Consider the following 144,179-nt stretch of genomic DNA (forward strand, 5'->3'; position numbering starts at 1 on the left):
TGAAGCCACTGAGCCACTGCTTAGTGTTTTCTCTGAAGTGCTGCGGACTTCTGACCAATCAGAGCATGGTCTTGCTTGCCCTGATGTGCATAAATGGTATCATGTATCAGTGTCCACACAACTCCAGAAAAGTATAGAGGCAAGCACACAGATGGATCACAGGAGCTCTTGATAACGGACTATCTAAGCAATGCTCCCCAACTGAAAGTCAAGACTACGGGCTTGTCCAGTCTCAAGTAGGGCTGCACAGGGCGGGGCGCTGAGAGCCCACCCTCAGGTCTTCAACATGGGGCTCTCAAGTGGCAGGCATCAGAGCCAGGGAACAGCGGGCCTAGCCAAGCAGGTACTGCTGCCCACAGGTCCAGCATGGTGCTTTATAGATACATTTTTAATTTTTACATTTTACCAGTTTTCTGTTAACGGTAATTATACCCCTAGTGCATAGAAATGCCTATTAACTCAGGCCATAAGTTTCTCCAGGTTATTTTGAAGATTTGAGTATTCTTTTATGAATCCTATAAAAAGAAGTTTAACAGGGCCTCTATTCCACACAAAACTGTCTATAAATTATTAACACTCGTAAAACTAGAAAGGGATGTACAAACCCATTTGTGTGTGTGTTTGTGTGTATGTGCACACACATAAGAAAACCACTGCACATAGTTTAAAATAAGAAGAGTGTCTAACTTTGCAGAAGTTAGGAAATGCTCCTTTCTCCCCTTGGACAGATAGGTCTTAGAAGCGATGTCTGAGTCTTGATAGCAATTAGACATTTTTGGTATATGTGAGATATTATTGGCTTTTGATCTGGCTATCACTCTCTAGAAAGTGACAGTTGGGAATACCTTATTCACATCAAATAATTCCTACATGGAAAATAAAACAGAGAAAAGATAGAAATAATGAATTGTTTCATCTTTTTATTTCATTTTACATATGTAATTTTATACTTCTTAAATTTGCATAATAAGGCTCTTATTTTCTCATGATCTAGTACTTCAGGATTCAGGGAAAGCACAGTAGAATAATTTATTCATACATGCCAGGAAACTAGCTTTAGTCTTTCTTAGGAAGTTTTCTTGATCTAGTCATCACTCACAAGCAAAGTTGGCCAAGAAAAGGTTGATAAGACTTCAGAGATTATAAATTCCAGCCTGTCATGTATGAACATAGCCTCACAGAACATCGTGGCTGTGCTAATGTTTGTTGCATTAGCTAAAATACCATTTTATCACTGGAAATGCAGGCAGAGAAGCCAATGGAAGCCTCACAGCAACCACCAAACAAAAACTGCAAGAGTCTTTCTAAGACTGAAAAACAGGTGAAGCAAATGCACAAATGCCAGTCCCAGTCTGAAAGCCTGAGATTTGGAGAGTCCATGTAAGGGGTAGGAAAAGGGATGGAACATGTAGCTCAAGCATAGAGCCAGTTCACTTTTACCAGCCTTTTTTTTTTTGAGGCCCTCAGTGCATCTGAAGATGAGTTCTCACATTGATGATTCAACTGTTAATGTCTTCTGGATATACCCTCCCTCCCAGACACAATAATGAAAATGTTATGCCTGAATAACCAAAGCACGTTGATAAAACTAACCACAATAAGTCTAGCTCATGCTCACTTGGCACCCACATGCATCTACTCAAGCTGTCCAAGTATACAAAAAAAGATGGTAAGAAGGTAATAATTCCACATTAACATGAAACAACTATTACTGCACACAAGTAACAGTACATTAATATCTTCTCTAGAAGAGGAGGTAAAGTCCCTAAATAATGGCTATTCTAGTCATCTGCAACTAAGATAGTACAATGTAGTATTAATAACACTTCAAAATCAGTATATCTTATGTTACATGGAGAAGGTAATGGAGGGGCAAAAAAAGATACTTGCTTCATATTTGCATACATGCATGCAAGCATACTCATAACAATATAAGGAAAATGACTCATAACAATTAAGGCAGTCACTTCTAAAACTGGTCATGTAGACATAGCTGGATCCACAATTGCCTTTGTTTGTTTTGTGCATGTTCTGCCATCAGCAAGTACACCAGTTGAATACTCTTGTTTATCTGTTGGCTGATACAAAAATTTATTCTTAAAGTATACAGCCCTGCCTGGATTAACATAATTTCCCACTGACTTAAGTCCCAGGGCATAGAATCAGACTGTAAGAAGAATCCTGTAGTTAAAATTAGTCACCATGGCCAACAGCATAACTCACTTTTTTTGTTCATTGACTCAAGGCAGCCTAACACAGCTGGATAGTAGTGTTCATCTATGGTTCAATGGAATCATTCGTGCATTTCCCAAGACACTCTTCCCTTCCCCAGAAATAAAGCCCTCTAGGCCTGCAGAAGATAAACTCACAGCAACTCAAAACTATTTTTCAATAGGGGTAATACTGAGAGGTGCCCTCTACCCCCATTACACTTCTTGATTCCTAGACTCGTGAATGCAAGAAATGCTACCATTATTGGATGAGGATTCAGAGCACAGCATAGCCTTCTCGGAAAACTTGCCTAGCCTTGCAAAGTAGTGTTACCTGGTTGGCACTGTAATTTTACCAAATGCCATTGCACCATTTTATCAAGCCACCCACTTCGGGGTGATGGAAACATGGTCAAAGCAATGAATTCCATGAGCAATAGCCACATTTTGGCTATAGAGTGATTTGGGTAGAAAAAAAGCCAAGCAGAATGCCTTAATGTTAGATTAGACATTTAGTATATCCACAGACAATGGTTTTGTTCAAAGCATTGTGTCCAGGGAATACAACTCTACACCTGGAGTGTGTCTGTTCCAGTAAGGTCAAAATTTTGCCTCTTGTGTGATGGAAGCAATCCAGTGGAATCAATCTGCCACCTGAGGCAATTATTCCATATCAAAGGCTTGATATTGGACAACCAACAGTGGCTGACAGGTTGGCATTGGTAAACAGAAGTCCATGTAGCTGAACCCATGCATACACTCTGGTTTTGTCACCATGGTCACATGATTCATGAACAGCTGGACAAGGACAGGAATCACTAAGGAGAAGCAGCCGAGTGCTAGCCATGAATGGGTCGTTCTATGCCTTTAATTATTGAAGTGCTTCTCTGCTGGGGATGCTGTTTGGTGAGCAATTACATGAGTTACAAATATTCTCACAGGTTTTACCCACTGAGAAAGTTCTACTCACATGTCTCCCAAATTTGTCAAGTCCCCACCCCAACTGGGGATTAACTCATGTCTTGGCCTTGCTAAGCAATTTTTCTGCCATGTGAGCCATGGGCAGCCCTTTTGATTTGCTTAGTTTGTTTCCAGTTAGAGTTCCACCCTTTTTCCAGGACTAGTCTCCCACCTTCACCTCCAGAGTAGCTGGAATTAAATGCATGTGCTACCAGACATGACAGATTATTTAACATAGGATCTTGCTCACTTTTCCCAAGGATGGTCTCACACTGCAATTTTCCTATCTTCACCTCCAAAATAGTTTGCAGTACAGGTATGCACCATACTGTGCCTGCCTTGTTATCATTTTTTTTTAGTTACATGAATTTCTTTTTTTTTATTAATAAGTTTTTTATTGTGAAAATACCATACAGAGGGGTTACAATTACATGAGCAAGGTAATGAGTACATTTCTTATCAAGTATTGTTGCCTCCTCCATTGTTTCTCCTTACCATCCCTGCCCTCCCATCTCCCCCCCACCACCAAAGTTGTAAAGTTCACTTTGAACTGTCTTGAACATCTCATTGCCACAATGGGTCCACCTGTATCCCTATTTAAACAATTTTTTTCCCTTCCTGTCCCCAAATTATACCAACATCAAATACAGTGAAAACAGGGGTTATACCATGGGGGAGGGACATACAAAGCAACTAAAATCATCTTATAAATATGTTAGAAACAGTAGCAAGAAAGAAAAACCACTTGAGTCCTAATATGGAGGTTCCTCAAAAGACTCCACACTCCTATGACCTAGCAATCTACTTTTGGTCATTTAGCCGAATGCTCACAAACAAGGCCACACTAAAGCTACCAGCACAACTATGTTTATTGCAGCATTATTTACCATAGCTAAAATATGGAACCAACCCAGATGCCCCTCAGTAGATGAATGGATCAAGAAAATGTGGTATATATACACAATGGAATTCTATGCCTCCATCAGAAAGAATGACGCTTGCCCTATTTGTTAGGAAATGGAAAGGCTTGGAAAAAATTATATTAAGTGAAGTAAGCCAGGCCCAAAGAAACATAGGTCCTATGGTTTCCCTTATTTGTAATAACTACTATATGTCTGAGACAAACAGAAAAGATCAGATAAGTTGATGTTAGGCGAAATGAACCCCAAGATAAAGACTCAAATGGTTTTTCTTTCTTGCTATTGTTTCTAACATATTTATAAGATGATTTTTTGTTATCATTTTTGAATGCTTTTCCTTTCCATCCTCTTATTACCTAGTCAACCCACTAGCTACAGCCATGACTTGATATATAATTGCATGCCTACCACAAAAAGGAGGCATTGCTTACTGTATATTGAAAAGAAGTTCTATAGATTATGAAGATCTTCTTCTACCACTTTACTCCAAAGATGTCCCCAGAGGGAATATAGTGTCACAGCTGTCCACTTTTGAATGGTGTTTGCAGAACTATTTGGAAAATATAATCTAGTCTTCTTAGTCATTATATTATCAAAGGAAACTTCCCCAAAGCCATAAATGCAGGCTAGAAAAGAGAAGGTATAGTAGAAAGTGGAAACTGTGGGTACTTGGGCCATTTCTTCATGTAACTTCCTATACTTTCCTTGTGCTTGCATCCTATCAAGTAAATACCACTTCCATGCAATAATGAACCAAGTGAATATGCCTTTTATTTGAACATCCTACATTCTGTCTTGGTGGGTCTCTTAACTGGCATTCATGTTGTGTATTAACATGGTCCTATGGTAGCGTTTTCAGTCTCTACTGAGACCCACTATCAGCTAAGAACTATCTCTCAAAATGATACTTATTTTCTATAGATGATTGCATGGCTGTACTCTGAAATTCTAAAGGCTTTGTGATGTTATTCACCAAAAGAACAAGACTCCAAATAGCATCCCTGACTGCAATGGGCCCATCTACATTCATTGAAACTTCTGTGTCTTATGACCTGGTGGTTAGTAGTTTGGACAGCAGCAACTGTTTTAGAGCCTCCTTTGGCTCTGAGCTTTCCCCTAAAGGGCATCTGTGGGGGGAGGTTGCTAAATGAGTCAGACATGGAAAATTTGCAACCTAACCAAAGATAAATATACAGACATATGGGTGCACATACATGTGTGTATAATCAACTAAGGTTACAAACCCTACAGTATATTTTTATAGTTACAAATTTACCATTTGAAGACATTTTGTTACTATAACCTACCTCTTTCTCTGCTGTTGCTAGGATATACATTACACATAGTTAATTATATGTATTATATATAATATATTATTACACATAATATATATGAATAGATTTAGGGGCAGAGAATCTTTTTGAAGTGCAATTTTATATTTATAATATATTTTGTATTTATAATATATAATATTTATAATAATATTACACTATCATTTGCAAAGTATACAAAATTATCAATACAGACACACAAGTCACCAGCAGCTGTTGAGACGAATTGCATGCCAAATGGATTTGAGCTCTCTCTTGCCTCATTGTATATATCCTTTTTCTCCCTCTTTGTCCTTCTGTTGCGCAGATATTGACATAATTAAGAGGGACATTCACATTTCTCTGAAGCTCTCATCATTGCTTCAAGAAAATGACACAACAATCAAAGGGTTAGGATTTCCACTAAATTCAACAAATTGGCAAAAATCAACAGATGTTACTGTGTCAAAACTGAACTTAATCCAAAAAACCCAAGAGATAAATGAATAAAAGAGCAGCTGGAACTTAGCAAGAGAGTCTCATGATTTTACACATCAGACTATCTGAGCAACATTTGCTAACAGGGTGGAGAACTGGCAGCTCTGGAGAGGATGACTCCATTATCAGTGTGGGAATTCCAAGATGTGAATACAAACCCTGTTCTTAAATATTATAGTTGGGCATTTTGACATGGTTGGTACTTCTTTGAAGTTCAGAACCTGAACTTTGTTGTGCCTCCCTACTCAAAGAGCACCTTTTCATTTTGTAATGATATCTATTAAAGATTTAATGACATTCATATTGATGCCCACAAGACAGGGAATGGTGGACAGGGCAAGTAGCAGCAGATCCACAGCACAGAAAGAAAGCTCAGGATAAATAGTTGGGAGACATTAGGTCTTGAAAGGGGCCCCTTCGTTTATTGGAGAAGATGGAATTTAGAGTATGTGTCCGGGATCAGATGCTGAGAGGTCTCTTGGCTTGGATCATGGGGAAATCTCTCAGCTTTACCCTATATATGTGCAGGAGTTGAAAGTTGAGGTGCAATTCTAGCACTGATGGGCTGGCCTTGAAGGAGTAACCCAGCCTAGTTACAGGAATATAGACAGAGAGACATTCATTTTCTTTTCCTTGGCTATGAGCACTTAAGAAAATCTTGAACAGATAGTTTTTTGGCCATTCAAGTAGCTATATGTGTTGGGATTGAATCTTTGCAAAAATATTTTGGAACCATCATCAAACAATTAGATGACTGAGGCCCTCAAGGATTGACAGTTGAAAGCTCTAATGAACTTTATGTCTAATAATAAGTGGGATCTGATGTCTGGAATTACTACATATTCAAAACATCCAATTTTTAACAGAAAATTACATTGGCTATAAAAGTCATGAAAATATGGCTAATTCAAAGGAAAACAACTAGACAGAAACTGGTCCTGAGAAACCAGATGCTGGATTTTCTAAAGAAAGACTTTAATAAATTGCATTAAAGATATCAAAGTGATAAAAAACAAAGACATGGCTAAAAAGTAAAATAAATGAGGGGGCTGGGAAGGTGGCTCAGTGGTAGAGCGCTTGCCTTGCATGCATGAGGCCCTGGGTTCGATTCCACAGCACCACATAAGCAAAAAGAAAAAAGCTAGAAGTGGTGCTGTGGCTCAAATGGTAGAGCGCTGGCCTTGAGCTGACAAGCTGAGGGACAGCGCCCAGGCCCCGAGTTCAGGCCCCACGACCGGACCCCCCCCCAAAAAAAAAAACTAAAATAAATGAGAAAATGATGCAAGAAATATTTTAAGTTTTATTGTAAAGGTGATATACAGAGGTGTTATAGTAATGTAAGTCAGGTAGAGTATATTTCTTTTTGAAGTGTTACTACTCCCTCATTTCCTCCCACATTTTCCCCTCCTGACCCCTTGACCACCCCGAAGTTGTAAAGTTTATTCTCAAGATAGTGTCTAGTGAGTATCCCTGTTGAATTGGTTCACCCTTTGTCCCACCATTTCTGTGATTTCCCTTCCCTTTTCCAAATCAGATAAACCTGGATACAAGACAAACAATACAGAAATCAAAAACAATAACATCAGGGAATAAACCAAAGGGGAAAAAGAAAGAAAAAAGAAATAACTGAAAACAATATAATAAAAAAAAACTCTTGCTTCCATTTCTTGGAGTTCATTTTATATGGTTCTATGCTCATAGCTATTGAGCTATTGTGGTTCTCTCCTAATAATATCCTAGATATATTTTACTTATTACAATGAGGGAAACCATGCAGCTTATGTTTCTTTGGATCTGGCTTTCTTCATTTCTTTCCATTTCCTTATGAATGGGGCAATGTTATTCTTTCTGATGGAAACATAAAATTCCATTGTGTATATCTACACCACATTTTCTTGATCAATTCATCTGCTGATGGTCATCTGGGTTAATTCTATGCCTTAGCTCTGGTAAATAATACTGCAATGAACATGGTTGTGCTGGTTTGTGGTCATTTGGGTAACTGCCCAGGAGTGGGATTGCTGGGTTATAGGGAAGCTTTATGTTCAGTCTTTTGAGGAACCACCATACTGCTTTCCAGAGTGGTAGAACAAGTTTACATTTCCACCAACAGTATATTACCATCCCCTCTTGTCCATATCCTTGCCAACATCTGTTATTGTTAGTTTTCTTCATAATGGCCATCTAACTGGGGTGAGGTGGACTCTCATGTTGTTTTAATTTGCATTTCTTTTATGGCCATGTGCCTATTGGGCCATTCTTATTTCTTCTTTGGAGAAGTCTCTCCTTAAGTCTTTAGCCCGCCTATTAATAGAATTGTTTCTTTGAGGATTTGTTTTTGGGGGATTAAGTTTTTGAGGTTTAAGTATATTTTAGATATGAAACCCTTGTCTGATGCATAGCAAGTAAAGATCTTCTCCTCATTCTGTGGTCTTTCTGTTTATCCTTTGCCATGCAGAAATTCTTCAGTTTGATGTGATCCCATGTATCCAGCCTTTCTCTGACTTGCTGTGTTTCTAAGTCTTTACTTAGGAAGTTTTGACCTGTGTCAAGGAGTCCCAGTGTTTCCCCTATCCTTTCTTGTAATATTTTTGGGTATCTGGTCTTACATTGATGTCTTTGATCCATTTGGAATTAATTCTGATACAGGGTGATTTATAGAGATCCAACTTCAGTTTTTTGCATGTGGATAGCCAATTCAGCCAGGACCATTTGTTGAAGAGGCTATCTTTCTTCCATCCTGAGTTTTTGGCTTTTTATCAAAGATTAGGAGGCTATAGATCTGTGGGTTATTTTCTGGGTCATTGATTCTTTTCCATTGGTCCTTAGGTGTGTTCTTGTGCCTGGACCAAGCTGTTTTTTATTACTACAGCGTTGTAATAGAGTTTGAAGTTTGCTACTAATATTCCTTCAGCACTATTCTTCTTGTTAAGGATTGCTTTTGCTATTCAGGATCTTCTATTATTCCATATGAAATTTAGAGTATTTCTTCTATATCACTGAAGAATGTTGTGGGGATTTTGATGGATATCACATTGAATTTGTAAGAGTTTTGAGCAATACTGTCAGAAACATTTAAATACTACTAAACTGGTGGATTTTTTAAAGGAGCTACTAAGAAATTCTGACTCTGAAAAGAACAGTATTTGAAATGAAAAATTACTAGAGTGCTCAGAACAGCATCTTTCAGATCAAAAGCTAGGATAAGAGTCTTTAGATATGAAAATAAACACATAATCCTGAAAATAATAAAAAGTCAGAATTTTCTGGGCATTGGTGGTTCATACCTATAATCCTAGCTACTCAGAAGGCTAAGATCTGGGATCATGGTTTGAAGACAACTTGGACAGGAAAAGCCATGAGACTCTTATCTCAAATTAGCCATCTTAAAAAAAGAAGAAAGAAAGAAAAAAGCCAGGCACTGGTGGCTCATGTCTGGAATCCTAGCCACCCAGGAGGATGAAATCTGAGGATCATGGTTCAAAGCCAGCCCTGGCAAGAAAGCCCAAGAGACTCTCATCTCCAATTAACTGCCAGAAAAACTTTAGTGAGGCTGTGGCTCAAAGTGGTAGAGCTCTAGCCTTGAGCATAAGAGCTCAGGGACAGTACCCAGGCCCTGAGTTCAAGCCCCTCAACTGGTGAGGGGGGGAGGGTGAGGAAGGGAGGGAGGAGAATTCACAAGGCACCATCATCTTATGTCTGTAACCTTAGATACTCAGGAGGCTGAGATTTGATGATCATTGTTTGAAATTATGCCAGAGTTTGAAATTAACCCAGGCAGACAAATCTGAGAAACACTTACATGCAATTAACCAGCAAAAAGCTGGAAGTGGAGGTGTGACCCAAGTGATAGAGTGCCGTTTTTTTTTTGTTTTGTTTTGTTTTTATTTTTTTTTGGGTCCAGTCGTGGGGCCTGAACTCTGGGCCTGAGCGCTGTCCCTCAGCTCTTCAGCTCAAGGCGAGCACTCTACCACTTGAGCAACAGCGCCACTTCCGGCTTTTTTCTTTTTGCTTATGTGGTGCTGGGGAATCGAACCCAGGGCCTCAGGCATGCAAGGCAAGCGCTTTACCACTGAGCCACCTTCCCAGCCCTAGAATGCCGTTTTTAAGTTGGTGACTATTTAGTAAGATCTGTAGCCTAATAAACAACGAGGTACCATTGTTGACTTTCTAGTTTTGATTACACTGCATATGTATAAGAAGAGCTCATCATGAATGGAAGCTGAATAAAGGGTGCTCAAGATTCTTTATTCTATTTTATACTACTTTTACAATTTCTTATAAGCCTATAGTTATCAAAGTTGACAAATACATTACTCCCCCTACAGAAAAACACACTCATTTCCTGTAGGAAAAGAGACATGATTTAAAGGAGAAGCTGATCATCCCACAAAATACATAAAGGAAATAGAGAACATGAAGAAGTGAATGAATCTAATATAAGAAATAATATTTGAGTTCATCTCTTAAGTTTTAAATAGAAAGATTTCTTTCTTGCTTTGTATGTCCCTCCCCCATGGTAACCCCTGTTTTGACTATGTTTGATGTTGGTATAATTTATGGAGGGGAAGGCAAAAAACCAATAGTTTAAATAGGTATACAGGTGGACCCATTGCAACAATGAGATGTACAAGACATTATGTCGAAAAACGAACTTTACAACTTTAGTAGGGGCGGGGGGGGGGGGGGGGGGGGAGGGGATGAGAAGGGAAGGGGAAACAAAGGAGGAGGCAACAAAGCTTGATAAGAAATGTACTCATTATCTTGCCCATGTAATTTTAACCCCTCTGTACAATATTTTCACAGTAAAATAAATAAAGAAAAGAAAAAGAAAAAAAGAACCAAAACATGACATCCAGAACATTTTAAATGAGCTTTAAGTATTCCACGTGCTTCATTTAGTTCTCTATCATCCATTTCTAGCCCCTGTAAAAAGATTTGAGCCCCTCATATTACTCGTTTGTAGTGACAGCTTATTGTTTAATGTATGAAGATGGCAAGAAGTTAGTACGTTAATACTTCCAGAAACAAGTCTGGATCTAACAATTGAGTTGTTTATTTTTATATATAAGATTGAAAAAATTTGTTAAGTAATCTACCCTTGAGTGATTACAACGTTTACTTGGCATATTTCTGCCTCAGCCAGTCAGCCAAATAATGTAGTTTCCAGTAAAAGCCACAGGTCTAGTTTTCAAGAGATCCTTAGTGAAGTCATGTCTTTGCTCAGCCAACGATATTGACTGAATTGTCAAGACTCATTTCTAGATTTTCCCAGCCAGTCTTGTTCTATATGCCTTTAGTCACTCATGCCCTTTTACTTCTTCCTTAACTGGAAATTTTCCTGTGCTTTCTCATACTCTATACATGGGACTTTTGTTAGTTATTATCCCTCTAAGATGTTTTATTTTTCTCATTTTTCATGTCTTCATGGGTAAAATAAAAAGAACTCATTTATCAGATTTCTTGTTAATAAGTTTCTAGCACTGGTCAGATACCCTGAAGTTTATTCACCAGGGAGAATAAGACTAATATGTAAAACAAAGCAAAGGGGGGTCATGGAAGGAACACAAAGTTTGATTTTATTCGAGAAATCTTGAGCTCTTGAGCGCTTAAGCTGTTTACATGTCTCAGCTTGAAGAAAAACATCTGTGAAAACTTTCAAACATTAGTCACTTTAAAGCAGGAACCCAGAAGAGCCCTTCTCCTAATCCAAACAGAACCATCTTCAAGCACATACATCTCTTGATACAAATAGAAGTAATGTGAGGTCCAAGTGGATATAGATACATGATGGATATAGGAGAAGTAGAGGAAATTTATGTGGCTTGCAAAAGTTCAGGGAACTTGTGTCACATGGTGTATGCTATTTACTTTATGGTTTTCATAGAGCAGTAAGGGATAAACTGTGCAGCAAATGGGGAAGACTTTCTCCTTCCTCTCTCTAGGCTCTGCCTTCCTGACAATGGGGGGTCTACAGTTCACTCACCCACGTGTAACTCTTTTTCTTTGATGGGGTGGCTACTGAAATTTGAACTTCAGGGCTTTAAGATTTATAGGTAGGTGACCCATGCTTCCATCTCTTTTTTTCCTGGTTGTTACTAATGTAGAGTCAACTTTTTGCATGGCTCAGCCTAAACCACAATCCTCCTATGTAACCCTCTTGCCACAGTTGGCATGACAGGTGTGTTGGAAAGGGATACCATAAACATTATTTCCCAGGCTCTCTTGGAAGCATGATCCTCCCAATCTCAGCCTCCTGCTGAGATTGACAGGCAGAGCTCACCGTAAGTAGAGATTGGTTGATAAAGAATCTCATGAACATTTTTACCCACGCTGGCCTTGTGAGCCACCATACCCACCCATATGACCCATATTCATACCTATGGGCCCCACACCCTTGAGATGACCAACTAGGAGATCATGGCCCAGAGCAAACTTCATGTAGCTTCACTAGAGGGCATCAAGCAGATAAAGCCGTGTCCTTGACAGGCAAACCACTGTAAGATGAGACTATCCTGGGCCAGTGGAGGATGAGGGTGAGTCACCTGATTCATAATTGGAGGAAAAGTCCATGGTTCCCTGGGTGTTCAGATTCCAAAAATGGCTAAAAAGGAGGATGGACTGGTCTAAGTAGGTGGGGGTGAACCAGTAGTCACTTTGACAATGTTGTGAACACCTGTGACAAGAAGAAGCATCCCAAAGTCAATTCCTAATCCTTTTGTAGTTCTGACTTTTTCCTATGAATCCACTTGACCCAGTCAGTAAACTAGTTTTCACAAAAAACAAACATTTAAATCATGGTGATTTTGAGCTCTATACCTTCTGTGGCAACTAGATAAATGAGCAGGTGAATTGGTGCCTGCCACCAGACTCCTGGCCAGGCTGCTCTTGCCAATCACCAGCAGGAAGGTCTTCTCTACAGAAAATGGACATCAGCACAAGCTTGAAGAAACAGCAGTGTCATCCTTCTAAGCAATTTCAGATCAGAAACACCACACATTGGGAAATTGTCTTCAGAGGAGCCTAAATGAGCTCCTCAACAGATCACCCTCAACTTGCCATTTGAGTTCTACTTCAGTTTGATGAAGCTGTAGCATCACCTTTGGCTGTGAGGGTCAGAAACAGAAGCAATTTTACAGGCTCTCTAAATGAATACAGATTCTGAAATGATGTGTGGATTTTTGTATTGAAGGATGTTGAATTCAGAGAGATGACAGCCTGTGAAAATATTGGTTCCAGTACTACAGAACAAATGGGAAAAAAACATCTATTAATGACAGCTTTTGTCATTATCCATTGCTTTAAAAACAGTAGCAGAGACTTTTAAAATTGATTCTAGTGCTACAAAAAATGACTACACTGTGTTATAATACTAGAGAACACTAGTAGAAAGCTTGCAAGTCTCTATTCCCTTACATTATCTTTAGTCCACAGCATGAATAAATATAACTTTTAAATAACAGTCAAAAACTGGCTGCCATAGCTGGACACAGGTGGCTCATTTCTGTCATCCTAGCTACTCAGGAGGTTGAGATCTGAGGATCATGGTTTGGAGCCAGCTGGAGCAGAAAAGTTCCCATGAGATTCTTACCTTCAATTAACCACCAGAAAGCCAGAAGTAGCACTGTGACTCAAAGTAATAAGAGCACTAGCCTTGAGCAAAAGAGCTCAGGGAGAGTGCACAAATCCTGAGTCCAAGCCCTATGACCAACAACAACAACAAAAAGTAGAAGCCTTACTGAAAACTGTTTAATAAATTCATTTTGGTGGGAAAAAACTTTTAAAAAATGTGCTTATTTTGCCAGCTAGGTTCTGACAATATTAAACAGAAAAACCTAGAAAGAAAGAATTCTCTGCATTTAAACTGAAGCTGTTCTAAGTAGTATGATGACATTTATGGCTGTCTACTCCATCTTCCCCAAGACATGGACCATTCCTTGTCTAGATGCCCCCACTCTATCCACTATGCATCCATTGTTTACTTAGTAGCCATTCTGGTTGTTCAGATGACAACATGAGGAAATAGGACAACACTAAGTCCGTGGTCAGAACAAAAGTTTCTACTCCTGAAACCAGAAAGAAGGAAAAAGCAATTGATATTGATTTGCTCCTGTACTTCAGATTTCAATAGTTACAACCAGAGTGCATACTAACTTGGTAAGCTCTTCCTGTGCTATGTATGTGTTTGTATTTATGTGTGTATGTGTGCATATGGTTCATCAGGCACTCACTGCAGTTCTTGTTATCTACTCCCCCTGTATCATGGAGATGACTGTAATAAAATGAGCAGGAAAACATTTGTTTCCACTTCAGATGATTTCTATTTATCTTGCTTCCACATCACCTTGATTATCATCGAATTGTTAGATGTATCATTGATAGTTTTCTTAGTGCCTGGCATGGTGCTGAAAAACAGCACATTTCTTGATAACCGATCTAGATTACTATGCCAACTGCACACGTATTTTGGCTTACCAAAAAAAAAATCCCTAAATGAAAAGGGAAGCAAGCCACAGTAGTGAGGAGGGGCCCCTGGGAAGGAGAGGGCTGTGATCTGGTTTGTGTAAAAACCAAGAAACTAATAAAAGAAGTGAAATGTCAAAACATTCTTGCGACTCGGGTTTCAGAGGTTGGCATTTCACCTTTAACTGCTGAGCAGTGAGGGAAGGCCGTAGCAAGAGGCAACACCTTTCCTTCTAGCCAAGTTTCAAAGCTCCTGGCACATGTGTTCATGACTCACTTGGCATCCCTAGCAAACTGACTTGACATTGAAGAAACTGTTTCACCTGCTTGTTCACATTTGCTCTTTTTGGTCAGGAGAAGCCCAGGTGATGAAACACAGGAATGAAGTCATAATATCAGAACACTTTCTCTGGAAGGAAACTTCAGGAGCAACCTTAGGGCTATGAGGGAAATTTTACACTCTATCTTGGGATTCTTGCCTGTGATGCATGCTTAAAATATTGGTAGGTGTTTGATTGGAACTGAACCAGCGTCCTGAGGAGGAAGTGTAGGAAATACAGAGGAGGCATAGCTTACAGACCATATTCTTAGGTGTTTCACCAATACCAGTTGCTGCTTTAATCAATTTTTTTGTATTTATTAATTTCTGTCCTTTTTTATTCTTAGGAAGTTGTATAACGGGATTTCAATTCAACATGTCACAACTTTTATCTTTCTCCCCACCATACTCTCTTCCAAGCCCACCCATTCCATCAAGTTATCTGGTTCCATTTTCACATCTGTACTTTGAATATTAGAGGCTTTGTATTAACTGATTTTTAAGCTGGAATCCAGAATGGTCCCTCTCCTATAGTTAGAAGCACTTTGGCAAACATCTTGTAATGTAAATAGAAGTAATTTGAGGTCAAAGTAGATAAAGATATATGAATAGAAATAAATCAAGTAGAGGAGATATATATATTTTGAGGTCCTCAGAAATCAGGTAAGTTATTTCTCACAGGTCAGCATTTTGCCAAGATCCTGGCATGGCCTCAGTCTCACACTTCCTCCCACCTCTGCCTCCTAAACTGCCTTTCTCACCAGCATCACTCTACCACCATCTTGATCAATTTCACTGTATTTTGGTTCTGTGAGGTTTGGGATCAAAGTTCACAAATGTATTCAAATCTGAGGGACATTGCTCATTCTCATCTGTTATTTCTGATTTTTGATGTCATCTAAGAATTTCCCCACATTTGAAATCTTGATTTGGGTTTGTTTTCCTTACAGAAAGTCATAGTTGATCATTACAGAAAAATTTTTAAATCTCACCCATGATCTTATAATCTAAATCTCATCAGACTCCATTGGTAGTAGTCCATCTTCTCTTTAGCTTGAAGATTTTAAATTGCAAATAATACCTGTAGAAATATGTAGGATACAGCGTGGTGTTTTGATAGCCATTTACATTGCAGAATGAGTAACTCAGCTAGTATGTCTATCACCTCAAATTCTTAAGTTTTTAAAAACAATTTTTTGGTATTGTCACAAACCATCTTCTTCACTAGGGGATTCTGTTCTGAAAGTGGATTTACTTATGGGCTTCCTTTATCTCTTCTAGAAACTAGGTTTAGCCTTGTCCCTATTCAAATCCCTCTTCATTTCATCCTCCTAACTACTTTTCATCTTCTACATTTCTTTTTTTACAAATCTGTGATGGCTGTGTCTTGTTTTCTTGATCTTTTTTGCCAATTGTGGGGCTTGAACTCAGGGCCTGGGCATTGTCCTTAAGCCTCTTTGTGCTCAAGGCTAGTGCTCTACCACTTGACCCACAGCACCTCTGTCTTCTTTGTCTTTATAGAGTTTTAAAAGTGGGTTGGGGAGGGTCAGAAAATTGTCTGCCATGATTAGAAGGTTGACCTTCTTAGAGATAGCTACTTCTTTCTTTTACAGCAACCAGCCAGACCCATTTGATACATCTTGGGAGCAGTATTCTTCCCACTTTAAGTCTCTAATGGGCATGGTAGTATACACCTGTTATGCCACCAGGTTTATAGGGGAAAGGAGCATCTGAAGCAGGAGGGACCATAAGGTTAAAGCTAACTTGGGATACACAGAGAGATTCTGTCTCAAAACAGCAAACATAGAAAGGAAGATGGAAATTTGCTTTTCTTGAAGTCTTAATTTCTCATGACATAATATGTATGCCACCTTTTCCCCTCTCATTTTCTGAGTGGTCATTTTCTTCCTTTCCTTTCCTTCCTTCTCTTTTTTTTTCCTTTGGTGGTAGTACTGGGATTTGAACTTGAACCTTATACCTCTCAAGCAGGCACTCTACTACTTGACCCCTACCCCACCCCAGCAAGAGTTCTCTCCCTTAAACCCTCTTTACCTTGAAATCAAATGGGAAAATGATAGAAATATCAGTCATTCACACATGGCATTTTTGACTAGTTATCTATTTCTGTGAGAGTATCAGAGGTAACATATTCCTTCAAGCAGGGTTTATGTGTTTTTTTCTCCAGTGTTGAAATAGAAATTTGTATTTCAGTTCAAGGAATTTAGGTTTCCTAACAGCAAGTGACATAATGTGCCCTTTGTATTGTTAAAGATATTTTTAGCCTAGTGCTGATAGCTCATACCGGTATTCCTAGCTACTCAGGAGGTTGATATCTGAGGATCATATTTAAAGCCAGTCCAGGGAGGAAGGTCCATAAGACTCTTATCTCTGGTTAACCTTCAAATCATCAGAAGTAGAGTTGTAGCTACAAGTGGTGTAGCACAATTCTTGTGTATAAAAGCTTAGGGACAGTGCTCAGGCCCTGAGTTCAAGCCCCATAACCAATAACAACAACAACAAAAAGATATTCTGCAATTGTATTAAAACACATATCTTATCAAGTCAGAAAAATACTTCTGTAAGAGAATCTTTAAGCCACATGTTAATTTGATTTTGTTTCTCTAGATATCCAAATCATGACATAAAGATCATAGGTAGCAAATTCCTTTAGTGTACTTATGAAAAATGTTATGGTGATGAGAAATATGAGAAATAAATATCAAATACAGCTGACCCACTGTTTAGATCCCCCTGACATAAGCATAACCATGCATGGGGTTCTGACCAGCTTCTTCTGGCTCAATCTCCTCCGAACCTCTATGAATCCTCTCTATGCCAACCACCTTGCTCTACTTATAGCTGCAGGCATTTGCTTCTCTGTGTCAACTTTTCCTTTGTTACCAACTATCTGTTACTATCTGTCTCTGTTAAGGTAATGTCAAATAATACTTTAAATATAATCTTTATCAAGGACTTATAGGCAAGCCTGGGGCTCATCTAACCTCTGAAAATTCTGGCTGCCCACATTGCTTCCAACATCATTGCAGTGGTTGCCCTCTGAAAACTAGAGTCTCTTCTGGCTCTCTACAGCCTCTGAAGGACCAGCTATGTTCCCTGCTGTGAAAAAGAACAAAGCATGAATACACCTCCTTCCTCCAGCAAGACTGTCTGTCAATAAAAGGCATAAGCAAATCCTTATGGCATAAGGATTTCCTTTAGGCATAAGGAAATCCTGCTCTTTCCAATAGATCCATTTAAATCTCCTACTTTTTTTCTTGTGCAGCCTCAGTCAAAGAGCCTCTTACTTATACCTCCTGTGTGGGATTACAGATGTGAATCATCATGTCTGGATATTATATTGAATTGGGGTCTAATTTTGGGGTCTGGAATAAAATTACAATCCTTCCCTCTTCCACTTCCAGAGTAGATGAGTTATAAACATGTACCACGTTCATGCTCCACGTTCATGCCTTAATCTTTCACACTTTTAGAAGAAAACTGGTCAAAAAGTTTACTTTCTTTTCAGTGAAAATTTCCTAACCACCTACCTAATTTCCCAAAATGTTCCAGAGAATTTTTTAAAAGATGTATCAAGTCCATTTATTTTTCCATTGGTATCATTTACTGGGTTATGATTTTATTACCAGTATATATTAATTACACAAAAGGATTTCATTGAGATATTTCCATCCGTAACTACATTGTCTACCCTTTTCCTTCCTCTTATTACGTTCTTTAAATTTTTTGATGAACTCTATGTCAGCCAAACAGAATGAAACAAAGTTGGGGGTGTATAATTTTAATAAATTACATATTATTTTGTTATTTATATATAAATACATTTTGTTATTTATAAACATATAAATATATCTTTATATATAGTTTTGTACTATTTTCTTAACATAGAATACTTTAAAAGATTATTAAAACTGAATCTCAAAGAAAATGTAGTTAGAAGTTTTGAACACTTATTATACTTATAAATTTTGACCTGGGGAAACCCCTTCAAAATCAGGAAAATACTTTAGGAAATTGAATGTCTTTATTCAGAAGTGATCTGCACAAACAAAAAGCTAATAAGTGTCCTTAAAAATAAAGGGAAAGCTCAGCAATTTCCAAGGTCTAACTTAGAAGATATTTAGCACTGCATGGTCTCTGCTTCTATGATTATAAGATGTGTTTTGATCTCTTTTCATGCAGCTTTGTGTTTCCAAAATTAGCATATAAAACTGATAATCTTGCTGGAATTCAAGTGTCAAAATGAAGCTTGCAGTTATTTCCTAAGCCCTACGCATGTGACTGGTTGTTTTGGAGCTAGTCCAACTTTCCTCTAAAGAAATGTGATAAATATCTCAAGAAATAAAGATATATTACATTCAATTTTTAAAACCAAATACACTCCAATTTTTAGTATAGGTTTCAATCTTTTCTGTATTATGACAAAATGGAACCAGGTAACTTGAAGGTATGCATAGGGTTGAGAAAGCTGAAGGACAATGATGTTAGGAGTGATCAAGATGTAGTATATTCATGATCTGACTTGTTGAATTGAAACTCCTTGGTATAACTACTTAAAGATAACAAATAATAAAATGAAAGGTATATATGACCAAAAAATCCTTCCCATTAATTGATTTTACATTATACAATGCTCTACTACGAAATAGGGAGAGGGAAAGAGAAGTAAGAAAGAGTGATAGATGTTAATATCCAATGAAAAAAGCCTTTGTATAATTCATATATACTAATAATTTAAAATCATATCTACATATATCTCTTCAGATACTCTCCAATCTTATCTAATTTCTCTAATCTTAATGTGATTTTATTATTATAATTTTATTCTCAAGTAGTTCTACAAAGGGGTTACAATTCAACATGTCAGGCTATGAGTACAATATATCTTGTTGAATCTTAATCCTTTTAAAAGCAAAATAGAAAATAAATTATTTGTAATAGTTATATCTATGTAAATATATTGCATTTTCTGTTCTTATTGTAAAGGTGATATACAGAGTTACAGTTACATATGTATATTGCAATTAAATAAATTTATGATAATATATAATTTGTTAAGGTCTCAAACTTTGTACTGAAATGACTCAACTAATTTATCAAATTATTTTACTTTCACTGCATCTGTTGTTTGTTCTTGAAATGGGGAGTTTTCTTGGAAACATAACTGCCATGTGGATTTGCATTTCCAAAGCATAAATCTTGTTTTAGTAAGCCTGTCATCAATATAAAACAATGTTTTGCACATAACTACTAAAAATATTTAGAAATATTTTCATGACAATTTAATTGAAAACATTTCTGGAGTCAAGAATAATACCCTAATCTAGACTTATTCAAACTTACTAGAAATCAAACACTCCTTTTCTTTTCTTTTCTTTTCTTTTGCAAACAGACGCAAAAATGCAAACATATACAAACATATTGATTTCCACACATACTCAAGTTTGAATTTCCCTGATAGAGTAAACTCAAAATCTTGTTATTATTTTATTTATCTACTCTGATCAACTTTTTTTCATTTCATAGTTATAATACAGCATTTTATTGTGCTCTTGTAAACTTCCATGCCCTAGATTATTGGCCAATCTTTTACCTTCCTCACTTTATCTAATGTTTGTATCCCACCAATGATGTCATTTTTACAATATCTCGGCTTACTACTTGTTCTCTATCACACTTGCATGCCTATGACTACATACCACCTTTGGCTTTGAGAAATCATTATTTAGTCATTATCTCATCTTCAACTCTCACTTATGCTTGTCACAGAAGTTTTTCCCTTTCTTAAGGACCTGATGATGTTACCACTCCTTTCTCTGCTGTCAGTGTTAGTAGCTCCAACATCCACACCCATGTGTTCCTAGAACCCTCTTTTCACAGATTTGATTCATGTCTTTAAACTGTGACTTCATCTTCACTTTCTGCCACTACCAAACTCTTCTAATATGTATCAATCTACAAAATATACTGAATTATGATCTCTTTTTTCTTTTCTCTTTTTTTCTTTTTTCTTTTTGCCAGACCTGGGGCTTGAACTTTGGTCCTGAGTGATGTCCCTGAGCTTTTGTGCTAGTGCTCTCCCACTTAAACCATAGCACCACTTCTGACTTTTCCTGAGTGGTTTATTGGAGATAAGGGTATCATGGACTTTCCTGCCCAGGCTGGCTTCAAACCATGATCCTCACATCTCAGCCTATTGAGTAGGAAATCTGATCTTAAATAGTTACTATCTTTCTAATATTTTCCACCTGTTCATGCCTGCTGAACCTGATCTGATCTTTACACTTGACCAATGGTACCTGACTACTGACTGCTTTCTTCTCTCCTAGCCCATTATCTTTTTTTCTTACCTTTGTTACCTTTCTTTATCAAATTTAAATTCATGATCAGTATTTGTCACTTTCCCTCCAACAGTATTCTGGAATACCTCATGAATCCATTTTAGATGCATTTAGATGCTATTGTCAACCTTAATTAAACCCTTCCTTTTTGCTCTCCTGGCATACCAGTGATCTGTGGGAATAGATACTTTCCAGTCTTGCTCAATCATTTTCTATAAAATTGACGGCACACAGTATTAGCTAGGACCTTAGCGTTGTTAAGATGTGTTTTTAGTTATACACGTAGATCATGTCTATTATAAGCTTATGGATTGTTTCACTTTTACAAAAGCACCAAGGTCCACTTTCTAATTTCCTAATGATTTTTTTCTTTTTTGAAATTGATTTTATTATCAAGGTGATGTACAGAGGGTTTCAGTTACATAACTAAGGTAATGAATACATTTCTTATCAAACATTGGGATGCCTTCCCTCATTTTTCTCCCACTTTCCCTTCTCCCATCTCCCTCCTCCCCACCCCAAGTTGTAAAGCTCATTTCCAACATATTGTCTTGTGAGTATCACTGTTGCATTGGTTCACCCTTTGTCTCACCATTTTGTTGTTCCCCTTCCCTTTCCCAAATCAGATAAACATACGTACACGGCACAGGATACCAAAATCAAATATAGTGACAACAGGGAATAAACTAAAGGAAAAAATGAAATAAAAAAGAAATAACTTCACACAGTGCATTAAAAATAACACAAAGAAAAACCTCTTGTTTCTATATTTTGGAGTTCATTTTGATTAGCGTCATCTTATACATACACACACACACACACACACACACACACACACACACACACACACACACACACACACACACATATATAGCTTTTAAGCTATTGTGAGCTTCTGCTAGGACTATGGTAGACATATGCTAATTATTAAAAATGAAGGAAACCATACAGCCTATGTTTCTCTGGGCCTGGCTTACTTCACTTGTTACAATTGTTTCCAAGTCTCTCCATTTCCTGATGAATGGGATGATGCCATTCTTTCTGATGGAGGCACAGAATTCCATTGTAAATTCATATATATATATATATATATATATATATATATATCATATTTTCTTAATGCATTCATCTACTGAGGAACATCTGGGTTGGTTCCATATTTTAGCTATGTAAAAAATGCTGCAATGAGCAATGAACAATCAAGTTGTGCTCGTAGCTTTAGTATGGCCTTGTGTGTACTTATTTGGGTCAATGCCCAGGACTGAGGTTGCTGGATCATAGGGGAGCTCTTTGTATATACATTTGTGTAATTTGGGGAGGGGAAAGGAAATAACAAAATGCTGAAGCAAGGACACAGGAGGATAACTCATTGCAACAATGATACCCACAAGACACTATATTGGAAATGAATTTTACAACTTCGGGTGGGGGGGGGGGGAGATGGGAAGTAGAGGAGGGAAGGGATAGTGGGAGAACAACAAGGAAAGGGGTAACAACGTTCAACAAGAAATGTACTCATTGCCTTACTCATGTAACTGTAACCTCTCTGTACAGCACCTTTACAATAAAATAAAATTTAAAAAATAAATAAAATAGAATTGTTTTCATTAAAATTATTCTTGCATATATTCTCTCCATCCCTTCTATCTAATCAAAGTATCTATAACAAAGTATCTATAACAAAGTATCCTTTGTTATACCTTAAGTTTGCCATTTTTTGTTACAGGCACATTCAAACTAGGACTTAAATTACATTTTTGTCCTCTATTTCAGAAGTATGAAATTCTCAAACTTTTCCTAGGTTTCCTAACCTCTTTCTCTTCATGTGTTTACCTCTCAACAAATAAAGTTTTCAAGTGCTTATATATACAAACACATACATACATACATGCATACATATATTATCTCTCTCCTCATAATTTATTTCAAATCACAATCCAGCTTAAATTTCCATGATGCCACAAAAACTGCTTTTACCATAATTATACATGGAAACTGCATATGAAGTCTAAGTGATGTGTTTTCAATCTGCTGCATTTAATCTTTGATTTCATATTCTCTTTAGAAATCCTTCTTTCTTTTGTCTATGAATATACCAATCTCTTCTTGTGTGTTGTTCATTCTTCTTTTGTAGAGTCTTTGTCTTCTGATTTTCTGAAAGATGTTGTAAGGATTCTGCCCTCTTCTCCATATACAAGTTTGCTTCAGTAATCTCATCTACTCATAAAATTTCAGTGCTTTCATATAGGCTGATCATTATTAATATCTTTATCTCCCATTTACTTTCCCTTACATCTCAATTCATGAGTAAGTAGGCTCATTCAAAGGCACACTAACTATCTGGATCTCCTACAGGCATAAGAAACTCTGCATGGAAAACAACAAGGTCCTTATCTTATACAAACCTGCTTCTTCTTAGTGCCTTATGACATACATTTAAATTACACACCAACCAAGATATTATCTTTACAAGTCTTAAGTAATATATAGACTACTGTTGTCAGTACAACCACTATTTTATTTCATTTTCATTAAATATACTTTGCCCTGGAACTTTGTATTATTTTTTTGCAACAGGTTCTCCTTTTATGGACACTGCTTCAAATTGTGATCCCAAGCTGGGATTACACTGGGATTACAATGTCTGCCACTATGCCCCATATGCCCACTTTTTCTTATCTTTGCCATTTACCTCAGCTACAATTATCTTTTACCTATAGATATTTAAAAAGCTTATACAATTCCTACTTCATTTCACTTCTCTTCTCTTCTCTTCCCTCTAGTTGATTGTTGTTGTGGTAGAAAACCAGGGGCTCCAGTTTGCACTTCCACTTCAACAATGCCACCAAACAGAGGGTCTTACTAAGTTTTTCACAGACTGATCTCGATTCATTGTCATCCTGATTGCATTTCCCAGGTATCTGGGATTGTGCCACACCAAACTTTTCTTCTGGTTTTAAGTTTCTCCAGCCTATCATTGCAACTAAGCCAGTATAACATTCCTAGACTAGAAATAGGATCATGTATTCCCTGCTCTTAATTATTAAATGGGTTCCTATTTTCCTTAGGAAAGCATTGACTTCTAGCCCATTTTGCCTTAGCTTAATTTTCAGATAATGTCTATTTTATTACCCAGGCTAGCCAGAAACTATCATCCTCTTATCTATGCCTTCTGCATAGCTGAGACTATATATGTTTAGAGTCTCACTAAGATTTTGGCCCAGACTAATCTTGAACCACAACCCTACTGATCTCTACTTCCCAAGTAGCTGGAATTACAGGCATGAGACACTATGTCTGGTCAATCCACTTACCATTTCTTTTATAGAATAGGTCCACTGAGGACGTGGTGATATATTCTCTTTGCTTTTGATTTTTTTTCCCTTTGGAATGGGACTGTCTTCTCCATGTCTAATGGATATCTCTGACAAATAGCATCCTAGCTATTTGTCAGCAAATACCTTATTGTAAGGTATTTGCTAAGGTATTTGCTGAGAAGTTGGCTCTCAGGTAAACTGAGATACTCTTATAAATTGTTTCTTACTCTCACTGCCGTGAGATCCTTCTATTTGTCTTTAATCTTTAAGAACCTGATTAGAACATGTCTTGTGACTGACGTGGTTGAGTTAATTCTGACTGGAGCTCCTTGACATTCCTCTCCTTAGATATTTGTATCCTGTTGGTTTGAGATGTTTTCTTTCATTATTTCTTTGAATAAGCTTTCTACCCTTTGCTATTCTCGTCCCTTTGTGTCTAAATAATGTGAATACTTGCTCTCTCATTTCTATCTCAGTGTCCGTAATCTTTCATCATTCCTTTTTGTCCTCTTTTTTTTCCTCTTCCAATTGTGCATTTTCAAATAGTCTATTTATAGCTCATGAATTCTTTTTTCCATTTGATGTGTCCTGCTCTTGATATTTTCTGTCACATCTTAAACTTCACTTACTGTGGTTTTCAACTCAAGGACTTCTGTTGTTTTTTGCTTTTTGCTTTTATTGCTTCTACCTCTTTGATCAGTTACTCTTCTGGAGTACTAAATTGTTTCTCTATTTTCTTCAAACTTCATTGAGTTTCCTTAAGACAGTTGCTTAAAATTTTCCACTAGACATGTCTCCCAAATTAATCATTATTTGTTCAGTGTTATTTGTAAGTTCACTTGATTCTTAGATAGGTAATGACTTGCTTGCTGCATGTTCTTAAAGCTTGTTGGTACATGATACTTTGGAATTGAGGATTTATACATTTATTTCAGCTTTCCCAGTCTAGCTTTGTCTGTGCTTGCCTTTCCAGCATACAGAAACCTAAACAGGTTTTTACTTTCTCTGACCCTATAGTCACTTCCACTGTCAGTACTGGATAGTACCCAAGTATGTTGTCAGTCTTCCAGCATTGAATGACAATCCAAGTTCAGGGTGTTCTAAGTCTACAGTTGTACAGAATAAACCAGGGAAATATCTAGTAAAAGTAGCATCTTTAGTACTGACATAGGCTCAGTACCCATGGTCAAGCACTCTAGGATTTTGTCAGGCTCTACACAGAGCTATCACAGACAAATCAGATTTACATTCTTTTGCCTGCCTATATCACCAGCAGTGACGAGCTGTGTTTCACGTTGCATCTAGCACAGTCATGATACAGAATTAATATCCACTTTCCTACTGCTTAGGTGGACCTGTTGGAATCAACTACAAGCATGCTGACTGGAATGCTAGAGTCTGTTCTGGAGCTGCTCTATAGCCCTCATCTACAAAAAGGCTGTTAGAAGCTGGATATCAGTGGCTCACGCCTATAATCCTAGCTACTCAGGAGGCTGAGATCCGAGGATCACAGTTCAAAGCCAGCCCGGGCGGGAAGCTCCATGAGACTCTTTCCTCCAATAAACCACTCAGATAACCAGAAGTGGAGTTGTGGCTCGAGTGGTAGAGCACTATCCTTGAGCTGAAGAGCTGAGGGACAGCGCCCAGTCCCAGAGTTCAAGCCCAATGACCAAAAATTTAAAAAAAGACCTTTAGGCTTTTCCCAGTGTTAGTTTTCACTATCCTAGTACCAGAGAAGTAGCTGAACCCTCAGAAGTGTGCTTAGTCAGGCTTGCCTGTACCTGAAGGGCAAGGGTTATCACTCTACTCCTCCTCTGTAGCTTGGGCATAATTTTATCTTTACACTCAAAATAATATATTGCAATGTACATTTATAAATTTCTTTCCTGGCTGTAAAAACATGGAATCATTTACTTTTATGTCCTAGCACCTAGGAAAATAGGAAGCAAGAAGTTGTATTCAGTTCATGACTACAGGAATAAAGATAGCAAAGATGTTTCCTATGTTATAAAAGATAATTTCTATATCCTCACCAAATGTAACATTATAGAGACAATTTTTCTAGATACCATTAGTTGATCATTCTCATTTCTCACCAAATGTAACATTATAGAGACAATTTTTCTAGCTATCATTAGTTGATCATTCTCATTCATTACTTTTGATGTTTTTTCTAGTTTTATTTTTCTTTAATTGCATATGTTATCTTATTTAGGGAAACCTGTGGGATTTTGGATCTATGCTTCTCTCCCTTAAAAGAAATTTGATATTTCTTCTATCGTAAGAAAATGAACATATAATGTCCTATTTGCATTTGCAAAGTTCTCAAAACTTTGATTAGTCCTAGAATGTTCTTTGAACTTCAAATAGTTCTTTTTTCATTGTAACTGTTTTGTAAGCCTATTTCAAGTTTCTCCCTTCCTGTTTTTTCTTTTCATCCTTTCCTCTTTCTCCCATTCCACGTATAACTTAACAAAGTTGGAAAGTTTGAGTACATCTCATAATGTTATCATTGAGCAGATAAAATAAAATTGTGTTACCAGCCTAGAGTGACATTTTTTCTTTTTTCAATATCTTCATCCATAGACAAAAACTATTCTAACCTTGTTTCTTAGTTTTATTTACTCTCGACTTTCATTTAAGTGGAATCATGGTGTTTTGTGTTCTTCTACTTTTTTTTTTGCTCGTTCTATATCAGAGAAATTCTCTCATGCTATCTGTATATCATTATTCATTTGTACTGCATTGCAGCATTTCATATGACCATTTCACTATAATTTATCCATTCAATTCTTTCCTCATTCAGAAATGATTTCTCTTCCTATTTCCTTCTGGGTGGTTGGCAAGAAACATTACAATAAGACACGAGAAGACCACCCACAATTCCAGGAGAAACTTCAGAAGATACCAGTGAGCCTAGTCCTTTGGCCTTTAGCACTCAGGAATCCATGACTGCTGTTACCAAAAGAACTATTCCTCACCTACTCGTGTTTGCTATCTGACTAGAACAAAAAGATCAGCCAGCTGATTGGTGGTGACACCAGTTCTTTAATTAAGAATAGTCTCTACCATATAACTCTTTGTCATGTTCACATGTTATATTTTTTCTTAGCATTTCTGGTTGAACTACAAAGAAAAAGTAGTCTTTGTTTGGCCAAGATGAGTTCAAGAATTCAGTGCTTTCTTTCAATACTGAACTAAGCTGGTTTTAGTTTCATAGTTTTTCTTAACATTTCATCATCAAATTTGGGATAGTTATAGTATCCTTTAGTTTTTTGTTATGATTTGATGTTTCCTTCTCAGCATTTATTTATAAATTTGTATTATTCCCCAGAAGAATTCTCACACTAACAGGTTGAACTTAAAATAGGACAGATTTTTCAGCTAATCAACTACTACTTAAACTTTACAGAAAAAGCTTAAATACCTAATTACTGCTTATTTGCTCTTTTCAGAAACTATGAGAAGCTACTATATGCAAGTATTGGGTTAGGTTCTAAGTATTCAATGGATTATTTACAAACTTAAGATGATAACCTTCAGAGAGATTAAGTGTTATTTAAAATATGGAAATGAAGTAAAATTCCACAATGAGTGTAAAAGGTATAAATTCACAAAGAAAAATATGATGTTCACGATAACTGCATGACAACAAATTGATTATCAATAAGAGTTAATAAAACTGTGTGTAATAAAATTTTGTCATACTTTGTATCAATAAAAACAATGAGGTCAATCTATATCCTGACTTGAAACATGTTCTTAGTTATGAAAACATATAGTTATCCTACAAGTTGAATATTCAATTATTGATGTAAAGGTTTTCTTATCTCAATTAGTCAAGCTAGCTATCAGGGGAAATCTACTGGCCATAAGGACTGTGAATCATTGAGAATAACTCATGAGGAGACGGAACTGAGTAAAACACCAAATAACTAAATATTCGTCACTGAGGGAAAAACAATTTTACCCTTGTCCTCTGGGACTGGTGATGACAAATTATTAATGGAGAGATGTGCCTATTTATCATATCCACAAAGCTTGGAAGTAGTATAAGCTACTATGATCTCATTTTAATTGAAATAATATGTATACAGAGAAAAATGTAGATACAATCATTATTCAATTTGGTGAGTTTTAACTTAGTGAATTTTAACACTCATGTAACAGATACTCCAGCCCAGGTATACAACATGTCCATTATCTGTGGTAGTTCTCATATGTCAAACTCACCAACTTCTAGAGGTAACTATTATCCCTTTCTCTCCTTGCGGGTTAGTTTCCACATGTGGTATGTTCTCATAAGGTGTATTTTTGTATAATTTGTTCAAAATATTTAAAATTCATTCTGAGGTTTACACATTTTTCAATTGATTAAATATATACATGGTTCATTCATTTTCATGTACTTTGAGATTTTTCTATCTATCCTTTTCTTATTGGTTTCTACGTTAATTCCACTATGCTCTGAAAACAGATCTTTCAGATCAATTTTTCTTAATATGATGAGGTTTCTTTACAGCACAGAATGTGGTCTCTGGGTGAATATTCCAAGCTACTGATGTTAGATGAAACAGTCAGTCCATATCAATATATCCACTGAATTTAATATACCCATTAAATTCAGTTACACCTTCACAGCTTTTCTGCCTGGTGAATCTGTCCCTTTCTGATGAAGAGTTTTTCAATTTTGTATCTGTTGTAAGGAATTCATCTACATCTCTTCGTAGTTTCATTAATCCCCCCCACCTCCTCCCCCTTTTTTTGTCGGTCGTGGGCCTGAACTCTGGGACTGGGCGCTGTCCCTCAGCTTTTCAGCTCAAGCTAGCACCCTACCACTTGAGCCACAGCACCACTTCTGGCTTTTTCTGCTTATGTGGTGTTGAGGGAATCAGACCCAGGGCCTATGCATGCAAGGCAAGCACTCTACCCTCAGCCATCTTCCCAGACCTCCCCCATGTTTTTTGAATGCTCTTTTTTAGGTATGCAATTGTATTTTCTTGGAGGATTGACAGGTTTTATATTATGTGATGCCTTTCTTAAACCCTGAAAACTTCTCTTATTTGGAAGTCTCCTCTTTCTTTAATTAATATAGCTACTCTATCTTTACTTGATTAACATTAACCTTGTACATTTTCTCTTTTTTTTTTCGTTTACTTTTCGTCGGTCATGGGCTTGAACTCTGGGCTTGGGTTGCTCTCTTCAGGTCAAGGCAAGCAAGTACTCTACTGCTTGAGCCACAGCGCCAATTCCGGTTTTCTAGTGGTTTATTGGAGATAAGAGTCTCACGGACTTTCTTGCCTGGGCTGGCTTTGAACTGTGATCCTCAGATCTCAGCCTTCTGAGTAACTGGGATTAGAGGCATGAGCACCCGTTGCCTGGCTAACCTTGTACATTTTCCATTTCATTTTATTTTTATTTTTTTTAACATTTTTTTTATTGTAAAACTACTATACAGAGGGTTACAGTTACATGAGTGAGGTTATGAGTACACTTCCTCTTGAACATTGTTACCCCCTCCATTGTTTTCCCCCTACCATCCCCTCCCTCCCTCCCTTCCCCGAGGTTCTTTTTTTTTTTTTTTTTTTTGATTGTGATTAAATGATTACATAATTTCAAAGTCACAAGTTCATTCTAACTTCCCTGGAGCAAATTGTCTACCACACAGTCTGTAATATATAACAGTGTTCACATGTTATATACCATATTTGTGATCAGCAGCATGGGGATATTTAGTAGTGGTTCAAACAGATGAGCGGGAGTTCTTTGTTTCTTAAGTCCTGTTAGTTTTGTCGTATCACCTAACCTTTTGGATTTAGCATCCACTTATCAGGGAGACCATGTACCGTTTGTCTCTTCGTTCTTGGCTTACCTCGCTCAACATGATTCCTTCTAGCTCCATCCATTTCCCTGCAAATGCCATTATTTTGTCATTTCTAATGGCTGCATAATATTCCATTGTGTATAGATACCACAATTTTTGGATCCATTCATCTGTGGTGGGGCACCTAGGTTGTTTCCATATCCTAGCTATTGCGAACAGTGCTGCAATAAACATGGAGGTGCACGTGTCCTTGTATATTGGTTCCTGTTGTTCAGGGTAGATGCCTAGAAGTGGTATGAATGGGTCGTAAGGGAGGTCAATCTTTAGCTTTCTAAGGACCCTCCAGACTGCTTTCCAAAGTGGTTGTATAAGTGTACATTCCCACCAGCAGTGTAATAGGGTTCCTCTTTCTCCACATCCCCTCCAGCATTTGTCGTTGGCTGATTTGTGGATGTGGGACATTCTGACTGGGGTAAGGTGGTATCTCAGGGTTGTCTTTATTTGCATTTCCTTCACCACCAGGGATGATGAACATTTCCTCATGTGTTTCTTTGCCATTTTTATTTCTTCATTTGAGAAGTCCCTCTTTAGTTCCCTTGCCCATTTAGTAATTGGTTTGTTAGGTTTGGGAGGGATTAGTTTCTTGAGTTCCCTGTATATACAGGATGTTAACCCCTTGTCTGATATATTGCTGGTAAATATTTTTTCCCAATTAGTTGGTTGTCTTTCTAGCTTAGTTGCGATAGATTTAGCTGTGCAGAAGCTTTTTATTTTAAAGTAGTCCCATTTGTCGAGTCTCTCTCCAACTTGTTGTGACCCTGGGACTCTGTTCAGGAAGTTCCTTCCTGTGCCTATTAGTTCAAGTGTCTCTCCTACTCTGTCCTGTAGTAGTTTCAGAGATTCAGGTTTAATGTTAAGGTCTTTAATCCATTTTGAGTTGATGTTGGTGCATGGTGATAGGCTGGGGTCCACTTTTAGTTTTCTGCATGTGGCTGCCCAGTTTTCCCAGCACCAGCGGTTGAAGAGGCTGTGTTTCTTCCATTGTATGTCTTTGGCTCCTTTGTCGAATATCAGCTGGCTGTAGGCCTGTGGATTTATATCTGGATCTTCTATTCTGTTCCATTGGTCTTCGGGTCTGTTTTTGTGCCAGTACCATGCTGTCTTTGTGATTATAGCTCTGTAGTAGAGTTTGAAGTTCGGCATGGATAGCCCTCCCATATTGTCTTTATCCCCTAGAATTGTTTTGGCTATTCTAGGTCTTTTGTTGTTCCATATAAATTTTTGGACTGTTTTCTGTATTTCAGTGATGTACGTCATTGGGATTTTAATAGGAATTGCATTGAATTTGTATATTAGTTTTGGAAGTATCACCATCTTTACTATATTAAGTCGGCCTATCCAGGAGTATGGGAGGTCTTTCCATTTCCTAGTGTCTTCTGCAATTTCTTTCTTTAACTTTTTATAGTTCTCATTAAATAGTTCTTTTACATCTTTGGTTAGGTTAATTCCTAAATATTTTATTTTTTGGGAGGTTATTGTGAATGGGGTTGCTCCCTTTATTTCCCTCTCTTCCTGTGCGTTATCAGTGTATAGGAAGGCAACTGATTTTTGTGGGTTTATTTTGTATCCTGCTATTTTGCCGAAGTGACTTATGATTTCTAAAAGTTTGGGGATGGAGTTTTTGGGATCGTGGAGGTATAGTATCATGTCGTCTGCAAAAAGGGATAGTTTAACTTCTTCTTTCCCTATGCGGATCCCTTTAATGTCTTTTTCTTGCCTTATTGCCCTGGCTAAGGGTTCTAGGACTATGTTGAAGAGGAGTGGGGACAGTGGACATCCTTGCCTTGTTCCTGTTTTTAGGAGGATTGGTTGTAGCTTTTCCCCATTAAGTATAATATTGGCTATTGGTCTGTCATAAATGGCTTTTATTGTTTTTAGAAATGTTCCTTCTATTCCTATTTTCTCCAGAGCTTTTAGCATGAATGAATGTTGAATTTTATCAAAGGCCTTTTCTGCATCTGTGGCGATAATCATGTGATTCTTGACCTTGGCTCTGTTGATATGCTGGATTACATTTATTGACTTACGTATGTTAAACCATCCCTGTGTCTCTGGGATGAAGCCTACCTGATCATAGTGTATTATTTTTTTAATGTGTTTCTGGATTCTGTTAGCTAGAATCTTGTTAAGGATCTTTGCATCTGTGTTCATCAAGGAGATTGGCCTGTAATTCTCCTTTTTGGGTCTTTGCCTGGTTTGGGGATGAGTGTGATATTGGCTTCGTAGAATGAGTTTGGGATAGCTCCCTCCTTCTCTGTTTCTCTGAAGAGCTTGAGGAGTATGGGTATTAGTTCTTCTTTAAAGGTCTTATAGAATTCTGCTGTGAATCCATCTGGTCCTGGGCTTTTTTTTGTTGGAAGACTTTTGATAGCTTCCTGTATCTCATTATAGGATATTGGCTTATTTAATTGGTTAACTTCTTCTTTGCTCAGTTTGGGTAATTTGTATTTCTCTAAAAATGCATCCATTTCCGCCAGATTTTCTTCTTTTAGAGAGTATAGCTTTTGAAAGTAGTCTGTTAGAATTGTTTGGATATCTTGGGTACGTGTTGTGATGTTTCCCGTGGCATCCCTAATCCTATTAATATGGGTTTCCTCTCTTCTTTTTTTAATTAATCTTGCCAACGGGCCATCAATTTTGTTTATTTTTTCAAAGAACCAGCTTTTTGTTTGGTTTATTTTGGTTATGGTTTTCTGATTTTCTAATTGGTTAATCTCTGCTCTCAATTTGGTTATCTGGCTTCGTCTAGTAGCTTTAGGTCCCATTTTTTCTTGTTTTTCTAGCTGTTTTAGTTGCAACATGAGATTATTTACTTGGTCTGTCTCCATTCTCTTGATGTGGGCACTGAGGGCAATAAATTTGCCTCTCAGGACTGCTTTTGCTGTGTCCCACAAGTTTCTTTGTGAGGTGTTTTCATTTTCATTGAGTTGTAGGAAATGCTTTATTTCTTCTCTGATCTCTTCTGTTACCCAGGCCTTGTTAAGGAGTGTGCTGTTCAATTTCCATGTATTAGAGAAATTTCTGCGGTATGCTTTGTTATTGAGAGCTAGCTTGATTCCACTGTGGTCAGATAGGATACAGGGGATTATGTCGATCCCTTTGTATTTGCTTAAGTTCCTTGCATGAACTATGATATGGTCTATTTTGGAGAAAGTTCCATCAGCTGCTGAGAAGAATGTGTACTGTGTTGTTTTAGGGTGAAATACTCGGTAGATGTCAGTTAATTCCGCTTGAAGTATGGCCTCACTTAATTCGGTAGCTTCTTTGCCAATCCTCTGGTTGGTAGACCTGTCCTTTGGTGAGAGTGGCGTGTTAAAGTCTCCTAGTATTATCGTATTGGGATCTATTTTATTCTGTAAGTTTGAGAGCATTTGTTTAACATATCTGGGTGCACCGATATTTGGGGCATATAAGTTGATGATGGTTATATCCTCCTCTTGGATTGTTCCCTTTATTAATATGTAGTGTCCGTCCTTGTCTTTCTGTACTGATTTTAATGAAAAGTTTATTTTGTCAGATATCAGGATAGCTACACCTGCTTTCTTATTGGGGGGATTTGATTGGTAGATCCTTTTCCACCCCTTCACTCTGAGTTTGTTTGTATGTTTGGCTGAGAGGTGGGTCTCCTGAAGGCAACAGATGGATGGGTCTTGTTTTCTGATCCAGTCCTCAGTTCGTTTTCTTTTAATTGGCGAATTCAGCCCATTTATATTAAGAGAAAGTATAGAGAGATGCATTGTTGTCCCTGCCATTCCGTTTTCCTAAGTTTTTCTTCTTTCCTTTCCTCCTGTGCTTGCTCAGTTAGACTTTGAGTAATGCCTGTTTGGGGCAGGTCCCAGTTCCTGGTTGCTTTCTTCAGGTTGTGTCCCCCCTCTTAGAATTCTTTGTAATGCTGGCTTAATGTTTATGTATTCATTTAGTTTTTCTTTGCTATTAAAAGTTTTCAGTTCTCCATCGAATGTGAATGCTAGCTTTGCCGAGTATATCAGTCTGGGTTGGCAGTTATTGGCTCTCAGGGCTCGTATGGTGCTTTCCCAGGCTTTTCTTGCATTCATTGTTTGTGTGGAGAGATCTGCAGTGATTCTAATTTTTTTCCCGTTGTAGTATAGCTCCTTCTTCATTTTTGCTGCATGCAGGATTGTTTCCTTATTATTCAGATCCATCATTTTTACTATAATGTGCCTAGAAGTGTTTCTCCTGGGATCTTGCTTGTTGGGTGTTCGATAAGCTTTTGTGATGTAGTTAAGATGGTCGTTTTTGAGGTGGGGAAAATTTTCATTGACTATCTTGTTAAATAGGTGTTGCATTCCCTTGCTCTGGAATTCCTCACCTTCGTCCACTCCGATTATGCGAAGGTTAAATTTTTTAGCATTATCTGCTTGCTCTTGAATTTCCCTTTGGTTTAATTTGAGTGATTTTTCCATATCTGTCACTTTTTGGTCCAGTTGGTGTATTCTGTCTTCTGTATCTGACACTCTACCTTCCATTTCATTCACTCTGTTGACCGTGGCTTCTATTGTGGTTTGCATGGTGGAAATGGATCCCTTTATGGATTCAATGTTGGTTCTCAGAGTACTGATCTCACCTCTCAATGAGGTGAGATCAGTATGCATTACCTCTAATTTGGCGTTTATCTCACTTCTTACTGAGGTTTGTGCAGCTTCTATTTTTGCATCCAATTTTTGTTTGATATCCTGTATATCTTTTGATAGTTCATCCTTGTGCTCTTTCAATTTCTGATCCATTTCTCGCTTTATTTCTTGAGTCATTGCCTCCAGCAACCCTTGGATGTAGTTTTTGTCTTCCATTCCTGCTTTGCTCCCACTGGGGCTCTCCCTTGCGTGGCTGTTGGCTTTTGAGGTGAGCTTGCTGTCCTGGGTAGTGGTAAACCTTGTGATTTTTCTCTGTGATTTTCACATGGGGGTTCAGGAGACTGCTCTTCAATCTTGTTTAGGTGTGTCTGTCTTTGCTTGGTTGCTGATTCTGTATTGGTAGAGAGAGTCTGTGCCTGATCTGGATTCTGTTGGGAGCCTATTTCCAGCTGCTATTCTGACTTACTTAGGATTCTCAGCTCTCTGCTGTAGCAATTCCCGCCTTTGGAAGGGTTGAACAGCCTAGACTGCTTGTGTTTGCTCCTGCGGGTGCTCTTGGGAAGATCAGATGCTCTGGATGCACTCTCCCAAATGCTGGAGTCTGCTATGGGCTCCTGATGTGTTTTTGTTTGTTTGTTTTGGGCTGGTTGTGGGCTTGAACTCTAGGTTTGGGTGCTGTCCCTCAGCTCTTCAGCTCAGGGCTGGCACCCTACCATTTGAGCCACAGCCCCACTTCTGACCCTTTTTGCTTTGTTCAGGCGCCGGTCCCCTGGCCTGGTTCCGGCCCCAGCCTGGAGCGCGCTCGTTAGGCCTGTGCTAATGTGTATACCATCTAGGTTATGCAGCCTGGAGGACACAGTTCAAATTTCTTCTACTGTTGGTAGTCTTGACCCAGGGGCGTTGTTCCTGGCTTGGGCATTTAAGCTCCCTTCCAGGGGCGCTCTTGCTCTGGCCTGGCCAGCAGAGTGTGCTCCACCGGCTGGTGGAGCTCTCGAACAGTTCCCAGTTTTAGTGGGTCCTGTGGTCCGGGTGTTGGGGTAGGGAGTCTAGGTCAGGGTCTGGGGATTCCCTCCAGCTCTGGTCTCCCTTGATGGATTCCCTGTCCCCTGATGGGTACTCACCCTGTAGGTCGTCAGTTGTTGTTGCAGTCTGTCAGTTGTTGTTGCAGTCCGAGTTCAGTTGGGGTGGTTGCGGGCTGGGTTGGGCGGCCCCCCGCCGGGTAGTTGCGATCGCGATTGGGCGGGTGGTCTGCGGACAGGTCCCTTTGTCGCGCTGCTGGTGCCGGGCGGCTTTGGCGAGATGGAGCCTCTCCGCTCAGGTGGAGAGTGAGGGGTGGGGGTGGGATCCTCGTGGAGACTCCCGGCTGGTAGGTTTCTCTGTTCCTTGCGATCCGCTGTTCTGCAATCCGGTACCTGGTGATCTGCAAGCAGCCCCCTGTGTCTCTGTGGCTCCGGCAGCCCCCGCCGGGCCGGCTGGCCGGCGGCTTGGCGCACTGCCGCGCGGCCAGTAAAGGTTGGGGGAGGGGTCTTCACTCTTCTCTGTTCTGAAATTCTTCTTTTCCTCTCTTTCTTTTTTTGTTATTTTCCACCTCTGGTTTTTCTCTGAGTGTTCGTCTTTTTGTTGTTGTTGGTCTCTTGGGGAGATTAAACATTGGAACTCGAACTCTCTTTTTGGTTGGAGAGAGCTGTGGCGTTTCCCTACTGCCCCGTCGCCATCTTGGTCCCCCCTTCCATTTCATTTTAAATCCAAGTTTCTGATCTGGATCATTTTTCTCTTTTTCTAAAGAATTTCTTTTGATTTTTTTTATTGTCAAAGTGATGTAGAGGTGTTACAGTTACATAATAAGTACATTTCTTGTAAAACTTGTTACCCCTTCCCTCATTTTCCTCCTACTTTCCTCCCCTCTACCCCCAAATTGTACAGATCATTTCCAACATACTGTCTTATGTATGTTGCTGTTGCATTGGTTCCCCCGTCCTTTGTATCACCATTCTTTTGTTTCCCTTCCCTTCCCTAATTCAAATAAACTTTCAAGACATATTAATAGCAACAAATTTTCTTATGTCTATGAGGAAGTCCGTATTTCTTCATCACTTTTGAGTGATATTACAAAACAAATTGGATGTTGTTAAACTTTTTGCTCTTCCTTAGCAAGGTAACTTTCTTAGCTTTTTACAATACACTATTTTTCATTTTCTGCAATGGATTATGATGTGGGTAGGTATCATTTTTGTTATTTTGCTTCTTAGTGTTTTCTGAATTCCTTGGATTTAAAGTTTGATGTTTGACATTAATTTGTAAAATCTTTTAGTCATTCCTACTTTCAACATTTCTCCTTATTCTTGCTTAGTATTCTCATTCTATACTGTTACATCTCTTATATGTTTCTACCTTACATTCATTTCATGTTCTGATTTTTTTTCAGTTTTTTTTGTCTTTATTTTTTCTGTACTAGAGATCTCTATTGACATATAAACTTTAATTCTCTTCTGGTATTGCTGTTCTCTCAATGATCAAAACACAGCAACATGTGAAAACAGTTCCAAGTTTCTGAGCTCTTCAGGGTGTGAGAGCTACTTTCAATTCCAGTTATCCTAGTAGTTCTGGGTACAATGAATTTTATAAGAATTTCTCCACTTACAGGTCATATTGTAAGATTTAAAAGATGATATGTGTTTTTATTATGCATAAGAACTTATCATCACACCCAGAAAATTAAGCAACGCATTGGAATTATTTTGCTCCTGTCATACATTGTTTACACCCAAGAACCTCCCAAGCTTTACATGTCTTAACCTTTACCGTAGTACATATGGAAACAGTGACTATGAATAATAATATAGCCTAAAACTTTTCTTGTAGTAATTTCCATATTCCTTCAAATAGGAAATGATAAAAAAAAAAACAAGTAGAACTTGGTTTAGCTCTCTAACCACTATTAGCCCATAATTACTCACATTACTAAAATTCTATTTGAAAATACAAATGATTTTCCATGAATTATGTAGACAGAAGTACATATTTCATTTATGAGGGGGAGAGGTAGAATAAAGGTAGAGGAAAGTTGGTATGAAAAGATATGGGCTAGAATCCCAACAGTGCCATTTTGAATAAGGCATGTGAGCTTACCTTGCCACATTTCTTTCAATTCTTCTATGAGACAATAAATCTAATATAACTTTTAAAAAAAGTGAGTCCTGGGGCTTGAACTCAGGGCCTGGGAGCTGTCCTTGACCTTTTACTTGCAAGCTCCACTTTTGTCCTTTTTATTTATTGTAGATAAGAGTTTTATGCACTTCCTAGGCCACGCTGGTTCTGAAGTGCAATCCTCAGATCTTTTCCTCTTGAGTAATTAGGATTACAGGTATAAGCCACCAACACCCACCCTAAAGTGGATTTTAAAGGAGAAGATTCATGGGTAAAGATGTTCTGGGATTACGTGATCAATAAATAAACTTTGACTCTTATTAGGAAAACAAATAACTATCATTTTAAAATATTTTTGAAATTTTCATGTAAAGAAAAGCTAACTACAAATTGTTCACAGTGGATCTACCCAAACTCTGCAGATGTACATACTTCAGAAGTTAAATATTCTACACATGATTTCAGATTAACTTAACTAAGCATTTGAGTTAACTAAGAACAATGAAGTTTTCCTTGATGGCTCTTATCGAACAAGACATCATTTCTATTTTTTCCTCATCATTTTATTTCTCTAATAAGAAATTAAATTCTATTGACATTTAACAGAGTCATATCACCAGCTGAAATATGTTTGTTGTCTCAGGGTGACAAGTTAGAGAAATCAATCCCGGTTGTGTGAAAATCTGAAATGGAGCATGGCATTAAATCATAAACACATTATTATTCAGGATTATTATTCTAACTGCTTCAGTGTTTCTTTACGTTGATTGCTTTAACAGTGTGTTCTGGGTCTACTCAGGCTCTTTGGATAAAGTTTTGAGGTTAAATATTAGAGTTATAAACATTGTTTTGGATTTTTTAGGAAGGAAAGGAAAGATAAAATGAGGAAAACAGTGAAGAAAGGAAAAAGGGAGGAAGAAAGAAAATGGGAATTATTGCTCTTTCTTGAATTATGATGTTAAAAATTTAATAACAGTTATAATCATTATCATTAACTACATTGTCTATATAGTTAATAAGAACTACAAATGTTCTCAAAAATTCTGTGGATCAAGTTTTATCCACTACTTTACCTAGGAAAATATTTGGCTCAGGCAAACCAAACATTAAGAATTGGTACAACACTGGGATCTAAAGATAAACAGGTGCTATGAAAGCACGATGAAAGGAAAGGTTCAATGTCCTTGTCAAAATATCTAGACTCATACGTACCTGAAAAAATTGGCTGGTCTAGAGAACTCAATAGCTATCAATAGTAGAATAGCTGTTGATATACCTTTTCAAGGCAGTGCTGGCAACTTGATTCATGTACAATCCAGGGATCTCTCCAGGCTTAATGGTAATTCCTTACCGGTGTTAGCAAAGGAAAGTAGTGTCTGTTGGAGAACCACAGCATGGGTGGCACTACAGAAGAATGAGAGATAGTATAGCAAGAAGTAATCAGGGAAGTAATCTAGGAAATGGCAGTTCTCCATTTGATGTAGTGTTCTTCAAAACTGAAGTTTGCTACCATTAATAAGTGGCTTTCTTGCCATCTTCATGCACTGCCTTTATCTCTTTCAGAAGACCTCAAGCATTAGCTTGTTTGTCTGTAGTATCCCTGGACCACTTCAGTGAATCATGGTTGGGGTTCTCTATTGCTCTAAGAAAAGGTTCATGGAACAAAGATTTCTTAATTTCTGGGTCACAGATTGCCTGACTTGCATTTGATTGGATTCAAAAAAAGAATTGGATTCTTATTTTGAATATTAAACTTTATGAAATTGTTGGACTAGTTTAGAACTGTAAAACATGAAAAATGTGATATTCCAAGATGCCTGATATCTTCTTGGCAACATACTTTGTTGAATCAGGCACAAAAATGCAATTGTTTGGCTTTTCTACTGCATTGCAACAGAGCTGGTCCTCAACAAGTACACAGCTTATTGCTTGATCTAGTTACTTCCTATTGAGAAATCTGCACTCTCTTCTTTGTAGTCTTCATATTTGAAAATAATTCAATCAGCAATTTTCACCAAACCCAAAGCATATGTGTTTTGGAATTTGTTAAATTTCTAAAATCTCAAATACTTCTTTCATCCCCCCACATTCATTTCTCTTCCTCTCAACCATTATGCATTCATTTTGTATCCTGTTCAGAAAGCTTCTACTCATCAAATTTGGAGGGATATAGCAATTTATTTTATAAGTTACTTGGTGGTCTGGCCTGACTCGTTTGTTATAAAACATCAGCCATATTATTTCACCCAAGGAAGACCAAAATACCAAGCTGCAGCTAGGTCCCAATGTACGAGTTTTGTTCTTCCAGGAGGATTTTTTAAAAATCTGGGTAGAACCTTTTTGTAGTCCTTTCTTTGTTATTTCTGTTAAGATTCACTCACTGGTCAGTGTTTTCCTATGTGGCACAGCCATGCTACATCAAGGATGTAGCCCCTCTAAAACAAGATTAAGCTGACCAGATGGGTCCATTCTTTCTTCCAAAACATAACTTTTAAAGATATATTTCTGCACAAAATTACTTCTTAAATGTAGCTCATCAAAATAGAAAATAAATGCTGTATGGGTTGGGAAGTTTGGCAATATTCATTCTGATTGTAATCATTGAAAACAAACAAATTGAGTACAATTATTAGTATTATTATCCTATTTATTTGATTGTTTAAGCCACTTATTTCCTCATAAATTACAGCTATTACCTTCAATTTTCCTAATTCTAGACTAGAATTTCCTGTCAGTATAAGAATATGCCAAACTTTGACATTCAAATTATTCATGAAACGACTATTTGTGGATCAAATTAGGTCATTAGGAACATTTGCAACCTACAATATCTCGTATATGTGGAAAACAAACAAAATATCCATGAGCACCTCCAAAATTTAAATAAGTCCTAGAAATATCTCTGGAAGAACTTAAGGCGAGGGATCATTTCTCCATTTCCAACCAGAATAGACAACAGCTTTACCATCCATATCCAGAATATCATTATTTATTGAAGAACAACTGTTTTGGACCTGACATTAACAGCATATTCCTGGTCTTATCAACATCTAAAGTCTGTCATCCCACACAGTCCTGCACTGCCTTCAACCACCATAGAAGAGAAAGAAAGACATTACCCAATTGGCCTTTTCTCATATATTCTGGAGGGTGTGCACATTGGAAAGTTGGATGGAGCCTACAATTCTAACACCTCCATGGGGAAGTGGTGAGAAGTACATGGGCAGCTCTTTTGGTAGACATGGTTACTGGGATGCTCTGGTTAGTGAGATAAATATGTGGGGTAAACTGTACAATCCTTAATGTCCCAAGCACGTTTGTCTTCAGGAACATGGAACTATAACGTTTCCTGCCAATGAGTTTGAAAATCTGTAGTGAAAGTTGATTTAAGAGTCATGATGACAGTAACAGCAGCAGCCAAACGGCTCAGCTACATCATTATTGCCATTTAGGCAGCCAGTTGAAGAGTAAAATGAAGAGAGGCATGTCAACAAGTCCAAAATTCTGAGGTTTTTTTCACCCCCCACTTTTTTTTAAACACAAGAGCATTGAATCAATTGTTTCTAATTCTTTGTATTTTAAGGTATATAAACTTTATACAAAAGCACAACCTATGATTTTTTAAAAGAAAAGAAGAGAAATGGGTTTTAAAAAAACAGAGTTATGATGGCTACTTGGGAGGTATTGCTGAAAAACAAAACATGGTTAGAGATCAACCCAGAAAAACTCATTCCTAAGCCTCCTATCTGGACAGATAAGCCAGGTGGAATGGTCCATGTACTCAGATAGCCAGGAGGAATAGGACAAAGGATCATCATCTATGACTTGCCCTGGACAAAAATACAAGATCCTGTTTGAGAAACAGCTACGACTAAAAATATACTAGGCCATGCCCAATTAGTAGAGCATGTGCCTATCAGGTATAACATTTTGAGTGAAGATTTGAGTACCACAGAAAGGGAAATGGGGTGAAAAAGAATAGTATGGCCAATAGAATTCTACTCTTCTGTCAGAAAGAATGATATTGTACCATCTGGAAGTAAATGAAAAGCCTTGAGAAAAAAAATGTACATATTACATGAAGTAAGCCAGACCCAAAGAAACAAGTTGCATGGTTTCCTTCATTTGTGGTAGTTAGAATGTGCCTATAAATCTACAAGTAAACACAGTGGATGGAGAAAAATACTATGGACTATGATAAATTATACAGGTCTCTAGACAGTCACACAGTAAAACCAAAGGAGGATATTCTTAGAACATGATCACAATGGCTCAGTAACTATGTGCATATGATCATATAAAATATTATTTATTGAAATTACTGCCAAGAAATGGAAATGAGGGTTTTTTTTCTTTGTTGCTGTTTTTGTTGTCTTTTTCTTTTGTCTTCTTTGTTAGTCTTTGGGAGGGCAAAAGGGGCCACAGAAAAGGTGGAACAAGGGTGAACAAACACAGCAGTGGTACTCACTAGACACTATGTGGAAAATAAGTCTACACTTTGTAAGTGGGGACAAGAGGAGAAAACTAGAAGAAAGCATAGGAAAGAGTAATATGGTTCAAAAGGTTGTACCCTTTATGCAACTTAGGTAACTGTAAATACTCTGAAAATCTTTTTTACAATACATTTTTATAAAAAGAATAGTGTGGTGAGAGAGAACTCTCTCTTTCTCTCTGGTTGTTGGAAAAAGCAAGTCATTGTGTTTGAATGCCAATTAGACATTCACCTTAAGCAGACAAGTAAACAATTAGATATATAGTCTGAAGTTTAAAGTAGAAGTAAGATAAAGGCATAAATTGAAGGATAAACAACAAATACATAAAATTTATTGATCAGAGATTAAATGAATTCACTTATGGATCAAATATAGGGGAAAAGAAAATGGAGAGTACAGAGTACAGAAGGAATAATAGTCAAACAAAAGAAGGAGTAGGCAGGAAGAGGAAAACCAAGAAGTGGCTCTCTTGGGTACTGAGTATAGCATAAGGTACAAAGAGGCCAAGAACATTAAAACCTAAAATGGTACTAAAAACTGTGTAAAACTTTAAAGCAGTCTTGTTTGTTTAAAGTCAAACTTTAAAAAGACCTGTCATATGTAAAATACGTGAAAAGTCTAAGCATGAAGGATTGGCATTGTGTTCCCTGACCTTGGCAACTTTTGTGTTTACAAAAAAAACTGCTTTATCAGAACTTTAATCATGGGTTTTCAAAGTTTGTTATGTATGATGACCAATTTTCTCTTTGTGGAGGTTGTATGATAGCAGAATCAATCTGGTAACTACAGATTATAGTTCTTAGTTCAGTTTTTCATAATTATTATATAAATAAAATTCTGATATGGAGCATGCTGGCATGATTAAACTTGCTTCTTACATAGTCTTTTCAGCTTTCAGTTTCAGAAACCATAGAGATGTTTTTGGAAATTATCCAGTTCCTTGAATGTCATAAGCATTTGAACACCAATAGTCAGCCAGCCTGTGTGTGTGTGTGTGTGTGTGTGTGTGTGTGTGTGTGTGTGTGTGTGTGTGTGTGTGTGTGTGTGTGTGTAAGATTTTGATCCCATATCAATTACAAATTTATTTATTGCTGGTGAATAAAAAAAATAAAACTATGTAACTTGATGATTATACAAATTCTTAGCCTCGGGCTAGGAAGTTGGCTCAGTGGTAGAGTGCTTGCCTCACAAGCATGAGGCCCTGGGTTTGATTCCTCAGCACCACATAAGCAGAAAAAGCTGGAAATGGTGCTGTGGCTCAGTGGTAGAGCACTAGCCTTGAGCTGAAGAGCTGAGGGACAGTGCCTAGAGTTCAGGCCCCACAACTGTCAAAAAAAAATTCTTAGCCTCCCTCTATTGCTTGAGTATTGATGCTGCCTAGGAATTGTTAATTTCCCAAGCAGATTAGAAGTCTCCATTTGGTTCAAATCTTTAATTCCTTTATACATCCTTGTTGCTTCTTAAAATGAGTAAAAAACACTTGATGTACTTTCTTCCCTACACATCCTTCACACCTAGGTCTTATTTCATTCATACCCTTTCTCCTTTCCTTCCCAGATTTGTGCATGATACATGTCACTATTCTATATAAGGTATAGGTACTCTTACCATCAGTCTCCTTTTCATTGTGAGTCTTGAGTCAAGTGATGGTTACATTTTTTGTTTCTTCAACATCTTTCCTATGACATTTTCTTCTTTCCTGGTTTGTTCTCATCAATATTTAAACATAAATTTCTACCATTTTAAAATAAGCTGGCTGCTATTGTTTCATGCCTATAATCATAGCTATTGCGAAGGCTCAGATATGAAGATCATGGCTCATTGCTAGCCCAGGCAGGAAAGCCCAGAGAAGGCAGAAGGAGTGATATGGCTCAAGTGGTAGAGTAGTAGCCTTGTGCACAAAGAGGAACAGCTATCCTTGCTCAAGGACAGCATGGAGTTCAAGCTCCATAACAGGCACTAAATAGATAGATAAGTAGATAGATCAGAGAGAGACAGAGAGAATAAAACATAAACACAGATACTCCCATGAAGAAAATCTAGAAATATTAAAAGTTTATAAATCTTTGAAAATAATGCTAGCTTTGGCAGCATATGAGGTGTCTAGGTGAAGATGTAAAGAAGGGAAAAGTTATCTAATTTTCATATCATAGATTCAAAAGTTACTTTAAAGCTAATGACAAAATATATTTATCTTATTCAACCAATAAAATCATGCAAGACTTCCTACTGTTATATTATTGGGGCAAAGATAGCTGCTCTCCATATTCTATGCCCTTGCCTCCATAGACTTATATGAGGAGCAGCTAGCTAGAGCAGAACTGTAATTCCTCAGTCTCATTTTCTCCCCTAAGTGTGGCTTTCCCTCCAGTGGTTTCCATTCAAAAAGCATATGTGTTATTTATACACCAAGGATTTTAAGAGACAAATGTGTCTTTTTCATTCCTTGGTTAGACGCAAAGGAGCTATTGCTGTGTTCTGTACTACTATATATTCTTATTGGGAATGGTTGTAAAACTTATAAGCCAATAACTTAAGAAGCAAAGATGCAATCAGCTTTAGCAAGAACAGGAAGGCTACAGTATTAACCACAAGTGCCTTGTGGAAAAAGCTATAGTCCTGATGACCAAGTAGTTATAACTCACTGGCTGTCATCAAATGCTCAATATCTGGACAGCCACATGAAAATTACTCTCCTTGGTTTCATGTTGAAACCACAATTTTCATGTATAGGTTTTAGTATACATGGTACTTTTTTAATTGAAATTTTCTTGTGAAGGTGATATACAGAGGGGTTAGTTACATAAGTCAGGTAACAAGCACATTTCTTTTTGAAAGGTGTAACCCCCTCCCTCATTTTCTCCTAGTTTTTCTCTTCCTAGACCTCTTCTCCCCAAGTTTTATAATTCATTTACAACATAGTATTTAGTAAGTATCACTGCTGAATTGGTTCACCGTTTGTCCCACTGTTTCCATATTTCCCCTTCCCCTCCCCAAATCAGATAAACTTATATACAAGATGAAGGCTACAGAAATACAAAAAAAAAGTGACAAAATGTAATAAACAAAAGGAAAAAATAACTGCAAACAGTACAATTTAAAAAACCCTCCTGGTTCCATTTTTTAGAGTTCATTTCGATAAGCATCACTTTATATGATCATATACTACACATAGCTACTGAGCCCTTGTGATCCTTTCCTAAGAATACCCCTCTTTTTCTCACTGTGTAAATGTTTAGACTGCTATTTTATTAATCATGTCCAAGAAATAATTATTTGTCTTTTACTATCCATTGGATTTACTTATAGGCACATTCTAATTATTACAAATGAGGGAATCCATGCAACCTATGTTTCTTTGGGTCTGGCTTACTTCATGTAATATTTTTTCCCAAGTCTTTCCATTTGTACTTAGTATCTTTGAATTGTCTTTTCTTTCGTTAAGACAAGATTACTAGAATCATTTTGATTATTATTCATAAAATAAGATAATAGGACCTATTAAATACTACTCTTAGACCTATTTTTAGGTTTATTTTTTCCCTTGGTCTCATTTCTTGTTCCTCTTAAATTCCCTTTCCAATTTTACCTCAGTAATTCTTAAGTGTATGCTTGTAGAGGGGGACTTTAATAAAAGTGCATTTAGAAAATTCTCAAATGTTGCAACAAGAATAGTTAAAAATGTAACCCCTATATATGGTATCTTTGCACGAAACTATATATTTAAATTTTTTAAGAATTATGAAAAAATACAGGTTGAGAGAAAGCATCCAGATGTAGGCAAGAGGTGGTGGAAAGATTTTATCAAATGAAATATACTTCATATTCATATGCAAAATTGAAACTGAAGAGGGTGATTGTGAGAGAATAGTAGCGGGGTGAGTCTGATCAGATACATTCAATACTATGTATGGGAGAAACAAATGAAACATTCTTGTACAGCTGGCACTAATGAAAATGGAGATTACAACAATTACACTGAGAAAAGGCAAAACTTAGATGGGAAATTAAGGTGTAGCAGAAGGGCAAAAATCATGCTAGGCAGTTGTAAAAAGTATTCTTATTACAGCAACAACAGAAATTACATGGCATGCTATATATAGCGTCCCAAACATGACTCCTTAGTTTTGCATCTGATGGATTTAAGAAACATGCAGTTCATGATCTGTTCTGTCTATTTACCATTACTCATTAAAAGATTTTTCAGATTCTATAGTTCATATGTCAAAAAGTTTTAAAAATGTTAAATACATTCCATTTTCTGAGTATTTCTTTAAATATTTTACATTCTCCTTTTCTCCTCCATATGTATTTTTATTGTAAAAATTCTGTACAGAGGAGTCACAGTTACATGAGTAGGGTAATGAGTACATTTCCTATGGAGCATTGTTATCTCCTCCTTTGTTTTACCACTACCATCCCTTCCCTCCCCATATCCCCAACTTCTCCTTCCCCCTACCCTGAAATTGTAAAGTTTGTTTTCAACGTAGTGTCTTCTACATCTCATTGTTACAATGGATCAACCTGTATCCTCATTTCAGCATTTTGTTATTTCCATTTCCCTCCCCAAATTAGAAAAATGTATATACAAGATGCAGGACACCGGAATCAGATACAGCGAAAACAGGTGTTATACTGTGGGGGAAGAACATACAAAACAAACAAAAGGATCACATAGTGCATTTTAAGTACATTAAAACAATAGCAAGAAAGAAAAAACTACTTGTGCCCCTGTCTTGAGGTTCATTTCACTTAACATCATCGTATATGGTCATATGTACATAGCTATTGACTTTTTGCTTATACTAGATATTTGCTTATACTAGTTATTGCAAATAAAGGAAAGCATGGGACTTATGTTTCTTTGGGCCTGTCTGACTTCACTTAATGTAATTTTTTTCAACTCTTTCAATTTCCGAGCAAATGGGAAGATGTCATTCTTTCTGATGGGATGCATAAAATTCCATTGTGTGTGTATGTATGTATATATGTATATACATGTTTGTATATACATGTATATGTATATGTATGTGTATACATGTATACACATATATAAACACACACACACACACATCCACTTCAGCATCTGTTGTTATTAGAGTTCTTGATTATAGCCATTCTAACTGGGGTGAGGTGGTATCTCAATGTGTTTTGATTTGCATTTCTTTTATGGCTAGAGAGGTTGAGCATTTCTTCATGTGTCTATTGGCAATCTTATTTCCTCTTGAGAGAAGTCTCTCTTTAAGTCTTTAGCCCACTTATTAATCAAGCAGTTGTTTGAGAATTTGTTGTTGGGGGATTTAAATTTGTTGAGTTCTAACTGTATTTTAGAAATGAGACCCTTGTCAGTTGTATGGCTAGTGAAGATCTTCTCCCAGTCTGTGGACTTTCTATTGATCTTGCTAGCTATGTCCTTTGCCATGCAGAAGCTCTGCAGTTTTGTGCAGTCCCATTTGTCCAAACTTTCTTTGATTTGTTGTGTTTCTGGGTCTCTATTAAGAAAATTTTGGCCTGTGCTAAGGAACCCTAGAGTTTCTCCTATTCTATCCTGTAATGTTTTCAGTGTGTCTGCTTTGACTTCTAGGTCTTTGATCCAGTTGGATTTGATTCTGGTGCAGGGTGATATATAAGGATCTAGGTTTTTGTGTGTGTGGTTTTTTTTGTTGGTCATAGGGCCTGAACTCTGAGCTCGGACACTGTCCCTCAGCTCTTCAGTGCAAGGCTAGTGCTCTATACTTGAGCCCCAGCACCATTTCCGGCGTTTTCTGCTTATGTAGTGCTGAGGAATTGAACCCTGGGCCTCATGCATGCAAAGCAAGCACTCTACCAACGAGCCACCTTCCCAGCCCTTAGCTTTAGTTTTCTACAGTTATTTAAACCATTATTCCAGCACCATTTATTGAAAAGGTTGTCTTTCTTTCATTCTATTTTTTTAGCTGTCAAAGATTAGGTGGCTATAGGTTTGTGGGTTCATTTCTGGGTCTTCAATCTATTCCCTTGGTCCTCAGGTCTGTTCTTGTGCCAGTACAAAGCTGCTTTTATTACTATGGCTTTGTAGCAGAGTGTGAAATTTGGCATTGATATTCCTCCAGCGCTGTTCTTTCTACTACGGGCTGTTTTTGCTGCTCAGGGTCTTTTATTGTTCCATAGGAATTTTTGGATTGCTTCTATTTCATTGAAGAATGAGGTTGGGATATTTATAGGTATCTCATTGAATTTGTAGATAGCCTTTAGCTGTACTGCCATTTTCACGATGTTAATCCCTCCCAATCCAGGAGTATTGAAGGTTCTTCCACTTCCTTAGTTCTGCTTTAATTTCCTTTTTCAGGTCCTTCACCTCTTTACTTAACTCCTAGGTATTTTTTTTTGTGGGGCTGTTACAAAAAGGGTTGCTTTCCTAATTTCAGCCGTACTCTTCTTGCTATTGGCATACAGGAAAGCCATTCATTTCTGGGGGTTAATTTTGTACCCTGCTACTTTGCCAAAGTTTCCTATCAGCTCAAGTGACTTGGGAGTGGAGACCATTGGGTTCTTTAAATACAAGATCATGTCATCTGCAAAGAGGGAGAGTTTTATCTTTCCTTATTTGGATCCCCTTTATGTTTGCATCTTGTCCTATTGCCCTAGCTAGGCATTCTAATACTAGGTTGAAGAGGAGTGGAGAGAGTGGACATCCTTGTCTCCTGAATTTAAAGGAAATGGCTTTAACCTTTCTCCATTAAGTATAATGCTGGTTGTAGACTTGTGATATATTGCCTTTATTATATTGAGGAATGTTCCATGGATCCCTAGAGCTTTTCCAGAGCTTTCATCATAAAGTAGAGTTGGATCTTGTCAAATGCTTTTTCTGCATCTATTGAGATAATCCTGTAGTTCTTATCCTTGTTCTTGTTGATGTGATGAATTACATTAATTGATTTGCATATATTGAACCAGCTTTGCATCCCTGAAATGAATCCTATTTCATAGTTGTATATGATCTTTTGAGGAGTTGTGAAGACGATTGGCCAAAATTTTGTTGAGAAGTTTTGCATCGATGTTCATCAAAGAAATGGGTCTAGAGTTCTCTTCTTTGATGAGTGCCTGAATGGTTTTAGGATGACGGTTCTGATGGCTTCATCAAAAGAGTTTGGTAGTGAACTTTCGCTTTCAATTTCATTGAAGAGTTGGAGGAGTATTACTATGAGTTCTGCTTTGAAGGCCTTGTAGAATTCAGCTGAAAATCCATCTGGTCCTGGACTTTTCTTGGGTGGGAGGTCTCTTACTGCTCTTTCTATTTCAATGATTGATATGAGTCTGTTAAGTTGGTTTAAATCTTTGCTTAGTTTGGGCATGTCAATATTTGCTAGAACTTTGTCCATATCTTTCAGATTCTCAAAGATATTAGCATAAAGGTTTAGAACTATCCCCTTATCATATTCTGAATCTTGGTTGTTTCTGTAATGATTTTTCCATTCTCATCTCAGAGTTTGCTTATTTGGGTGTGTTCTCTTTTTTTCTGATAAAATTTGCTAAGGGTCTGTCAATTTTATTAATTTTTTTGAAGAATCAACTCTTTGTTTTGTTGATTCTTTCTATTGTTTTTGTACCCTAATTCATTTAATTCTGATTTAATTTTAATTATTTGTTTCCATGTACTGGATTGAGATTTAGGTGGTTGCTTTTTTTCAGGGAGGTTTATGTGCCTCGTTAAATTGTTGGTTTCAGATCTCTCCAATTTGTTAATGTAGGAGCTCAGAGCTATAAACTTGCTTCTGAGTACTGCCTTTGCTGTGTCTCAGAGGAGCTGATAGTTTGTGTGTTCATTTTTGTTAAATATCATGAACATTTGAATTTCCTTTCTAATCTCTTCCATGACCCACTGGTGGTTCAACAGTATGTTATTCAGCCTCCATGTGTTGCAGGATTTTCTTTGGGCTTTTGGTGTTGAATTCTAATTTTAGTCCCTTGTGGTCTGAGAGAATGCAGAGCATAATTTCAATGTTTCTGAACTTGGACAAATTTGTTTTGTGACTTAATGTGGTCTTTTTTGGAAAATGTTCCATGGACTGCTGAGAAGAATGTGTATTCTGATGCTGTTTGGTAAAATATTCAGTAGATGTCTGTTAAGTCTTCTTGATGTATGCATTTGTTTAGGTCTAAGGCTTCTCTGTTGAGTTTTTGCTGGGTTGGTCTATTCAGCGGGAATGGTGGTGTGTTAAATTCCCCAACATTTAATGTCTTTGGATCAATATGTGATTTTAGGGAAAGTCATGTTTCTTGTATAAATTTGGGTGCTCTATTGTTTGGTGAGTAGATATTTAGAATTGTAATATCCTCCTGAAGGAGAGATCCCTTAATTAGTATGTAATGACCTTCTTTATCTCGTCTCACTAATTTTAATTTGAAGTCTATTTTATCTGATATTAGGATTGTAACTCCTGCCTGTTTATGGGGGCCGTTTGCTTGGTAGATTTTATTCCAGCCTTTCACTTTTAGAATATGTTTGCTTTTGTGGGCAAAGTGTGTCTCTTGAAGGCAGCAGATAGAAGGATCTTGCTTTTTGATCCAACTAGACAGTCTATATCACTTAATTGGAGAGATAAGACCATGAATATTGAGAGTTAGGACCTAGAGATGTTTGGTAGTTCCTGCCATGTTATCAGCCTTCTTGGGAGCTGTGCCAAATAGATTTCTTCCTATGCTTTTTGTATTCTCTGTTTGGGGGCTGTTTCTTGGCCTTTATTGTGCTCTTGTTTGTTTTCTATCTGTAGGACATCTTTAAATGTCTTTTGTAGGGATGGTTTGGTGGAGATACATTCTTTCAATTTTTCTTTGCTATGGAAGGTTTTTATTTGTTCCCCTGTTATGAAGGAGAGTTAAGCTGGGTACAGTATTCTTGGTTGATACTTGCTTGTTTTTAGGGCATGGTATACATCATTCCAGGCTCTTCTTGATTTAATTGTCTCTGCTGAAAAATCTGAAGTTATTCTGATTGTTTTTCCTTTGTAGGTGGTTGATCTTTTCTCCTTGACAGCTTTAAAGATGCTTTCCTTGGTCTGAATAGATCCTGTGTGGATTACAATGTGATGGTGGGATGTCTTGTTTTGGTCTGGCCTATTTTTGGTGCTAAAGTCTTCTTGTATTTGAATAGGCCTGTCTTTTTGCATGTTTGGGAAGTTCTCTGCTTGGATCCTGTTAAATAAATTTCCTAACTTCTGTTTCTAGGTGTTCCTCTACACCGAATATCCTCAAATTAGGACTTCTGATGGTGTCTTCTAGATGTTGAATAGATCTGTCATATTTCTTGGATTTGTCTTGAAGAGTTGTCTGTTCTTTCTCTATAATACCTATGGTGTCTTCAATCCCAGAGATTCGGTCATCTCCATGGTCTAACCTACTGTCAAGACTTTCTACTTTGATTTTTATTTCCTTTCCTTCTAATTGGTCAGCTTTGATGGCTTCATATTCGTTGTTTGAGCTTTGTTTTAGCTTTTGTATGAACTTCTTTACTTCCTTAACTTGGTTTTCAGTGTTCATTCTCAAATCCCTTACTTGATTGATTATGGTCTCATTGGACTCCCTTTCCTTCTGTTGGGCTTCATTCATTCCCTTTGTGGCCTCCCTCGATTCCTCTGTTTGTGGATTCCATGAATGCCTCCATTAATCTCTGTCTATTCTCATCCCACTCATGCAATTCCTCTATTAATCTTTGATTAAGTTCATCCGCTCACAATATTCCTGTATTAATCTTGGGTTAACCTCATCACACTTACGATATTCCTGTATTAATCTTACTTTAGCTCATCATGCTCACAAATTTTCCTATCATACTCACATTGAGACCTTTGCAGTCTTTCAATCTTTTCATTCAGCAAGTTTACCAGTAGTGTTTGTAGAACATTTTGGGAACTCTCCTCTGCATTATTCATTAACTGCTCTGTTGCCTGATTATTATGAGCAGGAGTTGAAATTCCTGGGCTTGCCATTCCTCTTGTGTTTCTGCTTGTTCTGCCTATTTGGGTATGATAGCCAAACCAATTCTGAGGTAGAACCCTATTTCAAGGCAAGCATCAACCAGAGCCCTGTAGTTGCATAGATTGTTTGACATGGTTAAAATGAGCTCAGATACAATCTAGTTCAACAGATACAATCTACTTCAACAACAAACAACTAGGGATCAATGGACTCAGAAAAATCAGAGGAATCAGCAGACTATAAATTAATGTTGAGGGAGAATTGTAAGGAGAAAATAAGATTGGAGGAATGTATGGAGGAAAAGTGAGAGAGGGAATATAACCAGGACCTAAATTCAGAGAGAGAGAGAGAGAGAGAGAGAAAGAGAAGGGATAGAAGGAAAGGAGAAGAGAGATAAAGAAAAAGGAAAAAAGAAAAATAAATAATTTAAAATGAAACACTTAAAATATATATAAGTATAAAGAATTAATTATACAATTAAAGTAGTTAAGGCTGGGAGTTTGTGAACTGAGTAAACAATATCTGAATTAAGTATGCACACAATGAAGGATAAGATCTAATCATCAAAGACAGGTATATATCTGGGGATGAACAGAACAGCAATTAAGTAAGGCAAAATAAAACTAAAAGGACCAAAAAGGAAAAGAGTATAAAGAGAATACAAGAAAAAGAAACAAAAAAAAAACTAAAATAAAAATGAAAAAAATAGACAACAGTTTTTTTAAAAAGGGTAGAAAAAAGAGTTCTTTGAATTTTTTTTTTGGTGGAGGGAGTATCTTGTGTCTCCCCTGTGTCCATAACCAGTCTCATGGTGGAGTCTCTGGTTTGTTTATGGTGTTTGGTTTTCCTGTGGGTTGATTTGTTTCTCTTTTTTTTGGGGGGGGAGGGGTGGTACAGTCGTGGGCCTGAACTCTGGGCCTGGGCGCTATCCCTCAGCTCTTCAGCTCAAGGCTAGTGCTCTACCACTTGAGCCACAGCACCATTTCTGGCTTTTTCTGCTTATGTGGTGCTGAGGAATTGAACCCAGGGCATCATGCATGCAAGGCAAGCATTCTACCACTGAGCCACCTTCCCAGCCCCGGTTTGTTTCTTAAATCAGTTAGTTTGAGCAGGCTGAAGGAAGCTCTGCCTTACCCCAGATTTTTATGTCCCTCCTCCCAGGCTAGTTCAGTGGGAGGGCAATCTACTTTGAGTATCACAAAAAGGGAGGTGGCTGTTTCCTCTAGCTTGGAGTTGCTGTGAGGGAGCTAGGTTGTAGGTAGGACTATGGTCTATCAGCTTCCAGTAGCTTTACCCTGATGGGTTATCTCTTGAGAGACTCAAGCAACCCAGCCTAGACCCAATCTCACTTTTTATGTGTAACAATTTCCAATCGCTCTAGGGCTGAAGTTGGGTAGGGCTGAAGATGGGTGAAGATGGGTAGGGTAGCCTCTGGCTCTGTTTGCCCACTAAGGACAGTCTGTCTTGCCCATGCTGCCTCTGCTTAGGAGGGGCAACTTTCCCCAGGGGTGGAGCTGAGCCCTGCCCAAGGTTAGGTTCCTTTGACCTGTTGACCTCTTATCTTCTTCCAAGGCCTAAGTTACATGTTAGCTGCTCTGACCCATTCTGTGTCAGTATCAAAGATGGAGTTCTTCTCCAGTGGAGGGGGTGGGGGTTACTTTCCCAATGCTGCTCTATGAGAAGGAGTGAGGATGTCTTAGGATATTCATACCTTTCTTTTGGTTTCCGGGCCATCCAGGCCCAAGGTCTGCGACTATCTGTGGTCAGCAGGATAAAGATTTCTGCTCCTTGTCAGTTCTTGCTGGCGGTGAGTAGAATCTGCTCACACACCACCTCTTGGGCCTTTTTTCTGGGTTCTCTCTGTTGATATGGTGGCCGCTGCTGCCACCACCACAGACCAGGAGTGCTGCAATCTGTGTCCTTAACCAAGCTGCCTGAGTTTTTCCTCTCTGGCCAAACCCTCTTTACTATGATGGCACATTTGTTGTGACTCTCTAGCCTTAGATTTTCTACTGGAACACTAAGACTGGTTTCTACCCACGAAAGCTTTTTAGTCCCCAGTTTCTCCTCCACCATTTTCCCAGGAATCCCAACAACATAAAATCTTATAAAGAGCTGTTTTCTTTCCTTGTGCCTAATGAATTTACTTTAAAACCTTAAATCGTTTTACCCTCCAACAAAAATATAACATCGTAAAAATATAACATCTAATTTGCCTTAAAAGAGGATAAAGTCTACCATCGTTGAAATTCCCTTGGATCTTGCCCCCTTGAGCCTGTTGATTAGTGTGGACAGCTGTTCCCCATAAGAGTTAATGATGCTAAGCAAAATGAACCCCAAGATATGGACATAAGAGGTCTCTCTTTATTTTCATTGTTTTTAAAGTATGGGGTTTTTTTTTTGTTTCCTTTGTATGTTCTTCCCCCTGTTGGCACTGTACTTGATTCTGGTACCCTGCATCTTATATATACATTTGTCTAATTTGAGGAGGGAAAGGGGAATAACAAAAGCTGAAACAAGGACACAGGATGACTCATTACAACAATGATACCCACAAGACACTATATTACAAATGAACTTTACAACTTTGAGTGGATAAGGAGTGAGGGAAGTGGGGGGTAGGGACAGTGGGAGAGCAACAAAGCAGAGAGTAACAATGCTTGACAAGAAATGTACTCATTACCTTACTCATGTAACCCCTCTGTACAGCATCTTCACAATAAAATAAAATTTAAAAAAAACACAAGAGTTAAAGAAACGATCAAAGTTGCTTTTGCCTGCCCCACTGGGAGCATGGGGAATTGCTCTGGTATTCTGAGTTATTTCCCCATAGCGTTAGGCACTGGCCGCTTAACTGTTCTCCCCTGGTTCAATCGCTGTCCCTTGTTCCTTTTGTGTTGAGCAAACTCTGTAATATGAGTTACTGCTAACCGATTCAACAATTCATGCTAAGCTAAAGTGCACAGCCGAGGCTGCACCTGACACACACACACACACACACACACACACACACACACACACACACACACACACACACACACACCAAGCTGGACTTGCAATTCTCTCTATGATCTATTTTGCTGATTAAGATACCAGGAGGAAAAATACCTGCACATGACAATGAAAGATTTTAAAACACACACACACACACATAGGCTCTGAAGCTTCTTTCTATCTAGCTACTGTAGTTGTGTTAGCTCTTTTGTGATTTATGACTCATTTAGTAAGACTCAAGTACTATGTTGAAATTGCTATCTAAACATAAAGAGATGACTGTAATACATATTTAGAGAAAGACTTAATCTACATAGACTGAGAAATTCAGAAAGATGAATAACAAAGCCAAGCAATGCTCTAGAAGATGAAGGATAATGTAGAAAGTATAAGATCCTGAAATCAGAATGGTAAAAGTTGTACAAGGGCATTGGTATGCAAAATATTGAGGGCTAGATCATTATTTATTCCTTTAAATCTCAGCTAGTTAAAAAAATAATGATCAGGAGAATTGAAGTTTAAGACCTACCTCTAAGAGACTCTAAGTAATCACTAAATCAAGAAAGAGGTAAGGGCCTGGCTCAAGTGGTAGAATGCTTGCCTACTATGTTTAAGGACCTGAGTTAAACCCCAGTACTTCTGCTTAAAAATATAGAAAGAAAAGAAAAATGAAAAGCCATACAAGAGTTTAGCTGTGATGAAAGTTCATGAACAGATACTATGGTTAAGGATCTCATACTACAGATCACAGGCAATGGAATAAATAGATGAAATAAATTATTTCAGGTAATTTATTTGATAGGTTGGACAAGAGGTAATTTAAGACCCTAAGAACAAGAATGAATATTATCTGAAATGTGATAATGAAAAAAAAAACTTCAGATTAAGTAGAAAGGGAAGGCTAGAGAGTTCAGAATAAGAAATAGATCAACACTGTTGTCAAAAATATAGGTTATCAGGGATTAGGAAGAAGAAAGAAACATTGCAATTTGAGCATTATTGTTATTTTCAGAAGTGGGATAACTTGGAGAAAGAGCAAATATATTTTTCTAAATAGCAAGTTCCTTTTATTTTTTGTGTATATTTTATTATAAAAATACTGTACAGAGGAGTTATAGTCACATGAGTAAGGTAATGAGTACATTTCCTATCACGCATTATTACCTCCTTCTTTGTTTTTCCCCTACCATCCCTTCCCTCCCGCCTCCACAACTCCTCCCTCCCCGCCCAGAAGTTGTAAAGTTCAGTTTCAACAGGGTCTTGTACATCTCATTGTTACAATGGGTCAACCTGTATCCTTATTTCAGCATTTTGTTATTCCTTTCCCCTCCACAAATTAGAAATATGTATATATACAAAATGCAAGTTCCTTTTAGAATTAGGTAAATTTTAGGTGCCCTGTGCCTACTAAAGCCTGGATAAATCATACACCATTCTTCCTCTATCAGAATCTAGTTTAGTGTTACAAGTGGCTCCAACCTCACAGTGGCTCCTCACAAAGGACAACAGGCTCTTGGTAATGGGCTCTCTTCTCTCTGATCTCTGCTTGCAGCAGAGATCACACCCCTCTGATGTTCTGTCCCTCCACAGGTCCAGAAACCACTAACCTGAGTGACCACAGATGAAAACCTCTAAAGGTGAACTGAACCTCCTTTAAGCTGGTTTTTCAAGTCTTTTTTGTGGTAAAGCTGTCTCATATAGGCCATATGCGATGAATAGTGATGAATAGAACTGTATTGATTAGAGACAGGGAAGAAAGAGCAGTATAGCTCAGTAGTTGATGACATGCTTAGCACGGAGATCCTGTTTTTGACCTCCAGCACTTCACTCCCAAGGAGAAAATACTCTTTTTGTAGGGTAGCTATTCTGGCTCAGACACCTGGTATACCCATAGTCAAGCAGGAAATGATAAATGCAGTTGATAAATTATTTTAAGAATTTTTGTTCCTGCCATCTCCATTTGAAGCCACAGGAATACAGAAGTGGGGGAAGTGACATCACAACATCCTTTTCTGTTAGAAAAAATGGCTTATTGTTATTGTAAGGGTGATGTACAGAGGGTTTACAGTTACATAAGTTAGATAAAGAGTACATTTCTTTTGAATAATGTCACCCCTTCCCTCGCTCTCTCCTAGCTTTTCTCTCCTGTCCTTACCCCCAAGTTGTATAGTTCTTTTCCAACATAGTGTCTAGTGAGTACCACTGCTGCATTTGTTCAACCTTTGTCCCACCAAAGATGGATAAATAAGCAAAAAAGAAATGAAAACAAAAACAGCAACAAAGAGGAAAAACCTTGTTTCCATTTTCTGGAGTTCATTTTGATAACTATTTTATATGCCCAAATGTACATAGTACTGCATGTATATGATCCTCTCTCTCCTAAGAATATCCTCCTTTGGTCTTAATCTGTGAGTAGCATTAGAGACCTGTATAATTTATCATGTCCCTGTGTATTTTTTCTTCTTCTACCATCCAGTGTATTTACTTGTAGATTTATAGGCACATTCTAGTAACCACAAATGAGGGAAACAATGCAATCTATGTTTCTTTGGATCTGGTTTACTTCACTTAATACAATATTTTCCAAGTCTTTCTATTTTCTATGAATGGTACAATATTATTCTTTCTGATGGATAAATAGAATTCCATTGTTTATATAACTCTCCCACACTGTTTGTGGAAATGTAAACTTGTTCTTTTACTCTGGAAAGCGGTATCAAGGTTCCTCAAAGACTAAACATAGAGCCTCCCTATGACCCAGGAACTCCACTCCTGGGTATTTATCCAATAGACCACAAACAAGGCCACACCAAAGCTACCTGCACAACTATGTTCATTGGAGTATTTGTTTACCATAGCCAGGATATGGAACTAACCCAAATGCCCCTCAGTGAGCAAATGAATTAAATATGGTTTGCACAGCAAAAGAAACAATTACCAGAACCAAGAGACGGCATACAGAATGTAAGAAAATCTTTGCCAAATATACAACATTTTAGGATTAGTATCAAAGTTATATGAAGAACTAACCCAGTTAATAAGCTGGCAAACAAATTGAACAGATAATTCTCAGAAGAAAAAATACAAATGGCTAACAAATACATAAAAAAACTGGTCAAAATCCTTCTCCATAAAGGAAATGCATACCAAAATAGCACTGAGACTCTATCTCTTGTGATCCAGAATGGAAATAATCAAGAAAACAAATAACAAATGCTGGGAATGAGGTAGGGAAAAAGGAAAGTAAATTGATGCAACCATGACAAAATTGAGAATGAAGATTTCTCAAAAAAAAAAAAGGAAAGAAAGAAAGAAAAAAATATACTTGCCTCATGATCCCACTAAACCACTCTTGAGACTGTATCTGAAGGAATGTAAATCCATATAGGGTAGAAATACTTTCATCCCCATATTTACTGCAGCTCTGGTCATAGTAGCCAAATTGTAGAATCAAGCAAAGAGCCCAATAAATGGATAAAGAAAATATAGTACATAAACACAAAGGATTATTTATATAGTCATAATAACATCACATAACATCATTTGTAGAAAAGTGGATGGGGTGAGTGAATGAAAATGAATATATCCAAAGTGCTTTATATGCATGTATGTAAATAGAACAAATAAACTTGTTAAAATTGTTTCACTAAGGGATGGGATGAGGAACAGAGACAAAGGGATCTGTGCAATCAGGATACAGGTATATATGGGTTGAAATGTCATGATAAACCCTCCTTGAACAACTAATACATAATAATAGAAAAATGTTTACAAATAATTTAGGAACTAGCATATGACCCATGATCTGTAGATCTGTAGTTAATATAACACTTAAAGGCATGAATTTTCCCCCCATGATGATTTTAAATTGGGGTGTGTGTGTGTGAGAGAGAGAGAGAGATCACACTAGTCATGGGGCTTGAACTTGGACACTGGGCACTGTCCTTGAGCTCTTTGTTCAATGGTAAAGCTGTAGGACTTAAGCCACAGCCCAACTTCTGGCTTTTTTTGTCATTATTGGAAGTAAGAGTCTACTGCATTTTTTTGCCTGGGTTGGTTTTGAACTACAATCCTCAGATCTCAGCCTCCTGAGTAAAACCACTGATGCCCAGCTGGTCCTGATTTTTTTCAACAGGTTTTTCATCTATAAAGCAGTTTTCATTATTGTGTATAGTTCAGTTTTCTTTGATGTGTGTTTCACACCTGCAGTAATTTTACCATCACTAGTTTTCATAAAGTTGTGATTTGAAATAAATAACTTTTGCCTGTCCAAACTTGTCTATATTTTTTTTCAAAATTTTTAGACTTTGGAAAAGTGACAAGTGAATTTGGGAAATCAGGAACATGCAATTGCCAGATCTGATAAGGTCAAAAGGCAATAGTTGATGCATAACTTCTGCTTCCCAATTTTGGTGCAAAAACAAAGAAACATGTTTTAGCCAACCCTAACTTTAAAGAAGTCATAGGAAATGCTGTACTCATTTCAACTTAAAGGAAATATTTTTAAAAATTATTTTTATTGTTCTTGTAAAGATGATATACAGAAGGGTTATAGTTATATAAGGCAAGTAAAGAGTACATTTCTTTTCAGACAATGTCACCTCCTCCCTTGCACTAGACAAGAAATGTACTCACTACCTAATATATGTAACTGTAACTCCCCTATATCACATTGACAATAAAATTAAATTTAAAAAATGTCTTAACACTTTAAAAAAAACTGGGAGATTGAGTTCCGGGAAGATGGCAGAGGAGAAGCTGGAGGCTAAACAAGCTCTCGCATAGAAAGCAGTGTAAGTGCTCCAGTGAACAGTCCTAGGCCAGAGAATCACACCAAATGTGCCATCACAGTACAGAGAGTTTGGCCAGAGAGGGAAAATCCAGGCAAGGAGCACTTTCCAGCAGCCGGAGCAACGGCAGCAGCAGTGGTGGCCATAGCCACCATACCTGCAACACAGAGTCTGGGATAAAGGCTCCAGATGCAGCGAGCCAGCAGATTCTACTTAACACCAGCAAGAACTGACAAGGAGCAGATATCTTCACCCTGCAGATCATAGACCAGAGACAACCCAGGAATCAAGACTCCAGCAGCATCCTCACTCCTTCTCAGGGAGCAGAGGAGGGAAGACCACCCATTCCCCACCCCACTACCGATCTGGCCCGCTGAGCAGCTAGCTCTAATTCAGGCCTTGGAAGAAAACAAAAGTCATTTACCAGGTCACAAGAACTTGCCCAGACCTGCCAGGCTAAACTCCACCCAGGAAAAAGTCACCCACCCCAGGCGGAGGAAAATCTACCCCAGGAGTGGCTTTCTTCACTGGGTAGACAGAGCCAGAGGCTGCCCCTCCCTACAGCAGCCTAGACAATCAATTGAAATTCAGTAAAGGAGCCAGGCTGGGCTCTGTGAGTTTCTCAGAAGCTAGCTCCTTAGGGAAAAGCTGTTGTTTGCTGAAAGGCCTCAACTCTACCCAGAATCTAGCCTCATCACAGCATCTCCAAACTAGAGGAAACAGCCATCTCCCTCTTTTGTGATACTCAAAGCAGATCTCTCTCCCATTGAACTAGCCTGAGAGGAGGATCACAAAATCCTGCGTAAAGCAGAGCATTTTTCTGCTTGCCCAAACAAACTGACTTAAGAAACCAACCAAGCCACAGGAAAATCAAACACCACAAGCAGACCAGAGACTCCAACAAGAGACTGGTTACGGACACAAGGGAGATACAGGATCTTCCTATCCCCACCCCCAAAAATCAAAGAACTCTTTTTTTGTACCTTTTATAAAAAAAATTTTTTTTAAACTTTTTTTAATTTTTAATTTATAACTTTAAAAAAATTGTTTTCTATTAACCTTTTTTTCTTCATCTTATAATTTTTATTTTAGGGGTATATGTGTGTGTGCTTTTTTCTCGTTTTTTTCTTCTTTTTTGAAATTTTTTTTGCTTAGCTCTAATGACCTTTTGATTCTTTTTTTTTCTTTCCTTCTCATTCTTTTCACTTTTTCTTCTCTTTCATTCTTCTTTGCATGACTTAATTGCTGTTCTGCTCATCCTCAGATATACCCATAGTCGATTATTAGACCTTATCCCCCATTGTGTACACATTTAAACCAGAAATTTATTACTCAATTCAAAACCTTTTAAACTTAAATTCCTTAACAACAGTACTACCACTTTATACCTATATAATATTTTAAGCACTTTTATTTTTAAGTTTTACATGTCTCATTTCTATCAATCCCCTTCTCTTATCCTTTCCAGTTACTTCTCTGAAAATTACGTTTTTATTTGCATAATTTTTAAGTATTTCACGTTTTAATTTTTGTTTTTCTATTTTTTCTTGTCTCTTTTTTCTTTCTTCTTTGGTTTCCTCTCTTTCTACTATCATTTTATTCAACCTATTTACCACTTTGAGATTAGGACTTAGTTAAGTTAACTCTCCTCTGCCTTTCCACATCCCTCTATTACTATTTTTACCCACATCTCTCCTAAACCTAATAATTTCTGGGTTTCCAAATGCTTCTTCCAAATGGTTGGTAGCCCATTAATACATAGTTGTTTGATATTGAATAGATACATTTGTTGAACTAGATTGTATCTGCAGACTTTTCACTGTGCAACTAGACTTTGGTTGATGCTTGCCTTAAGATAGTGTTCTAGCACAAAACTGGTGTTACTTTCATCCCAAATAGGCAGAGCAAGCCGGAAAAACACAAGAAAAATGGCAAGTCAGGGTATCTCAATACCCACTCATGATAATCAGGGGACAAAACAGATAATGAATAATCCAGAGGAGAGTTCCCAAAAAGCTCTACAAACACTAGTGGTAAACATTGTAAATCAAAAGATTGAAAACCTGCAAAGGACTCTGTATGAGTGTGATAGGGAGAGAGAGGAGGCAAACCAAAGGTCAATACAGGAATATCATGAGCGTGAGGAAGCTACTCAAAGATTGATACAGGAATTGTGTGAGCAGATTGAGAACACTCAAAGAGAAATAAAGGAATAGCTTGAGCAGGCTGAGATCAGTCAAAGAGATAGACAGGAATTGCGGGACCTGTCCAAGAATAGACAAAGAGAAAGTCAGGAATGGCATGAGCAGTCTGAGAACACTCAAAGAGAACTATAGGAATTGTGTGAACATGAGGAAACTAATAAAAGAGTAATACAGGAATTGAGAGAGCAGGATGAGAATACACAAATCACTAAAGGCATTCATGGAATCCATAAACAGAGAGCTGAAAGAAATCAGGGAGACCACAAACAGAATGCTGAATGGAACCCAAAAGAAGGAATGGGAGTCCAAGGAAACCATAACCAATCAACTAAGTGATTTGAGAATAAACATGAAACACCAAATTAAGGAAATAAAGAAGTTCATACAAGACCTAAAACAAAGCTCCAACAAAGAATTTGAAGCCATCAAAGCCGACCAACTAGAAGGAAAAGAAATAAAAAACAAAGTCAAAAGTCTTGATAGTAGGTTAGACCATGCATAAGATCGAATCTTGGGGATTGAAGACTGCCTAAATATTATAGAGAAAGAACATACAACTATACAGGATGAATCAAAGAAATATGATAGATCTATTCAACACTTGGAAGACACCATCAGAAGCCCTAATCTAAGGATAATGGGTGTAGAGGAGCACCTAGAGACAGAAGTTAATGGTCTAGGAAATTTGTTTAACAGGATCCTAGCAGAGAACTTCCCAAACATGCAAAAAGATAGGCCTATTCAGATACAAGAAGCGTTTAGAACTCCAAATAGACCAGACAAGAACAGGAAATCACACCGTCACATTATAATCCTCACAGGATCAATTCAGACCAAGAAAAAGATCCTTAAAACTGTCAAGGAGAAAAGATCAATCACCTATAAAGGGAAGCCAATTAGAATCACCCCAGATTTCTCAGCAGAGACAATCAAAGCAAGAAGAGCCTGGAATGATATATGCCATGCCCTAAAGACAAACAACTATCAACCAAGAATACTGTACCCAGCCAAACTCTCCTTCATAACTGAAGGCCAAATAAAAACCCTTCCATAGCAAAGAAAAATTGAAACAATATATCTCCACCAAACCAGCCCTACAAAAGATTCTTAAAGATGTCCTACACATAGAAAACCAACAAGACCACAATAAAGGCCAAGAACCTGCACTCAAACTGAGAATCTAAAAAACCATAGGAAGAACCCAGTTGCTGCAGCCCCCAAGAAGGTGGACAAAATGGCAAGAACTCCCAAATACTTCTCAGTCCTATTTCTCAACATTAACGGACTTAACTCTCCAATTAAGCGACATAGACTGTCTAGTTGGATTAAAAAGCAAGATCCTGCTACCTGCTGCCTTCAGGAATCACATCTTGCCCATAAAAAAAAAAAATTTCAATGTGAAAGGCTGGAACAAAATCTACCAAGCAAACGGCCCCCAATAACAGGACCCCTAATATCAGATAAAATAGATTTCAAATTAAAGTTAGTGAGAAGAGATAAAGAAGGTCGCTATATACTAATTAAGGGATCTTTCCTTCAGGAGGATATTACAATTCTAAATATCTATTCACCAAACAACAGAGCACCCAAATTTATCCAAGAAACACTACTTTCCCTCAAATTCCACATAGATCCAAAGACATTAATTGTTGGGGACTTTAACACACCACTCTTCCCATTATATAGATCAGCTTGGCAAAAACTCAACAGAGAAACCTCAGATCTAAACAACTGCATAGATCAACTAGATTTAACAGACATCTACCCAACATTTCACCCAATAGCATCAGAATACACGTTTTTCTCAGCAGCACATGGAACATTTTCTAAAATAGACCACATTTTAGGCCACAAAGCACACTTGTCCAAATTCAGAAATATTGAAATTATACCTTGCATTATCTCAGAACACAAGAGAATAAAATTAGAACTCAACACCAAAAGCCACCAAAGGAAGTCCTGTAACACATGGAGGCTGAACAACACACTGCTGAAACACAAGTAGGTCATGGAAGAGATTAGAAAGGAAATTCAAATGTTCATGGTATTCAACAAAATGAACACACAAACTATCAGCTCCTCTGACACACAAAAGGCAGTATTCAGGGGCAAGTTTGTAGCTCTGAGTTCCTACATCAACAAATTAGAGAGATCTCAAAGAACAATTTTTTTAATTGTGAAAATACTATACAGAGGGTTTATAATTACATGGGCAAGATAACGAACACATTTCTTATCAAGCATTGTAGCCTCCTCTTTTGTTTCCCCTTCCCATCCCTTCCCATCCTTCCCCCACACCCCCCATCAAACAACAATTTAATGAGACATCTGAGCCTCCTTGAAAAAGAGCAGCAAGATAAACCCCAATCCAGTAGATGGAAAGAAATAATTAAAATTAAATCAGAATTAAATGAATTAGAAGCCAAAAAAACCATAGAAAGAATCAACAAAACAAAGAGTTGGTTCTTTGAAAAAATTAACAAAATTGACAGACCCTTAGCAAATCTTATCAGAAAATGAAGAGAACATACCCAAATAAATTAACTCAGAGATGAGAATGGAAACATCACCACAGAAACAACCAAGATTCAGAACATTATAAGGGAATACTTCTCACACTTTTTCTCTAGTAAGTTTGTGAACTTGGCAGAAATGGACCTTCTCCTAGCAAATACTGACATGCTGAAATTAAACCAAAATGAGTTAAAGCATCTTAACAGGTCTATATCAAGCATTGAAATAGAAACAGCAATAAGAGACCTCCAATCTAAGAAAAGCCCAGGACCAGATGGTTTTACAGTGGAATTCTACAAGGCATTCAAAGCAGAGCTCAAACCAATACTCCTCCAACTCTTCAATGAAATTGAAGAGAAAGTTCACTACCGAACTCATTCTATGAAGCCATCATAACCCTCATCTCAAAACCAGGCAGGACTCATCAAAGAAAGAGAAGTATAGACCCATTTCTTTGATGAACATTGATGCAAAACTTCTCAATAAAATTTTTGTCAATCGATTTCAATAGTTCATCAATCCAAAAAATCATACACCACGATCAAACAGGATTCATTTCAGGGATGCAAAGCTGGTTCAATATACGCAAATCAATTAATATTATTCATCACATCAACAGGAGCAAGGATAAGAACCACATGATTATCTCAATAGATGCAGAAAAAGCATTTGGCAAGATCCAACACCCCTTTATGATGAAGGTTCTAGAAAAATTAGGAATCCATGGAACATTCCTCAATACAATAAAGGCTGTATATGACAAACCTACAGCCAGCATTATACTTGTGAAAAACTAAAGCCATTTTCTCAACTCAGGAATGAGATAAGGCTGTCCACTCTCTCTACTTCTCTTCAATCTGGTATTAGAATGCCTAGGTACACAATAAGACAAGATGCAAACATAAAGGGGATCCAAATAGGGAAAGAAGAAGTAAAACTCTCCCTCTTTGCAGATGACAGATCTTGTATTTAAAGAATCCCACAGACTCCACTCCCAAATCACTCAAGCTGATTCAAAACTTTGACAAAGTAGCAGGGTATAAAATTAACCCTCAAAAATCAATGGCTTTTCTGTATGCCAACAATGAGAAAAGTGTGGCTGAATTTAGGAAAGCAACTCCATTTGTAATAGCCCCACAAAAAATAAAATACCTAGGAATTAACTTAACCAAAGAAGTGAAGGACCTCTATGATGAAAATTTTAAAAACTTGAAAAAGGAAATCAAAACAGAACTTAGAAAGTGACAAAAAACTCCCATGCTCCTGGATTGGAAAGATCAACATCGTGAAAATGGCAATACTTCCCAAGGCTGTCTACAAATTCAATGCGATATTCAATATTCCAACCTCATTCTTTATGGAAATAGAAGAGGCAATCCAAAAATTCATATGGAACAATAAAAGACCCTGAATAACAAAAACGATCCTCAACAGAAAGAATACTGCTGGAGGAATATCAATACCAAATTTCAATTATTATATTTGTACACAGGGAAAATTATTTATTTCTATTTTCCAAAAAACTTTTAGGATAAAAATAAGGCCATTATGATGGAGGCATAGAATTCCGTTGTGTATATATGCCACATTTTCTTGATCCATTCATCTACTGAGGGGCATCTGGGTTGGTTCCATATCTTAGCTATGGTAAATAAGGCTGCAATAAACATAGTTGTGCTCGTAGCTTTAGTGGGATCTTGTTTGTGATCATTTGGGTAAATGCCCAAAAGTGGGATTGCTGGGTCATAGGGGAGCTCTATGTGGAGTCTTTTGAGAAACCTCCATACTACTTTCTAAAGTGGTTGAACAAGTTTACATTCTCACCAACAATGCAGTAAGGTTCCCTTCTGTCCACATCCCCTCCAGCATCTGTTGTTATTAGAGTTCTTGATTATAGCCATTCTAAATGGGGTGAGGTGGTATCTCAATGTTGTTTTGATTTTCATTTCTTTTATGGCTAGAGAGGTCGAGCATTTCTTCATGTGTCTATTGGCTATCCTTCTCTCCTCTTCAGAGAAGTTTCTCTTTAAGTCTTCAGTCCATTTATTTATTGGGCAATTGTTTCTTTGAAGATTTGTTGTTGGGGGATTTAATTTTTTGAGTTCCAAATATTAGATATGAGACCTTTGTCTGTTGTTGGCTAGTGAAGATCTTCTACCAATCTGTGGGCTTTCTATTGATCTTGCTAGCTATGTCCTTTGCCATGCAGAAGCTCTTCAATTTCATGCAAGCCCATTTGTCCAACCTTTCTTTGATTTGTTGTGTTTCTGGGTCTCTATTAAGAAAATTTCGGCCTGTTCCAAGGAGACCTAGGGTTTCTCCTATTCTATCCTGTAATGTTTTCAGAGTGATGACATTGCTCCATTTGTTAGGGAATGAAAAGACTTGGAAAAAATATATTAAGTGAAGTAAGCCAGGCCCAAAGAAACAGGTCCCATGGTTTCCCTTATTTGCAATAACTAGTATATATCTGAGTCAAGCAGAAAAGGTCAGATAAGTTGATGTTAGGGGAATGAACCCCAGATAAGTATTCAAATGTTTTTTTTCCTTTCATGAATTTGTTTCTAGTATATTTTTATAAGATGATTTCTATGTTGCTTTGTATGTCCCTCCCCCACAGTATAACCCCTGCTTTCACTCTATTTGATGTTGGTATAATTTGCGGAGGGTTAGGGGAAAAAAAATCGTTTAACTAGGGATACAGGTGGCCCATTGCAACAATGAGATGTACAAGTCGTTATGTCGAAAAATGAACTTAACTTTCTTGGGGGGTGGGGTGAGGATCGGATGGGGGGAGGGGAGGAGTATGGGAAGGGATGGGAAGGGGAAACAAAGAGGAGGCAACAATGCTTGATAAAAAATGTACTCGTTATCTTGCCCATGTAATTGTAACTCCTCTGTACGGTATTCTCACAATTAAAAAAAAAAAAACGCCTTTAGTATTTGTGAAATAGTTCTTTCAGTATGCTTTGATATTCAATTAATAGGAAAATATATTCCCTTTTAAAATAGCAATTTAGGAGAAAACATATGTGTATATGTATATTCTATAACTACTCGATTTATCAGTAAAATTTATCATCTAAGTATTCTCACTAAATACTAACAAAAATAAGAAGAAAAAATATAAAAGATATCACAGGGGTTTAAAATAGAGATAAACAACAACAACAAAAGTCCATCAATTCTAAAATGTAATGAAGAAAACCTGTGGTAATCAATGAACAATGGGAGAAAAGCAATAAGCAATGTTTTTTGTTTTTTGTTTTAATATTTTACTGAGCCTGGGTGCCAGTGGCTCACGCCTATAATCCTAGCTATTCAGGAGGCTCAGATCTGAGGATCGTGGTTCAAAGCCATCCCGGGCAAAAAACTCTCTGTACTCTTATCTAGAAAACTGGAAGTGGTGCTGTGGCTCAAGAGATAGAGTGCTCACTTTGAGCTAAAGAGCTGAGGGACAGCATTCAGGCCAGAGTTCAAGCCCCACGACCAACAAAAAAAAAAGTATTGTAAAGGTGATTACAGACAGGTTACAATTATATAGATAAAGACATGTGTATATTTCTTTTGGAACAGTGTTATCCTCTCCCTAATTTTCACTCATCCTTTAACTCCCTGCCCCGACAAGTTGTAAAGTTCATTTCTAACATAGTGTCTGGTGAATATCATTGTTGAATTAGTTCACCATTTCTCCCACTGTTTCTATGATTCCATTTCCCTTCCTCAAATCAGATAAACTTACATATAGGACAAAGGGTACAGAAATCAAAAACAGTTAAAAAGAGTATAAAACAAATGAAGAAAAAAATCAAAGGAAGAAAAAAAATAACAGCAAACAGTACACAAAAAAAGAAAAAAAACTTTTATTTCCATTTCTTGGAGTTCTTTACAATAAACATTATTTTATATAGTCATATGCACATAGCTATTGAGCTACTGTGATCCTCTGTTAAGAATAACCTAGACATATTCTAGTTATTACAAATGAGGGAAACTGCAATCTTTGAATCTGGCTTGCTTCACTTACTATAATTTTTCTAAGTCTTTCTATTTTCTTACAAATGGGGCAATGTCATTCTTTCTGATGGAAGCATAAAATTACATTGTGTATATATACAACATTTTCTTGATCCATTCATCTACTGAAGGGCATCTGGGTTGATTTACTATCTTAGCAATAGTAAATAATACTGCAATGAACAAAATTGTGCTGTAGCTTTAGTGTGGCTTTGTTTGTGGTCTTTGGGGAGAAATTCCCAAGAGTGGGATTGCTGGGTCATAGGGCAGCTAGATGTTTAGTCTTTTCAGGAACCTCCATACTGCTTTCCAGAGTGGCTGAATAAGTTTACATTCCCACCAACAGTGCAGTAGTGTTCCCTTTTGGCCACATCCCCACCAGCATCTATTATTATTAGTTTTCTTGATAATGTCCATTCTAATCAGGGTGAGGTAGAATCTCAATATTTTGCTTTGGATTTTTTATGGCCAGAGATGTTCAACATTTCTTCATGTGTCTTCTGGTCATTCTTACTTCTTCAAAGAAGTCTCTTTTTAAGTCTTTAGCCCACTTATCAATGGGGTGGTTGTTTCTTTAAGGATTTGTTTTGGGGGGTTTAATTTTTTTGAACTCTAAGTATTTAATTTTTAATATGAAGCCCTTATCTGTTACATAGCTTGTAAAGATCACCTCCCATTCTGGGGGCTTTCTATTTATCTTACTAGCTATGTACTTTGCCATGCAGAAACTCTTCACTTTAATGCAATCCTATTTATCCAGCCATTCTTTCATTAGTTGTGATTTTGAGTCTTTATTTAGGAAGTTTCATCCTATGCTAAGGAGCCCTAGTGTTTCCCCTATCCTTTCTTGTAATATTTTCTTTGTATGTGATCTTACATTGAAGTCTTTCATCATTAGGAATTGATTCTGGTGCAAGGTGATATATACAGATCCAAGTTCAGTTTTCTAAATGTGTATGGTCAATTCTGCCAGCATCATTTGCAACAAGCAACTTAACATTTGTGGATCATGGATAATAGCACAAAGATCTCTGAAAATTACCTTCACATTTGGAGAATGAATATCTTGGAAGGGGGAAATCTGTAAGTGTGTTGTTAAGTACCATGGGATTCTAAATAAGAGAAATGAGAAATACACATAGATCTGCTGTCTTTGCAAAGGGTGAACTTTCAATGTGAGAAAATGAGGAACAAATATGGGTCAATAATATTTTTATGTTTTGGTAAATTATTGAATAACTGTTTTATGAGAAACTTATACATATCAGAACTCATTACATGCCAGAACTCATAGAGAACTTTGAGAAAAGACACATACACGTGAGGTAATAGTGTTTGTGAAAGTACTTACAAGGAAATCAAGCATGGTGACTTACCTCAGTCTAGATTCCCTTCCACATTATGTTTAGACATAATGAATGAATCCATTGAGAAAGAATGTGGGGGTGCCAGAGGTTCACACTTATAAATCCTAACTTTGCAACTCAGGATGCTGAGATCTGAGGATTGCTATTCAAAGCCAGTCCAGGCAGGAAAGTCTGTAGACTCTCATCTCCAAGTAACCATCACAAAGCTGGAAGTAGAGCGGTTGTTCAAGTGTTAGACAGCTAGCTCTGAGCAAAAAAAGCTCAGGGGGAGCATCCAGGTCCTGTGTTCAAGCCCCAGAAACAACACACACTGCACACGCACATGCACACACACACACACACACACACACACACAAATAGAACAAGTGTCATTTGAACATGAGTTCTAGTAAGAAGGGAATCCGTAGGGAAAAGAAGGTATTTGTAAAAAAAAAATTATAAATATAAACTGGATTAAAATACAAATGTTCAAATATTTATATTTCCCTGAAAATCGACATCAATTTGATAATACTATTTAAATAAGAACTCTAAAAGGCATTATGAAGGCAAAGTAAATTCAGCAAAGAACCTAAGTGAAGCTGTCAGAAATAAAAGAAGTATGCAGTAGTACTCCTATATGTAGGCCAATGTAAAAAAATAGATTACTGCACATCAACAACTAAATAGTAAGATATTTACTCCATGCTTATTATACTACTAAAAGTATCCAATCCAGGAAAAATACAGCAATTCTTCTACAGTAAAAATTCTGGAAATATCAAAATATGTAAAAGAAGATATAAACATATGGAAATATATTTATAAATGAGAAAACTCCATATTGTAGGGATATAAATATTTTCCAAAGTTTGCTCCATATTTTTAATCAGACCTTAATTTTGGTAAAATGTAAGATGATTTTAAATTTGAAAGGGGAAGAGTTAAGAATTATGAAAAGACAGGGCTGGGAAGGTAGCTCAGTGGTAGAGCGCTTGCCTTGCATGCCTGAGGCCCTGGGTTCGATTCCTCAGCACCACATAAGTAAAAAGAAAAAAGCCAGAAGTGGCGCTGTGGCTCAAGTGGTAGAGCGCTAGCCTTGAGCTGAAGAGCTGAGGGACAGTGCCCAGGCCCAGAGTTCAGGCCCCACAACTGGACCCCCCGCCCAAAAAAAGAATTATGAAAAGACAGAAAGAACAATAGAAAACAGAAAAATGGTATTCAAAATCAATTTCTATTATTATAAACTTAAGCAATGAATATTGCTCTAAGTAAACACTCCAGGGAAGACAGCTGACAAGAAGACCTGAATGTAGAAATCTGGTAAATAGCACAGTTTTACAGGTAAATGTGATATAAGGCAAAATACTCTATTTGGAAAAGAAATAAATTTCCATTACACTATCCACAGAAATAGATTCTATTAGGTTACAATGATAAAATGTTCAGGCCAATATAAGGAAATAAAAGAGATTATTTTTAAGATTTGCAATAGAGATTAAAAAAAATATGACTGATAAAGGCCCAACTCACAAAAAGATCAACATGTTGGGCTGTAATAAAATTTGAAATTTCTATTTGAGGGAAAAATGTCATAAACAATATTTGAAGGCAAATCCTTGATGAAAACACAATGTTTATAAATATGTAAGTATCAATATGTAACTATCAAATGATTACAATATAAAATCAAAGCTATGCATGGTAGTACATGCCTGTAATACTGGCTATTAGGCAACTGCAGCATGAGAATCACTGTAAATTTGAGTGTATCCTGGGCTCCCTAGCAAGATACTATCTCAAAAAATTTTTTTGAAAGTTGAAAAATAATACAAAGCAAATAATCTAAAGAAAATATTCCTGGAAGGTAAACAGATAATTTATTATTAAAACAAAGCAAAATGGCTGATGATTTTTAAGTGCTCAATCAAGTTCAGTCATAGAAATCACAAACACATTGAACTTCTGTTACACATCAACAACAACTGAAAACATTATCTGATACCAAAGATATGAAACAACAGAAGCTCATATTCTGAAAATGCATATTCCCCATTGATGTAAGTAACCTGGAGGATTATCCATTTACAGTTACTGAATTGTGCACACTCTATTACCCAGCAAATCCTCATCTGTGTACCCATACCTAGAGAAATTCTCTCAAAGAAAATATTTTACTAAGATATTCATAACAAAAGAAGGATACTCTTAAGAGAGGAACACAAAGGCAAAATGTCTATGTTCATCTAATCACACAAGATGATATTTATCAAAATGAACTCCAGGAAAGGGGAGCAAGAGGTTTTCTTTTATTTGCTATTTTTGTTTTTCTTTTATTTTTTTTTTGTTTGTTCATTTATCTGTCTTTGGGAGTATAAAGGGAGGCACAGAAATGAAGAGACAAAGAGTAATTAATCGTGTCTAGGTGCAATTATTTGTCTTTTGCAATACATTGGGTTTACTTGTAGATTTATACACACATTCTAATTATTACAAATAATTAGACATGCAGCCCATGTTTCTTTGCGCCTGGCTCACTTCACTTACTATAATTTTTTCCAAGTCTTTCCATTTCCTTACAAATGGGGCAATGTCATTTTTTTCTGATGAAAACATAGAATTCCACTGTGTATATAAAGCACATTTTCTTGGTCCATTTGTCCACTGTGGGGTATCTGGGTTGATTCCATATCTTAGTTATGGCAAACAATGCTGCAATGAATATAGTCGTGCTGGTGGATTTAGTGTAGCCTGATTTGTGGTCAGTTAGATAGATGCCCAGGAGTGAGATTGTGATTCCTTTCCTACCTTACTTGAACTGACCCAAAACTTTGGCAAAATAGCAAGACATAAAATTAACCCACAAAAATCAGTGGCTTTTCTTTTTTTTATTTTTAAACGCCTCAGTAAATTCTTTTTTTTTAAAATTTATTGTAAATGTGATGAACAGGGGGGTTACAGTTACAAAAGTAAGGTAATGAGTACATTTCTTTTTAAACACAGTTACCCGCTCCCTCATTTTCTCCCACTTACCACTCCCCACTCCCTTCCTTCCCCAAGTTGTAATGTTAATTTCCAACATAGTTTCTACCGAGGATCATTGTTGCATTAGTTCACCCTTTGTCCTGCTGTTTCTGTGATTCCCTTTCCCTTCCACACATCAGGTAAGCTTATATACAGAAAATTAAAACAGAAAGAAAAAAATAAACCTGCATACAAGACATTAAAAAAAAACAAAAACTTCTTGGTTCCAGGGAGCCGCGTGAGACCCACAGCCCCGCTGCTTTACCATCGCAAGATAATCTTCTCTGGTCCCCGGGGCAAGCAGGATTGGAGACAGAGGAGTCCACAAATAATAGATGATACAAAAGCATCACTTGATGTTAAAGAGTTCCCTGATTCTGAGGTACTTCAGACCCGAGTGCTAACCCTGAAAGAATGGCAAAACAAGTGGCTGACGTGACACTGCGTTTCATCAAGAGAAAGGAAATCAACTCTTAAAGAAGTATCTGGAGACTTTTCTTAATGGCCAGAGTGGACTGAGGATATTTTTTCTTCTTTGTGGAAAAGCAGTTGAAATGAAATGTTTTGCAGACCAAGGCCATAGTGTCATTGGTGTGGAAATCAGTGAACTTGGGATACGGGAATTTCTTAAGGAGCAAAAACCTTTCTTACTCAGAAGAACAATTTAATGAAATATCTGGTGCCAAGGTATTTAAGAGTTCTTCGGGAAACATTTCACCGCACTGTTGCAGCATTTTTTACCTTCCCAGGGCAAATATTGGCCAATTTGACAGGATTTGCTATAGAGGAGCATTAGTCGCCATCAATCCAGATGATCGCAAACGTTATACAGATATAATACTGTCTCTCTCAAGAAAAAGGTTCTACTACCTCCTGGCTGTTTTGTCTTATGATCCAACAAAACATGCAGGTCCACCGTTATATGTTACAGGTGCTGAAATTAGAAAGCTGTTTGGGACAAAATGCAATATTAGTTGCCTTGAGAAAGTTGATGCTTTTGAAGAATGTCATAAACACTGGGGAATTGACTAAATTTTTGAAAAAATTACATCTGCTTACAGAGAAGTAAAGAGGATATGATTTTCTTTGGGCATTTAAAAATGATGGTAAGGCTTGATAATATAATAAATCTTTAATTTTTTCTGATAAATCATAGATTTTTTTTCTCAAAAACACACAAAACTTCTTATAGCTTATTTAGAGAAAAGCATTTAATTGGAGCGAGACATACATGTATGTCTTATAGATTACAAGACATTTTCATAAAAGACATTTCTTCTGTAATTAGAAAAGGAAAAAATATAATGTAACAAAATATATCATAGACATTGAAAAACTGACAGGTTTTATAAAATTTTAGAACACTGAAATAACACTTCAATAGGATTTAAAATAGTCCACAAAATTATGTAAACTATTAACTATTATTATGTAAACTATTAACTATTATTATAAACCCTAATCTTATACTCAGATCCTGGCACCTCTTTTCAACATGTTTTTATCATGTATGGTTTTAAATATAATTGAGTCATGAAATAGATTAAAATTTTTAATTAAATAAATCAACCCATATAAAATAAGATACTTTTCTCATATTATAAGAATAAAATTTTTAAATTTCTTGGTTCCAATTCTTGGAATTCATTTTGATATGATTCATTATATATGGTCTTATGCACTTAGCAATTAGGCTATTGTGATCCCCTGCTAAGAATATTATAGACATATTTTGTACACAACAATGAGAAGAGTGAGGCTGAAAGCAGGAAAGCAGCTCCTTTGAAATAACCTCAAAAAATTTTTAAAAAAAACTAGGAATTAACCAAAGATATGAAGGATCTCTATGACAAAAACTTTAAAAACCTGAAAAAAGAAATTAAAGCAGATTTAAGAAAGTGGAAAAAAAACTCCCACGCTCCTGTATTAGAAAGATTAACATTGTGAAAATAGCAAAACTGCCCCAAACTAACTACAAATTCAATGCAATACCCATCAAAATCTGAACAATATTCTTCATTAGTTTTATATCTCACGAATAATTAATGTTTTCCAAGTGATCTTTGGCAGAAAAAAGTTTACCACCCCTGTAAGAGTACAAAAATCTTTTTCACGCTTTTCTCTTTTTCTTTCTTTCTTTCTTTCTTTCTTTCTTTCTTTCTTTCTTTCTTTCTTTCTTTCTTTCTTTCTTTCTTTCTTTCTTTCTTTCTTTCTTTCTTTCTTTTTGTCAGTCATGGGACTTGAACTCAGGGTCTGGGTGCTGTCCCTGAGCTTTTCTGCTCAAGGCTAGTGCCCTAACACTTTGAGCCACAGCACCACTTCCAGTTTTCTGGAGATAAGAGTCTCATGGACCTCCCTGCCCAAGTTGGTTTTGAACTGAGATCCTCAGATCCCAACCTCCTGAGGATTATAGGCATGAGCCATCAATGCCCACCTCATACTTTTCTTTTTTATGTGCATAATAGAGAACATCATCTTTCAAGTTGCATAAGGAAAAACTGGTGAACAAGTATGGAAACAGACTTTTCATCATTGTGACAAATAGGTGAGAGACAGAAGGAAAGATTGAATTGGGGACATAGTTTCAGTCTATGATTGACTCTGTGTTCCTGGGCATCTGATAAAGGAGAGCATGACAGAAAGACATGGTGTAGTTCAGCTTCTCACCTCATGGGGGCCAGAAAGCAGAGACACAGAAAGCAAGGTGTTGAAGACAATGTTTGCCTTTCCAAGCCATTCCTCCCTTGATCTAGCAGGCTTATTTACAAAAACACCATTATGTCCACTAATAACATGATAGCCCTCATGATCTAGTCAGTTCCCCCAAACTCATCACCTGGTCAGCCAAGCCCACAATGTCTTTGGAAAACATTTCATATCACACCATAACAAAAATTCAGGCTATATCCTTTATGTGATTTTAAGATTAGTTCCATAAACCTGAAGCAAGCCCACTCTTGTCATCCAGCCACCTGCTGTGTGTATGTTCTATTCCCTCACTCTCTCCCAGTCCCACCCTCCCATCTCCACCCATAAGTTGTGTTAGGTTTTTAAAAAGAGGTAGCTGAGTAAGAACCACATCACACACGTGGTATTCAGGTAAGGGGTAGGTTTATTCATCGTTCTGGCTGGCACCAGGCCATCTTGGCCCTCTACGCAGCTGGGAAAGGCCTAGGAAAGAGCTGGGAAAAAGAGCTGGGAAAGGGCTGGGAAGGTGGCTCAGTGGTAGAGTGCTTGCCTTGCATGCCTGAGGCCCTGGGTTCGATTCCTCAGCACCACATAAGTAAAAAGAAAAAAGCCAGAAGTGGTGCTGTGGCTCAAGTGGTAGAGCGCTAGCCTTGAGCTGAAGAGCTGAGGGACAGCATCCAGGCCCAGAGTTCAGGCCCCACGACCGGACCCAAAAAAAAAAAAAAAAGAGCTGGGAAAGAACTGGGAAAGAGAGAGAGCTGGGAAAGAGGTGGGAAAGAGAGAGCTGGGAAAGAGGGCATCTGGGCCTGGGCTAGGCCTTATCTGGGTATGGGCAGAGAAAGGTGTGGCCACATAAAATTCAGACGTGACGTCAGCAGATGCAGATGTGACCTCTTCCAGGTGTCCCAGTTGCCTAGGTAATGCAGGTACTGGGTGGAGACTTTGCTGCAAGGAGGGTGGAGTCTGCTCGCCATCCAGGACCGGACCTTACATTCCAGCCTTTTAATAATCATGAAATAGGGAGCAGATTCGGATTCTCTCTGGCTACTTCCTGCTGACAAGGGACGTCGACATTAGGGGTAAAAGGCTGGAATTTGGTCCCCTCCCAGAGAAGGCAGCTAGCAGCAGCTGTCCTTGGTGGCATGAGTCCTTAGATAAAGTCTGGAGAAGTCTCCATGAGGCATTGAGGGGCTGGAAAAAAAATACTAGAGAGCAAATAAATGGCAAGAGGAAGGACTTGGGGCTGAAAAATGTTGGTAGAAATGTCCCTAGCTACTTCTGACATCTGTTGACTAGGTAGAGAAGTCAGGTGACAAAGGCAAGAATATAAATTCCTGTCCAGTTAATAGGTAGACAGGTATGGACACTAGATGGGCAGGCTTTACTTCTATTGACCTCCTGGCTCTGGTTAATTTTGAAAGGGCAGGCACAAAGTGGCTGATGTGACATCATCTCCTCTTATTCCTCTCCATGTTCCCTTGTTCCCCAGACTGGCTGAGTCTAGGTGCTTGTTGCTGGGATGGCTTGTCCTAGTTGGTATTCAAAGAGGTTTGAACTCAAGGCCTGGGCACTGTCCCTGAGCACTTCTGCTCAAGGCTAGCACTGAACCACTTTGAGTTATAGTGTCACTTGCAGTGTTTGCTGGTTAGAGATAAGAGTCTTGAGCCATGCGTCCAGCCTGGCTCTTTGCAGGTTAGTTGGGAGATGGAGTCTTAGGGATTTTTCAGCCTGGGCTGGCTTTTAACTGCAATCTTTGCCACAAAAGCCCTTTATTATTTCCCATTTAAGCAACAAGGAGATCAAATAGAATAGAGCTTACTTGGTCCTTATCAAGAACTAAGCAACAAATATTCTGCAATGACAAAACTTGTTAAATGTGATGAGACTTTTAGCACAGATAGGCCCAGTATTTTAGAACCACATAGTCAGTAGTAGAATACTCAACACAAAACAAAAAAGGCAAAACTCAAAACCTAAAATTTTTGACAACAATGTGTAGACATCTTTGCTAACAAAGTACATCAGATGGTTGGGTCTTACTTACCAAGGCCTGTGAAAAGATCAACTTGTTAGCAAGGCACCTTAGAATAGATGGATGGAGTAGTAAGCTTGGTGGAAGGTTAAGGATCAGATGGGGCCAAACCCTTAACCCACCATGTGGCCAAGATGGCAAACTCAAGATGGCAAATTGAGTCCTTAGATGAAGTCTGGAGGAAGCAAGTCTCTTGGATGAAGTCTGGAGAAGTCTCATGAGGCATTGACGGAAACCTGAACAGATGGAAACTTTGACAATTTTCAAACCTAGAATGGCTAGCCTTTGAGAGGAAATCTAAAGGAGGGGGTTCCTGGGACCTAGCCTGCATCACACTCTTCAGGGCACAAGCCAAAATGTTGTACAAAAGAGAAAGGGAGAGATAGGGAAAGTTAGGCATGATTGGCAGAGAAAGAGCAAAGAGAGCCTGAAAGTAAACAGACTTCTGACCATTTACCATTGCAGTGGCAAAAACTGTTTAAAACTGAGAATGGCATAAAAATTGACTCGCAGCACCTCATTAAATGTGTAGGAGAGTCAGTCTGGTGAGTGAAGGAGAGCTGACCAGGCAGAAGTGGCGTCCCGACTTCCCCCAGAGCCCTCTAGAGAGAAATGGCTAAGCCAAGCCCCCAAAACCAAGCGTCCTCAGCTTCAGAGGTGACCGGCCTTTCAGCTAAAGGCCGTAGGAGCTCTCTGGTGTGGTGTCACATCTGGACAGAGACTGAGCAACAGAGAACAGTAGAGAGTAGTTTCACTCACCAGAGTAGAGAAGTGGTGTGGACGTGGATGTGAAGGCCTGCAATGGTATTGGTGAAAATCTCGCATGATGTCTCAAGGCAGTTCGATTCACAGAAAAGGGGTGGTTAGGAAATTCTAATATTTCCAACTCAAAAACCCCATCTAAGCCAAGGCACCATATGTAAGGTATATTAAAAGGTAGGTTTCATTAGGTAGCCAATGAAGAGAACACCACGTGCTATTCAGGTAGGAAAAGAAGTTAATTTACTGAACTGCTACTCCCACCAAGAATGGTGGAGAAGCATGGCTGAAAAAGGAAAGGGGGGGGGAGAAAGAGGGCCAGAACTTATCTAGGCCAGGGACAGGAAGAGGTGTGGCCAGGTGGGGGAAAGGTGTGGCCACACTGGATCTGGATGTGACCTCAGGGTCTGGGACCCTCCTAAGGTCAGATGGGAGGCATGGGACCAGAGGTGGCCTGGGATGTGACCTAGTAGGAGAGGAAGGTGACTGCTTCCAGGTCTGCCAGTTACACAATATCTGCAAGAAGCACGTCTCTTGGATGAAGTTTGGAGGAAGTCTTCTCAGGCAGGGGGCTGGACAAAGATGAAAAGGAAATATATTACTGAAAAGAAAAGATTGGATGTCCATGGCTTGGAGGTGACCTAAGGGATGAGGTAGTAAGGTGTGTGGAGAGGAAAGCAGTTAGCTTAGTGCTACTCACCCAGATCTTCAGGGATGCGAGATAGCCTTACCTTGGTAGGCTCAAGGGGGGAACAGGTGTACCTCGAAGTCAGTGTTGGTGTAGAAAGGGCAGGAGCAGGAGCCCTTTTTATTCTTGACAGGTGAATCCACTGTGGCTGTCCCTTGAGCTTGACTGCTACAAGTTGTATAGTTCACTTTTATCAATGTCCAGTGAGCTCCATTGCTGCACTTTTTCACTCTTTTTCCCTCAAGTTCTGTGCCCTCTTCTCTACCCTTCTAAAGATACACATATAAGTACATACATAATGTAAAAAAGATAGAATCATTAAAAGCTTAAAACCAAAAAGAAAAAGAAAGAAAAGGAAAAAGAAGTCTTTTGGTTCCATATGTTGGAGTTTGTTTCAGTATGTATATTATTTTATATAAATGTGAAGAAGCACTTAAGCATTGCACCTTTGTGGGTCTCTCCTAAGAGTATCTTTTTTTGGTCTCACTGTGTGTGAGTATCTAGAATCCTGTATAATTTGTCATATTCCAGTGCATTTTAGGTCTCACTTCTACATATCAGAAAGAACATATGCCATTTGTCTCTCTGAGCTTGACTTACCTCACTTAACATGATTTGTTCTAGTTCCATCCATTTCCCTGCAAAAGACATTATTTTATTCTCTTTAATGACTCTGTAAAAGGCTAGAAGGCAGGCTAAAGGTCAACAACAGAAGTATTAATCCAAGCCAAAGTAAATCTGAGATAATCATCCTTCAATTTATCTAATCAAGAATCACTAATTACAAACCTGTGACGTTCAAGTGGCATGCTAGTTGTGCGTAATGCATAGATGTGAAAAATGCAAGCGGTTACAAACCAATGGCCTAATGAGAACAAAATTTGTATAACCAAATAATCTCAGCACAGATCAGTATGGGGTGGCTGTCATGAGAGAAGTTCAAGCCAAGAACTAAGATCCTCCAGGCATAGGGAGAGCATTTCTGGCTGTACAATCAGAGAAACCTTCACCAAAAATGTGGTATTTAAGGAAGAGAATGATTTCAACAGGACCAAATAGTTATATTGGAAGCAGGAAAAAGGCACTTCAGGTTTTGTCATTGACGGACAAAAATATAAAAACAATCAAGTAGAAGTTATTTTCAGGTTCTAAGGACCTGGGTAATTTATTAACCCAACAACTAGGTTTTCAAGTATCATTCAACAGTTCTGTGGGAAGGAGCTGAAAGTATGTTATCTCTTTACCCTGAGTTCTTTTATAACATTGTCTTTGTCCAGTTTGTAATAGTGTATTTCTAAATAAAATTTTACTTGGGGAAAAACAGGACTCTTCACCAAATATATTTTAAAGTCTGTACACTGAATGATTGGTTAACATAATAAATGACAGAAATGCACTTAGAACTTCTGGGTCAGAACCTACAAGGTATAAGATGCCCAAGAAAAATGTTTTGTATACAAAGAACAGGGACAAAGTCCTTGGGAGATTTTTAAGCAGGAAAATTAACATAAAATATTGTATTTAAAAATGTGTAATGGACATAAGGTCCAAGGGGGGAAAGCACTGAATCCACAGAAATGAATCAGATTAGTTCAAGAAAATACTTGGGGGCTGGGAGGTTGGCTCAATGGTAGAGTGCTTGCCTTGCATGCATGAGGCCCTGGGTTCGATTCCTCAGCACCACATAAGCAAAAAAAAAAAAAAGCCGGAAGTGACGCTGTGGCTCAAGTGGTAGGGCACTAGCCTTGAGCTGAAGAGCTGAAGGACAGTGCCCAAGCCCAGAGTTCAAGCCCTTCAACCAACAAAAAAAAAAAAAAAGAAAGAAAGAAAGAAAGAAAGAAAATATTTGGAGCTTCTATTAGGGTACAGAGAGAAGGGGAAGGAAGAGGGAATTGCTAAAGGGAATTTAAGACAAGGACTTCCTAATCTCTTTGTTTAGGTGAGAGGCAAGGCAGTAATTCAAATTTCCATTAATGTTTCATATTTATATGGATATTTATTTAATATTTCTTATTTATCTGATATTTATTGATTAATATTATATTTTATATTTACATTATGAGTGAGACCCACATGCAATTTAGTGGAATATAATTTTCAGAGTAATTTTAGATGTACAGAAGAATTTAAATAGAAATATCTAATATATTCCACACCATTTAACAAATTAATATCAAACCTTAGAATGGTACATTTATCACAGTAAACTAATGTGAATAATTGATATATTGTTATCAACTAAAAATCAATACTTTGTTAGAATTTCCTTGGTGTTTAGTTAGGTCTTCCTTCTATTTGAGGAGTTTTTCAGTAACTTGCTCTATTTAGCTGTCATATTTCCTGTCAGTGGCAGTTTCTCTAATGTTATTTGTATTGATGACCCTGGAAAGTTCAGATCAATGAGGTATTCTGTAGAGGTTGCTCTATTGACATTTGTGCTGTTTTTCCTATGGTTAGGTTGGGGTTCTGTGTTTTCGGAGGAAGACCTCAGCATTGATGTGCCATATTCATGACATCATATCAAGACCACACACTATTCACATGTCATTTTGTGATGTAGTATTTCTCAGCTGTCTCAGTTGTCAAGTTGATTTTCTTCCTGTTTTATACTGTCCTCTTTGGGAAGATGTCACAATGTGTTCACAAACTTATTTTAGAGAAGAAATGCTTTCCCAATTCCTCTCTTATCTCCTCCTCGCATATTTCATTCAGCTACATTAAAAACTCTGTATTTTAATGGTTATTTTAGCAATCATCTATTGTGTTTTGAGCAAGCCTTTCAAGGTCCCACTCCTGAGCAGTTTATGAAATAAAACTTTCTGCCACAAATAGTGTTCTCCCTAAGAACTCTATCTTGTGTTACTCCATCTTTTTTTTTTTTTTTTTTTTTGGTCGGTCGTGGGGCTTGAATTCTGGGCTTGGGCTCTGTCCCTCTTCAGTACAAGGCGAGCGCTCTGCCGCTTGAGGCACAGTGCCACTTCCGATTTTCTAGTGGTTTATTGGAGATAAGAGTCTTACGGACTTTCCTGCCCAGTCTGGCACTGAACCGGGATCCTCAGATCTCAGCCTCCTGAGTAGCTAGGGTTATAGGCATGAGCCACCAGCACCCAGTGTGTCACTCCATCTTTCTTTATTCCAACAACAGTTGAGCACTTTACCTGACTGACTCCCAGCATGCCTAGCAGAAAATGACTATGGTCCTTTGCAGCATCCTGCCCCACTTCATCCCCCCAAACCAGGTCCAGCATCACCTCTTGGAGACAGCCTAGGGCCACACCCCACTACCCTTCTGTCCTGTGGACTGCAAGATCTCTTCATACTGGTACTGAATTTTGAATACCCTAAATGAAGCTGAATCAAATTTTTCCCTACCCTTGTTTCCTGGGAACCAGAGAGCTTTCTTTCTCTCTTAATATTTCTGAAGCTATCATCATCATCATCATCATCATCAATATTATTAAGTATTATTCAGTATTAATCCAACAGGTAAACTCTTGGGTCTCTTATACACACTCTTTAACACATTACTCTCCTCTCCACATTATGATACTGGAGAACATTACCAAATCATGTTCAATTTTTTGAAGTTTCTCATTGTTCATAGCACAGAACTCTACCAAAGTTCTTTAAAATGATATCATCTCTTCAACCTTACCCTGACTTCATATAAATACAAATAAATCCAGAAAAGTATCCAAAAGATGGTCATAAAGCCCAAAACTAGTGATGGTCTCTAGATGACTCAGATAATAATTTTCAGAAAGATAAAATATGATTGCATACTAGCCATATTGAAAAGTTGTTCCTGAAACATGTGATATCTCTGTGACTGAACTGTATATATTGGCATTATTCCCACTGCTCCAGAAACCTGATATTGAAGTAAAACAGTAACGGTTTGTGTGCAGAAAATTATTGTATATTTTGATGTATGATCTGAGGAAATAGTTGACCTGAGTATTTACTAATTGGCTAAAAGGAGAAATATAACTGCAGATAAAATCTAAAATTAAATAGCATATTTTGATAGATTTACTATCCTCTTTTAAATGATGTGACAGGAAGTTTGAATGGAATCCTTCCTGCCTTCGATTGAACTAAGGTGCCAATATACAGAACATCATATATCAGAGTCAGCATAAGACAAGTCCTCACATGCAAAGTTTACAAAGGATATGTGTCAGAATCATTATGCAACTGAAACTCTTGCCAAAATCAAAGTATCATCAACGCTTGAGAAAAAGGAGAGAAGACTGACAAGATTTCTTCAGAGACAGCAGTTTCCTGCTGCATGTTCTCACCACCATCTCTAAGGAGGGAACTGTACAATTTTTTCTACTTATTTCAAACCTCATGATAAGGGCTCTTATGTATTCACATTGAACTTGGAATATGTTCTCTGTACTTGGAAGATCAGGATAAAATCACCTGAATCTTGGCAAGCAAATAGAGAGGGCGTTGGTAGCACAACAAATACATGGAATTTGTCTTGTGTTCAGAGTTCATTAGGCTGAACTTTACTGTTAGTTCTCATGGAGAACTAGATGTATTTCATTCTCATGAATCTGGACAAGCCTGGCAAATGCTTTGAAAATGAAACACAAGGAAATTATATATTGCTAATTTCTGGTCTATTTGCTTTCTTATAGAAAATGCTATAGTTTTTCTAGACTTCTGGTTTCCTCAAGTCCACTTCTAGGATAGAGAAATACAAAGCTAGAGAAGTTGATTAGCGCCAAAGCACTAGACATTTACTCCTTGATCACTTCAAACCAGCCAATACTGAACTGAGTTCCACTAAGTAATTCGACCAGTGTCACAGGGAAAAGATGAAATGTCCAGTTGAATTCACCTGAATTCCTGGTCCATAAAATCACAAACAATAATAAAAAAAATTAGTTGCTATATTTTAAGGCCACTAAACTATGATCTAATTTATTATTCTGCCACTATAGAAAAATCAGAACAGCAACAACAAACCTGAGCAGTGGTTTTCGGTTAGGTGCAGAATTTGGCAGAAAGCTGAGGAGTGAGTAATAGGCCTTTGTAAATATTCAGATGGTTTAAGCCACATTATCCATGGCTATGGAAAAAATTGAAGGTGATTATTCAAGAAAGTCTCAGCAGCCTCAGTCAATAGAACTGGCAGTGAAAAATCTCAATGTAACCTATGAAAATTTTTATAAAAATTTTCAATGAGTCTGATTTTACTTCTCATTCTTACCACTGAACACAAGAGTAAGCTAGCAGAACACGGAAAAAAAAATATGGGAACACATGACATTCAGATTGAAGCTAACACAAAGTGGGAAAAGAGAGATGGTTTGTTATTAGATCAACTTCAAAGATTTTAATATTACACAGACTTAAGAGACTTGAATTAATGGATTGAGCAACTCTTTGTGATTAAAGCAATTATTATCGAAAAGTTGGCCAAGGCTAAATGCAACTGGTAGAGCTTACCTTCAGCTCCAAGGAAACATTACCCCATTCACAAAACAGAATAATGTGGAGAAAATTAAAATATAGAGTTTATTTTTATGTTTTCCTTCTAGTGAGACAGGGTTTTATTGTGTTACCCAAGATGACATTGCACTCACAATCTAAATGGATTTGCTTCTATGTACATGGAATTACAGTTGTACGCAACCATGACTAGCAAAAGTTGTATTTTTGTTTGAAAAAAATCTCTAACTCTTCAGTTAGTGAATTATGGATTATAATCTCATTTATGTGATTGAATCAGTTTGGTATATACAGTACTTTATAACTAGATTATTGCAGAGCATGTATTATAAGTAAGAGCTGTGTTTTTTGGGTGTCATATGGTGATCATATAACTTGAATAAATATTTATATTACATGGAATATTATTTGAGAACCTAATTTTTCATATTTGCTTCAATTTGTATTTAAAAGGCAGCTTTCTCATAGATAAATCTTATCGCATTGCCTTGAACATAATGAATACTTCAAAACTAAATTTATTCTAAGTTCCTTTAGAAAGCAAGGTTATTTGTACCATTTCATGAACATGTCTATTTTCAATAGGAGTTTTACTTGTCTTCTATCTCCTTCAAAGCTATCTATACATAGCAGTAGAGTTTCAGTTGAGCAGTACCTGGATTCAAACTCAGCTCTGTTATTTACTTTGTGAGACTCAGCCAACTTGTGTAAAATATGATTTATTTTTCTAGTATCTATCTCATTTGATATTGTAAGGATAAATGCAGAGTCATGTGTAGGACTTGGTTATAAAGATTAATGACTACTAGTAATGATTATTATATCATCTGAATATTAGTAACTGAAATAACAAGTAAAATGACTAAACTCAGATACTTGAAAGTGGGCAGAGAAAAAACACTAGGAAATTATGAAATCTTTAGGAACTGACTTTGGGTATAATATAGAATTTGGAAAGTATTTTGTAAAAAAAAGGGAACAAAATAAATATATAATCAGGGGCTGGGAAGGTGGCTCAGTGGTAGAGTGCTTGCCTTGCATGCCTGAGGCCCTAGGTTCGATTCCTTAGCACCACATAAGCAAAAAGAAAAAAAAAGCCGGAAGTGGCGCTGTGGCTCAAGTGGTAGAGCGCTAGCCTTGAGCTGAAGAGCTGAGGGACAGCACCCGGGCCCAGAATTCAGGCCCCACGACCGGACCCAAAATAAATAAATAAATAAATATATAATCAGGAATATAATTAAACAACATTTAAAGACTGAAGATATGCTACTTTACGGCAATTTCAGCAACTATGCATAGGAGTTCATGTCTGTAATCTCAGCTACTTGGGAGATAGAGATAGATAGATAATGGTTTTATGTGACTCAGGCAAAAGTTCTGTCAAGAAAATACTAAAGCCAAATACAAAATATGGAACTACAGCTCAAGTAGTAGTGAAATTGCTTATCAAATGGAAAGGGAAGGAAAAAATAAACATGGCTCATGAATCATGTAATCTGACTTCAGAGGTTTATGTTATAATTTATTTAAAGGAAAAATAAAACAGGCTCTTGTGATTCACACTTGTAATCCTAGCGGCTTGAGGGGTTGAGAACTGAGGATCACAGTTAGAAGTCAGCCTGGGCAGGAAAGTCCATAAGACTCTTATCTCCAATAAATTACCAAAAAAGCTGGAAATAGAACTGTGGCTCAAGTGGTAGAGCACTAGCCTTGAAAAAAAGGAGCTCAGGCCCAGAGTTCAAGCTCCAGGACTAGCCAAAAAAAAAAAAAAAGAAGAAGAAGAGAGAGAGAGAAAGAGAGAGAAAATAAGAATGGTTCATAGGTAATGTAATTTGACTTCAGAGGTTTGTGTTATAATGTATGAAAAGTAGTGGGAGTAAAATTACTCTAAGGGGTTTTATTTAGTAAAACTAGGATTTGATTTTTTATTTCTTTTTCATAAATTTTTATCTATTTTGTAGGCATGTATAATGACTTTAGGTTAGTCAATTGTGATAAGGAATTGAACTAATTTGCCTTGGTTACTTCTCTGCCAGTTTATCTGGTGGAAAATAAATTTACTAAATTTGAAGAGGTAATAGCATCAACACATGACACTGAAAAAAATAACATGATAAAAATTAAGAACCAGAATGAAGGAGTAACATTGTCCAAGAAGATGTTGTATTCATTACATGACTTGTGGAATTATAACTCCTCTGAATGACACCTTGAAGACAAGACTAAAATCATATTAATTTAAAAAATTAGGGGCCCAGAGACTTAGTATGCACAATATCCTGAGTTTAAACCTTAGAACCCCTCTTACCAAAAACTAAAATAAAATCATTTGGAAAAAAGGAACAGCCACCTACATCCCAAACTAAGAAGTAGACTGGGGAAGATCATGCTCAAGAATATTATACTGAAATGAGAGAAATAAATATTCAGTTGTAAAATAAAACACCGACTCACTCAGAACAAAACCACATTTGGTGCAGATCTCTGCTTGGAAAGCCTGACACACAGAATAGCCCTCAGCTTGGCACAGATCACCTATCAGAATAGCCCTTGGCTCAACAGCGCTCTTCACTCAACAGATTTCCACCTAGAGCAGCCCACCCCACAAGACTGCAGTTGTGGCACAATAGAGAAACAACTTTACAGACAAAGCCTGGGAAGTAGACCATGTGAACAGAAGCAGGCATGGGACACAGGGAGGTAGGGAAGGAGCATAAACAAGAGAAAAATTACGGAGCTCAGAACCCAGTGACTGCAATCTAGATCTCAGCCTGCACCAGCAAAGTGAGGCTTTAACCTCCTATATACTGTGTCAGCAATGTGCACTTGGGATAGTTTGGGACAATGAACAAAGTTTGGTGGATGGTACTCAAAGATGGCATCAGTCTCAGCTCACACATAGCAAGAGAGGATTCACCTCTGGCCTAGATTCGGTGTGGGTGAACCCGTGACAAAGGACAAGGCCTGGGGCTCCTATTCAGAGATCACATCAGTCTTGGCCCAAACCGGTGCCTGAAAATTTAACCTCCTGCCAGCCTGGAACTAAGGCCTCCAGTCAAGCCTACCCACAATACAGATAGGAATTGATACCATCAGGAACAGATACCGAGAGGAACAGAAGGGCAGGGCTCCAAACCAGAGTCCCACAGCCATGATCTCAACTCTTAGAGATGAGTGAAAAGCAAGCCACCAACCAGTGCTACCTGGAATAAGAAATCAGGCCAGAGGGCCTCAATCTCGGAGTTCTGTCCCTGAACTCATCCTCTAAGGCTGAATAAAAGTAAGGCTTTGAACCTCTGTATTTGTCCCAGTGGGAGCCCTTAACCCCACTGGGTTAGTGATTAGTAGATCCATTAATTTCTGAACAGCCATGATTGGTATCTAAAGCTTGGGAGAGTAAAACGTGGCCTTTAACTTCTCTAGGAAAGGCCTCAGTGAGACTTATAATGCCACTTAATGGGCACAGATGGGTGCCTCTAAAAGCCCACACATGCATCCCCCCACATGGTGCTGCCAGCATCCTGCTAGGAGTATAGACACAGCCCTGACCATCCATGCATCCACAATAGGGACATCGCTGGCCACCCACAGATCCTGGGGGCAGCTTCCAGGCAAGCCCAATACTTCTTTCTGAGCAGGATGGCACTGGCCTTCAACACCTTCAGGAGGTGGAGGAAGAGGGCCTTGCATACAGCCATATCTGAAAGCTTGCTTGTGAACCCCTCACATAAGAAGTCATGACCCACAGGCATCAAGGGCTGCATTCAGGCTAGACAGCCTCAAAAACCATGCTGGGCATCCATATATAGAACACCTCAACATCTTAGCACCAGGGGTCTGTGCCTAGTCAACCTCCAAAAGCCCATCCTTGCTTTACCTTGTGGGGGTGGGGAGTAGAAGGGGAGGGTGTCTACAGCCATCTGGCCTCAGAAGCCTGCCTAAACATCCTAGTTTGGGATGCCAATGACAGCCCACAGTGACAGGGCTCACACCTAATGAGATACAAAGGCTTCTTTGTGTCCCCACATACAACACTTTCAGACACACCCTGGCCTGAGACAACACTCAGCTGAACTCAAATGCTGCCCATACCTCTCCAGGGGATACCAACTACACAATGCCCACAAGAAAGTCTAAAAACCGCAGCTCATTACCATGGAACCTAATTCCTAATCTTATTACAGCTAAAAACCCTGAGCCCAAATGTATAAATCAGAGCAAAAGATCACATGAGAAATCAAAATAACATGCCACTCTCAAAAACCAACATCAACTCAGAGAAGGCTTCTAGTGAGAGGAAAAAAGAGATGGAGAACAAGAGAAGCATTAAAGCAAAGATGAGAGAATTGGCAGGTGAAATAAAAGGACAGATCCAAAAACAAATAGAAGAATTCAAGGTGGACACGACCAAAAAAATGCAATGCATGAACAAAAAGAAACATTACACACCTCAATGATGGAAGGGAAGAATTAAATTAGCACCCTTAGAACTGACATCAACAATTGAACTACAACACATAAAAGGCTCTATCTCACTTTTGCAAAGCACATTTGAAAGCATAGGCAACAGAGCAAAAGAATAGAAAATAGAGTATCAGGAGGTGAGGGTAAAACAGAGGAATTGGAACAGAATTTCAAAGGCATGGAAAAAGCACTCAGAACATAGAAATGAGTAATCCAATGTTGTTTTGATTTGCATTTCTTTTATGGCTAGGGATGTTGAGCATTTCTTCATGTGTCTATTGGCCATCCTTCTTTCCTCTTCAGAGAAGTTTCTCTTTAAGTCTTTAGCACACTTATTTATTGGGCAGTTGTTTCTTTGAGGATTTGTTGTTGGGGGATTTAATTTTTTGAGTTCCAAATATATTTTAGATATGAGACCCTTGTCCGTTGTATGGCTAGTGAAGATCTTCTCCCAATCCGTGGGCTTTCTATTGATCTTGCTAGCTATGTCCTTTGCCATGCAGAAGCTCTGCAACTTTATGCAATCCCATTTGTCCAACCTTTCTTTGATTTGTTGTGTTTCCGGGTCTCTATTCAGAAAATTTTGGCCTGAGCCAAGGAGACCTAGGGTTTCTCCTATTCCATCCGTAATGTTTTCAGAGTGTCCGCTTTGACTCCTAGGTCTTTGATCCATTTGGAGTTGATTCTGGTGCAGGGTGATATATAAGGATCTAGCTTTAGTTTTCTACAAGTAGTTAACCAATTTTGCCAGCACCATTTACTGAAGAGGCTGTCTTTCTTCCATTCTATTGTTTTAGCTCCCTTATCGAAGATTAGATGGCTATAGGTCTGTAGGTTCATTTCTGGGTTTTCAATTCTATTCCATTGGTCCTGAGGTCTGTTCTTATGCCAGTATCAAGCTGTTTTGATTACTATGGCTTTATAGTAGAGTTTGAAATTTGGTATTGATATTCCTCCAGCAGTGTTCTTTCCTTTGAGGAGCGTTTTTGCTATTCAGGGTCTTTTATTGTTCCATATGAATTTTTGGATTGCCTCTTCTATTTCCTTGAAGAATGAGGTTGGAATTTTGATAGGTATCGCGTTGAATTTGTAGATAGCCTTGGGAAGTATTGCCATTTTCACGATGTTAATCTTTCCAATCCAGGAGCATGGGAGGTTTTGCCATTTTTTAAGTTCTGTGTTGATGTTTTCATCATAGAGGTCCTTCACTTCTTTGGTTAAGTTAATTCCTAGGTATTTTATTTTTTGTGGGGCTATTACAAATGGAGTTGCTTTCCTAATTTCAGCCACATTTTTCTCATTGTTGGCATACAGAAAAGGCATTGATTTTGGGGGTTAACTTTATACCCTGCTACTTTGCCAAAGTTTTGAATCAGCTTGAGTAATTTGGGAGTGGAGTCTATGGGATTCTTTAAATACAAGATCATGTCATCTGCAAAGAGGAAGAGTTTTATTTCTTCTTTCCCTATTTGGATCCCCTTTATGTCTGCATCTTGTCTTATTGCTGTAGCTAGGCATTCTAATACTAGATTGAAGAGAAGTGGAGAGAGTGGACATCCTTGTCTTGTTCCTGAGTTAAGAGGAAATGGCTTTAGTTTTTCACCATTGAGTATAATGCTGGCTGTAGGTTTGTCATATACAGCCTTTATTGTATTGAGTAATCCAAGATTTGGTAGATTCAGCCAAAAGATCAAATCCACATACTGTCAGGATAGAAAAAGGAGAAAAACTCAAAACTAAAGGCATTGAAAACCTAGTCAACAAAATAATAAAAGTAAAGTTCCTCAATTTCAAGAGATAGACTCTTATATACCTGACAGATGCATGCAGAACCCCTAGAGAACAGAAGTACTTAGAGAAAAAATACCTCTTAAGACATTGTGAAAACCTTGGACTTAAAAACCAAGGAATTAATTTAAAATGCAACAAAGCTAAAGAAGGCAGTTGATGCAGTGAAAAGATTAAAATTACTGCAGATTTCTCCACACAAACTGAGTTCAAGGAGAGCTTGACGTAATATAATTCAAGCTCTAAATGAAAATTGCCAACCCAAACTGATGTACCCAGTGAAGATAGCATTCACAGCTGATAGCAAAACTAAAGCAAACAAAAAGCTTTCATGACAAAAACTATTGGAATTCATGAAGAGATACTAAAAGGAAGCATATAATCTGAAGAAATCAATCAGAGTCAAGGAAACACAGCACTGAATAAAAGTCATTAGAAGAATAGTTTTGTAAACACCAGAAGAGGATAGAAGTACACTAAAGGAAAACAAAATGGCATGAATTTCTCCATAGTATTTCTCCATAGTAACATTAAATATCAATGGCTCAACTCCCCAACCAAAAGATTGAATCAAAAAGGAAAATCCAACTATTTGTTGCCTCCAAGAAACTCATGTCTTACAACCAGTTCCTGAGACTCTCCCGCGCACATTGCTTGGCCTTCAGAGCCTTGTTCATCCAGCGTGGCCCTTCATGTGGGCCTGCTTGTCAGTCAGAAGAGTCACTACCTCCATTACAGCCTCCCTCCAAGAAATCCCAGATACCACCACCCCGTAGTTACCACCATGCCAAAGAATAAAGGTAAAGGAGGTAAAAGTAGATGTAGAGGTAAGAATGAAAATGAATCTGAGAAAAGAGAGCTGGTGTTCAAGGAAGATGGACAAGAATATGCTCAGGTGCTCAAAATGTTGGAAAATGGATGATTAGAAGCAATGTGTTTTGATGGTGTAAAGAGGTTATGTCATATTAGAGGGAAATTGAGAAAAAAAAGTTTGGATAAATACCTCAGACATCATATTGGTTGATTTCTGTGACTATCAGGATCACAAAGCCGATGCAATTTTAAAATACAATGCAGATGAAGCAAGAAGTCTGAAGGCATATGGAGAGCCTCCGGAAAATGCTAAAATCAATGAAACTGATTCAGTTTGATGAGATTGGGGATGATAATGAAGATATTGATATCTAGTTCAACTCAGCATGTTACATACCAGTTTTTCTGATTGTCCTGCAGTAACTCTTAAAGAAGATTCAAAACTTAATAGCATGATTGTAATTTGTTAAGACAAATAGCCTTGTTACTAAGGTTCTTTAAAAACTATTAACATTATGTTAAGACAATGCTTAATTTAAAAGTTAAAAAAAGCATTACTGCTTTTACTACTTTGATTACATCTAGTAAGTAAATTGAGGTCTTGAATAAAAGAAAGAAACTCATCTCACAATCAAAGATAAAAAACACAAATTCTGAGTGGAAAAAGATCTGTCATGCAAATGACTTCTGCAAGAAGGCTGAAGTAGTCATACTGGTATTTGATAACTAGACCTCATTAAAATTGGTATGAAGAGACAAGGAAGGTTGTTACATACTAATAAAGGGAATGATCCACAAATAGGGAATCATCACAGTGGTTAATATTTATGTACTATACAACGGCATATCTCAATACATTAAACAAACACTCTTAGACTTACAGAACATAATAATAGTGGGAGAATTTAATGCTTCACTCTCACCAAAGGACACTTGAACCAAACAAAACATCAGCAAAGAAGCTTCTGAATGACATGACACCCAATAGTACTTAGCAGATATCTACAGAGTATTCCACCCAACAACCACAGTATTAACATTCTTCTCAGTGGCCCTTGGAACATTCTACAAAACTGATTATATCCTAGGACATGCAACAAGCCTGAGAAAATACGAAAGGATCAAGATAAATCCTTGTATTCTATCTGATCCCAATTGAACTAACTAGTTCTTAACAAGACAGCGTACTGCAGCAAATACACACATACATGAAAATTAAGTAACACACTGCTTGAAAACACATGGGTCACTGAAGAAATAAAGGAGGAAATCAGAAATTTCTTACAATTCAATGAAAATGAAAACATATCATACCAGAATCTCTGAGAAACTGCAAAAGTAGTGTTAAGAGGAAAGTTCACAGCTCTAAGTGCACCCACAAAGAAAGCAGAAACAGCAAAAGTAAACAACCTCATGGTGTAACTGAAGCTGCTAGAAAACACAGGAACAAACAAAACCAAAAACTAACCAGACAGTGAGAGAGAGTAAAGCTTAGGATGCAAACCAATGAAATAAAGACTAGAAAAACTATAATAAAGTTAATGAATCTAAACATGCTACTTCGGGGGGGATCAATAAAATTGATAGCCTACTAGCTACACTGATTAAGAAAAGAATAGACTCCGATCAACAATCAGAGATGCCAAAAGAAACATTACAACAAACATCCAAGAAACCCAAAGAATTGGGAGAGACTATTTTTAAAACCTATACTCAAATAACATAGAAAATGTAGTAGAAACAGATAAATTCTTAGTAACATACAAACTGCTTAAACTGAATCAAGAACATATAAACTACTAAAACAGGCCCATAACACACAATGTGTTTGAAGAATTAATCAGTGGTCTCCCAACAAGAAGAGCCAAGGTCCTGATAGATTCATGGCTGAATTCTATAAGACTTTTAAAGTTGAACCAACACTGGTAATTCTCAAACTTTTCATAAAATAGAAAAAGCAGTATTGATTCCAAACTCATTTTATGAAGCCAGCATCGCACTCATTCCAAAATCAGGGAGAGAGTCAATAAAAAAAGAGAACTATAAAGAGACCAATCTCTGGTGAAAACAGATGCAAAGCTCTTCAACAAAATACTAGCCAACAGAATTTAACAAGTAATCATACCTTATGATCAAGTAGATTTCATCCTGCAGATGCAAGGCTGGTTTAACATATGTAAATGAAAAAACATCACATCAATTGCGCCAAAAAATAAGATCATATGATCATCTCAATATATGCAGAAAAAGTCTTCAACAAAGTCCAACACCCATTCATCTTAAAAATTCTAGAAAAGCTAGGGATAGAGGAAATAGACTTCAAAATAGTAAAGGCCACATAAGACAGACCAACAACCAATATCATACAAAATGGTGAAAAACTAAAATAGTTTTCTCTAAAATCAGGAAAAAAAGCCCATTCTGTCTACTTCTTCAATATAGTTCTGGAATTCCTAGCCAGAGAAACAAATAAGAAAAAAATGAAAAAGAACTCATGTAGGGAAAGATAAAGTCAAAGTATGCCTAATTGCAGATTATGTGATCTTATATCTGAAGTACCCGAGACTTCATACCCAAGCTGATTGATAACTTCAGCAAAATAGCAGGATACAAAATTAACCTACAAAAATCAGTCACCTTTCTGTATACTAACAATACACAGAGAGGGAAATCTGGGAAACAACTTTATTTGCCATAACCTTTTTTAAAAATCTAGGAATAAGCCTAACCAAAGAAGCAAAAAAGCTTCATGGCACAAGCTATTAAAATTTGAAGAAAGCAACCAAAGATGATATAAGGAAATAGAAAGACTTCATGTTCATGGATAGGGTATGATTAATATTTAAAACTGGGCATACTGTCAAAATTGATATATAAATTTAATGCAATCCCAATCAAAATCACAAGGATGTTCTTTACTGAGTTAGAGAAAACAATCCAAAGATTCATATGGAACAATAAAAGACCTCAAAGAGCTAAAGCAATTCTAGGCAAAAAAAAAAAAAAAGTAATGCTGATGGTATCATAATCCCAAATCTCAAGCTCTACTACAGAGCTAAAATAACAAAAGCAATTTGGTATTGGCACAAAAATAAACCTGAAGATCAAGAGAACAGGCTACACCTTGTCCAAAAAGAAATGTACTCTTTACATGACTTATGTAACTGTTCATTACTTTTACAATAAAAAGAAAAAACACAAAAGAAATCAGTTTATATAAATTACTTCCAAGTGTCATGTTACTATACAATTTAGCTCAGAAGAGACAGAAAACCAAACTCCAGATGTTAGAATGGCTTACACAGAATAAAATGTTATCCCTTCCTATTACTGACAATCTCTAGGGTTAGATGACATTTCCACTGTTCCAATCTTCAGCACAGATTAAAAGTACAAAAAGTCAGAGAAGTCAAGTTCTAGATGCCCCTGACCGAAAGCATCCTCATCTCCATAAAGACAATGGACACCACTGGTCCTTCACATGTAGTGCCACGGGAACAGCACCTTGCGGAGCTGAAATTATACCTCTGCAAGGTTGTTGATTCTTGACTGTTTCTTACTTTGTTTAATAACTGAACAATATGAATGTAAATGCCCTACTACAGAAGACATTAGAGATGTTCTATGTGTTTTATCTTTCTCACATCATAATTGTACAGGTCAAACATCTAACTCCAGAGTCAAGCCTTTAGAAGAAACAGTCTCTAAATAACCTTAAGGAATATCCTGGAATGGTTTTACAAGGTCAGTAAATCACCGATGACTCATGCCTGTAATCCTAGCTACTCAGGAGGCTGAGACCTGAGAATCGTGGTTGAAAGCCAGCCCAGGCTAGAAAGTCCATGAGATGTTTATTTCCAATTAACCACCAGAAAACTGGAACTAGCATTGTGGCTCAAAGTAATAGAGCACTAGCCTTGAGCTGAAGAGCTCGGGAACAGCTCCCAGGCCGAGTTCAAGCGCGACAAGTGACCAGAAAAAGAAAAAAAGTCATGAGATGATGCTTTCTCTAGAAGCTTAGGTTAATTCTCCTTTTCTTGAGGGTTTTATGTTTGATTTAGTAACCTCCTTTCAAGGAAAAGAAAATGGGAATAGAAAGAAAGCAACTGCAGAATGAAGAGAAATATATATATACATATATATATATATATATATTCTTATTAAGAGGTATTTCCTGGGCCATATTGGAGAACTTCGGTCATGTATTTTGTAGACTGTCACCTGCTAGTCATTTGTCTGATATTCTGATATTTTCCCATAATTAAACCTATAATTAAATTAATTATAGGTTTGGAGTTGGGAAAATCCCATAGGTTATACAAATATATTCCAACCACATAGAAAACATTGAAAACTGCAATAATACTTGGAATATGTAGATAATTTACATGGCTTGTTGTATTTTCTACCTTCTGTGATGTATATTAAATGCAAACACCTAACTGTCCATTCTTGTATCAGTTCAGTTTAATGACCTGTACAATATAATTGCTTTTATTATTCTTAATTTAGTTTCTCTGTCTAGTGGTAAGAAATGTATTATTCTTTGTTACTGACAATGAGATATTTTCATGAGGATATTTCTTTGTTCACACCCTGTGTATAAGTAAAGCAGTTTCAGAATTGCTAACAGAAACTTCTGTAAGAACACATTGAAAGCCAGGCAGTGGTGACTTGATCCTGTAATCCTAGCTACTCAGGAGGCTGAGATCTGAGGATCAAGGTTTGAAGCTAGTTTGGGCAAGAAACTTTGTGAGATTTGTAGGTCCAATTAATCACTCAAACACTGGAAGAAGACGAGTAGGTCAAGTGGTAGTGCAGTATTGTAGGTGAAAAAGCCAACCATGAGTTTGAGGCCCAAAGTTCAAGCCCCAGTACTGGCACACACAAACATACACACTCAATAATTGGATTACCATGTTTCTTTTTATTTATTTATTATATATATATATATTTATACTTAATTTGTTTTAAACTGTACATTATATAATTAACACATTGTTTCCCAAAATGTCTTAGATTGGGACCTTTCTTTCCTTCATCCCAGTAGTGAATTTATTGCATGGTTTATAATGCTAAGTAATCCATTTTTCAGCATTGGCTAATAAACTGGATTCTCCTAACACGTTGGGTTTTGTTTCTTTTTTATTGTTTGTGTTTTCCCCAGTTTTGAACATGATAGCCAAAACCTCACATATTACTAACATGGTAGATAAGAGCTCTACCACTAAACAATAACTCCAGACCTCTGGTTTAAAAAAACAAAGCTTATTCCTTATGTTATTATACTTCCAAGGGTTTGAAAACTACAGAATATTACACAGATCAGTAAACAGCATAAAAGTTCCCTTGTTCATGGAGCCAGCCATTTTCGAGTAATATCTAATAGTCTTTTCCTTGGACCCAATTCAAATTTCAGCTTGAATCTCATAGGATCATAAGTATGTTCCATAACAGACACATAAATAAGAAATACATAAGAAGAAATACAATATTTTGTACAACTAATGGCTGAATGAATTTGAATGTGAAGTGATATCAATTTAGGCATTTAATATTGGCATTGCTCTTGTTTGTCTGTGTGGGAGAAATTCCAAGTGTTCTAAATAAGGCCTTCACTGGGGTGGCATGAGAGAATCAACCACAGGTAGCATTTTTGATCCTTAGCTCAACCACATATGACAATCAACCTGACTAATCTCTATAAAGCTGACTTATATACTTGACACAACTCTAGGAAGTTGACTCATAAAATCTATATCCTCAATCCTCACCTGGGTCTCTATTCTCATTTTATTGATTCAGCTCCTTGTTTTTGATTGAAAGAAACGAAGTAAGTTTTTATCAAGTTTTCCTCAGGCAAGTGTCTCCAACTGTAACAACCCCTTCCTACATAGTCTCCAAGTGTGCTTTTGAAAATACAAATCTGATTATATTTCTTTCCAGATTTGTATCTTTATATGATCACATTTTGGCTACATCATGCTAGCTTACCATCAGAAAGATACCCAAACTCTTTTACAATAAAAACATGATCCTGACTGGCCCTTCTTGACAAATCTGTTTTGTAATGCTTACATTGTCATATATGTTAACTAGGTCTCTAGACAAAATTGGATTGCAATCTGTTTACATTATTAACCATAATATTATTCTGTTCCTGAAGCCACAACAACTACAGTGGTGCATAGAAGAGCAGTAGTTATTTGGTAACTATTTTGAAAATTAACCAATTACTTAGTATGACCCAGTAATTTCTTTGAGTGGTTGTCTTTCATGCCTTGTGAGTGCATTTTTCCCTCTTTGTGCACAGCTGAACAAATAAGAGAATAAAAAAGAAAATATAAGAGAACATCAAAGTCTCAAGGTCTTACTAAAAGTGGCAATGTCTCCCCTTTCTTTTTTTTAAATTATTGTGACAATACCATACAGAGGGGTTACAATTACATGGGAAAGATAATGAGTACATTTCTTATCAAGCATTGGTGCCTCCTCCTTTGTTTCCCCTTACCATCCCTTCCCATCCTCCCCCCCACCTTCCTCCACCACCCCACCACCCCACCCCCCTACCACCACCACCACCACACCCCACCCACCACCCCACCTAAGTTGTAAAGTTCATTTTTTGACATAACATCTTGTACATCTCATTGTTGTAATGGGTCCACCTGTATCCCTATTTAAACCGTTTGTTTTTTCCCTTCCCTTTCACAAATTATATCAACATCAAATAAAGTGAAAGCAGGGCTTATACCCTGAGGGAGGTACATACAAAACAACAAAGAAATCATCTTTTTTTTCTTTTTTTATTGTGAAAATACTGTACAGAAAGGTTACAATTACATGGGCAAGATAATGAGTACATTTTTTTTTTTTTATGTACGGTCGTGGGGCCTGAATTCCGGGCCTGGGCGCTGTCCCTCAGCTCTTCAGCTCAAGGATAGCGCGCTACCACTTGAGCCACAGCACCACTTCCAGCTTTTTTCTTTTTGCTTATGTGGTGCTGAGGAATCGAACCCAGGGCCTCTGGCAGGGCCTCTGGCATGCAAGGCAAGCGCTCTACCACTGAGCCACCTTCCCAGCCCATGAGTACATTTCTTATCAAGCATTGTAGCGTCTTCCTTTGTTTTCCCCTTCCCATCCCTTCCTATCCTCCCCCCCCACCCCCCCACCCAATCCTCCCCACCGCAGCCCCCCCCCCCACCAAAGTTGTAAAGTTCGTTTTCGACATAACGACTTGTACATCTCATTGTTGCAATGGGTCCACCTGTATCCCTATTTAAACGATTTGTTTTTCCCCTTCCCCTCCACAAATTATATCAACATCAAATACAGTGAAAACAGGGCTTATACCCTGGGGGAGGTACATACAAAACAACAAAGAAATCAATTTTTAAATATGTTGGAAACAATCGCAAGAAAAAAACATTTGAATCCTTATCTTGGAGTTCATTTCGCCTAACATCAACTTGTCTGACAGTTTCTGTGTGTCTCAGACATATACTAGTTATTGAAAATAAGGGAAACCATGGGACCTATATTTCTTTGGGCCTGGCTTACTTCACTTAATATAATTTTTTCCAAGTCTTTCCATTTCCTAACAAATGGGGCAATATCATTCTTTCTGATGGAGACAGACCCAGAAACACAATAAATCAAAGAAAGGTTGGACAAATGGGATTGCATGAAATTGCAAAGCTTCTGCATGACAAAGGATATATCTAGCAAGATCAATAGAAAGCCCACGGATTGGAAGAAGATCTTCACTAGCCATACAACAGACAAGGGTCTCATATCTAAAATATACCTGGAACTCAAAAAATTAACTCCCCCAACAACAAATCCTCAAAGAAACAACTGCCCAATAAATAAGTGGGCTAAAGACTTAAAGAGAAACTTCTCTGAAGAGGAAAGAAGGATGACCAATAGACACATGAAGAAATGCTCAACCTCCCTAGCCATAAAAGAAATGAAAATCAAAACAACATTTAGATACTATCTCACCCCAGTTAAAATAGCTATAATCAAGAACTCTAATAACAACAGATGCTGGAGGGGATGTGGAAAGAAGGGGATGTGCATTGTTGGTGGGAGTGTAAACTTGTTCAACCACTTTGGAAAACAGTATGGAGGTTCCTCAAAAGACTCCACATAGAGCTCCTCTATGACCCACCAATCCCACTTTTGGGCATTTACCCATATGATCACAAACAAGGCCACACTAAGCTACAAGCACGACTATGCTTATTACAGCATTATTTACAATAGCTAAGATATGGAAGCAACCCAGATGCCCCTCAGTAGATGAATGGATCAATATATATGTCTTCCCCTTTCTTTCTCTCACGTGCATTGAACTCCAGTGGTGCCATTGCACTTAGGTTGAATAGGATTAGAAGCTTTGCTGAAGTAAGCTGTCACTAGACCTGGTGATTAGACAGGTGGAACTCTCTTCTCATTTCACCTTAAAGCTTTAGATGAATCAATATGACAGAAAAATATACCAGATAAATGTTTAATTTTTAAAATGCCAACTCTTGGCCAAAAGCTCAAAGTAAAGAAAGGAAATCTCAGATCTGGTTTTCTCTTTACTTTTCTATTCCCAAAACCCAACTCACTGACTGCTACTTGTGTACTCACTGACTGGCTAACTTGTGTTTGTGAGACTAGCTATCAGTAAAACGTATGTCAAGGACAATATCTATAGAATTTCAACAAAAATAGAGTTTTTGGAGATTAGTCATCTCTTTCTTTCCTTTTTCCTTTCTTTTTCTTTGAAAGAAAGCATATATTTGATGTAATCTAAGTTGACCTAAAACGTCAAGATTCTTATAACTAGACAAAGTACTAGGAATATACTTATATGCCACTATGCCCAGCAAAAAAAATGTACACTTGAAAATGTGAGGTTTCCTTAATCTATGAGTGCTAAGCAAGCACTCTGCCAACAAGCCACATCAATGGCCCTTATCTACTATTATTTTAACATAAAATTAAGTTGTACAAAAGAAAAACATTTCAGGACTACAATATCTAAGTAGAGTCAACTTCTGGCAAGTGGAATATTGTCCATTAGACATTGTGCACAGATCAGAACCAAGAAAATTTAATATGTGAAATGTAAACCATGGAAAAATCCTCATAGGCAGATGAAGCCAAATGACTCATCTGCCTTCCGAGTTTCATCATGATGATGAAACATCTCCCCATGACAGGATATGCTTTGAAAGTTGGCGTTTTCATTCTATTCTAAATTTGGATGACACTTTTTTTTATTCCGATAAATTAATACGTGTGTTATCTCCTCTTCTAAATTTAGTGAAGTTTAGCAATCCTATTTTGAGCCATAATTGGGTGCATCCTGTGGAAAGCATCCAAATAATTAGGACTGTCGCTCATTTATTTAATAACCTCAGTTATGAAAATGTTAAAAGAAATTATGAGAATTTATTAAGCCATTTGCTGAGCTACCAGAACAATAATCTGCTAGGTAGCTAGGAGTTTGCTACTGCACAAATTTGGTCTTTTTACAGCTCCTAAAAGAGTAGGACAAATTTCTTGAAAGAATCATGTGCCATAAAGAAACTATGCTAAGATTAGAATTCTGGCCTGCTTGTGGAAAACACTTAGTAAGTAATGGTGAGCATTCCAGATGTCAAAGAAGAATATGTATCAAGAAGAGAAATAAAAGGAAGTATGAAGAAAAGAAGTATTTTGAATAGAGACTATCACAAAAAGCCAAAGTCTCCTGTTGGCCATTTGGTTTGACCACACTAAGAGGAGAAAGCTGAAGTAGGAGAGGCATGTAAAGACTAGAGGTATGAGGCCCTTGTGGATCACAGGGAAGATATAGCACTACACTGAAATAGCTAGAGATAGCCCAAAAGTGTTCAATTTAATTGAGATATTTGCTTGGTTTTTCTTGTTGTTGTTGCATTCTTCAAAATTGTGTCTTACTCAAGTGGAAAAATGAAATGAAATAGGAGCAGGGCTTGGAAGGAAACCAGTTTGTAGGCAGGTTTCCCAGACAACAGATGGTGGGGTGCTAGACTACTACTGGGAAGGTGGCTCAGTGGTAGAGCGCTTGCCTTGCATGCCTGAGGCCCTGGGTTCGATTCCTCAGCACCACATAAGCAAAAAGAAAAAGCCAGAAGTGGTGCTGTGGCTCTAGTGGTAGAGCGCTGGCCTTGAGCTGAAGAGCTGAGGGACAGAACCCAGGCCCAGAGTTCAGACCCCATGACTGGACCCAAAAAAAAAAAAAAAAGAATGTCACAAGACATTGATTAATAAATGGTTGCTGGTGATTCAGGCCTGTAATTGTAGCTATTAGAGCACTGATATCTGAGAAAGAGAGTTTGGAGCCTAGGCAGATATATCTGAGAAACTCTTACATCCAAATAATCAGCAAAAAGATGGAAGTAAAAGAGTGGTTCAAATGGTAGAGCACCAGATGTGAGTGAAAATGCTCAGCAAGAGCATGAGACCCTGAGTTCAAGTCCAAATACCAGAGAAATAAATGAAGATAGATAGATAGATGATTGATAGATAGACAGACAGACAGACAGACAGACAGACAGACAGATAGATTAGATAGATAGATAGATAGATAGATAGATAGATAGATAGATAGATAGATAGATAGATAGATAGATAGATAGATAGATAGATAGATAGATAGATAAATAGATAGATAGATAGATAGATAAATAGATATAGATAGATAGATAGATAGATACCTTCAGAAGTAGACCAAAAGGACAAAGAGCCAAAGCATAAATGTTCTTCCAAAGAGAAACATGGGTCATTAATCTCAGAGCTCAGAGAAGGGTCACTGGAAGATAAATATTTTTTCTTGTCCAATAATAATAAAGAGAAAGAATTTACCAAGGAAATATAGCTTTGTCTGTAAGTCACTTCTGTTGCTTACAGAAAGCCTAGACTCAGTGTGGTTTAGACACCCAATGTTGGAAGGGGTGACTTTGATCAAGATATATTATATTCATATACTGCTTTGTTAAATGACAACTCTTCTGAACAACTACTTAAACATATTTTTTTAAAAAAATTTCAGGGGTAGCATGTAGGCCCTGAGATTAAGCCCCAGGACCAACACCAAAAAAATCAAGAAGTTATATTGATTATTATTCTTCAGTAAGAAAATTTTCTACTCAGTGACTCTTAGATTAAATTTCTCTGTCTTTCTTTCAGGTTATATGTGATAAATTATATGCATTTTAATTTTGCTGGAATTAAAAAAGCCATATTCCCATTTGTGTTCTTGCTGATTTTTCTGAGATTTTTCCCCAAGGTCTTGTATTCCAAAGTTGACTTGTATTCCAAATTTGGCTTCAGATTTACATGTAAAAATGCATAAAATACAGAAACTATGTCATTTAATAAATAAATTTTCCATTTCTTCTATAATTTATATTTATTGTAAATAATAGGAGTGTATAAAAAAGTCAACTTTGCCATAAAATTGTCTTATCCTGATAAACTTAATGCTTAATATTGAGAGAACTAGCCTATAGACCAACTCTTCAGCCCAAAGCAGAGTAGATGCAAAGTTAACTCTAAAAGTAGTCTGAGATCTATGCTTATAGAACTAAAATTTCGACATCATAGACTAGAAAACTAGAGGAGATAGAACAAAAAGAAGAGAGTGAAGACAGATAGTAGAGAGGAAAAAAAAAACCGCAGTCTTCAACAAGGGAAGGAGAAAATAAATACTATTCCTTTCAATTATTATCAGCCAATGGAAGGACCAGTAATGGCCATGCAGATTTAAGAGTTGGCATCGTTTGCCATCTACTTAGGACCATCCATGGTTTTTGTAGTCCTGGAAAACTTCCAAGCCCTTAAACAAGAGAAAAGAATATAACTACCTTGGGTAAATATGTCAGTGTAAAGGCTAACATCTTGCTTCTGGCCATTGGAGAACACTAGAGGAATAGTTGTGATAGTTCTATGTAAGAAGAATCAATAGATTAGTGATTCCTGTTGCAGGGGAAGTCTATATCCAGCCCAAAAGGAAGAACCCAAGATTCCCACCACTGAAATCTTTTACAAGAGGGAGAGACCCTTAGGGTTTACCTCCCTCCCACCAAAAAGCTACAAGTTCCTAAAAGAGGGCACAACAACAGCAACAAATAGAGTGGCTAAGATTCAAAGCTGAAAGCCATGATAGCTGCTTTCTGTTTTTTGCTCTCTGCTTTCCTGTTTGTCTTCACCACCTTTAGGAGTCAACCATAAGATCTGTTGTCCAGGATTGAAAAGTTACCTACTTCCTTTCCTCATTCTTCCTTTCTTGGGATTTCCCAAGAGCTCCTGTTCACTTGTTCTGTTGAAACTAGTTAACAAAAACATAGGATTAGTGAGATCATTCCAAGCCTGGCTTTGCATTCACACCCCACCAGCAATGAAACCACATGGAATCTCCCCACATGATACATACAAACTGGCACTGATCTATGACCTATGTGATATGTACTTACAGTAAACAAGAGATATGACAGCAAAGGTCAAATTTGCTGGCATTACTGATAGGCTTCTAAGGTGAGTTCTTTGGAGCTCTGGGGTTTATTATATATTGGACAAGCCATTCCCCTGCTCCTCCAAAGAAGATATCTGGATAAATTTGTCGATCTTGCTATCTTTTATTTTTCTCTCCTACTTTTCTTTTTCTTTTGGTGCCAGTAGTGAAACTTGAACTCAAGCCCGGGGCACTGTCCCTTAACTATTTTGCTCAAGGCTAGCAATCTTCCACTTAAACCCCAGCTCCACTTCTGGCTTTTAGCTGATTAACTGGACATATATGTCTAATGGGCTTTCTAGACTAGGCTGGCTTCAAACTGTGATCCTCAGATGCCAGCCCTTTGAGCATCTAGTAACACCAGTGCCGGTCCTTCCTTCTTCCTTCATTTGGATACCTGAAGACCATTGTGAAAAAAGTATCTTTTCTATCAAAGTAGTTTACTTCCTTTCTGTTAATCTTGAGAAACTTGTTTTCCTAAAAAGTTCCTGGTTTGGCCAGATGGTTTGGCTCTTGTTTAACCCACTTTTGTTACACTTTGTTCCTGCTGTACTTTAATAAAGACCCACTGTAAGAAGCTCCTTAAATTTTAATTGCCTCCTTTTAATTAAGCCACATAACTTTCAGATTGCGAACCTCAGCTCAGCCAATCCAAGTAGGGGGACAGGGCCTGCTGGATCAGGGATAAAAACAGAAGAGCCTGCCTGCTCTGTGTGTTTGCTTGCCAGATTTTTGGCTGATGGTGCATCCGTCTACAAAAGTAAACCTTGCCTTGATGACTTCCTTGTAAGTTGGTATCCTTATTTCTATTTGACACCACAATATCTCAAACCATTTCTAGACCATAAATCCAGACCATCAGCTCAAAGATTATGTCTCTTATATTTCCCAAATATTTAATGTGGTATTAAGAGATGTAAAACGAACCCGTTAGTTGGCTGGATTCTGAATGTAGCAAAATGACCAAGCGATGTCAGTATGTGACATAATTTCTCTGTGGTTAACAGGGGAGTAGGAGAAGTTTCACAGCTTTCTGATGCATCAATTCTCTTCCAGAATTTGCTACTGAGAGGCTCTTTATCATCCACATAAAAGTAGAACACCTCTTATCTTCACAGAACCAGGTACATTGTAACCTACAACCAATCCCTGATCTGGTAATTGACACCCAGAGGTCTAAAGTGAATTGTTTGGAGACCAATTCCTATAGAGAAAGAGATTCTGCCTCTGGAGAAAAGAGAATGAGATGAAATGAAGGGCACACTTGACTCACACTGAATGTTCTCCAACAAGTGTGGTTCTACTTTGCTCCTTGGTTCTCCATATTTCTGATTTTATCTTTCTCTTACTCCTGTGACCATGATTTGCAGTTTCCTTGATAATTTCTGCTTCCACCGATCAAAATTCAGTATCACTTTAGAGTTCTCCCTCTCCTCTTCTACTTGTTGGCTACATCTGTTAAATCTGTGTGTTGGTGCTGGTGGCTCAGTTTTCTTATTAACTTTTAAATTTTCTCACTGCTTTTAGGATATTCTGCTTGAATGTTAATTTTCTGCTGAATCTAGACATAGCTGAGAAACAAGTCCCTGTGTCTGTCATGACATGCAGCAATCTACTCCTCTATTTTAACCCTAGAGGAAATTGGCCTTCGTATCCAATGTCATGCAGCAGGCTGTTTCCAGAGAGTATAATTTTTAAAAATTTATATATATATATATATATATATATTATTTTAAAGATACTGTACAGAGGGGTTCCAGTTATAGGAATAAGGTAATGAGTACATTTCCTATCAAGCATTGTTAACCCCTCCTTTGTTTTTCCCCTATCATCCCTTTCCTCCTCACCTCCCCAACTCCTCCTCCCACCAAGTTGTAAAGTTCATTTTCAACATAGTGTCTTGTACATCTCATTGTTACAATGGGTCAACTTGTATCCTTGTTACAGCATTTTGTTATTTCTTTTCCCCTCCCCAAATTAGAAAAATGTGTATACAAGATGCAAGGCACCAGAATCAAATACAGTGTGAAAACAGGGATTATACCTTGGAGGAAGAACATACAAAAGAAATCATATAGTACATTATAAGTACTTTAAAAACAACCTCAACGAAGAAAAAAACCTCGTGTCCCTATCTTAGGGTTCATTTCACTTACCATCTCGTATGGTCATATGTGCAAAGCTTTTGGCCTTTTTTAGTTGTCTGGTAAGATTATCCTAGACGTATACTAGTTATTGTAAATAAGGGAAACCAAAATAAATTATAAACATGCTATTTCTCATCTCTACTTCTTATATTCCATTCTCCAAGGCTCTAAACATTGGAGAGCCTTCCAACTCAGTTCTGGGCCTTCTATTTTTTATTTTGTGCTAGTACTGGCGTTTGAACTAAGGGCCTAGGTGCTATGTCTTAGCATTTTCTGCTCAAGGCTGGTGCATTACCTACCACTTGAGCCACAACTCCACTTTTGGCTTTTGGGTGATTATTTGGAGATAAGTCTGATGAACTTTCCTGTCTAGGCTGGCTTCAAACTGCAGTGCTCAGATTCTAGCCTTCTGAGTAGATAGGATTATAGATGTGAGCCACCAGTTCTTGGCACCTTCTATTTTTTAACCAATATTCCCACTTTAGGTAAGTACATCTAGTATTAAGATTAAAAATGCTTTGGCTACACTAAAAACTCCCATGATCATATATTTATTCCCTGACATTTCCATTTGGATGTCCAGAAAGAATCTCATATTTACAATTGGCAAAGCAGTGCTTTTGTGATTTCCCCTTCTTTAGTAAAGGATTAAATAAAAATCCTGGACTGATCAAATCCAAAAGATCTTTGAGACTGTCCTTTTAACTGAGTCTCAGAAGGCAAGATCAAAGTTTTTAGGATAGTCTGTCTCATAAGTGGTTTTACAACTGGAGGTCTGTACCAGTTTGAACCTTAGTGTAGGGTTGTGCTGGCAAACCTTGCCTCAGTGTTCTTTCCTAGTCTTAAATCCTCTTGAACAAAATAAATAATGATTAATTATTTACTGTGTCCTAAACATGAGTCTAAGGATTTCAATTTAGCAACTAACAAAATTCTAGAATATCCTAATTTCATGGAACATTCTCTTAGTTGGTAGCGTAGATGATATCCAAACACACAGAAAATAGGTTATATGGAAAGTAGTGCTACAAAAGAGAAATGATAAATGTCATGGAACTTTACAATTACAATAAGAGCAATCAAAGCAGGCCTCATTAAGTATAAATAGCATCTGAGCAAAGACTTGAAAGGCCTATTGGAGTAAGTCATATAAAGACTTACTAGAAGAAAAGTATTTGTCATAGAGGTAATAGTAAGTGCCAAGGCCCTGAGGCTGATGAATTTCTGGCCGGTGTATGAATTCACAAAACAGGCAAGCATGGCTCATTGAGAATAAATGAGATGGAGATGTTGCGCAGATCAAGTCAGAGAGGTGATGAACACAAAATCATATCTACCTGCAGCAGTGCTTTATCCTGCCATGATCTAACTGGTAGACTAAGAACACTTTATCTCAGATCTTTTGGATGGTGGGGAAAATAGGTTTAAGATAATTAGTGCATAATAAAACCAAGTATAAGAAGAAAGAAAACATTCCTCATCTTAGAGATCTGCTGTAATCTAGCTTAATAAAAAGTAAGGAAAAGGTGGAGTAGCAGGAGGAATAGCTGGAGGAAAATGGGGAGGAAAAGGAGAGAAGAAGAAGAAGCAGGAGGAGGAGGAGGAACACAGGGAACAGCAGAAGATGAAGAGAAGAAACAAAAAGGAGAAGCAGGAGAATTATCAGAAGGAAGAAGCAGAGGAAGAGGGGAAGGAAGAAGCAGAGGAAGAGGGGAAGGAAGACAAGAGAAAGCAGAAGAAGGAGGAGAGAGAGGAAAAGAAGGAGGCAAAGCCGAGGAGGAAGAAAAGGAGAAAGAGGACTTACAACTGAGGAAATCTAAGGCTGAGGAAAAAGCAGCCAAACCAAGACACTGCACTCAGCCAGTGGTATGCCTCACCAGTGCCCCTTCTATTCCTCCTGTGCCTCTTCATTGTCTCTAAATACATGAGAAAAGTGCATGAAACAACACACTCCCTGGATTCAAAATGGCACTGTGCTAAAAGGAGACATATTTTCATGTTTTTGCTTGAAATTACAGAAGCCTTCCATTTATAGTAAGAAAAGCATTCCAATCACTTTAAGACTTATTTCCTTAACTATAGACAAATGCTCCATTGCTTTATTCTCATGGATTTGCTGTTTAAAATATTGATCTCATAGAAGTAGAGAGTACAATGGTGGTTACCAGAGGCTGATATGGTTGTGAAGTAGGAGTGGTTAAGGAAATGTTGGTCAATGTATACAAAACCACACTTATGTAGGTAGACTAAGTTCCAGAGATCTATCATACAGCATAGTGACTATAGTTAGTGACAGAGTGCTGAATGCTAAAAGGGGTTTTAAGCATTTGAATTTAGCAACTAACAAAGTTCTAGCAAAATGTTCTCACTAGCAAAATGATAATTGCATATGTTAATTGGCTATATTTGGTCATTGCAACATGCAAACATACCTCAAAATATCATGTTGTACATGTACTTTTACAAGCCAATATAAAAATATTTAGAGATTCCTTTTTTCAGAGGTAGAGATAATGTAAGTGTGGGCTGAACTTGGTGGATCTAGTGTCAAAGTAGAAAAAAGGCAGTAGTCTTTACCAGAGCTCCATGCTTCATTCTTGGAAGTGCAATTCTACTATGATAATAAATCGCCTTTTACTACTGTCCTATTCTTCATAATTGTGTTACTGTGCCCATCCTAATCTTAGATTTTGTACCCAAGAATCAAGAAAAATCTAGAATATCTCAACCACTGGTAATGTTTTAGTGCTGTACTCAGATCTACTAAAAGGAAATACAGCTCCCAACAATATAATGTGAACACTGAGATATAACCTACAAAACAGACAGGATTAAATTTGAGAAAGGATATCACATCACCCTAGATTCCCCAAACAATAGGACTGATGAATAAATGTTCAAAGACGTTCTACACATAGAAAACCAACAAGAACAGAATATTGGCAGTAAAACAGACCACAGAGAACTACATAATCAGCAAGAACAGCCAAGGCACAGCCATGCGCGCGCGCACACACACACACGCACACGCACGCACGCACGCACGCACGCACGCAAAAATGGATAAAAAAGAAGGAACAAACACCTCTCAGTCCTAACTCTCAATATTAATGGACTTAACTCTCCCATTAAGCAACATAGATTGTCTAGTTGGATCAAAAAGCAAGATCCTTCCATCTTCTGTTTTTAAGAGACACACCTTACCCAAAAAACAAACATATTCTGAACATGAAAGGCAGGAATAAAATCTACCAAGCAAACAGTCCCCATAAATAGGCAGGAGTTGCAATCCTAATATCAGATAAAATAGACTTCAAATTAAAATCAATGAGAAGAGATAAAGAAGGTCACTACATACTAATTAAGGGATCTCTCCTTCAGGAGGATATTACAGTTCCAAATGTCTACTCACCAAACAATGGAAAACCCAAAGTTATCCAAGAAACATGACTTTCCCTCAAATCACACATAGATCCAAAGACAATCATTGTTGGGGACTTTAAAACACCACAATCTCTGCTAAATACATCAACCTGACAAAAACTCAACAAAGAAAGATTGGATCTTAACAACTGCATGGATCCACTAGATTTAACAGACATTTACAGAATATTTCACCCAGCAGTATCAGATTACAAGTTCTTTTCAGCAGCACATTGAACATTCTCCAGAATAGACCACATTATGGTCACAAAGCAAATGTGTCCAAATTCAGAAACATTGAAATTATGCCCTGCATTCTTTTGGACCACAAGAGAGTAAAATTAGAATTCAGCACCAAAAGCCACCAAAGGAAATCGTGTAACACATGGAGGCTGAATAACATACTGTTGAACCACCAGTGGGTCATAGAAGAGATTAGAAAGGAAATTCAAGTGTTCGTGATATTCAACAAAAATGAACACACAAATTACCAACTCCTCTGGGATACAGCAAAGGCAGTACTCAGAGGCAAGTTTATAGCTCTGAGTTCCTACATCAATAAATTGGGGCAATTTGAAACCAACAATTTATGAGGCACCTGAACCTCCTTGAAAAAGAGCAACAAGCTAAACCCCAATCCAGTAGACGGAAAGAAATAATTAAAATTAAATCAGAATTAAATGAATTAGAATCAACAAAACAAATAGTTGGTTCTTCAAAAAAAATTGACAAAATTGACAGATTTTTAGCAAATCTTATCAGAAAAAGAAGAGAACACACACAAATAAACAAATTCAGAGATGAAAATGGAAACATCACCACAGAAACAACCAAGTTTCAGAATATTATAAGGGAATACTTCTCAAACGTTTATGCTAATAAGTTTGAGAGTCTGGAAGAAGTAGAAGAATTTCTAGCAAATATTGACACGCCCAAACTAAACCAAGATGAGTTAAACCAACTTAACAGATCCATATCAAGCATCGAAATTGAAACAGCAATAAGAACCCTCCCACACAAGAAAAGCCCTGGCCCAGATGGATTTACAGCTGAATTCTACAAGGCCTTCAAAGTAGAACTCACACCAATACTCCTCCAACTCTTCAATGAAATTGACGGTGAAAGGTAACTACCTAACACTTTCTATGAAGCCATCATAACCCTCATCCCAAAACCAGACAGGGACCCATCAAAGAAAGAGAACTATAGACCCATTTCTTTGATGAACATCAATGCAAAACTTAATAAAATTCTGGCCAATTGACTTCAACAACCCATCAAAAAACTCATACACTATGATCAAACAGGATTCATCTCAGGGATGCAAAGCTGGCTCAATATACACAAATCAATCAATATAATTCACCACATCAACTAGAGCAAGGATAAGAACCACATGATTATCTCAATAGATGCAGAAAAAGCATTTGTCAAGATCCAGTACCCCTTTATGATGAAAGTGCTGGAAAACTGGGAATCCATGGACCATTCCTCAATATAATAAAGACAGTGTGTGACAAGCCTATAACCAGCATTATACTTAATAGAGAAAAGGTAAAGCCATTTCTTCTAAATTCAGGAACAAGAGAAGGTTGTCCACTCTCTCCACTTCTCTTCCACTTAGTATTAGAATGCCTAGCTAGATCAATAAGAAAAGAGGCAAATATAAAGGGAATCCAAATAAGGAAAGATGAAGTAAAACTCTCCTCTTTAAAGATGACATGATCTTGTATTTTTTAAATTTTTTATTGTGAAAAGACTGTACAGAGGAGTTACAATTACATGGGCAAGATAACGCGTTCATTTCTTATCAAGCATTGTTGCCTCCTCTTTGTTTCCCCTTCCCATCCCTTCCCATATTTCCCCCAACTCCCCAGACGCGATCCTCTCCCCCCCCAAAAAAAAAAGTTATAAAGTTCGTTTTGCTACATAAAAACTTGTACATCTCATTGTTGCAATGGATTCACCTGTATCTCTAGTTAAACGATTTGGTTTTTTTTCCTTCCCCTCCACAAATTATACCAACATCAAATACAGTGAAAGTATGGGTTATACCTTGGGGGAGGGACATACAAGCAACACAGAAATCATCTTATAAAAATACGAAAAAAAAAGAAACAATTGCATGAAAGAAGAAAAAACATTTGAATATTTATCTTGGGGTTCATTCCCCTAACATCAACTTACCTGACCTTTTCTGCTTGACTCGGACATATACTAGTTATTGCAAATAAGGGAAACCATGGGACCTATGTTTCTTTGAGCCTGGTTTACTTCACTTAATACAATTTTTTCCAAGTCTTTCCATTTCCTAACAAATGGGACAATGTCATTCTTTCTGATGGAGGCATAGAATTCCGTTGTGTGTGTGTGTGTGTGTGTGTGTGTGTGTGTGTGTGTGTGTGTGTGTGTGTATACCACATTTTCTTGATGATCTTGTATTCAAAGAACCCAATAGATTCCACTTCCAAGTTGCTCAAGCTGAATTGAAACTTGGGCAAATTGGCAGGATATAAAATTAACCCTCAGAAATCAATGGCTTTTCTTTATGCCAATAACAAGAAGAACACGGCTGAAATCAGGAAAGCAACTCCTTTCATAATAGCGCAACAAACAATAAAAAACCTAGGAGTTAACTCTATGGTAAAAACCTCTATGATAAAAACTTTAAAAGCCTGAAAAAGGAAATTAAAGCAGAACTGCTCCTAGATTGGGAGGATTAACATCGTGAAAATGGCAATATTGCTGAATGTCATATCTATCAATATCCCAACCTCATTCTTCAAGGAAATAGAAGAAGCAACCCAAAAATTCATGTGGAACAATAAAAGATGCTGAATAGCAAAAACAATCCTTAGCAGAAAGAACAGCACTGGAGGAATATAAGTACCAAATTTCAACCTCTACTACAAAGCCGTAGCAACCAAAACAGCTTGGTACTGGCACAAGAACAGACCTGAAGACCAATGGAATTGCAGTGAAGACCCAGAAATGAACCCACAGACCTATAGCCACCTAATCTTTGACAAGGAAGCTAAAAAGTAGAATGGAAAAAAGACAGCCTCTTCAGTAAATGGTGTGGGCAAAATTGGTTAAACACCTTTGGAATCCTAAAGGTAGATCCTTATTTATCACCCTGCACCAGAATCAACTCCAAATTGACCAAAGACCTTGAAGTCAAAGCAGACAACCTGAAAACATTACAGGAAAGAATAGGAGAAACTCTAGGCCTCCTTGGCATAGGCCAAACCTTTCTTAATAGAGACCCAGAAACACAACAAATCAAAGAAAGGTTGGACAAATTGGATTGCATGAAACTGCAGAGCTTCTGCATGGCAAAAGACATAGCTAAGTCCATGGATTGGGAGAAGATCTTTACTAGCTACACAATGGACAAGGGCCTTATATCTAAAATCAAAAAATTAACTCCCCCAGCAACAAATCCTCAAAGAAACAACTGCCCAATAAATAAGTGGGCTAAAGACTTAAAGAGAAACTTCTCTGAAGAGGAAATAAGAATGGCCAATAGACACATAAAGAAATATTCAACTTCTCTGGCCATAAGAGAAATACAAATCAAAACAACATTGAGATTTCACCTCACTCCAATTAGAATTGCTGTATTTCAAGAAGTGTAGTAAGAACAGATGCTGGAGGGGATGTGGATAGAAGGGAACCCTACTGCACTCTTGATGGGAGTGTAAACTTGTTCAACCCCTCTGGAAAGCATTATGGAGGTTCCTCAACAGACTCCACATAGAGCTTCCCCATGACCCAGCAATCCCACTTCGGGGCCTTTACCCAAATGAAAACAAATATTGCCATACTAAAGCTACGAGGCAACTATGTTTATTGCAGCATTATTCACCATAGCTAAGATATGGAACCAATCCACATGCCCCTCAGTAGATTAATGGATCTAGAATAAAATGTGGTATACACACACACACACACACACACACACACAAAATGGAATTCTGTGCTTCCATCAGAAATAATGACACCACCCCATTTGTTAGGAAATGGAAAGACTTGGAAAAAACTATATTAAGTAAGCCAGATCCAAAGAAACGTAGGTCTCATGGTTTCCCTTATTTGCAATAACTAGTATAAGTCTAGGATAACCTTACCAAACAAGTAGAGAAGTTCAAAAGCTATGCACATATGACTATATAAGATGGTGCTAAGTAAAATGAACCCCAAGATAGAGACACAGAGGTTTTATTTTTGTTGCTGTTGTTTTTAATGTACTCATAACATACTATGTGATTTCTTTTGTTTCTTTTGTATGTTCTCCCCCCATGGTATAACCCATTTTTACTCTATTTGATTCCAGTACCTTGCATCTTGTATATACATTTTTCTACTTTGCAGGGTGGAAGGGAAATAACAAACTGCTGAAATAAGGATGCAGGTTGACCCATTGTTACAATGAGATGTACAAAACACTATGTTAAAAAGAAACTCCACAACTTGGGGGTAGAGGAAGGGAGGAGTTGGGGATGTGGAGAGGGAAGCGATGGCTGGGGAAAAACAAAGGAGAGGTAAGGCTGCTCAAGAGGAACTGTACTCACTACCTTACTCATGTAACTGTAATCCCTCTGAACAATATCTTTACAATAAAATTTTTTTAAGATGTGATCAGATTTGCAGTAAATAGTGCTGCTTCTCTTCAGAATAAATACTTTCCTATTCCTGGTCCCATGCATGTAAATTATTGGAAATACAGATTTGTGGAATTGTCATGCCACAATAAAGAGATAGCAGACATGATTAGGAGAAACATAATCAGGACACACAAACCAGAAGTGGAGATACCAACCAAAGGCCTTCAGACAGATTTCTTCTCTATTCTGATCTGCTACTAGTTTTCCCACAAGGGTTATGTTAGGGTAAACCCCTAAATTTGTTTCTCATTTAATGGCCTCTCTTCTTTTTTCTAGCCCTAAAATAAATAAGGTAGTGATAATCTCTCATTCCTTCTGAATCATTCTGATTCAAATGTCATTAGTGATTATATTCATCCAAAATGTGAATGAGGCTCAGACACTGTTTAATTTGTACTTATCATATTAAGGCTTGGTATAGGAAAAGGAATATTACTGAAGTGACAAAACAGAAAATAAGCTTTTACTACTAACAACTGAAGGAAATTGCTAATGGGAAACAAAGTGTATTGTTCTTAGAGAGAAGATCCTCACTCACCAAGTGAAGATGACAAGAAATCTTCCTGTATAAACCTAATATCATGTACTATGCTCACTCGCTGAAGCAACTATGGGTTGCTATGAGAAACTAAGGTTTCTCCAGACCTTTCTAGAGTTCTTGAAATTTCCATAGAGATAAAAATTAATTCCAGTCATAACAGGAAATGTCTTTAATTTCCTGAATCCAAATTTAATGTTAGTACTCCCCTGTAACTCAGGCCTTTTTTCAACCTTCAGTGACCACATAAGCCATCATTAGATCCAAGTTTTGTTGAACTCTATAATTTTTCCTATAATGTGAACTATAATTTGTCCTGAGATTCTTGAATATTACTGTTTTCCTTACACATCTGCCTCTACAATTGACCCCTAAGAGTTATGGTATTGTAGCACATGTGAAAAGAAAATATATTAAAATTATTAAATAACTCTCTTCAGTTTAGAAAATTGTAAATATATGTTAAATTCAGAAAGTTCAGAAAGATACAAATATATTTTAAACTTCTAAAATAAAAGTTTCTAAATGAGAGTTACACATTATCCATGGTATTTCTTTAAATATCACTGTTAATCATTATTTAACAAAATATTAAATATTTTATTAAATATTAAATAAAAATATTACCCATAAACTGTGACTTCTTTATTCCAATGTTCTCTTTCCTAAGTTCAAACTATTCAAAGTACATAGCCTACCATGACTTTGATTCTGTCGCCAGTACATCAGTGATTGCTCTGGTTCTGGTTCCGGATATGTCATGATTCCAGGGCTCATTCTCTCCCATCCTCATATCAAATCAAAACTAGGCTTACTGAGTTTTACAGTTTGGTGTGGGTTGAATAGGTCCCCCAAATGTGGTGTTGAGGTGGTGCATGCTTTTAGAGGTAAGGCCTGATGATTGTTATTAGTAATGCTACCCAGGGAAAGGTTTGATGGACCTCTTTTGGTAACAAGGTAGACCCTGATATATTGGGTTGTAATAAAATGAACAAGGCTGGCCCACAAATCATTTTCCTTTCTTGACAAATGACTGTTTACTTTATCTTGCATGTGTTTCTACCGTAATATCACCTACCATGGAACCAGGAGATACTAAAGCCTGACCTAAGAGTGCCATACAATCATTAATGTTCTGTCTCTAAAATTGTGGTTTGAAGAAATCTCTTTTCTTTATACATTATCCATTCTTTTTTTAATTTTTTATTTTTTTGTCAGTTAAAGGGCTTGAACTCTGGGCCTGGGCGCTGTTCCTGAGTTCTGTTTCTCAAGGCTAGTGCTCTACCACGTTAAGCCACAGCTCCACTTCTGGTTTTCTGGTGGTCAATTAGAGAAGAGAATCTCAGGGATGTTGAACATTTCTTCATGTGTCTATTGGCTATTCTTATTACCTCTCCAGAGAAGTCTCTTTTTAATTCTTTAACCCACTTATTAATGAGGTGGTTGTTTCTTTGAGGATTTGTTATTGCAGGAGCCTAGTTTCTCTAGGTATATTTTTCTCTAGGTATATTTTTTATATGAAGCCCTTGTCTGATGTATAGCTAGTGAAGATCTTCTCCCAATCCATGGGCATTTTCTACTTATCTTGCTAGCTATGTCTGTTGTCATGCAGAATAATGAAATACCATTTATTCAGCCTTTCTTTGATTGGATCTCTATTTAGAAAGTTTCAACCTGTGCCAAGGAGCCCAAGTGTATCCCCTATCCCTTCCTGTAATATTTTCAGGGTATCTACTCTTATCCATTTGGAGTTCATTCTGGTGCAGGGTGATGTATAAAGATCTAACTTCAGTTTACTTCATCTTTATAGCTAATTTTGCCAACTCCACTTGTGGAAGAGAACGTGTTTCTTCCATCTTGTTAATTTTGGCTCCCTTATCACAGTTTCGGTGGGCATAGATCTCTGGGATTATTGCAAATCAAAATTATAAAAAAATTAACAAAATTGACAGACCCTTAGCAAATCTTACCAGAAAACGAAGAGAATACACCCACATAAATAAACTCAGAGATGAGAATGGAAACAGCACCACAGAAACAACCAAGATTCAGAACATTATAAGAGAATACTTCTCAATACTTCTCAATGCTAATAAGTTTGAGAACTTGGCAGAAATGGACCTTTTCCTAGCAAATATTGACATGCCAAAACTAAACCAAGATGAGTTAAACCATTTTAACAGGCCCATATCAACCATTGAAATAGAAACAGCAATAAGAGACCTCCCATCTAAGAAAAGCCCAGGACCAGACGCATTTACAGTGGAATTCTACAAGGCCTTCAAAGCAGAACTCACACCAATACTTCTCCAATTCTTCAACGAAATTGAAAGTGAAAGTTCACTACTGAACTCATTCTATGAAGCCATCATAACCCTCATCCCAAAACCAGCAGGGAATCATCAAAGAAAGAGAACCATAGACCCATTTCTTTGATGAACATTGATGCAAAACTTCTCAACAAAATTTTGGCCAATCGACTTCAACAATTCATCCAAACAATCATACAACACGATCAAACAGGATTCATTTCAGGGATGCAAAGCTGGTTCAATATATACAAATCAATTAATATAATTCATCACATCAACAGGAGCAAGGATAAGAACCACATGGTTATCTCAATAGGTGCAGAAAAGGCATTTGACAAGATCCAACACCCCTTTATGATGAAGGTTCTGGAAAAATTAGGAATCCATGGAGCATTCCTCAATACAATAAAGGCTGTATATGACAAACCTACAGCCAGTATTATACTCAATGGTGAAAAACTAAAGCCATTTCCTCTAAACTCAGGAAAGAGACAAGGATGTCCACTCTCTCCACTGCTCTTCAATCTAGTATTAGAATGCCTAGCTACAGCAATAACACAAGATGCAAACATAAAGGGGATCCAAACAGGAAAGAAGAAGTAAAACTCTCCCTCTTTGCAGATGACATGATCTTGTATTTAAAGAATCCCATGGACTCCACTCCCAAATTACTCAAGGTGATTCAAAACTTTGACAAAGTAGCAGGGTATAAAATTAACCCTCAAAAATCAATGGCTTGGATCTGGGAAGGTGGCTCAGTGGTAGAGCGCTTGCCTTGCATGCCTGAGGCCCTGGGTTCGATTCCTCAGCACCACATAAACAAAAAGAAAAAAAGCAGGAAGTGGCGCTGTGGCTCAAGTGGTAGAGCACTAGCTCAAGTGGTAGAGCCTTGACCTGAAGAGCTGAAGAACAGTGCCCAGGCCCAGAATTCAGGCTCCATGACCAGACCCCACCCCCCCAAAAAAAGTTAATGGCTTTCAGTATGCCAACAATGAGAAAAATGAGACTGAAATTAGAAATGCAACTCCATTCGTAATAGCCCCACAAAAAAAAAAAAAAAAACTAGGAATTAACTTAACCAAAGAAGTGAAGGACCTCTATGATGAAAATTTTAAAAACTTGAAAAAGGAAATCAACACAACTTAGAAAGTGACAAAAATCCCATGCTCCTGGATTGGAAAGATCAACATCGTGAAAATGGCAATACTTCCCAAGGCTATCTACAAATTCAATGCAATACCTATCAATATTCCAACCTCATTCATTATGGAAATAGAAGAGGCAATCCAAAAATTCATGTGGAACAATGAAAGACCCCGAATAGCAAAAACAATCCTCAACAGAAAGAATAGTGCTGGAGGAATATCAATACCAAATTTCTAACTCTACTACAAAGCCATAGTAATCAAAACAGCTTGGTACTGGCACAAGAACAGACTTCAAGACAAATGGAATAGAATTGAAAGCCCAGAAATGAACCTAAAGACCTATAGCCATCTAATCTTCGATAAGGGAGCTAAAACAATAGAATGGAAGAAAGACAGCCTCTTCAGTAAATGGTGCTGGCAAAATTGGTTAACTATTGTAGAAAACTAAAGCTAGATCCTTATATATCAACCTGCACCAGAAACAAATCCAAATGGATCAAAGACCTTGGAGTCAAAGCAGACACTGTGAAAACATTACAGGATGGAATAGGAGAAACTGTAGGTCTTGTTGGCACAGGATGAAATTTTCTTAATAGAGACCCAGAAACACAAGAAATCAAAGAAAGGTTGGACAAATGGGATTGCATGAAATTGCAGAACTTCTGCATGGCAAAAGACATAGCTAGCAAGATCAATAGAAAGCCCATGGATTGGTAGAAAATCTTCACTAGCCATACAATAGACAAGGACCTTATATCTAAAGTATACCTGAAATTCAAAAAATTAAATCTCTCAACAACAAATCTTCAAAGAAACAACTGCCCAATAAATAAGTGGGCTAAAGACCTAAAGAGAAACTTCTCTGAAGTGGAAAAAGGATGGCCAATAGACACATGAAGAAATGCTCAACCTCTCTAGCCATAAAAGAAACGCAAATCAAAACAACACTGAGATACCACCTCACCCCAGTTAGAATGGCTAGAATCAACAACTCTAATAACAACAGATGCTGGAGGGGATGTGGACAGAAGGGAATCTTACTGCATTGTTGGAAGGAGTGTAAACTTGTTCAACCACTTTGGAAAGTAGTATGGAGGTTCCTCAAAAGACTCCACATAGAGCTCCCCTATGACCCAGCAATCCCACTTTTGGGCATTTACCCAAATGATCACAAACAAGACCACACTAAAGCTACCAGCATGACTATGTTTATTGCAGCCTTATTTACCATAGCTAAGATATGGAACCAACCCAGATGCCCCTTAGTAGATGAATGGATCAAGAAAATGTGGTATAGATATACAATGGAATTCTATGCCTCCATCAGAAAGAATGACATTGCCCCAATTGTTAGGAAATGGAAAGGCTTGGGAAAAAATTATATTAAGTGAAGTAAGCCAAGTCCAAAGAAACATAGGTCCCATGGTTTCCCTTATTTGCAATAACTAGTATATGTCTGAGTCAAGCAGAAAAGGTCAGATAAGTTGATGTTAGGAAAATGAACCCTACAATATGTATGCAAATGTTTTTTCTTTTCTTTTATGCGATTGTTTCTAACACATTTATAAGATTATTTCTTTGTTGCTTTTATGTCCCTCCCCCACGGTGTAACCCCTGCCTTCACTGTATTTGATGTAGGTATAATTTGTGGAGGGGAAGGGAAAAAACAAATCGTTTAAATAGGGATACAGGTGGACCCATTGCAACAATGAGATGTACAAGTCGTTTTGTTGAAAACAAACTTTACAACTTTGGTGGGGAGGGAAGATTAGAGGGGGGGGCGTGAGCGGGGGAAGTATGGGAAGGGATGGAAAGGGGAAACAAAGGAGGAGGCTACAATGCTTGATAAGAAATGTACTCATTATCTTGCCCACGTAATTGTAACTCCTCTGTACAGTATTTTCACAATAAAAAAAAGAAAATGTGGTGTATATATAAACAATGTAATTTTATGCTTCCATCAGAAAGAATGGCATCTCCACATTAGTAAGGAAATGAAAAGACTTGAAAAAAATCATATTAAGTGAAGTAAGCCCGACTCAAAAACACATAAGCTTCATGTTTTCCCTCATTTGTTTTTTTTTTTGAAAAAGAAAACTAATCACTGCTTTATTAAGGTGAAATGTATCCTATTACTGGAGGCATTATCCATCTCAATTACCAACACATGATCTGAACACATGATCATAAGATCATACAAGGTCCTGTAATAATTAGTATATGTCTAGGATAGTCCTAGCAGGGGATCACAATAGCTCAATAGCTATATACATAAGACCATGTAAGATGATGCTAGTTGGAATGAACTCCAAGATGTAGAAACAACTTTTTAATATATTGTGTGAAGTTATTTCTTTTTTGTTGTATTTTTTCCTTTGGTTTATCACCTGTTGTCACTGTATTTGATTTTGGTACCGTGTGTCTTATTTGTTGTATTTCTGGATCTTTATTTAGGAAGTTTCAACCTGTGCCAAGGAGCCCTTGTATATACGCTATCCCCTCCTGTAATATTTTAGGGTGTCTGCTCTTACTCCAAGGTCTTTGATCCATTTGGAGTTGATTCTGATGCAAGGTGATATATAAATATCTAACATTTATCTGATTGGGGAAGGGAGGGAGAATTACAAAATGGTGAGACAAAGGACAAAGAGTGAACCAATGCAACAGTGATACTCACAAGACACTATATTGGAAATAAACTTTACAACTTGGGGGGAGGTTAAGTGGGAGAAAATGAGGGAGGGAGTAACACTGTTCGATAAGAAATGTACTCATTACTTATAGTTACCTACATAAGTAACTATAAACTATAAACTCTCTTTACATTACCTTTACAGTAAAATTACATTCAATTAAACAGAAAAGTCTCAGGGATTTTCCTGTCCAGGCTAGCTCTGAACCTCAATCCTCAGCTCTCAGCCTCCTGAGTAGCTAGGATTACAGACATGAACCACCAGGGCTCCACTATTGCCCATTATTTTTTTCAGGAGGAAAAAAATCACTGAAGATTCGAAGTTGTCCTATTACAAAATCAAAACCAAGATCCAGTTACAATGTCTCCATTCAGAGTGACTGAATTAACTACCATGTAAGCAGATCAAGAAAGTCTTTCCCATTATCATTCTCTGTACTATCTCTGTCTCAAATGGTATGTGGAGAAGACAATTAAAACTTTATAGCAGCCAGTTCTTTACACATCGGTAAGAATCAAACTATGTATGTGATTGAAGAGACTTGTTTTTGCAGATCTGGATGACAGATAAAAATCTAAAGATTCTCTTTACTCATTTCCTTGACACCTTGTTTCATAGCTTCTCTTGGCTGAAGTTTCTCTCCTTTCCCAAATACTGATTCTCACAGTCATCTTTTGCTTACTTTCCCTTTATACAAAGTAAGTGCTAGTTTGCTGAAACTCATCCAAATCTTGCAAAGCTATACAGAGGAGGATTCCTTTACCCTAAAACTGAGTTTGTTAGTATTAAATTTTTCCAGAGGTTTCTATCCTTTAAAACTAGACTCTGGCCAGGCACCAGCAGCTCACACCTGCAATCCTGGCTATTCAGGAGTCTGAAATCTGAGGCTGAGGTTCAAAGTTAGCCTAGACAGGAAAGTTCAAGAGATTCTTATCTCCACTTAACCACCACAAAGCTGAAAGTGGAGATGTGGCTCAAGTTGTAGAGTCTTCACCTAGAGGACAAAGGTTCAGAGACAGTGCCCAGGTCCTGAGTTCAAATCCCAAGACCCTCACACACAAAAAAGTTCAGACTCTTGATAATTATAATTCAAAGAATTCTTGGTTTAGAATAGGAAAATGCTTGTGGATATCACTTATTCTATCCCTTTAGGTGATTTACTTATTTCATTCCTGCCCAAGTTGATTGATAATATCTAAATGATAAATACATAACTGATAAATGATTAAGGCACTAAGAGGCATATTTCTTTCAGTCTTTAACAAGAGATTAAAAGATGAATAACAAGGATGTAGAAATATATAACACAGCAAAGAATTTTAAAGCAAAAGAACATTATAAGTCATTCTCTTTAAGGAGATTGGCCAAATGTCAGATGGCCAAAAAATCCCTTGGGATGGCTGAGGCAGGCTTGTAAGGTATCCTGTGCTATCTGGAACCTTTGTGTGTGTGTGTGTGTGTGTGTGTGTGCGCGCGCGCGCGCGCATGTGAACAGTCCTTGAATTCTCAGCCTGGGAGCTGTTTCTAAAATCCTTTTGCTCAAGGCTAACACTCTACCACTTGAGCTACAGCACTTTATTTGTGATTAACTGCACTTTCTTGCCTGAGTTGGCTTTCAAACTCAATCCTCATATTTCAGCCTTCTTAATAGCTAGGATTACTGGTGTGAGCCACCAGCCACCATAAGGCACCTATCTTTATTTTTCCTTTCCTTCACTTAAAAGAACTTCCAATTTCCTCAAAGTGAAAACAAGAGAAAAGTGTGATGTAAAATGTTAAGGCCCTCTTTATTGCTTTCCCAAGTAGAATTGGTGAATGTAACAGACCTCTCAAGTCTAGACTTTGGATCTAGCCTTGGGAAGAAGTGAAATTACACAGTGTCTTGAGCACCTGACTCATTAAAATCTCGAGTGACATGCATGCTATCCTGGTAGAATCAATGACTGAAGGGGGAAATCACCAGGCTGTGTCAGACCTTTTAGTGAGCTCACCCCACTGTGTGGGAATCAATGTGGAGGGGAGAATATCATGCATTTTATCCTGGGCCATGTAGTGGAAATTCTCTCTCATCTATGGACATGTGAGATGCACAGCACTAAAACAAGAATGCACCACTGGGGAATGCCATGCTCAGAGATTTCAGTGCCTCAAGGGGCACAGCAAGGTGTGCAGTGAACATGAAGCGACCTCAGTTGCAAGGAATTTGCTGAAGGTGAGGATGGTTAAACATGGTAGCTGCTTAAGAACCAGACAGAGGCATCAGCTGAAGGACTCTGACTTTCTTGCGGGCTCCACCTGCCTCCACCAGCTGTCACCCATGGCTAGCAAGTCAGCAACCCAGTGTCCCACTCTTTTTTTTTATTTCCATGGTTTCAACTCCAAGGACACAGAAATTATGAAGGAACTGGTAATAGTCTTGAATCCAAATCCAGCCTGGTTTCTATCACTGATGTTTCACATTTGCTCCTACCTACTCAGGACACTGAGATCTGAGGATTAAACCAACTCAGGCAGGAAAGTCTGTGAGAGACTCTTATCTCCAATTAAGCACCAAAAAGCTGGAGCCGTGGTACAAGTGGTAGAGTGCCAGATTTGAACAAAAAAAAGCTAAAAGACAGTGCCCAGGCTCATGCGTTCAAACCCCAGTACCATCATTAACTAAGTAGATGATAGATAGATAGATAGATAGATAGATGGATAGATAGATAGATGGATAGATAGATAGATAGATAGATAGATAGATAGATAGATAGATAGATAGATAGATAGATAGATAGATAGATAGAGATGAAAAGTAGATAGGTAAATAAAATACAGCCCATCAGGTATTTTTTTGCTAAACCCTTTTGAGTGTGCATCCATCTCTCCCATCAAGAAACAGAATAGGCGATTTGGGAGGAAGATGGTGGAGGAGAAGCTGGAGGCTAAACAAGCTGTCGCATACAAAGGAGTTTTAGTGTTCCAGTGAACGGTCCTAGGCCAGAGAATTACACCAAGTGTGCCATCACAGTACAGAGAATTTGGCCAGAGAGGGAAAATCCAGGCAAAGAGACAGATCTGAGCACTTGCTGGTAGCCGCAGTGGCGGGGGCAGCTGGGGCGGCCGTAAGCCACCATACCTGCAACACAGAGAGTCCGGGACAAAGGCACCAGATGCAGTGGACCAGTGGATTCTACTCAACACCAGCAAGAACTGACAAGGAGCAGATATCTTCACCCTGCAAATTGCAGACCAGAGACGACCAGGAACCAAGACTCCAGCAGCAGCATGAGTAGAAGCCTGACATCCTCACTCCTTCTCAGGGATCAGAGGAGGGAAGGCACCCATTCCCCACCCCACTACCAGAGATCTCCATCTTTGATACTGACAAAGGCCTGCTGAGCTGCCAGCTCCAACTCATGCCTTAAGAAAAAACAAGACAGTCATTTAGCAGGTCACAAGAACCTGCCCAGACCTGCCAGGCTCAACTCCACCCAGGAAAAAGTGACCCACCCCAGGCAGAGGAAAATCTGCCCCCAGGAGTGGCTTTCTTCACTAGGTAGACAGAGCCTCCCTACAGCAGCCTAGATAGTCAATTGAAATTCAATAAACATAACCCTGAGAAAGGCTCCAGGCTGGGCTCTATGAGTGTCTCAGAAGCTGGCCCCTCAGGAAAGAGCTACTGTTTATTGAAAGGACTCAACTCTACCCAGAACCTAGCCTCATCACAGCATCTCCAAACTAGAGGAAACAGCCATCTCCCTCTTTTGCGATACTCAAAACATCCCTCTCCCACTGAACTACTCTGGGAGGAGGACCACAAAATCCTGGGTAAAGCAGAGCATTTTTCTGCTTGCCCAAACAAACTGACTTAAGTAACCAATCAAGCCACAGGAAAAACAAACACCACAAGCAGTCCAGAGACTCCACCAAGAGACTGGTAACACACACAAGGGAGATACAGAATCTTCCCATTCCTCTCTCCCCCCCCCCAAAAAAAATCAAAGAACTTTCTTTTTTTTGTACCTTATTTTTAATTTTTTTAATTTTAATTTTTTTAATTTTTGTTTTCTATTATTTTTTCTTTTCTTCCTCGTATAATTTTTATTTTAAGTGTATATGTGTGTGCTTTTTTCTTTTTTTATCTCTACTGACATTTTGATTTTTTTTCTCTTTCTTTTCTCATTCTTTTCACTTCTTCTCTTTCATTCTTTTCTGCATGAGTTAATTGCTGTTCTGCTCACCCTCAAATATACCCATCGTTGATTATTAGATATTATCCTCAATTGTGTACACAATTAATCCAGAAATTTATTACTTAATTCAAAACCTCTTAGACTTAAATTCCTTAACAGCTGTATAACCTCTTTATACCCATATAATATTTTTAAACATTTTTATTTTTCTAGTTTTTCATATTCCTTTCCATCCCTCCCCTCCTCTCATCCCACCCCCATTCTTCTCTGAATGCTACTTCTTCAAACTGGCAGTTTTTAAGGGTTTCACTTTTTAATTTTAGATTTTTGTTTTTCCATTTTTTCTTGTCTCTTTTTTCCTTAATCTTCTTTTTTTCTTTTCTTTTCTCTTTTTTTATTGTGAAAATACTGTACAGAGGGGTTACAATTACATGGGCAAGATAATGAGTACATTTCTTATCAAGCATTGTAGCCTCCTCCTTTGTTTCCCTTTCCCATCCCTTCCCATCCTCACCCCCGCTCCCCCACCCAATCCTCCCCGCTTCCTCCCCCTTCATCCCCCTCCCTCCCCCCTCCCCCCCCCCCCCCCCGTTTTCAACATAACAACTTTTACATCTCATTGTTGCAATGGGTCCACCTGTATTCCTATTTAAACGATTTGTATTTCCCCTTACCCTCCACAAATTATATTAACATCAAATACAGTGAAAGCATGGGTTATACTGTGGGGGGAGGGGCATACAAAGCAACAAAGAAATAATCTTATAAATGAGTTAGAAACAATCGCATGAAAGAAAAAAAAACATTTGAATACATATCTTAGGGTTCATTTCCCTAACATCACTTTATCTGACCTTTTCTGCTTGACTCAGACATACACTAGATATTACAAATAAGGGAAAGCATGGGACCTATGCCATCATTCTGTCCAATCCATTTCCCTCTTTGAGATTAGGACATTGTTAATTCCACTCTCCCTCACCTTCCCAGATCCCTCTAATACTATTTTTCCCCACATTTTCCCTAAACCTACTAATTTCTGGTTGCCAAATTCTCCTTTGCTGTTCTTAGGCTATTAAGACATAGTTGTTTGATTTTCGATAGATTGTATCTCTTGAACCAGATTGTATCTGCAGACTTTTGGCTGTGCAACTATGGACTTTGGTTGATGCGTACCTTAAAGTAGTGTTCTAGCACAAAACGTGTTATTCTCATCCCAAATGGGCAGAACAAGCCAGAAAAACACAACAAAAAATGGCAAGTCCAGGGATCTCAACTCCCACTCATGACAATCAGGGGACAGAACAGATAATGAATAATCCAGAGGAGCGGTCCCAAAAAGCTCTACAAACACTACAGGTAAACAGAGTAAATGAAAAAATTGAAAACCTGCAAAGGTCTCAGTGTGAGCATGATAGGGAGAGAGAGGAGGCAAACCAAAGATCAATACAGGAGTCTCCTGAGCATGAGGAAGCTACTCAAAGATTGATACTGGAATTTTGTGAACAGATTCAGAACACTCAAAGAGAAATAAAGGAATTGCGCGAGCAGGTTGAGATTAGTCAAAGAGATAGACAGGAATTGAGTGAGCAGATTGAGATCAGTCAAAGAGATAGACAGGAATTGCTTGAGCTGGCTGAGAACAGACAAAGAGAAAGTCAGAAATGGTGTGAACAGGCTGAGAACACTAAAAGAGAACTACAGGAAATGCGTGAACATGAGGAAGCTAATCAAAGAAAAATACAGGAACTCAGAGATCGGGATGAGAATAAACAAAGATCAATGGAGGCATTCATGGAATCTATAAACAGAGAGCTGAAAAAAAATCAGAGAGACCGCAAAGGGAATGCTCAGTGGAGCCCAACAGAAGGAATGGGAGTCCAATCTGAAAACATTACAGGATGGAATAGGAGAAACCCTAGGTAGAAGAGGCAATCCAAAAATTCATATGGAACATAACCAATCAACTAAGTGATTTGAGAATAAACACGAAACACCAAATTAAGGAAGACATTCTTACAAGATCTAGAACAAAGTTCCAACAAAGAATTTGAAGCCATCAAAGCCAACCAATTAAAAGGAAAAGAAATAAAAAACAAAGTAGAAAGTCTTGACAGTAGGTTAGACTATGCAGAAGATCAAATCTCATGGATTGAAGACAGCCTAGATATTATAGAGAAAGAACATACAACCATTTAAGACAAATCCAAGAAATATGATAGATCTATTCAACATTTGGAAGACACCATCCGAAGGCCTAATCTGAGGATAATAGGCATAGAGGAACACCCAGAGACAGAAGTTAATGTTCTAGGAAATTTGTTTAACAGGATCCTAGCAGAGAACTTCCCAAACATGCAAAAAGATAGGCCTATTCAGATACAAGAAGTTTTTAGAGGGGCTGGGAAGGTGGCTCAGCGGAAGAGCACTTGCCTTGCATGCCTGGGGCCCTGGGTTCGATTCCTCAGCACCACATAAGCAAAAAGAAAAAAGCCAGAAGTGGCGCTGTGGCTCAAGTGGTAGAGCGCTAGCCTTGAGCTGAAGAGCTGAGGGACAGTGCCCAGGCCCAGAGTTCAGGCCCCATGACTGACAAAAAGAAAAAAGAAAAAAAAAAAGAAGCTTTTAGAACTCCAAATAGACCAGACCAGACCAGGACATCCAACCATCACATTATAATCTACACAGGATCAATTCAGACCAAGGAAAACATCTTAAAGCTGTCAAGGAGAAAAGATCAATCACCTATAAAGGGAAACCAATTACAATCACCTTAGATTTCTCAGCAGAGACAATCAAAGCAAGAAGAACCTGGAATGATGTATGCCATGCCCTAAAAACAAACAACTATCAACCAAGAATACTGTAAAACTCTCCTTCATAACTGAAGGCCAAATAAAAACCTTCCATAGCAAAGAAAAATTGAAACAATATATCTCCACCAAACCAGCCCTACAAAAGATTCTTAAAGATGTCCTACACATAGAAAACCAACAAGACCACAATAAAGGCCAAGAAACCGCACCCAAACTGAGAATCCAAGGACATAGGAAGAACCCATTTGCCCCAACTCCCAAGAAGGTGAATAAAATGGCAGGAACTCCCAAATACCTCTCAGTCCTATCTCTTAATATTAACGGGCTTAACTCTCCAATTAAGCGACATAGACTGTCTAGTTGGATTAAAAAGCAAGATCCTTCTATCTGTTCCCTTCAGGAGTCACACCTTGCCCATAAAAACAAACGCATTTTGAATGTGAAAGGCTGGAAAAAATCTACCAAGAAAACGGCCCCCATAAACAGGCAGAAGTTGCAATCCTAATACCAGATAAAATAGACTTCAAATTAAAATTAGTTAGAAGAGATAAAGAAGGTCGCAACATAGTAATTAATGGGATCTCTCCTTCAGGAGGATATTACGATTCTAAATATCTATTCGCCAAACAACGGAGCACCCAAATTTATCCAAGAACATATTTCCTCTTAAATCTCATATAGATTCAAAGACATTAATAGTGGGGGCTTTAACACACCACTATGCCCACTAGATAGATCAACTCGGCAAAAACTCAACAGAGAAACCGCAGACCTAAACAACTGCATAGATCAACTAGATTTAACAGACATCTACCGAATATTTCACCCAGCAGCATCAGAATACACGTTCTTCTCAGCAGCACATGAAACATTTTCCAAAACAGACCACATTTTAGTTCACAAAGCAAACTTGTCCAAATTCAGGAACATTGAAGTTATACCTTGCATTCTCTCAGATCACAAGGGAATAAAATTAGAACTCAACACCAAAAGCCACCAAAGAAAGTCTTGTAACACATGGAGGCTGAACAACACACGGTTGAACCACCAGTGGGTCATAGAAGAGACTAGAAATGAAATTCAAGTGTTCATGATATTCAACAAAAATGGGCACACAAACTACCAGCTCCTCTGGGACACAGAAAGGCAGTACTCAGAGGCAATTTTATAGCTCTGAGTTCCTACATCAACAAATTGGAGAGATCTGAAACCAACCATTTAATGAGACATCTGAACCTCTTTGAAAAAGGCCGGCAAGATAAACCCCAATCCAGTAGATGGAAAGAAATAATTAAAATTAAATCGGAATTAAATGTATTAGAATCCAAAAAAATAGAAAGAATCAACAAAACAAAGAGTTGGTTCTTCGAAAAAATTAACAAAATAGACAGACCCTTAGCAAATCTTATCAGAAAAAGAAGAGAACACACCCAAATAAATAAACTCAGAGATGAGAATGGAAACAGCACCACAGAAACAACCAAGATTCAGAACATTATAAGGGAATACTTCTCAATACTTCTCAATGCTAATAAGTTTGAGAACTTGGCAGAAATGGACCTTTTCCTAGTAAATATCGACATGCCGAAACTAAACCAAGATGAGTTAAACCATCTTAACAGGCCCATATCAAGCACTGAAATAGAAACAGCAATAAGAGACCTCCCATCTAAGAGAAGCCCAGGACCAGACGCATTTACAGTGGAATTCTACAAGGCCTTCAAAGCAGAACTCACACCAATACTCCTTCAACTCTTCAATGAAATTGAAAGAGAAAGTTCACTACTGAACTCATTCTATGAAGCCATAATAACCCTCATCCCAAAACCAGGCAAGGACTCATCAAAGAAACAGAACTATAGATCCATTTCTTTGATGAACTTTGATGCAAAACTTCTCAACAAAATTTTGGCCAATCGACTTCAACAATTCATCCAAAAACTCATACACCAGAATCAAACAGGATCCATTTCAGGGATGCAAAGCTGGTTCAATATATGCAAATCAATTAACATAATTCATCACATCCACAAGAGCAAGGATAAGAACCACATGGTTATCTCAATAGATGCAGAAAAAGCATTTGACAAGATACAACACCCCTTATGATGAAGGTTCTGGGAAACCATGGAATCCATGGAGCATTCCTCAATACAATAAAGGCTGTATATGACAAACCTACAGCCAGTATTATACTCAATGGTGAAAAACTAGAGTCATTTCCTCTAAACTCAGGAACGAGAAAAGGATGCCTACTCTCTCCACTACTCTTCAATCTAGTATCAGAATGCCTAGCTACAGCAATAACACAAGATGCAAACATAAAGGGGATCCAAACAGGAAAGAAGAAGTAAAACTCTCCCTCTTTGCAGATGACATGATCTTGTATTTAAAGAATCCCATGGACTCCACTCCCAAATTACTCAAGGTGATTCAAAACTTTGGCAAAGTAGCAGGGTATAAAATTAACCCTCAAAAATCAATGGCTTTTCTATATGCCATCAATGAGAAAAATGTGGCTGAAATCAGAAAAGTAACTCCATTCGCAATAGCCCCACAAAAAAATAAAATACCTAGGAATTAACTTAACCAAAGAAGTGAAAGACTTCTATGATGGAAACTTTAAAAACCTGAAAAAGGAAATCAAAACAGAACTTAGAAAGTGGCAAAAACTCTCATGCACCTGGACTGGAAAGATCAACACCGTGAAAATGGCAATACTTCCCAAGGCTATCTACAAATTCAATGCAATACCTACAAATATTCCAACCTCATTCTTTATGGAAATAGAAGAGGCAATCCAAAAATTCATATGGAACAATAAAAGACCCCGAATAGCAAAAACGCTCCTCAACGGAAATTACACTGCTGGAGGAATATCAATACCAAATTTCTAACTCTACTATAAAGCCATAGTAATCAAAACAGCTTATTGGCACAAGAACAGACCCAGGACCAATGGAATAGACTTAAAAACCTAGAAATGAACCTAAAGACCTATAGCCATCTAATCTTCGATAAGGGAACTTAAAAAAAATAAAATGGAAGAAAAACAGCCCTTCAGTAAATGGTGCTGGCAAAATTGGTTAAATACTTGTAGAAAACTAAAACTAAATCCTTATATACCTCCTTGCACCAGAAACAACTCCAAATGGATCAAAGACCTCGAAGTCAAAGCAGAAACTCTGAAAATATTACAGGATGGAATAGGAGAAACCCTAGGTCTCCTTGGCACAGGATGAAATTTTCTTAATAGAGACCCAGAAACACAAGAAATCAAAGAAAGGTTGGACAAATGGGATTGCATGAAATTGCAGAACTTCTGCATGGCAAAGGACATAGCTAGCAAGACCAATAGAAAGCCCACGGATTGGGAGAAGATCTTCACTAGCCATACAACAGACAAGAGTCTCATATCTAAAGTATACCTGGAACTTAAAAAATTAAGTCCCCCAACAACAAATCTTCAAAGAAACAACTGTCCAATAAATAAGTGTGCTAAAGACTTAAAGAGAAACTTCTCTGAAGAGGAAAGAAGGATGGCCAATAAACACAATGCTGAACCTCTCTAGCCATAAAATGAAGAAATGCTGAACCTCTCTAGCCATAAAAGAAATGCAAATCACAACAACACTGAGATACCACCTCACCCCAGTTAGAATGGCTAGAATCAAGAACACTAATAACAACAGATGCTGGAGGGGATGTAGACAGAAGGGAACCTTACTGCATTGTTGGTGGGAGTGTAAACTTATTCAACCACTTTGAAAAGCAGTATGGAGGTTCCTCAAAAGACTCCATATAGAGCTCCCCTATGACCGGCAATCCCACTTTTGAGCATTTACCCAAATGATCACAAACAAGACCACACTAAAGCTACCAGCACGATTATGTTTATTGCAGCATTATTTACCATAGCTAAGATATGGAACCCACCCAGATGCCCCTCAGTAGATGAATGGATCAAGAAAATGTGGCATATATGCACAATGGAATTCTATGCCTCCATCAGAAAGAATGACATTGCCCCATTTGTTAGGAAATGGAAAGGCTTGGAAAAAATTATATTAAGTGAAGTAATCCAGGCCCTAAGAAACAAGTCCCATGGTTTCCCTTATTTGCAATAACTAGTGTATGTCTGAGTCAAGCAGAAAATATCAGATAAGTTGATGTTAGGGGAATGAACCCCAAGATAAGTATTCAAATGTTTTTTTGGTTTTTTTCCCCTTTCATGCAATTGTTTCTGTCATATTTAGAAGATGATTTCTATGTTGCTTTGTATGTCTCTCCCTCACAGCATAACCCATACTTTCACTGTTTTTGATGTAGGTATAATTTGTGGAGGGGAAGGAAAAAAAATAATTTAACTAGGGATGCAGGTGGACCCATTGCAACAATGAGATGTACAAATCGTTATGTCAAAAAACTAACTTAACAACTTTGGTGGGGGGTGAGGGAGGATTGGGTGGGGGCAGGGGTGAAGTATGGGAAGTGATGGCAAGGGGAAATAACCAGGAGGCAACAATGCTTGATAAGAAATGTGCTCGTTATCTTTCCCATGTAATTGTAACTCCTCTGTATGGTATTCTCACAATAAAAAAAAAAAAAGAAAAAAAAGGAAAAAAAAGAAACAGAATAGTTCTGAACAGCACTCACTCAACTAAGGACCAAGTACAGGCCAAGAGGCTTTGTTCTACCTTAATTTTCAATACATCACAGTCTGTGAGGGCATTAACCCTGAAAATCAATTACCTAACTTTGCCAAGTCTGGTGTTTATTAGAAGAGCCTGATCTGATGGAGAACTGTCAGAGAGAGAGAGAGAGCAAATGTTCCTTGGATCTTCATGATTTAGCTTGGGTTCTGTTCTAGTTTTATGATTCTTGTTGTAAATAAAAATCCTGAATGGAAAAGATACTTCCTTGTGAAGGTTTGGGGGGAAAAATCTGGTGTGTTGGCAGGATTTATTTGGCATCCTGGGGCAGGGGGTAAATCAAATAATAAATAAATGTACGTATTGGTTGTTCTATTAGGAAACATCTATTTTTTTCTAAAAACAAAACAAGACAAAAAAAATCTAGCTTTGCAATTACTAGTAAACAGAACACACTTTAGAGGACATTTGAGAGAGACATATGGCAGCTTCACTCCATCCTGGTCCTGAGTCCCCAGATTTAGGTAGGTCTCATGGGCTGCCACTGGCAGCCTTGTGTCCACCCTGTGTTTCCAACTCTTATACCTTAACAGCCCATGCCAGAAGTCAAACTCATAATTGTGGGAAATGCATCATTCTCCTTGGGTAGACTTTGTACAATAACAGGACTGGCATGGGCTGAGTGGGCTGTGAAAAATGAGCTTTGCATTTTTCATGCAATATATGTACTTCTCAAACTTCATAGGCATCTGGGTGATCCTTTGCCTTTAATAAGGCAACTACCACAATAGAATACTGTTTATTTATGCACTAATTTTCTTTGCTTTCACCATTGATTTAAGAGACATGTTCCTCAATATGTTAGATTTTATCTCAATATTTGTTATAGCTTACTCACAACTTAATAGTTCCATGTTATGCAATGGTTTCAGAATGTCTTCATTCAAGAAAGTCCTAACCTGCCTATATTCCAAGGAAAGTGATATTTAATACTCCATTGTCCATTATTAATGAGATGAAATAATACTTACAAACTACATAGAAAGATTTCCCTTCTCCTTCCTGTTTCTGAAAAGGGCATTTCAGCCATTTGAGAGTCAAATATCACCTTCCTTTATCATAAAATGCCACTTCTCACACAGGGTATGCTAGATCAACCCTTCTTTTGATAAGCATTTAAGGCACAATTGTCATGTGTGGTCAATGTGGTAATGGTAGGTGATTTTTTTTAGCAGATTTCTATCTTTTAACTACAGGCATTTTCAAGTATCAATGAAAATTTTGCTAGACCATCTACCAGTAAATGGCATTCTGTCGTGTGTGTGTGTGTGTGTGTGTGTGTGTGTGTGTGTGTGTGTGTGTGTGTGTGTGTGTACAAGAGAGGGGGTGCTGGGAAGGTGGCTCAGTGGTAGAGCACTTGCCTTGCATACATGAGGCCCTGGGTTCGATTCCCCAGCACCACATAAGCAAAAAGAAATAAGAGCTGGAAGTGGTGCTGTGACTCAAGTGGTAGAGTGCTAGCCTTGAGTTGAAGAGCTGAGGGACAGAGCCCAGGCCCAGAGTTCATGCCTCAGCCCCCCAAAAAAGAGAGGTGGGGAGGGAGAGAGAGAGACTGGTGTTTAAACTCAGAGCCTCATACTACTTGCGAGGTAGGTGCTCTACCACTTATGTCAGGCTCTCTTGTGCCTTACTTATTTTTTATTTTTCTTTTGGTGGTCGTGGGGCTTGAACTCTGGGTCTGGATTCTGTCCCTCTTCAGCTCAAGGCTAGTGCTCTACCACTTGAGCTACACCACCAGTTCCAGTTTTCTGGTGGTTTATTGGAGATAAGAGTCTCACAGAGATTTCTGCCCAGGCTGGCTTTGAACCACAATCGTCAGATCTCAGCCTCTTGTGTAGCTAGGATTACAGGTGTGAGCCACCAGCTCCCGGCTCTTATTTATTTCTTTAAATAAAGTCTCATGTATATACTTTGAATGAGCCAGACTAGCATCCTTCTATTTACACTTTCCATGTACCTCAATGCAATACCATGCAATACCATGCCTAGAATTTTAGTGGTTGAGACAGACTCTCATGGTAGTTTATTGCCTGGGTTGTCCTCAATCCCACCTTCCTGAGTAACTAGGATTATAGATGTGAATCACTGTACTCAGCTCTATCTCTTTTCTTTATCTTCACCCCTCTTCATCTTCATTTCTGTTTTTGGTTCTTACATTTTTTCTACAAAATAACATTTCTATTTATTTTCTATGCATTCCTTATTTTTGGATTAAGTTTTATCACACTGCCTGATTTAGTGAAGGCATAGTCTCATTGAGTAAAAGATGCTTGTGACAAAAACAGGTTTATCAATGAAAAGCTTCCCTTAAATATATCTATGTATGTTTGACATTTGCATGCATACAAATTGTTTATGCAAACTACTGTTTTGTATAAGTTAGATGTATTTAATAAAATACATTCTGATTGATCTGTAATTAATATACAATTCAAGGGATCCTTGGAATCCAATATTTTATTTCAGGGTATAATTGAAATATGTTAATGCAGCTAATGCTAAACATTTGAATAACACTCTTGATTTTGCTTTTTTTGTGTGTGTCATTTCCCTTTACCTCTATTCCCAATAAGTCTACAAAGGAAAATCTCACACACATAACAACAAAAAGATAAAATGAAAACTTATTAATTTATTTTCTAGGAATCATATTTTCTTGGTGTCTTAGTTATCTTTGCATACTCCATGTTTGACCCCAAAATGAAAAACCAACTCCCAATTTCACTTTCCACAAGAACATGCACATACACACACACAATGACCCCTTGTAATCATCTGTGAATGAGATTTCACAGTACATGATGGAGACAAGAAAAGATGACTGCACTCACTGTAATCCAGATGCAGTTTAGCTCTTTTCCATTTTCCTTTCCTCTAGCTCTGTTCCCTCTTCAGTTGGGGGGGGGGGGGGAGGCAGGGGGCAAGGTGGTCCAGACTGCCACACCAAGCACATGCACATCTCCTTGGACAATCACAGAGGGTGGAATATCAAACATGAGGGACATTGTTATTTTTTTTCAAGTTTTACTTTTAGAGCTAATGTTTAAGAACATGTTTGCTAATGCTTACAAAGGCTCAAGTTATATTTGTTTGCATAAAATACATATTTGTCTTTTTCTTTTTAGTCAGTCATTGGGGCTTGAACTCTGGGCCTGGGCACTGTGCTTCAGCTCTTCAGCTCAAAGCAAGTACTCTACCACTTGAGCCACAGTGCCACTTCCAGTTTTCTGGTGGTTAATTGGAGATGAGTCTCACAGACTTTCCTGCCTAGGCTAGCTTTGAACTGCGATCCTCAGGTCTCAGCCTCCTGAGCAGCTAGGATTACAAGCATGAGCCATCGGCACCCGTGATCTTTGCCTTTTATGATGAGCTATATATATTTTTTAAATGCAAGCAGAAGGCACTGTTGATCAACTTAAACATTTTCAGAATGCTACATGATTCAGAAAGGAAACATAGTTCCTTTCTATAAAGTAGGGTTTATAAGAATAGGGTTTCTAAGTGTTGAAATTTGAAAGAGGGCAATGAGTTTAACAAATCAATCAGCAAGCAAAATTTACCTTTCAAATATTATTTTTAAATATTTTTTCTCAAAGAGCAAACAGAAACAAGGTATGATGGTATATATTTGTAATGCCAGCTATTCGGAAGCAGAAATAGGACAATCAGATGTCCAAGACCAGTCTGGAATACATAGAAAGGTTCTATATCTAAAAATGAAAGAGGAGGAGGGGGGAGGGAAAGAGGGGGAGGAGAAGGAGAAATAGCAGAAAGAAAGAATATGAAAGAGAGAAATGGAGGAAAGGAATGAAAAGGAGAAAGAAATGAAAGAAGAAGAGTAGCCATAAATTTTTATCCTATCAACAATAGTAAGTAATTTGGCATAAATATGTGCTTGCCACAGTTGGTAGTTATATTAAAAACAATTTGGAGAAGTTAAGGGTAACTGAACAAAAGGTTTAGATTCATAAATGAGAGAGTAAGTTCCTATAAAACATATTCCCAAAGTCTTTAAAGACATAGAAAAATTCAATTGCTGAAGGCCTTTGACTTTTCAAATGATAATTTACAAGATCATTGTGTACATTGAGTTTGAAATGCCTATCTGGACCAATCTGTGAGCAATCACTACATTTTACTGCCCATCATTTCCTAATACCATGTCAACCTCTCACTCACAAGAAGGAAGAGAGGGTAAATTATACAAGATAAAGTGAGAAAACAAACTGGTGAGAGACTTTCATTTCCAAAATTGATAGAATATCTTCTAAGATGCCAAATACTGGCAGAAAAAGAATAAAATGAGAAAATAAAAGAGGAAAGAAATGAAGAAAAAGAGAAGTGAAAAATACTAGAAGAAGATTAGAGAGGGGATGGAAAAGAAAGAAGAATGGGAATGGGAAGAAAAGACAAAAATGACAAATGGTTTAAATAGGGGTATAAGTTGACCCATTGCAACAATAAGATGTACAAGATGCTGTGTCAAAAATGAACTGTACAATTTAGGTGGGGGGTGGGAGGAGGTGGGAGGGAAGGGATGGATGTTAGAGGAAAAACAAAGGAGAAGGCAACAATGATAAGAAATGTACTCATTACCTTGCTCATGTAACTGTAACCCCTCTGTACAGTATTTTCACAGTAAAAAAAACTTATTTTTTAAAAAAGAAAGAAAAGGGTAAGAGCTTAACAAATGTAGAATGTCATGTGTATCCCTGTGAGACCAAGGGCAATGGGAAACACAAGCTAATGTCTGCCATGGTATTTTTGCAACTTGTGCTTTGGCATGTACATTTCAGTTTGTGATCTTTGTCATCTGCTAGAAAAGACAAAACAAACATTTCTGGGAAACCACTCTGTCTTAAGACCCTTTAAAAAGCATTGCTCTCTACAGAAATAATGGATTCCACCATGGAAAAGGGTAATTTTTTTATTATATTACTTAATCTATAACCCCTAAGTCTTCATTCATGATACAATCAAAGGCACTGGGCAACAATAAAAGGAGAAAAACAAAGACCTGTAGTGATACTGTCATTAAGTTGCATGCATGAGTGTATCATATTTGAAAATATGTCTTTCTTTTTTAATTGACAAATGAAAATCATATGTATTTTTGTGTACCACATGATGTTTGATAATCGGCATACACTCAATTTAGCTCAACTGAGCTAAAAATATTATAACTGAATTTATATCCAAAGGCAATGAAATCACTTTAAGAGATATGAGCACTCGGACATTTACTGAAACAATATTGACAACAGCAAGTTATACAACCAACCAAAGTTTATCATCAGTCAGTGAGGGCCTGGATAATAAATATCACACACACACACACACACACACACACACACACACATGGGATCAGGAGATATTACTTAGCCTTAAAACAGAAGGAAATCTTTGTGTGTGTGTGAAAATACCGTACAGAAGGGTTACAATTACATACCTGAGGTAATGAGTACATTTCTTATCAAGCATTGTTGCCTCCTCCTTTGGTTTCCCCTTATCATCCCTTCCCATATCCCTTCCAGTCTCCCCCACCTCCCCGCAGCCAAAGTTGTAAAGTTAGTTTTTTGACATAATGTCTTGTGCATCTCATGGTTGCAATGGGTCCACCTGTATCTCTATTTATACAATTTTTTCCCTTCTCCTCCACAAAGTATACCAACATCAAATATAGTGAACACAGGGGTTATACCATGGGGGAGGGACGTACAAAGCAACAAAGAAATATCTTATAAATATGTTAGAAATAATAGCAAGAAAGAAAAAACATTTGAGTCCTTATCTTGGGGTTCATTTCACCTAGCATCAACTTATCTGACCATTTCTGCTTGTCTCAGACATATACTAGTTATTGCAAATAAGGGAAACCATGGGACCTATGTTTCTTTGGACCTGGCTTACTTCACTTAATATAACTTTTTCCAAGTCTTTCCATTTCCTAACAAATGGGGCAATATCATTCTTTCTGATGGAGGCATAGAATTCCATTGTGTATATATACCACATTTACAAAAGGAAATCTTGTCATTATAAGATGGAGGAACGTGAAGGGTTTTATATAAGTGAAATTAGCAAGGCACAGAAATACAAATTTCATATACTTACAATGTCACATATACAGAATCTCTATAAGCAGAATTCATAGAAGGAAATACTAAGTTAGTTACAAGAAACTTGGACAGTAATATTGGTCAAAAGGCACAAAATTATAGTTAGACAGAAAGAAAAAGAGATGGGATCTACAACATGGTAGCTATAATCCTTTGTATGATTTGTTATTTTTCCTCTTATTTTAACACCACTTCCAAATGGCAATTAGGTAGCCAATCCTGTATGATTACTCACATCCTTGTTAATTAAATTCAAATTTGTCATTATGTGAAATAGATCTGAGTTCTTTATAAAACTTTAATACAGAAAAGTAAATAAAACTGTCTTCATCCTTTGTGATAAATAATAAAGTAGTAAAAGAAGTTACACAAAAATAGGTAATATAGAGATCAATACATATAATCAGATAATGAATATCACTATGACATAACTAATTACATGCTGATGTTTGAAGTTACTTTATTTTATTATTTATTTTATTTTATTGTAAAGATGATATACAGAGGGGTTAGTTACATCAGTAAGTCAATGAGTACATTTCAAGTCAAACATTTCGACCCCTCCCTCCCCCTCAACTCCTCTCCCAGCCCCAAGTTGTAAAGCTCATTTCCATCATAGTGTCTTGTGAGTATCACTGTTGAATTGTTTCACCCTTTGTCCTATATCTATTTTTTCTCTTCCCTTCCCCAAACCAGAAAAACATATATACAAGACAGAATACCAAAATCAAATACAGTGACAACAAGGAATAAACCAAAGGAGAAAAAAAAGGACATAAGAAATAACTTCACACAGTATATTACACAAAAACAGTTACAAAAAAGGCCTGTTCTTTCCATATCTTGGAGTTCATTTTAATTAGCATAATTTTATATGCTCCTATGTACATAGCTATTGAGTTATTGTGATTTTCTGCTAGAACTATCCTAGACATATACTAATTGTTACAAATGAGGGAAACCATGAGTCCATGTTTCTTCTGGTCTGTCTTACTTCACTTTATATGATTTTTTTCCAAGTCCTTCCATTTCTTTATGAACTGGGTGAGGCCATTCTTTCTGATGGAAGGAAAGAATTCCATTGTGCATATATACCACATTTTCTTAATCCAATCATCTACTGAGGGGTATCTGGGTTGGTTCCATGTCTTAACTATGGTTAAAGAAAAAAAAAAAAAGCTGCTGCAATGAACATGGTTGTGCTGGTAGCTTTAGTGTGCTGGTCTTCTTTGTGATCATTTGGGTAAATGCCCAGGAATGGGATTTCTGGATCATAGGGGAGCTGCTTTCCAGAGTGGGAAGGGATAGGGGATACACTAGGGCTCCTTGGCACAGGTTGCAACTTCCTAAATAAAGATCCAGAACTACATCAAATCAAAGAAAGGCTGTATAAATGGGATTGCATTAAGCTGCAGAGCTTCAGCATGGTGAAGGACATAGCTAAGAAGATAAAAGAAAGCCCACATGGGCTGGAAAGGTAGAGTGCTTGCCTTGCATGCATGAGGTCATGTGTTCGGTTCCTCAGCACCACATCAGCAGAAAAGGCTGGAAGTGCTGCTGTAGCTCAAGTGTAGAGTGCTAGCCTTGAGCTGAAGAGCTAAGGGACAGCACCCAGGCCCAGAGTTCAGGCCCCATGACTGACAAAAAGAAAAAGAAAAAAGAAAAATTAAAAAAAAGAAAGCCTGCAGATTGAGAGATGATCTTCACTAGCTATACAATAGACAAAGGCCTTATATCTAAAATGAATTAACTTTAAACAACCACACATTCTAAAATACATACAGCCGGGCACTGGTAGCTCATGACTGTAATCCTAACTACTCAAGAGGATGAGATCTGAAGATCAACGTTCAAAGTCAGACCAGGCAGGAAAGTCTGTGAAACACTAACCACCAGAACAAACCAGAAATGACGCCATGGCTCAAAGTAGCACACTGCTAACCTTGAGCAAAAAAGCCCAGGGACAGCACCCAGGACCTGAGCTCCAGCCCCACAACTGAAAAATAAAATAAAATATATATAAGTTATACAAAAATGTTTATACATACTCAGGAATAAGTAGAAACAATGCAACAGTAAATATTTTCTGCTATTAAAAATATAGATTCTGAATGAAAACAAATAAAGGAAAAACATCTCTGTGAAAAACCAAAATCAGAAAGAACATTTCATGTGTATTCCTCTCCTTCCCACAGAGAGGCCTTCCACTTCTCTGTGTACCTGAGCTTGAGGCCAGCCTTGTCTATATAGTGAAACCATGTCTCAGAAAAGAAGCAAAGCCAAACAAAACACAAAAACAGATTGGGGTGGGAGGGGAACAAAAACACCTTTCATCTATTATAAGGAAAACTTGGATAGAAACAAACTTCAGATTTCTCTGAGAAAGAGAAATTTCTCTGAGAAGATAGAACAAAAGAAGAAAAGCCAGGCAAGGGTGGCTCACGCCTGTAATGCTAGCTACTCAGAAGGCTGAGAAGTGAGGATCATGCTTGAAAGCCAGGCTAGGCAGGAAAATCAATGAGACTTTTATCACCCATTAACCACCAAAAAGCCAGAAGTGGAGCTGTGCCCAAAGTGGCAGAGCACTAGCCTTGAGCACAAAAGCCCAGGAACAGCATCCAGGCCCTGAGTTCAAGCCCCAGGACCAGCACCAAAACAAAAGGGAGAGAGAAGACAGCAGACAACATGAGGGTCTAAGCCTCCAGACGCCCTGCTTTTCCCTCCTCTCTCAGGGATCTTCCTTTGCTAGTGCCACCAAGGTACCTGGGACCATTGTTCTGTCCTCTCAAGTCCCATCCTCCTTTGTGTGTCCTTGTTCCTGTTCATAGTGTGGAAGCAATAGCCATGAAGTAGACCTTGGCAGCACTAGAAAGCATTTGGACCACGAGCCATTAGGACTTAGTCTGAAAACAACAAGGCCACCATATTATCATCTAGCATTTCTAGTCATTGAGGACACTGTCCTTGGGCAGGAATGAAATGGTGGTGTACATTCCTGGGTGATGACATCATCACACACACACATACACACCTGCTGTCAGTGGAGATCCTCCCCAGAACCTAGCCAGGTCTGTGTCCAAACTATGAGCTAAATCATAGAGTTTAGCCTGTTTTGGATATTTCACTGAAGCAAAAAAGAACTGATGCAGGTTGTTCATGGTAGATAAATAAAGGGAAACTCAAGAAGTGTCTTGGAATTCAGATTGAAATACCATCATTTTCTGAAACAAAGCAAGGATGGTATTTGGGAGCCAGCAATTGATAGATTTCTAGGGAAGTAAATGGTGTGATATACAGAGTTGGTGCCTTCTTCCTTGTTAGGAATCTCTAGTGCTCTAGTGATTTAGTTATCTCTCATTTCCTACTGCTTAAGAAACCATTAAACATAGAATTTTTGGTTTTTGAGGGGTTTGTTGGGGTATTTTGTGGAGTTCTTCAGTTGTTTTACTCTTGTTTTGTTTTGTTTCTTTGGTGTTGATCCAGGGCTTTACCTGAGGACTTGGGCACTGTCTCTGAGGTTTCAAATCTAGCACTGTACCACTTAAGCCACAGATCACTTTAAGCTGTATAGTGGTTAATTGGAGATAAGCATTTATTTCATGGACTTTTCTACCAAGGCTAGCTAGAGCCAAGATCCTCAGATCTCAGCCTGCTGAGCAGGTAGAATTACAGGCATAAAACACAGTGCCCTAAACAATAGTCATTTTAACATGAGTAGAAATAATATCTAATACTGACTTAGGACATTAATCTTATCTTAGATTCATTAGCACATTCACTCTTATTACCATTCTAGAAATTATCTTAATATCATACTTCTAGACCTAGTTATTGTAGCTTGACTCCATAATTTTGTGAACATACAGTTAATAAACACATACTAAACATAAATACAAGAAACCAATAGCCAGATTTAATCCTCATATTAGAAATCCTCATTTTAAAAATATTTAGTATCCCAAATATTTTCTCACACTCAATTCTTCCTCCATGAGAACTGCCCACCCATTAATGTCTATCTGATTTAACTTAATCAAAACTAAGTAGTATTCTGGCACAGGACTATTATCCCAGCACTCATTCAGAAGGTAGAGACAGGATCTCAAGTTTAGGCCAGTGTGGGCTGCATAGCATGGCCGTGTCTCAAAAAAAAAAAAAAAGAAAGAAAGAAAGAAAGAAAGAAAGAAAGAAAGAAAGAAAGAAAGAAAGAAAGAAAGAAAGAAAGAAAGAAAGAAAGAAAGAAAGAAAGAAAGAAAGAAAGAAAGAAAGAAAGAAAGAAAAGAAAAGAAAGAAAGGTAGGGACTGGGAAGGTGGCTCAGTGGTAGAGTGCTAGCCTTGTATGCATGAGGCCCTGGGTTCGATTCCTCAGCACCACATAAGCAGAAAAAGCCAGAAGTGGTGCTGTGGCTCAAGTAAGAGAGCACTAGCCTTGAGCTGAAGAGCTGAGGGATAGCGCCCAGGTCCAGAGTTCAGGCCCTATGACTGGCAGAAAAAAAAAAAAAAAGGTAAAAAACAAAGTATTGGGGGAGGAAAGGGATAGCAGGACAACAACAAGGGAAGAGGTAACAATGATCTACAAGTAATGAACTCATTGCCTTACTCATGGAACTGTAGTCCCTCTGTACAGCATCTTTACAATAAAATAATTTTTTAAAGAAAAGAAAATAGACTTAGAGCTCAAAAAGTTAAATCTCCCAAAAACAAATCCTCAAAGAAACAACCATCCGATTAATAAGTGAGCTAAAGAATTAAAATAAAATTTCTCTGGAGAGGAAATAAGAATAGACAATTGACCACACTAAAGCTACCAGCACAACTATGTTTATTGCAGCATTATTTACCATAGATAAGATATGGAACCAACCCAGATGCCCCTCAGTAGAT

At 37.7% G+C, this 144,179-nt stretch overlaps 2 pseudogenes; both read left to right on the forward strand.

The window, feature by feature from the left end:
* The first annotated feature begins 286 nt into the window (after positions 1–286).
* On the forward strand, positions 287–74,354 carry LOC122118020 (annotated as a pseudogene).
* Positions 74,355–91,987: 17,633 nt separating this feature from the next.
* LOC122118021 lies at positions 91,988–92,391 on the forward strand (annotated as a pseudogene).
* Positions 92,392–144,179: the final 51,788 nt, after the last annotated feature.

Source organism: Dipodomys spectabilis, unplaced genomic scaffold (assembly GCF_019054845.1).
Source record: "Dipodomys spectabilis isolate Male_0828 unplaced genomic scaffold, ASM1905484v1 ptg000147l, whole genome shotgun sequence".
In the NCBI taxonomy this organism is placed as follows: domain Eukaryota; kingdom Metazoa; phylum Chordata; class Mammalia; order Rodentia; family Heteromyidae; genus Dipodomys; species Dipodomys spectabilis.